The following is a 132,641-nucleotide window of genomic DNA, read 5'->3' on the forward strand; positions in this document are numbered from 1 at the left end:
TTTAAAGAGAATTAACAAATCACTGATTCTTGATTTTTGCATTTTATGTCCCAACTTTTTTGGAATTGGGGTTGTAAATAAAAATAAAAATTAAAAAACTGTAGAGCGATCTAAATATTTCTGCATTTGTTTGAATGAACCAATACATATAGGGGCTTTACAGTTGTAACAGTGGCATGTGGTCTGCTTAAAACATTATTAAATGTGCCACTGGACAAAGTTTCGGCAATATCGTAATGGTCTTTGGCCTACATTTAAATGGATTTGAAATTCCATTCAATACTTTTTTTCCACATGAAGAAAACCACAATGTAAGATAGAAACAGAGAGGAGATCAAGCAAATGTACATAATTACCACAGAATATGTAGATGAATACACTAATGTCTTCCGTCATGCCTCTAATATTTTCCTTCCGATGTGTGACGTAAGAGCTCAGTTCATTTTCAATGCAAAGTTTATAGAGAGTTAAGTTAAAACAATATTATGTGCCCTCAAGTATAATACATTTGTTTATTTGTTTTGTTTTTTCAGGTACTGGTGTAAAATGATGTGTATTCTGTTATATTGGATTTCTGGTAATGACTTGTTCTGTCATATTTTTCACGGGTAGTTTGTGGTGTCTTTAAACATGTCACAACCGCATTCATGCATTTCCTGCTGGTTTAAACCACATTGGCACATCTAGGTCAAAGGATTATTACAAATGGCAAATTTGTAATATTAATGTTAAAAATCTTTTAAAAAAATTATAGTTTTGAATTAAAATTTCTGACTTTGCTTGGTACGTAAATAGGCCTATTCAAAGTGTGTGTGTGTGGGGGGGGGCACATTTCATTATGATTAGGTCTATAGATTATATAGCCTACACTCAAAAAGCTTTCTCAGAAACATATGCATTCCAGTTGTATGGCAAATTTCCATCAAATTGTTTTATTTTATTTTTTTAAAAGTATTTAAAATAGTGTGCATGCTATACATTGAAAATAAATGTACAGTATAAATATATATGTTCACAAAGATCTGGATCCCAAACCACGTTACATCGGTCCTCCTTCAGTGTCACACGGGCGGATGAATGCAGCGCCCCGTGAGGATCTTTGTTTAGGTGCAGCTTGATGATTCACGTAATGAAGCGAAACTGTTCTTTCAAGTCAAGGTAGTAATCGCCTTTCATCACTGTTTAACCTGAAGGGAAAGTCCGTGACGCATACTATTAATTCTATTGACGGTTTCCTTTTCACAGCGTGATGAAATACTCGGAAACAACATGCCATGTGTAAATCAGAAAAACATTGGCAATAAAAAAGTGCGGTTTTTATTATTAAATAGTGGTAATCATTTGTTAAATAAATAGGGGAGACCGGAGCTAGTAGGCTTTATCTCCGCAACTGTGCAACACAATAAAATAAATTATTTATTTGAGAATTGTATTTTCCAAAATTAAACTTCAATATCTTCACAGTTAGCTGATGTGTAAAGTGGTAGGCTACCTATTAAACCATAAATGATAAGGGTGTTTCTTTTCTCTCTCTCTCTCTCTCTCGATGTCTGGCCAGGGCAAGTTGCCACATTTTAAATGCATTTTAATATAATGTTTTGATAATATTGTGCAGTGGCAGATTTTCTTGTGACAACTTACCCCATGTGTGACACCATGCCCCTTTGTATTCAAAGAAGGTTGATGTTTGTTCAGTGAATGCTTGAAATAGTTTTAGCTAATAGTTTAAATTATGTGGCTACATACAATATTCAAAATTCAGAAATATTCACTAGAGTTAAGTGTGACAACTAGCCCAGTTTGACTAGTTTCAAATTCATATGTTTATAGGATAAAGTATAAGCAAACATTTTTCTGATGCACGAAAAAGTCACACAAAAAGATGTCTGAAAATGATTGCCACAAGGGGGCAAAACAGGAATGGATGCATTAATGTGGTTTATGAGTATCTGAAATGTGGTTTAAGAAAATGTATTAGAAGGAAGCAGTTTGCCATATAATAGGCTGATTGAATTCTTTGCGTGCTTTCAAGACATAGGCTACTGTTTAAAAAAATGTATATAAATAAAAAAAATCCCTCTGTCTCTGCCTCCATTGCTTTAGGTTCTCGTTTTATCTCTCAAATTCTTGCAAAGTTTTAAACAGTTGAATCATCAGTGGGGACTTTTTAAATGGAAAATGGCATAACGAGGATTGTGAGATTGAGGAACAGTGATAGTGTACATCATTGCACACAGCTGTCATAAGACATTCCAGAGCTGCTTGCGAGGAGATGCATGTTGATGCTAGATGTCCAATAAGACTCCATTAAGAGCACAGCTGCTTTGCCATTTTCGGTCAAAGCACATTCCAAACGAGCAGAGGTTTTGTCCACCGCCCAGTAGCAAACTCATCTACATGTTGCTACTGATAATAATTTAGCTTAGTACATTAAATGTATAAAATGCATCCATTTAATTAACACTCATGTTGTTCCAAATCCGTATGACTTTGTTTTTGTCTTTGTAACATAAAATTTTAAATTTTAAAGAAGTTTTTGTCTGTACAAAGTCAAAGAGATCCAAAACAACACTAGACTTCACTGAATTTCATTTTATTAACATGAAAAAAGAGGCATTCTTCAAAATATGTGCTCCGATGTTCCACATTAGACAAAAAGACATACAGCTTTGGAACAACATAACGATGAAGTTAATTTTTGGATTAATTGTCCCTTCAATGCATTTTATTACAGCCTTGGCTTGAAATGCTGGTCCATTTTGTACCAACAAGGTGTGGTTGACTTACTGATGAAGGGGGAAAAAACACAATTTTAAGCATTTGAGAAACATAATTGTCCCAGTCTACATAAGTATGTGATGTAAAAAAAAAACATTATTTAGACAGTCTTGGTAAAGTTGTATGATGCAAATGTAAAAAAAAGTGCCAAAATCCATTTTCACATACTATTCCTTATAATTTGAGTTTGAATCTTACTGTACTTCCAAAACAGAATACAAGGCAGTGAGATGGGAGTCGGAAGTACATCTAAACATGGCAATGAAGCTGCAAAGTGTCATTAAGGATATCTACAAATCGCTTTTTACAGGGTGTGCAAACATTTCTCTTCCTCTGGCCTTTCCCCTATCCAAGGGGTCTTCCTCCATACACACAAGGGCAGAGACAATTGTGTACAACATACACTGTATTTCTCTGCAGCTGACCGTGTTTTGTGTGATTTCCCAGACCACACCTTCAGAGGGGTCATTTCTTCTCTTACATGCCTCTGAGTGCAGTGGACTGCCAAGACTTTCTTATTTACAGAACAGTTCCTTTTTTGGTGCGACAAGGCTGCGCATACTGCAGAAGGGGAAGGGAAAAGCGAGCTCTTTCCTTGAATGAGGACAACCTAGCAGAAAATGGCCTAAACCGAGACAGACGCATTCTGCGAGTTTGTTTACTTGAGAATAATCCCGAACTGAGCTCTTCCCAGGAATGTATCCAAAAAGAAAAAACACAGGCCAAACCTGCCTAAAGGGAACTGGTGCGACTAGTTGGGTGCGTGTTGCATTACAAGCTGCTTTCCTTTCTCTAGGCTGTCAAGTAATTGTTTTCTATGCATCCGTGTGAACTTTCCATTTAAAAATTGAATACATTTGCTGACTGTTAGAAGCATTCCATGGAGTTTTTCCATTGCTTGAGCCAAAATGTCACGTGATCCAAGGGCGGATACTAGAAACTTGGAAAGAAATGAAATAACTGAAACTGTTGTAGTAATTAGTATCTCAGAAACTAAACTATCTTAAAGCTCTAATGATATACAGCTTCATGGGTGTATTTTTAGAATTTCAGCAGTCAACACGTAAGACAGTTGGTTGGTTGATTATGCAAGATGTCGTTCTTCATACCTCAGTTTAAATATCTTTGTTGGTCTACTTCCTTCTGTAACTAGATATTTTCTTGTATTTATCTTATTTTTGTCACCTTAATCTAGCGTTTAGTGCACTGTATAAAAGATGAAAAAAACACTTTTCAAAGTTGTAAATAAAAAAAAAAGATTATTGGAAGATCAGATCAGAATTTCATGAGAAATTAATTTTATTTCTACACCTCTTTTCTTTTTAGTGTATTAGTCAAACAAATACTGTAGGTCCAAACAGGACTTCTCAGGCTGAAAATATTGTCAGCATTCATTTTTCCAGAAGATGATGATTCAAAATATAAACAGACCATAAAAGAGCTGCTATTATTCTTCAATATGATTCATACAGTCATGCAATTTCTGTGATTTCTTCTTCTGCCATTAGACACATCTTTGTTGAGAAAACAAATCTGATTTCCTATACATAGGACTTTTTAGCACTGATTGTCATGCTTTAGTTCAAAATGGGTTTTTGTAGTTTACACAACCCCACAAAAATCTTTTTAGAAGGCCTGTTGTCACAGTTGAAGCTTGTGAGTTGATGCCACACACATTCATGTTACCTTTTTTACATCTAGATATCCCAGCCTTATATAGTGTTTTACAAATGTGCTTCATTGGCCCAAAATGTTTATACACAAATATATACTGTTTTTTGTTGTTGTTTTTTGTAAAGGGGACTAATACTTTTATTCAGTAATGATAGCAAAATAATAACAATTATGTTACAAAAGATTTCCATTTTTTTATTCTATTAATCAAAGAATCCTGAAAAAAGTGTATCACGGTTTCCACAAAAATACTAAACAGCAACTGTTTTCAACATTGATAATATCAAGACATTTTAGCTTTGCCATCACATAAATAAATTACATTTTAAAATATATTTAAAATAGAGACTTCTTTCAAAAACATTACCAAATCTTACTGACCCCAAACTGCTCAACAGTCACCTAAAAAGGTTACCACTTTTTGTGGTATTTTTACTACGTTACTTTGAACTTTCCCACTCCCAAGTGCTTGTAGTGTGTGATCTAAATTCACTCAGCTGTTCTTTCTCTGTTTCAGGTGTGGGCTGTGATATGTGTCTGTAGTAGAGCTGTGTTTATGTTCCTGCATGGTGAGGTCCCCAAAATTTCCAAGGAGAAAAAAATAGAAAAGTGCCATTGGAATGCCCTGAGTGATGAGGCAGGAGTCCGCCTGGATTGGAGTGTTTTCTCCCAGTCACCCCTATAAGGCTTTAGTGGAGTGAGGCTACCGATCTGAGTGCAGCCCAGGCTCCTTGTTTGGGATGTGGGAGGGTGCGGTGAGCAGGGATGGGAACTACATAAGTACACCACAAGCCAGTGAGTGGTACACCATCACCAAGTGGCTAAATCCCCTCCCCCGGCCCAGCACTGTCAGGGTAAGTGTCATTCATCTCGCCTCACATCTCTCACATCCTCTCTCTTTTTGTCTCTTGATCTCCATCTCTTTCTGTCCATCCGGCTTTGTGCTTTGGAAGAGTTACCTGATGCTGATAGACTCAAATCAGGTTTTGTCAAGCTTTAAGCACTTGAACTTGAAACATGTTGAAACTGTTGTTTAGAGAAATGATTTCTGCACAGGTGTAAGCTGCTTTTATAGTGTTTTGTGAGAATAGATTCATCTTAATTTAAGTAAATATTATTGTGTATTGAGAAGTGTTTCCAAGGATTAGCACACTGGAATGATTTTCTTTTTGCAGATTTACCAATCAAAGGATATTACTGAGCGCGTTTATGTTTAAGAGGCACTAATATGCACAAATATGTCAAAGTCATCTTTATTTTAGCATCTGTAATGTGATTGTATGATGATGTTGATTGTTAAAGGCTCTGAGTTGATAGTGAAGGCTTAGAATTTAGGACAAGTGTGGAAACCCATTTGATTTGTGAGGTTTATGACTAAATATGGTTTTTCTGGACCACTGACCCATCCCCTATTTTCCTCACCCACTCTCTTTTTTCATAAAGTACTGTAGACAGGCAGAGACAGAGGGAGGGAGAGGCCAAAGAGAGACATGCTTCCCCATCATTTCCAAATTAGGAAGTTTTCCCATGGTGCACTCAGTAAGGGCTGCAGAATGGACTTAAAGGAGATGTGTGTGTGTGTGTGTGTGTGTGTGCGTGTACACATTTTCCTTAAATTTCACCAAAGTTTTAATGATATTTAAACCAATTCTGTTTTTCCTTAATTCTTTCCCAAACAAAGAGAAGAATAATGAATCAGTTTATGAATGGACTTACCTGGTACACCTTACATTCTTTGCAGTATTCCTTTTCATGGTTCAGTGGGTGTGCACACAAACTCCCACACACACGTTCACGGTTATTTCCAATGACATACACATACCATTGACTTTTGTTTTTATATTAAGCTAATTATTTTGACTATTGGATTATCCCTGCCCTAAAAGATTTTTTTTTTTTTTGCAATAACATGTATTTATTTCATTTAGGAATAATTTTTCCAATTTAGGACAGATCCAAAATGTCTCTAAAAGGGGATTTAGCTTCCTTCTTGGATCCATTTTTTTCCCATACTGTAGCTAAACATCTCTCATGCTTGACATTAGCTATTGCACTTCAAGACAAATTGCTCACAAGTATGTATACCGTATAGCATTAATAATGAATTTTCTTGTAGTGATTGTCTCCTGTAGGAGTAAGGAAGGAAATCTGAGCTGAAAATGTGTGACGACGAGGAAAGCACTGCCCTTGTGTGTGACAATGGATCAGGACTGTGCAAGGCAGGCTTCGCCGGGGATGATGCTCCCAGAGCGGTGTTCCCCTCCATAGTGGGTCGTCCCAGACACCAGGTGAGCGTCCTTCAAAACACCACTAGGGGGGCGATAAGCACTGCAGTCACTCACAGGCAACATCAATGAATACATTTTAAAGGAAACAGCAACATAAAATGCATTTTAGTTTGTATTCGAGGTTAGCTATAGCTTAATGTGCACTTACAGTTGAAGTGGGTGACAACTAACATTCATGTTATGCCCTGCGCATTTTATGTATTTGTATTGACCTGCTTCCAAATGCTTTGTGGAAAGTTGGACTACAGCCCAGATTGTCTGCATTGTACCAGATTATAAAGATAGAATTAACTAGAACTTACTCTCACTTTTCTGGGGGTTGTTTATTGTGTGACTTCTGTATGACCAGTTTTACATTTTCTTTAGGGAGTGATGGTGGGAATGGGGCAGAAAGATAGTTATGTTGGCGATGAGGCGCAAAGCAAAAGGGGAATCCTGACCCTCAAGTACCCTATCGAGCACGGCATCATCACAAACTGGGACGACATGGAAAAAGTAAGCAGATCCTATCATCAAGCCAACAGACACCAAACTAAAGCAATATGAGTGTGAATAAGGAGGGACTGTAAACAGTCTACCAAAAATATCTCTTATCTTTCCACGAACATGCCTTATTGTACTTCATGCTTAAATTTATCCTCTGTGATCTTTCCATAATACTGTACTACATTTCCATATATTCCACATACATTCCACAAATATTCCATATTTCCACATACATTCTCTACAACTATGTCCATCAAAAGCATTTTTCTAAATAACTCCAGCTATTCCCACTAATGACTCACACTGTGACGATGTCCCACATTTCATGCCACATAGTGTTATCATTCAACACATGTACACAACAGATGGTATTATTCACTATCTGTCTTGGCCCACGCGGTACCTCCTGATTGTGATCTGTTCGTTAAACTGTAATTATGAGATCAGCTTTCACTCTCTACACAAGAACACAAAGTGATTCATTTGCCCATCTATTATACTAATTGTGCATTTCATGTGACAGTGTTTTTTTTCATCAAAGTCCATTGTTTATGTTCACCAGATCTGGCATCACTCTTTCTACAATGAGCTCCGTGTGGCTCCAGAGGAGCACCCCACTCTGCTGACAGAAGCCCCTCTCAATCCCAAAGCTAATAGGGAAAAGATGACCCAGGTTTGAGCTGAATTCAAGATCGACTGACAAAGCTGATCTGTAGTATATAAAATAGACGAGCAGTTGCTTTAACTCCACCATACCTCCTTTAAGCCTTCAGGGTCTTGAGATGTTATCAGATACGCCTACAGTAGTATCACAAGACAAACAGTGAATTCAGTTGTGTGCGGTATTTTTAGAACAAAAGCCTTTGTCTGTGCTAAGTTATGCAGAAAGAACATAAAAATAAACTGTGGAGTTGTGATTAACATTCTTTTGCACAACATAAATTACACATTGTCAAACTGCAAATGTTCAATGTAAGTAATTATTTAACTGCTGCAATTGTCAGTAGTAAAAATAAAAAAATACTTTGGAAGTAGAAGAAAATTTCCCCACTGTGGCTTCGAAATGCATGTTTGAGGTATATCTACATGCAATTTAGGTTGTAGAATAAAATATGAAAATCAAGTAATGTCAACCACAGACCTTATTGACCTTATATTTCATTTGTAATAAAAAATTCAAAAAAAAAAATCCTAGGCAATTCCCAAGGGCACAAAATTCAATTTAATGTCACATGATTCTTCAAAAATCCTTGTAATATGCTGATTTGTTGCTCAAGAAACATTTCTTCTTATTATTAACTGTTGAAAACAGATGATGATCCTTTTTCATGATCCTTTGATGACTAAAATGTTCAAAGGAACAATATTTATTTTAAAGGTAATCTTTTGTATCATTAGAAATGTCTTTACTTTCACTTTTGATTAATTTAATGCATCCTTGGCGAATAGTATTAATTAAAATAATAATAATAATAATTACCTGAGGGCAGTAGTTATGATATGTTCAGATTACTTTAAACTGGCAACTTGTCTATTCAAACTGATCATCAACAGAATTCATACAGTACATCATTTGTTTAGGGAAACAGCTACACTAGTTGTGCTGTTTTAGATTACCTAAAAATAACAGCTAATTTGTTTGTAATTCACTTAAGCCTGGTTACGTTGTATGCTTGTTGTTGCATGCAGCCAGTGATGACATTTTTATAAAAAGACACATTTATACAGTAGACACAGAGTGATTGATCTACAGATTTTAAGAGTCCATCTATTGGCATTTTCAAAGAGAAGATTAATCAGAAAATCTATATTTTTAACCTACTGTTCAGTAAAACCGAAAGCACTTGGTTGATTGTTGGCTCTGTTAATAAACACAGTGCTGGTCTCACTTTGCAGATCATGTTTGAGACCTTCAATGTTCCAGCCATGTATGTAGCTATCCAAGCAGTGCTGTCCCTTTATGCTTCTGGACGTACAACAGGTCAGTTCACCTGTCTAACAGGTCAAAGCTCACATGTGACTTACGCTGCTGCACATTACCAAGCACTTTATTCTTATTAAACAGGCATTGTCCTTGACTCTGGTGATGGTGTCACTCACAACGTGCCCATTTATGAGGGCTACGCTCTTCCGCATGCCATTATGCGTTTGGACTTGGCCGGCCGTGATCTCACTGACTACCTCATGAAGATCTTAACTGAACGAGGCTACTCATTCGTCACCACTGGTGAGCTTGGACATGTAGAGAACCAGCATAATGATATGAAATATATTCATTTTTTTGTTTAAAAAATGTATGGCCAAAACAAGAAACAACTGACAATGGGATATGAAAAAAAGCTTAATGTGTTCTAATTAGTATCATTTAAATGTTTCAGTTTAACAAATTACTATTCTCATTTGACTTGTATAGCTGAAAGGGAAATTGTCCGAGACATCAAAGAGAAGTTGTGCTATGTGGCCCTGGATTTTGAGAATGAGATGGCCACTGCAGCCTCTTCCTCCTCCCTGGAGAAGAGCTATGAGCTTCCCGATGGACAGGTCATCACCATTGGCAATGAGAGGTTCCGCTGCCCTGAGACACTCTTCCAGCCATCCTTCATCGGTGATATCTCATTCCAATTTCTTCACTTCTCTTTTCAAATGATGGATTCAGAGCACTATGGTATAACTGCATTGATTTGCACTTATTGTTAGGAATGGAATCTGCTGGCATCCATGAAACCACTTACAACAGCATCATGAAATGCGACATTGATATCCGTAAGGACCTGTATGCCAACAACGTGTTGTCTGGTGGTACCACCATGTACCCTGGCATTGCAGACAGGATGCAGAAGGAGATCACTGCTTTGGCCCCCAGCACCATGAAGATCAAGGTCAGCACAGGCAGATTATGTGTATCTGATTGGATCATTAATAAGTACTATCATAGTTTCTCATCTAGCCAGGGTTATTGTTAACTAAACAAAAAAAGTCACCCTTATTTATATAGCGCTTTATACAATGAATATTGTTCCAAAGCAGCTTTACAGTAATAAACAGGACAATGCTGTTTTAAAAATGAGACTAATTCAAAATCTGCTGCAAGACAACTATTCAGTTCAAAACAATAACTATTAATTATGAAACAGTTCATTTCAGCTATAAGCAGCTTTACAGAAGGTCACAATGTTGTTATTCAGTTCAATTCAGTTCAGTGTTGGTTTAATTCAGTTCAATGAAAGCGTTGATGTTCTATTCATTAGTTATGAAACAAATTCACCAATAAAAACTGGATTAAAAACATTAACAGAAATAAAATATATGAAAAAACTTTCACTTATTTCAGCTAGTTGCCAAAGAAACTCAGTTTAAGTTGAAGTACTAAAATAGCTAAAACTGAAGTAAAAACGAATGAAAATTATATAGACAAAAAAAAAAAAATTACTAAAGCTCTACCTAGATTAAAATGAAAACAGAAAATGAAGTAAAAACTAGTTCAAATTATTAACTATATCAACAATACTAAAACTCCACTGCTTCTACCTTGCCAGATCATCGCCCCACCTGAGCGCAAGTACTCAGTATGGATTGGCGGCTCCATCCTGGCCTCCCTCTCCACCTTCCAGCAGATGTGGATAAGCAAGCAGGAGTATGATGAGGCCGGGCCATCCATTGTGCATCGCAAGTGCTTCTAAAGGACACCTCCAACTCCCTCCTGTTCCCCTAATTCTGCTATTGCTTCATAGCCTGTAAACTGTGAACGTACCCTTTACTTCCCTCTATTGTTTTGTCTTTGCACTGCCCACATCTGTTTAAATGTTTTGATTTAATTATGCCATGACAATATAGTGTTGTTCTCAATGGGTTAAAAAGCTTGATTGTGCTGCCAATATGAAAGATTTGGGAGATCCCTTGGGGTAGTGAGAATCCAGAGAAGAGGAGAAGGCATCGAGGAACAGGGCTCATTCTCCCTTGTGTTCAAATGCTACGAGGTAACACAACTGCATGTCGGCTTTCAGGCAGTCTGTATGGATACCATATGATAACTACATGAAGGAATAAAGCTCTGCAATAATAACCTGTGTTTCACTTCTTTTGTTTCTGCAACAAATTACACAGCTCAGGAGTAATATTTGCCAAATACAAATGATCTAAATTATATATTTTTTAAAATTAATAATTTTAAGAAGTAGAAATAATTCTATATACTCGCAGTCACTGTAATTTAGTTAAAACTTCCGTATACACAGGGTTACTATGATCATGGAAAACCTGGAAATATTTAAAATATTGAATTTCAAAAATAGTGAATTTCAGGCCTGAAAAACTGATGGAAATGAATTAAATTTTAAAAGGTAAATCTAGATTTCTGTTAAAGGAAATTACTGTTCTTTGTATGTATTAGTGTCATCGTGATTCTTTTTTAAAATGGGAAGATGTTAACTTAACGAAATGTTAAATTAAACTGTTCCCATTTTTGACCAAAAAATAGAGGAAAATTAATCATCATGATATGTTAAAGCACGTATGAGCAATCATTAACCTGTGATGAATCATGCTAAATGTTTGCTTCTCATTTCATCATACTATATGCATCTGTTAGCTTGGGAAGGTGAAGGCGTTTCCCACTCTAAATCAGTTACCGATTATTTAAAAAAAAAACATTGTCATGCTGTTTCAAAGCAGAGGCTGTTTTGCTTTTATTAAGAAATGCACGGAGGAACAAAATGGTGTTTGTACAGACACATATGCCTCATTGTACTCTCTTGAGCACAAAGACCCTAACAGCACATCTCAGTGGAGCCACTGGCACACAGCCACACACTGAAGAAACAACCCAATGTCACATCCTACAAGAACAAGTCAACACTTTCTGAACTGCATGAATCAGTTCACAATTTATCATACATTAAATTTCATCTTCCGCTGGTGACAAAGTTTCCTTCTCAAACCATAAAAACAGTGGAGACAAAAATCAAGTTGTTAAAATGAGGGAATGTAACCCTGAGATCAGTGCATTCAAGGCCCTCTAGTAATGCCTCTTAGGTCCCAATCTTGTTTATGCTTTTCAAGAGTCACTTCCCTTTTAATTAGATCCACATTCACTGCAATATGCTCTGGTCCCCTCCCTCCTTACCGTGGCGATGAGATTCATAGCAGACCTGTTGAAAACCATCCTGGGGTAGTGCTGCTCTTCTCTCTAGAAATATGGCACATAGTATTAGAGTTCGTACTTGACTAACTGGGGCCCAGGTCAGGAAGCAGACAGACTGGCTAAACCGACCGTCTGCTAGCCGCCTCACGTCACAGAAGTCAGTTAATTCTCAGCACATGGAGACTCCTTCACCTAGATATCACACTATAGAGACTGTGTCTGTTTCCCGAACTAGAAAAAACAAAAAACGTCCAAACCAAAGTAAGAGTAACAATTTAATTGATGTTCAACAAATAAAAAATGTTTACAATACAGAGAAACAATTGATAAAGCTTGGCTTACTGAATATCAGGTCCCTTTCTACAAAAGCACTTTTTGTAAATGATTTGATCAATGATCAAAACCTAGATTTGCTCTGTTTGACAGAAACATGGCTAAAACCAGATGAATACATTACTTTAAATGAGTCCACCCCCCAAGATTACTGCTATAAAAATGAACCACGTCCAAAAGGTAAAGGGGGAGGTGTTGCTACAATTTATAGCAATATTCTCAGTATTTCTCAGAGGGCAGGCTTTAAGTATAACTTGTTTGAAGTTATGGTGCTGCGTATAACATTATCTATTGAAACACGTGTTAGTGATAAATCCCCTGTGATGTTTGTACTGGCTACTGTATACAGGCCACCAGCAAAACTGCTAGATCTGATTACTTTTCGTCTCTTCTAGAAGAAAACAAACATAACCCCCGGTATTTAATCAATACAGTCACTAAATTAACGAAAAATAAAGCATCAACAGGTGTTGGCATTTCCCAAAAGCACAGCAGTAATGATTTTATGAACTACTTTACTTCCAATATCAATTCTATCAGAGATAATTGTAACCATGCAGCCATCAGCTACAATATCGCATCAGATATATCAGTGCACTATAGATCCCCTGAGGAACAATTCCACTCATTCTCTACTATAGGAGAGGAAGAATTGTATCAATTTGTTAAATCATCAAAACCAACAACATGTATGTTAGACCCTATTCCATCTAAACTACTAAAAGAGCTGCTTCCAGAAGTCATAGATCCTCTTTTGGCTATTATTAATTCATCACTGTCATTAGGATATGTCCCCAAAACCATCAAATTGGCTATTATTAAGCCTCTCATTAGAAAAACACAACTTGACCCCAAAGATTTAGTTAATTACAGACCGATCTCAAATCTCCCTTTTCTGTCAAAGATACTAGAAAAGGTAGTATCCTCGCAATTATATTCCTTCTTAGAGAAAACAGTGCTACACTGTGCAAACACTTTGTTGGCATTAGTGGAAGTGCATTAGCATGGTTCAAATCGTACTTATCTGAACGCCATCAGTTTGTAGCAGTGAATGAAGAGGTATCATCGATCACAATTGCGGTACAGAGTACATCAAGGCGCAGTACTAGGGCCGTTACTTTTCACGCTTTATATGTTACACTTGGGAGATATTATCAGGAGACATGGTGTTAGCTTTCACTGTTATGCTGATGATACTCAGCTCTATATTTCTTCGCGGCCCAGTACAACACACCAAATTGAGAAACTAACGGAATGCATAGTCGATATAAAAAAAACTGGATGACGAGTAACTTCTTACTGCTAAATTCTGAGGTATTAATTATCAGACCTAAAAACCCCACATGTAATAAGCTAGAACACTATCTAACACTTGACGGCTGCTCTGTCAATTCTTCTTCATCAGTTAGGAACCTAGGTGTCTTGTTTGATAGCAATCTTTCATTTGAAAGCCATGTTTCTAGCATCTGTAAAACTGCGTTTTTCCATTTCAAAAACATATCTAAATTACAACCTATGCTCTCAACGTCAAATGCAGAAATACTAATTCATGCCTTTATGACCTCAAGGTTAGACTATTGTAATGCTTTATTGGGTGGTTGTTCTGCACACTTGATCAACAAATTACAGTTGGTCCAAAACGCAGCAGCTAGAGTCCTTACTAGAACCAGGAAGTACGACCATATTAGCCCGGTTCTGTCAACACTGCATTGGCTCCCCATCAAACATCGTATAGATTTTAAAATCTTGTTAATTACTTATAAAGCCCTGAATGGCTTAGCTCCTCAGTACTTGAGCGAGCTCTTATCTGGCCATTTGATAATACCTAGAAAATCAAAATCGACTGCGGGCGGCAGATCCTTTTCCTATTTAGCACCCAAACTTTGGAACAATCTACCTAATACTGTTCGTGAGGCAGACACACTCTGTCAGTTTAAATCTAGATTAAAGACACATTTCTTTAACCTGGCTTACACATAACACACTAATACACTTCTATTATTCAAATCCGTTAAAGGATTGTTAGGCTGCATTAATTAGATCAACCGGAACCGGGAACACTCCCCATAACACATGATGTACTCGTTACATCATAAGAAGAATGGCATCTACGCTGATATTTGTCTGTTTCTATGCTGTTTCTCAATCCGTGTCCAGATCAGATGGTGGATCGGTGCCGGGAGATGATGTATGTGGCCCTGATCGTCTGCCGAGGCCGGACACCTGGATGAGCCCCGGGGACATATCCCCAGTCACCGTAGCCACCCGATACGGTCCGTATACAGCCCAGATGGTCACTGCAGTCACCAGATCCAGTCCGTATCAAGATCAGATGGTGGATCAGCACCCAAAGATGACCTCTACAGCCCTGTACATCAGCGGAGACCAGGACACCGAGATGAGTGCCAGAGATAGATCCCCAGTGAGGACCCCGCCACTTAGACAGCCATCGGGAAAGACCACTGGAACCAGTTGAGCCCTTACAATCTGACTTTGCTGCAGTTGGAATTGAACTGCTGGTTCGTTTGGCCAGAGGAGAACTGGCCCCCCCGACTGAGCCTGGTTTCTCCCAAGGTTTTTTTCTCCATTCTGTCACCGATGGAGTTTTGGTTCCTTGCTGTTGTCGCCTCTGGCTTGCTTAGTTGGGGACACTTCATTTCCAGCGATATCGTCGACCTGATTGCAAACACACTATTTAAACTGAACTAAGCTGGATGATGACATCACTGAATTCAATAATGAAATGCCTTTAACTGAAAATCTTTTTTTTAATCTTTTCATTTTACAGTATTGACACACTTTTTTCCTTTTTTGATATTGTGCAGTGGCTTTGAAAAGCTCTATATAAATAAAGGTGGCTTGACTTGACATTGGAAAAAATGCTGAAGTTGAAAATCAAAACGGCTCACTGGCCAACTTCATATTGCGTCATTAGGCTGAAGTTGGAAAAGACAGAAATCCTTTAGCCTGAAATTATCTGAACTGACTGTATACACAAAGTATAATTATTAACCATCCGACCACAAAAATGATAGTAATACGTAGTAAGGACTAGAAATGACTCATAGCAATTCTTTTTTTTTTTTTTTGTACTGGCAGCATACACAAAACTATAAAATTCAGTTAGGTTTAAAAATAAATTTCACTTCTTCAGTGTATATTGTGTTAGAATGAGAACTGCAAGAGATATCACTGGATATCAAAAGGCAAATCACACACACACACATTCCTCTTATGTCCTGAAATCAATTCACATTGTAGCAGCCTCATATAGTATGCCTTGTTATAGGACGCCCCCTTGAGGACAAAGACAGCACAAAATGTTTGAAAAACACCTGGCCACAAACAAAAAGCACATGATGACCTAAAAAACACAAAACACCATTGGAACATCTCAATAACTTCACTAAACCTGCTCACAGCAAACTGTGTAGCTGAGGGATTCTGTTTCACAGTACCTTTTTGTAAAATTAATAAATACAAATAAGCCTTCAAGTAAAGAAAGATATAAATATTTTCAATGGTTTGCCGATACTGAAATATTTCCTCTCTTCCTCTGTCACCTGAGGTCCAGAACTGTCGTTTTCGAGTCCTTCACCACAACGTGCTTGCAAATCTGCAAATAGAAAAAAAACCGATGTTTCACTTCTCTAAATGAATGAATTAATGAATGAATGAATGATGCATTTATATAGCGCCTTATTGTGTATTGCTGTACACCCAAAGTGCTTTACAATCATGTGGGGGGTCTCTCCTCAACCACCACCAGTGTTTCTAGTTTGATTTCAAGATTTGAAACAGAAGGCACATATAGATGTTGATTTTCATATTCACAGAAGGAACAGAGGGTTCTTACAGTGAACAAAGGAGGGTCTTTAGAGTGGGGGTGAAAACCTTTCAATCTGCATCCAGCCACTTCTCCCATTCCAGCACTGGTGAGTCGAAACACTCCCGTGCTGAAGAAGCAAAATGACACACATATTAAATGATCTCAATGATAGTTAAAAAAAAAAAATAATTATATATATATAGGTGTAGCTATATACTTCTAGCTTTATACGTTTCTGCATACTTTTAATTTCTTAATTTTTTTATATTTCAGAAATGTATCCATTCAAAAACAAAATATAAATTTGGACATATGATGATAAAATATAGTATTTGCAAGGTGTAATTTATTCATAGTCTAATGCGAGTCATTTGTTCAATTTATTTGCATTCATTCAATGTTTTTTAACAACCAAAAATACTGAAATGATTCATGGATGTTTAAATGATAAACAATTGTTAAAACAATCAAACATCTACTGTTCAAAAAAAATTAATCTGCATTAATTTGATGTAGCACTTCAGAGGCTGCAGATGAAAAAAAAAAGCCTTTAGATTCTTGTGGAGGGAGTTTTGTAAGTGTTATACTCACTCATTGTGTTTAGGTGCGCAAACAATAGCGATGGCCTCGGGTAGCATGAGCTGATAAGAGCTGTGTGTGTGCAGATCCACGCTGGAGAGGAAGGCAGTCTGTGTCGGGTGTGTCTATGAGCCAAAAATGTAAAAAAATATATATATTCAAATTAACATCATTTAGTAGCTCCTTGTTCTCATGCAGACATGAAATAATTGACCAACAACAGAGTTTCCATGGTGATCCTTAGACTGATGACCCATCATATTTAATCACTCAAATAATCAATTAATACAGTTGGGTACAGAATCAGTTTAAGCACATGGTCTGCCACGTTACCATTTTCTATTTGTATGTGTTTATTTTTCCTGTGGTGACAAAGCTCAGTGTTAAGCAGCCATTGCTCCAGTCTTCAGTGTCACTTGATCCTTTACAAATCATTATAACGTGCTGATTTAGTGCCAATTAAACATTTTTTATTAATATCAGTTCAAATTAAAAAAAAAATTAAACCGAAATGTTTTGTAACATTATTAATTTCTTACATCTTTACTGAATAAAATAATTAATTCATATACAGTGCCCTCCAAAAGTATTGGAACAGTAAAGACAAAATTGCTCTGTTGGCTGTGGAGTCAAGTCATTTGCAAATATGATTAAAAGATGAATATGAGACAAAACTACAGAAAGTCACATTTTATTATTGGGTGATTCAACACATAGATGTTTTACCAGCTAAGAAGTTCAGCACTTTTAGAGTTTCATCCCTCTATCTGATGTGAGCATAAGTATTGGAACAGTTGCCTCACAGGTCTTTCTAAGTGATCAGCTGTGTCCTGTTGCATTAATTCTTCAGATATTAAAAGCAGGGAATGTGTCGTATCAGTTATAGCCATTACTTCTGCATTCTGAATCCTGCATTCGATGATGACACACACAAACCAGGATAAAGATGAGGGAGCTGACTTTGAGAGAAAAGCAAGCAATTTGGATGCTAAAAGAAAAGAGGAAGTCAGTTAGAGCTCTAGCAAAAACAAAGGGCATGGAGAAATCAAGAGTTTGGAAACCACCAGCGACACCAGTAACCAACAATGACCTGATCGGCTGAGAAAACAACAGTAGTTGATGACAGACAAATCATAAAAGCTGTGAAAATGAATCCTAAAAGACGTGTCTGTAAAATCACCAACAACTTCCAGAGAGCTGGGTGATGCTCTGACAATCTACTGTCCTCAGGAGACTTTGACACAGAATTACAGATGCTACACAGCAAGATGCAAATCTCTGACCAGCACCAAAAATAGAAAGGCAAGAAAGCATTAGAGTTTGCAAAAAAGCACGAAGGTGAACCAGAATAGTTTTGGAACTGTGTTTATGGACCGATGAGACAAAGATGAACCTTTATCTAAGTGATGGGAAAGCAAAAATGTGGAGAAAAAAAGGGAACTGCAATGATCCCAAGCATACATCATCATCTGTAAAGCATGGTGGAGGTGGTGTCGTGGCATGGGCATGTATAGCTGTCTCAGGAACAGGCCCTCTCAACTTTACTGATGACTTAATGTATGATGACAGTAGCAGAATGAATTTGGAAGGGTACAAAACCATCTTGCCTACCAATATTCAAGAAAATGCCACCAGATTCATTGGGAAGTGCTTCATATTGCATCAGGACAATGACCCAAAACACCCTGCCAGTTCAGTCAAGGAATTTATAAGGGCAAAGAAATGGAAAGTCTTAGATTGCCCAAGTCAATCTCCAGATTTTAATCCGATTGAACATGAATTTCACCAGCTGAAGAGGAGAGTAAAGGCAGAAACTCCCCAAAACAAGCAACAATTGGAATTGGCTGCATTAAAGGCTGGGAAAAGCATTTCAAAGGATGAGACCAAGAGTCTGGTGATGTCGATGGGTCACAGACTCACTGCTGTGATTGTGCGCAAGGGATCTGCAACTAAATAATAGCTTTTAATCTTTTATATATGCCTTATGTTCAACTGTCCCAATACTTATGCTCACATCAATGAGTGGGGTGAACTCTAAAAGTGGTGTTCTTTTTATTTGGTAAAACATATATGTGTTGAAACGGCTAATAATAAAATGTGACAATCTGTAGTTTTGTCTCATATTCATCTTTTAATCATATTTGCAAATGTCTTGACTCCACAGCCAACAGAGCAATTTTGTCTTTACTGTATATATATATATATATATATATATATATATATATATATATATATATATATATATATATATATATATATATATATATATATATATAAATAAAAAAAAATCTAACTTACCCCAAACAATTGAATGGTAGCATATATACACCACTAGCCTACTTGAAAGATTTAATTTAAAAAATGACCAGGCATAATTTTTTCACATTTTGTCTACTGATTTTGGAGTAAGGGTTCAATGGATCACAAAACTCACAGTTTGGATAATATTATGGATTAGATCATTTTTCAAAATGAAAGTTTAGTTGCTTTTGGGAAACGCACCCCTGGTCCTTACGGATCACAGGCCAATTATGATTCCTTGAACCCCTATTTTGGAGGGTGCGGAGGGCACACTCTTTATTACAAGCAAAAAGTATTATCAAATTAGCCAAAATATTTTCTAAATGAAAAGACAAGGGGAACAGGGTGTGAACAATGGCTGCTCAAAATCTGTGAAAATATGTGGTGCTTTCTGCAGGCTCAGATTCTGTGTGGGTATAAAAGAAATTAGCCACCAGCAAGATTTTCACCTGCCAAAGGTGTGACAAAAAGAGGTGCAAAGCTCTAATTTTAGAAAATACGTGACAGCCTGAAAAAGAGGGACACCCACATGGATCCATCCCAGGGTCAGAAGGTTATGATGGTCCTGATAGCTGAACAGCTCTTCCACGTTCTCCATGTCACAGTAGTCAGGGCCAGCGGACTGCTTGGGGACGATCACATGGGTCAGCACAAACTCATTGTGCGTCTGCGGGACAACAAAACAGATTTAATTTGTCTATTAACAGACAACATAATAGACAAATACCAGCGCTCTCTCCACCCTCAATACCACGACTGAGGTGCCCTTGAGCAAGGCACCGAACCCCCAACTGCTCCCCGGGCGCTGCAGCATAAAATAGCTGCCCACTGCTCCGGGTGTATGTTCACGGTGTGTGTGTGTTCACTGCTGTGTGTGTGCACGTTGGATGGGTTAAATGCAGAGCACGAATTCCGAGTATGGGTCACCATACTTGGCTGAATGTCACTTCACTTCACATATCAGGAGGTCACAGTGTCCCACAATCACACTATGCATCCTCTGACACAAATCGAACAAAAAGACCAATTCATTCTAAATAGGAGCTGAGCAACAGCTCGCTAAAGATTTAGAAGAAGTCTCCAAACTCACTCTAGATTGAAGGTTAGTAATAGGGATGAAACAGTTACAATTTGAAGAAAAATAACCAGGTAAAAATTTCCACTTAATATTTTAATTATTATTAAACTATTTGAAAAACTAATCGCTGTCCAACATTACCAAAGTCAGCAACAGTCTCATGCAGGTGCAGCATGCCGAGTTTTGTTTTGTGTGAAAATATGAAGGAAGGCAGTGGAAGGTTTTACAGAGGGAAATTACATGAATTGAAACTGTGGTAAACTTTTACTGGTTGATGGAAAATAAGCTAATTTGCATTCAAAAAATCTAAAAAATTTGGATAATAAATAATCAATAATTATTAACAGAGCAGATAAAATACCTATAATCATTCAGCATTTTGACTTTTCCATTTCTTTAAAATGGTTTTAAATCTGAAATGAGGTTTATCCTTTTATAATCCATTTGTCAAAATTAGATATGTTATTTTTCAAATTTAAAATCCAGCCATCAATGTTAATGTCGTTATTTTTGATTTTCCGCTGTTGTTGCAATTATTAAAAACTTAACACCATTAAAATCATTAAAAATTTTGAATGTTAAAATAGGGGTCCCCTGGAAACAAGATTGGGAATGACTGCCATAGAGGATTGTGGGACAGACAGTTAAAGCAAGTGATGAAAGTGTACAAAGAGGAAAAACGCTCAACCTCAGACAAATCACATCAGAGATTTAAAAAAACGCTGGGAGGAAGGCAATTTCTGCAAGATTCAGATGGATTGCAGGCGGTTGGTGAATAAGACACAGAAATTCTGTGTAATGCTCATGAATAGTCTCACTTGTGGTGAAAGTATGAGGAAGTCAGTCCACATCCACATCTAATATTTACAATGATTGTGCAACACTGAAGCTCCTAGTTTTACAGTGAATGAGAAAGGCAGCATATAGCTAGCCAAAATATAAGCACAATTGACCTTTAACACTCCCCAAACCATATTTACACTGACTCCAGGAAAGAAATAGGAAAAATCAGCAAATTCATGAACAAAATAAATCTACACCCACAAAGAGGAGGTATGCTCCAGGTGAGGCCTTACCAGTTTTCCACAGAGAACTCCACACGTTTCAATTCCTCTCGCTGTGTTACTGTCAGCCAGCAATAGGAACCTGTAAGTCAGGTCTCGTGGGATTAAAACCCGCCTCAGGCCTTCGACACGCTGATCTAGAAACACACAAGAACATACTGTAGTACTGCAAATAACACAAGTAAAAGATACAGTTACTAATGCAAAATAAACCCCTTCAGGATCATTAAAAGCTTTCTTTCCAGCATTCTGAAGTGGTTTATTTTGCGATAACGCCTATCTGAGTGTACATTATCCTACTTATTAGGGCTACTAACCTAATAAATACACTACCGATCAAAATTAAGCTTTTTATTCAGCCATGGTGCATTAAATTGATCAAAGATGACAGTAAAGATTTGTAAGCCTCATTTGTAAGTCGCTTTGGATAAAAGCGTCTGCTAAATGACTAAATGTAAATGTAAAGATATATAAAGTACAACACAACAAACGACTTAAATTTTAAATAAATTTTTATTTTGAACTTTCTATCCATCAAAGAATCCTGAATAAAATGTATCAGTTTCACACAAAAGTATTAATTAGAATGAATTTCTGAAGACTGGAGTCAAGACTGAAAGTAATGGTTTGCAATCACAGGAATCAATTACATTTTAAAATATAACCAGTCATTTCAAATTGCAATAATATTTGATAATATTACTGTTTTTAATGTATTTTGATCAAATAAATGCAGCCTTGGCGAGCATAAGATAAATATTTTTTTTAAATTTACCCCAAACTTTTAAATGGCAGTGTAAATACATTAACATGAATTCTCTGATTATATAAGAATATATACCTGGAAATGTGCAGTTTAACAATAAAAAAATATGAGCAAATATGAGCTAGATGAGGGCACTCACTTTGTACAGCTGCTAAGGTGGCTGCCGATTTGGGGACAGGGGCCGCTGGTTTATTACGATTGGGGTCAAGGCGCACATGGTTTCTCGGGGTCTGGGATAAACAGGACCCGTCGGTTTGTTCAGGCACTTTGGGGACAGCCTCATCCCTGCGACTGGCCAGCTCTTGTCTACGCAGTTGGTCCTCGAAGTAGCGGAACTGCTCGGACTCGATTTGCATCTTCCTGAGCTGTGCTACACGTTGCCGTTCCTCCTCCAACATAGACATCTTTTGCAGTCGTTCACTACACATGTCAACAGCCATGGCTTGGGCCTGCAAAAATATTCACACATCATGATTAATATTTACAATAATGAAATGAATCTGAAATTTGATTAACAGGTCATTTCATCAGCAGTGAATGAGAAGTACTCTGTCGAATGTACCTGACTCTTCAGATATTCACTGTGTTCTTTGCTGTATTTCTCATGGAGAAGTCTCTTCAATTGTTCCTTTCGTGGAAAGGCCACTTCCTGCAATTTCTGAACATAATGAACAGATAATGGGACAAACATTAGGGGTTGTGTTACAGACAGCGAGTACCAGATCAATATGGCTTTCAGGGACATAATGATTTTTGTAAAAGCTCGGAATAGATTTACTTAAACCAATTACTCATCTTTTTTGCATTCAGGGACCATCAGCAGACATTAAGATCATTAGGTTAAAGACCCCATGAAATAAAAATGTGAGTTTTTACAGTATACGCCAGTGGATGAAACTTTTAACTGATATTCAGCAAAATGTAAATTTTTTTACCTCCAAAAACTAGTGAAAAATAGATGACTCATGTTGCACTGCAGATGTTGGTTCAGTATAAACCTATAGAATAGGAATTCCTCTATAGCAATACTACTTGCTATCAACTAGCAGTAGCAACAAGCAGATCATGACTGACATAAACCTCAGACTATTAGTTTGAAAAAAAGTACACAATCTTTGATGTCACATCCTAATTTTTTGAAATACGTTGTAGAACTAGGCACAATAAACGCTTTGAAACATCCATAATAAAAAAATAAATGGTTACACTTTATTTTAAGGTGTCCTTGTTACAGTGCAATTATACATTTCAGTACTGAGTAATATTAATTAACTACATGTACTTACTATATGGTTACAGTTAGATTAGGGTTTGGCTTCTAGGGTCACTTGCATGTAACTATGCATAATTTATTGTTATACTAATAGTAAGCACATGTAACGTGTAACAAGAACACAAATAAATAAAGTGTTACCAAAGAAATAAACAATTTTTAATTAAGTTTTAATCAGTCTATTTCTCTTAAACAATGATTGATACGTCAGGTGACTAGGATGAAACTTTTGGCTGAGGTCAGTTTCATGTCACTATGCTGAAATGAAAGCAGAACATGTGCCCATGTGAACCATGTGAGCAGCTGGGAGCCTGACAAGTCCTCTAGCCAAGGTAATGGAGCATGATGCTAATCAGATTTACAGTGGGCTGAGCGCCACAGGGCTCCATCAGTTTCTATGAGTAACATGCCAGGGGCTTACCTTCATTATCACTTGCTTCTCAGGGACATTGCACTGCTGATAGTCCCTGTGACATGGGAGTTTCTCAACAAATAAACTGCACAAGAGTGAAATAGGAAAATAAAGTTGAGGACTGATTGCCATGGATTATAAAATACATTTTATGACAGCTCTGAAGACAAAACAAAAATGGGCCATGATGCTGGGATAGTCTCCAGCATCCCTGTGACCCTAAATACCGTAGGACTAGTAGTGATATTAAATAAAATAAATAATAAAACATACGTAATGAACTTGTTGTAGAGGACAAAGGCATTCTCCAGACTGCCCTCCTCTAGATAAACAGCTGCCATACGCTCCATCTCTACACCAGAGCGGAAGTAGCGTCTTGGGGCGATGTCTTCATTTATTTCAATATTATAGCCCATTTTGCTGAGGGCCCGCACACGTTCGGCCGCTGGCAGAGTAACGTCAGTGTGATCTGGTTCGGCCGCTAACTTCTTCTGCAAACGGAGAGGACAACAAAAACCATGAGAATACAGAGCAGTGACCTAATGCGCAAGAGTTTTATCAGCTACGAAATACTATTGCTGATAAAGACATACAGCGATGATATTTTGGACAATTTAGCCCTCTATTCTAAATACTTTTTTCCTTATTTAGCCTATTTTGTGTGCTGACGTTTTCTACATTTCTGACAATCCGATGAGCTACCTTCTAGCTCCACCAAAAAAATTGCTCTACATAGGCAAACTGAACTAGGATCGGTCCCCATACGCCAGTGGCACAGAACATTTGGTCCCAAAGACATCACAGGCCTCCGTTAAACATAACATAAGCTCTGTTCATCACCCAGCTTGAGCGAACCGGAACACCCAGCAGCACCCACACTGAGTTCGCTTCCAGCTCTCATACTAATGACTAAACAGAGTCTCTGTTTTAGGATCACTGAAAAGAGTGGGCGTCTTATCAACATGCAGCAGGACATTGATGGACTCCAACGAGGCACTGCCGAGCTGTTACACTTGTTGGACATGACAGCTTGCTTGACTTTTAAACAGTACGGGCACAAAAATCTGCAAATGTTGGTGTGGAGCCACATTAAAAGTCTCTGTGCTATTGTTGGAGAATAGGATTCTGGGTGGCAATAATAAGAAGCCTATGTTTGATCACACATTCACCAAGAGGGGAAGTGAAGTGTGAAGGGGTCTGCATCCGTTCCTTCCCTCTCGCCCACTCCAGGATGGAGGGATCTGAATGACGGAGCAGCTGCAATGGGAATACTAATGGCAGTGAGTCAGAGGAAGCCATTCTGTCCCTGTGACCCACCTCCGAGTAATATCAGCTGTCCCCCACCACCCTCCTCCTCCTCCCACAACGCCACTCACCAGTGTGCTGAAACTGAAGCCCTGGTCCATGGTGAGTTTACAACGTTGGCTGGCAGGCTTCGATCCTCCCTATGCATCCATCTGTCATCTCCCAAGACGATTCCGAGCTGAGGAGCAAGAAACATCATATCTGGCATTACAGCTGAGCTATTAAGAGGCCGCTGGGTCGATACAGTCTTTGTTTTCAGTTCCTCAACACTAGCTTTGGCTACATGCTGTAGAATTCCTAGCGTATTCTTCCTAATCTATTAACACGGTTACCATGGCCTGTGCATTTCCATGGGGATTATTGATTATAATTCACCATCTCGGCCCAAATAACGTGGTTATTCGTTCCAGAATCTGTGCTACAGTTGCTATGACAGCTTGTTACCATGCAGCAAAATATGGTGACTCATGGATATCTTCAGCTGTGAAAAAAATCCTTGGTAAGCTTTTTCATTTTGCACAAAGCTGGGTACATATTGGACCGTTTCTTTCTCTTTTACGCTTTGAAAGCGGAGTACAGCAAATTGCAAAATAACAAATGGAAAAAGTATCATCACCATTGAAGAAAATGTTCTGATTAACGATGCCATGGCAACTTAAAGTAGATGCACTGTTAAAATAAGAGAGCAGTGTAAAGGAGATGTGATAGATTTAACACTGAGCAATCTCTGATCACTAGGGCCTTGCATAATGTCAATTCGCATTTGATTAGAATATACGCATCAGAGATTATATGCATATAATATATGAGTTGTATATTAATGTTCTGGTAATGATTAAGTAGTACATAATGGCTCGAGCAGCTGTTTGGATTCACTTGTCTCAATACTAGCAAAAGGATTTTAAGCATCATAAATGGTTAAAAAAAGCCAAAAAATAAAACATTTTTTAGAAAAAATAAAAATAATGGTATGTTTTATAGACTAATAGTGTTCAGCTGAAGTCTAAAAAGGGTTTATACAGTAGAATTTTCAAGGAGGGATTAGCGGTTCGTCAACATATTTTAAGAGCCAGGTAAATCAACCACAGTCCACATCTGCAAACAATATTTAACGATTAAATTGTTAACATAATGTTTGTTTTCTACTATGTTGCTAGCAATTGTTACAATATTGCTGAAATGTAAGATGTAAAAGTTTATGAAGAACTCATTCCTGCTCCGCACATGATTCAGGCTCTAATACTGTATAATATATTGTATATGTATTTGTAATTAAATGCATTATTTTTAACAGTGAGTACTATAAGTAGAAGTAATATTACACTAAAGTAACTTTTTTATACTTTCCAATCTCCTCTGATTCATGACTTGTAACTTCTGCTTTTCTCTGTCACTATAAACTTATGATACAAATGTATTTTATATGATGAACATCTAAAGTGCTCAAAATTGGAGCTCCTCCAATAAACAATCAATATCAGACGTCAAGCCAAAATCCTACAGCACAGATATGATCATCATAATCATACAGATCATACAAATAATATTACTTTACCAGTAAACCACTCACAATGATCAGGCCATACATTTTCCACCTGACAAGATTGCAGCAATTTCGATAGAAACATAAAATAGTTTTTTTTTTTTAAACAAAACAAAACCAATAATGTTCACAGGTCTAAATTAAGACCACAAAAATTTAATGTTTAAATACAATAAAACCCTCACCTGTAGGTGAAGAGCTGCTGTGATCCCATGCTCCACATTCCTACAATCGTCACGTGGCACATGCTACAATTCAGTTCGAAAACAGACAACTCGCGTAAATAAAAGAGCAGGTTTTCTATTATTGTCTAAAACTCTCGGTCTTTTGCCTTTGTGCCTCATGGAAGCTGTGTTCTTTTGGCATGGATATGCGGACAAGGCTAAAATGGCTGATTGCTGCCTTTCAGAGCGAATAACCCTGCGATGCCAGATGGTTCGCCCGGAGCTATTCCAGTCTGATAAATGCTGCTGTAGCAGCGGTGCTTTTGCTGGCTGTGTTTCGAAACCTCACCAGCAGCCTATCTAGTCAGCATCCGGATTCTTCTCTGATGCCCAGACGCTGTATAATTCACTAGATTTGAGCCGCAACCAGTGTTACAGCTAAAGGGGGTGGGCATGACTGGACGTCTGTAAAGGTAGATGTATATCATGACATCTACAAGCGTTTACTTGCATAAACAGATTTTACATTATTCTCAAGCATTGACCAGTTACAGAGTCCATAATTCTCATTCAAAGTCACTGTAGCTTAACACGTTCTTCTCGAATTGTTTGCATTTATTTTGTGAAATTGTTACGCCACAGAAATAACTATTGTTTGTATATTTTTATCCACCAGATGGGGCACTCCTCCGAATTGTCAAATTACATCTGCCTAGCAGCCAGCAGGACTAACACTGATTCTATCTATAAAACAAAGAAAATCTCTTAAAATAATACATATAGGCTACGTCTAAACCAAAGCCCATTTTTGCAAGAGTTAAGTAAAAGTAAGATTCTGTAAATCATAACAAACAGTGCTGCAATGTCTGCCAATTATTTGAGCTTTTTTGTTTTCTTGGAAAGTTTCTTATTAATATGGAGGGGATTATTTCTAAAATGTTTGTCCTGCATATTACAATAATTTATGGCCTATCGCTTAATTTTGTTGTGGTTAAGTTCTTCTTAAGCACCCATCAGTGCGAACAAGCGCTGTAATTGAGGAGAAAGACAATAGGCTTATGGACCACAAAACCAGTCATAAAGTCAATTGTTTGAAATTGAGATTTATACATTACCTGAAAGCTGAATAAGCCTTCCATTGGTGTGTGGTTTGTTAGAATAGGACAATATTTGGCTGAGATAAAACTATTTGAGAATCTGGAATCTGAGGGTGCAAAAAAAAAAAAAAAAAATCTTTAAAAAAAAGAAAATCACCTTTAAAGTTGTCCAAATGAAGTTCTTAGCACAATGCATGTTACTAGTCAAAAAATAAGTTTTGATATATTTACGGTAGGAAATTTACAAAATATCCACATGGAAGCCAGAAACCTTGGAGTTGTGATTGATGATAAGATAAATTTCTCAGACCACATTGCTAAAACTGCCGATTTGCATTATACAATATTAAGAAGATGAGGCCCTTTCTCTCGGAACATGCAACACAACTCCTTGTTCAGGCTCTTGTTCTGTCCAGACTTGACTATTGCAAGGCTCTCTTGGCAGGTCTTCCAGCCAATTCTATTAAACCTCTACAATTAATCCAAAATGCCGCTGCAAGATTAATCTTTAATGAGCCGAAAAGAACGCACGTCACGCCTCTGTTCATCAATTTGCACTGGCTACCAATAGCTGCTCGCATTAAATTCAAGGCATTAATGTTTGCCTACAGAACCACCACTGGCTCTGCACCCCTTTACCTAAATTCATTACTTCAGACTTATATGCCCTCTAGATGCTTGCGTTCTTCAAGTGAACGACGCATTATTGTACCATCCCAAAGACACACAAAAACACTTTCACGGACTTTTTCATTAACTGTTCCCATCTGGTGGAATGACCTGCCCAACTCAATCCGGGCAGCCGAATCCTTACCCATCTTCAAGAAACGGCTAAAAACTCATCTGTTCCATCTTTACTTGACCCTCTAACTCTAGCACTCTCTATTCTCATTTTATTTTATCTATATGTCTTTTTATAAAAAAATAAAAATTAATAATAATAATTATTATCTGTACTGCGTTAGGCTAACCAAGACTTATAATAGCACTTGCACGTTGTTGCTCTTTTGTTGGTTTTGATTGCTTCTTATGTCCTCATTTGTAAGTCGCTTTGGATAAAAGCGTCTGCTAAATGACTAAATAAATAAAACATGGTCTTTACTTAATATCCTAATGATTTTTGGCATAAAATAAAAATTTATAATTTTGACCCAAATTGTTGGCTATTGCTATAGCCTACCCGTGCTACTTATGACTGGTTTTGTGGTCCAGGGTCACATATTTTACCGGTAAATTCATGACAAAGTTTTTCAGTAAAAAATAAATTAATTAAATAAATACTATTATCACAATTTTAAAATTCAAATTTTAGTATTATGAGTCAGAGACATTATTCTCTAATAAAGTGTGGAGGGCAAAAGACAGGCAGATGTACAGTCATTATACCAGATAAGAATTTGATGGTTTCTTACACATCCCTCAGTATTCACAGACAGTAGGCTAGTCACAACTTCTAACTGAAAAAAAACAAACAAACAAATACATAAATATTTGCTCAATTAAAAAAAAAAAAAAAAGAAAGATTTACAGGCAGTGCCAGATATCCCTATAAAAATCAGATCTGGTTAGAAACTAGAAACTATATGGATGGTATTATCTTGATGTGTAATAACAGAAACGTTATTATATTTGTCAACTGCATTGATTGATTGATTGATTGATTGACAAGGCCAGTTGTCATTTATTTATTCGGTCGTTAGTTTTTCTTGGTTCTTCTTACTTAAGAAACTGTTTTCATTATAGGCTACCTGCATGTTTAAACTGGCATGTTAGTCAGTCTATCTATCTTCTGTCGAGAGGAAATGAGTGTATGTGAATGGACGGCTACACAGCTGAACGGCACTGATTGCGTCATTGTTCCATGAACACACCCTTCTCTGAGGCCCTGTGTCACACAGCTCGCAAGGTGAAAAGCAAACAAGTTAGTAAAGGGCTGGTAGTTCTATAACCTCAGAGTCCGCATTAAGGATTTACTAGTTTTGTTACCCTTTAAGGGACAGAGGAAGCCAAATGGGAATCTTGTACTCAGAGGTGAGTAACTCCTTTGAAACGTGTCTTGATCTTTCTTTCTTAAGAAAACTACTGACTTGGCTCATATAACTGATGGTGATTATGATAATCCACTGATCGTGTTATGCTAAATTTAAGGAGTTTTATTCTTCATACCTCAATTTTGTGTCAACATTATGTTTTTCTACCGACTAAAAAAATAATTAGGCCTATGCTTCTTTTAACGTTTGTGACATGCCAGTGCCAAATAACTGTCCTCTTCTCAGACACTTTAACACACGTTCACAGACAATACAGGACATAGTTTCACATTGTGCCAGAGAATCATATATATATATATATATATATATATATATATATATATATATATATATATATATATATATATATATTATTTTTTTTATTTTTATTTTTTTTTTTAAATGGCACTGCTGTTGTTATTTTCATTACGGTGTGACCTTCTAGATCTTCAGAGACATAATATAGTTTATTGTGCGTGAAAAGGAAAATACTTCACTTTTTATGTACCTTTTATGTATATATATATATATTTTTTGTATTTCTTAGTTTTTTGCTGTAATGTTGTATTTGAAAAGGGTGTGTTTATGTGTTAAGTTATCTGTCATGCGTGGGATGTCACCAGACCTGTTTTGCTCATCAACCTATCTGATATAAAGCCATGTTTCAGGCCAAAATCAAATGCCTCCTTAATTATACTTTAGTTGTCTTAGTCTTATTAAATGTTTTAGGCATAGGATAATTAATTGTTTCATGTGCTTATTTCTAATCATATTTTGTGCTACTGTCTTTCTATAGCCAATGTGTCAGGCAGCTTATGACGATGACATCCACAAGTTGCAAAAACTGATCTCAGCAGATCCCAAAAATGTAAATGTTCAAGATGAAGGAACAGGAGACACACCGATCATAGCTGCCTGTAGACGGGGACACCTCAGGACTGTCAAATACCTTCTAGATTACAATTCAAATGTGTCTATTAGAAATAAGGTATTGCATAAGTGAGGAGACTGAAAATAGTCCTGTGGTTATCATAATGCTGCTGCAGTTGTATTGTTATGAGTGAGCGTGATGTGCAATTATTAATTTTAATGCATGTTGTTTTTCTGACTCACCCTGTGGTACATTTTATTAATGACTGTTTATTTTGTGCGGTCAGCTTGTTTAAACATCTATGTGTATGTTCTTCCTTTAGAAAGAAAGGACTTGTTTGCACTATGCCACGAGAAGAACATTTTCCTTCCTGGACTACTTGATGATTGCCATATTAATGCCGATCTTGTTAATTGGTTATCTTATTATGGTAGGTTATCCCTCAGTCATGGCATTTCTGTAAGAGACTAGTTACTGTCTGAGAAAAAAATTGAAATTGAAAATTAATCATAACCTGTTGAGATCAGGTGTTTCCCTGATATTAGTGTACAGGAATAGAAAGTGTTTTAAAGGTGTTCTTGTCCATCACTTAGTAATCTGACTTTAATTTATGACTGATCTAAATGTGTTTAATTAGACAATATTAAAGCATTGCACATTTTATCTCTCAAAAGGAAGAGAAGCAAAGAAAAAATGTGAAATTGATGGAGCTTCTGTTGGCCACTAAGGTGGAAGTAAATGCTGTAGACTATGTAAGTAGAACACTCGTCGTGTTTTGTTTTTTCAGTGGGAAATTAGGTAATTAAGAGAGAATTATCATGCTAAAAAGGATGTTCATGGTATAATTTGTGCAGCTTTGCTTTTTTCAGAAGGGGAACACTGGACTTCACTATGCATGCCAAAGAAAAAGTCAAAGGATCATTCCATTGTTATTGGAGAAAAATGCAGATGTTTCAGTACAGAACAAAGTAAGTTAATTATTTATAGCAAGTATTTCAACATGAATTTCTATATAGAGATCTGTAATCTTACTGTCTTCGTCTTCTTTATTAAAGTAACCGTAAAAAAAATGTAAACTCTCTACACAGTAGATAAGGTGAAAATGAACAAAGTAGTGACAGGTGACACAGATGTTGCACTGTATTTAGCAGCAACCCATTCTCTTAATGTCAACTGAGAAATTGATAAGTGAATGTTAAATTTAACAAGTAATGAAGTGCTTTAGAGAAATTACATTTGCTGAGACTGACAGGATTTGAAACTGGTGTTGATCTGTGATGTGAAACAAGCATACATTTTGTTTTCTCTTTTCTCTCTGTTGACACATTGTGTGACTCTTTTAATAGTTTGACAAGTTGTTTCTGTCTTCTTTACAGAATCATGAAACCCCACTAGATATTGCAAAGAGGCTACAATTCCACAAAATTGTTACAATGTTAACAAAATCAATGTGAGTATAAATAGATGACATGAGAGAAGAGACTTGTCATGTGCAACAGCAGTGGGGTCCTTTACAATTCACCAGCTGAGTTTAAGATTGGGTTTTTACCAACTGTCACAATGTTTTACACTTTGAACCACACATTGTTACACTTAATGTTATAAGAAATGCATTTATCAGATGAAAGATGTATTTAAGCATATCTGAATTAGTTTTTCATTTGATTACTCATATTTGTGTTGTTGATTTTCTTATATTGTATATTGGTAATTTAATGTATTGTATATGTATATTCAGTTTGTTTTTTTGTTTTTTTTTTTCACTGTAAGATTTCAAATGGATTTGGATTGTCGAATTGTTGATTTAAATGTAAATCCTCTCATTAAGTGAAATTACTTTTCGTATACACATTTTCTGCATCGATGTATGTTTATTTCCAGTCATGTTTTATAAAATCAGTCGATTACATGACAAGGCCATAAGACAGGACATGAAATGCTACAGTATAGTGATATTGAGGATGTAGTGGTTAGTAAAAGCTAAAGTAAAAAAAAATTAAAATAACACATTCAACAAGTTTATGTCCTAAAAGGCAACCCCTGATCATGAATGTAAAACTCAGTGTCTGGGTAATGGCTCGAAGGCTTAATTCAGTTTGTAATATCAAATTTACATTTGCAAACTGCAGATTCAGTTACCAGCACCTCAAACAAATGGGTTCATCTGCTTACAGAAAGAACAAACAAAGAGGTACAAGAGTATTAGCTCAAGCTCAAGGAATGTTTAAAAACTGCTGATAAAACGTGCTGCTCAATCAAAATGTCTCTTCACACATTATCCCTCATCATTTCGATCATTTTGTTGTACATCTCTTGTGGGGCATCCAAACCCCAGATGAAATCCAGGTGCTCCCAGTGTTTAATGTCACGGTGGTACACCAATTTGGGTATCTGTGTTAGCAGTAGAGCCACGTCCTGCGGATCTGCCAGAGTGTCCTGCCCACCAGACCACAAGGCTGTGGGTACCGTCATGTCCCGCATGTTGTACAGGGGAGGGGTCGACTGATAATGGAGAAGCAGGAAGAGACTTTTAACACTTCAAGCACTGCTCAGTTCCACTACTGACTCTCAGAGTGACAGCAAACATGACACATTCATCCTCATGAGAGTCTACGGTATTTCAAAAATGCCTTGGATAGGCAAGTTAGTATGTTAGTGGTGAAACTAGTTTAAAGGGAAATTATGTCATCATTTAGTCATCGTTTCCAAACCTGTATGACTGTCTCTTCTGTGGAACACAAAAGAGGATAAAGTATTTTGAAGAATGTTGGTAACTAAACAGTTTTGGAAGTCAGCAGGAGGCTGTTTGGTTAGGATTAGGGCTGTTTTGTGTTCAGCAGAACAAAGAAATGCGTATATATACATGAGGGTGTGTAAATTATAACAGACTTTTCATTTTTGGGTCCCTTTATAGGCAGAAATGTTAAGTCCTCAATGTTACCTGATTATAATGTGCCATATTCCCAGCGTTTCCATAATCATATGCCATAAGCTTACTGGATTTCACAGCCTGTATAAAGAATACAAGAAATGTATTTAAGAACAGGTAAAATTATAAAGTAGAATGTTCAGATGTTTTATACTGCCTTTTGTATCAAAGATCAGTCTTTGTGTGGCTTTAATTGGCAGTTGTTTCTTAACATGAATCCAACAGATATCTTTACATTGTCTGAGTTGTTGCCTTTAGTTAGTCTTTGGTGGGGCAGTGTGAACCAGCCTTAAGACATACAGAGTAAGGTGTAGTCTGCATTTAATTATCTTTACAAGTAATTGCTGCATCATAGAACTATGGTCTTACTGAATTAATCAGCGTTTTGCCATACCTTCAAAGGTTGTGCTCACAATGGAGTCCTGTCCATCCACTTTAAAGTTTCCAAACAGTGGTAATTACAATAGAAATTTATATATATATAAAGTCATGGTCAGAATTATTGGCACCCTTGGTAAATACGATCAAAGAAGGCTCTGAAAATAAACCTGCATTAATCCTTTTGATCTTTTATTTAAAAATCACAAAAATCTAACCTTTCATTGAACTTAAACAATTGAAAATGGGGGAAAATCTTAGGAAATAAATGTTTTTCTCAAATACATGTTGGACACAATTATTGGTACCCCTAGAAATTCTTATGAGTAAAATATCTGAAGTATATTCCCATTCATATTCACAATTTTGAGCACTCCAGGGTGATTATGAACATGAAATTATCCAGCCATGGCTTCCTGTTTCACAGAAATATAAATAGGAGGGAAAACAATGCCCAAATTCCCTTAATCATCCATCACAATGAGAAAAACCAAGGAATATATTTCTGATGTGCAGCAAAAGATAATTGAGCTTCACAAATTAGTGAAGTGGCTTTAAGAAAAGCGCTAGAGCAGTGGAAATTCCCATTTCCACCATTAGGGCAATAATTAAGAATTTCCAATCAACAGAAAATGTTACAAAACTAACTGGAAGAGGACGTGTGTCTATATCGTCCTAATGCACGGTGAGGAGGAGAGTTTGAGTGGCTAAAGACTCTCCAAGGACCACAGCTGGAGAACTGCAGAAACTAGTCAGAAAACCTTAAAAACAAAATTGTCAAACAGCAATGAAATATACTACTGTATTTTTGATGTTGTGGACCTATATTTCTGCTGGAGGTCCTGGACATCTTGTTTAGAGACATGGCATCATGGATTCTATCAAATACCAACAGATAAAAAATCAACAAGTGACTGACTCTGTTAGAAATCTTATAATGGGCCGTGCTTGGATCTTCAAACCGGACAATAATCCAAACACAAACCTTAAAAACAACACAAAAATGGGTCACTCACTGGGCACAAAACCAAGCTTCTGCTATGGCCATTCCAGTCCTCTGACCTGAACCCTGTAGAAAATGAGTGAGGTGAACTGAAGAGAAGAAGCACCGTCATGGAGCTGTGAATCTGAAGGATCTGAAGAGATTCTGGATGAAGGAATGGTCTATGATCTCTTGTCAGGTGTTCTCTAACCTCATCAGGCATTATAGGAGAAAATTTAGAGCTGTTAAACTGGCAAATGGAGGTTTCAAAAAGTATTGAATAAAAGGGTGCCGTTAATTGTGGCCAATGTGTATTAGAGAAAAACATTTATTTCATAATGATATTTCCCCCCATTATTATCCAATGAAAAGTTAGATTTTTGTTAATTTTTTAAATAAAAGATCAAAAGGATTAACAATGCAGATGAATTTTCACAGCCTTTTCACGACTGTATGTATATATTTCAGGAGTGGACATTCAACAGAGACTGCGCTACTCTCAGTCACTGAAGCCCTGCGAATTGCAAAGGCCGATTCCAAATCATCAGTCCTCATTCTGCTGGATCTTTCTGCTGCTTTTGACACTGTCAATCATCAGATTCTTCTGTCTACCCTCTAATCACTGGGCATCACTGGGATTCCACTTCGCTGGTTTGAATCCTATCTCACCGGTAGATCCTTCAGGGTGGCCTGGGGAGGGGAGGTATCCAAACCACATCAACTGGTCACTGGAGTTCCTCAGGGATCGGTTCTTGGACCCCTCCTATTCTCCACATACACTACATCGCTGGGTCCCATCATACATGCACATGGCTTCTCCTATTACTGCTACGCCGATGACACACAGCTCTATCTCTCTTTTCAACCAGATGACCCAACGGTAGCTGTACGGATCTCAGGCTGCCTGGCGGACATCTCGGCATGGATGAAAGAACATCACCTACAGCTCAACCTGGCAAAGACTGAACTTCTGGTCTTCCCTGCCACTCCGACTCTACAGCATGACTTCACGATTCAGTTAGGCTCATCAATGATTACCCCATCAACTTCGGTCAGAAATCTTGGTGTAATCTTTGATGACCAGCTGACCTTCAAAGAGCACATTGCAAAGACTGCTCGATACTGCAGGTTTGCACTACACAACATCAGAAAGATCAGGCCCTTTCTGACAAAGCATGCTGCACAACTTCTTGTCCAGGCCCTTGTCGTTTCTAGACTGGACTACTGCAATGCTCTTTTGGCTGGTCTGCCATCAAACACAATCAAACCTCTACAAATGATTCAGAATGCAGCGGCACGACTGATCTTCAACAAGCCCAAAAGACCCCATGTTACACCTCTCTTCATCTCCTTGCACTGGCTACCAGTGGCAGCTCGCATCAAGTTCAAGACACTGATGCTTGCATACAGAACTACCACAGGCTCAGCACCCTCCTACTTCCATTCACTATTACGAACCTACATCCCCTGATCTGCTAGTGAGCGACGCCTTGTGGTACCATCACAGAGAGGCTCAAAATCACTCTCCAGAACATTCTCGTTCACCATTCCTGAGTGCATTTTAGAACACATGCAAGGAAATATGGTCAAGCAGGTCCAAAAGACCCTATTGAAACACCTCAATGCTTCTCTGCTCTGTCACTTCACACTGATATTTTACTCTGAGACAGATTAAGGAACTGTTGCAACTTCTGGTGGTTGTGCTTTCACATATTTTGAGGAAATAATGTGGGGATGTTTTAAAATGTATTGCAGGTGGAGAGGGATATTTCATAAGGCACATAGACATGTCACAGAAACTGTGAGTTTTTATGTGTTTTTGTTTTTTTACCTGAGCCCAATGAACCATGTTCTGGACTGAGGTTCCTGCTGGGCAGTGTGTTGTGTACACAGGTGTTCTGCTCTGAAAGAGAGATAAAGGAACTCACAAAGGAACATTCTTAAATTCACTGACATTAAAAAGCATGATCTAACAAAGCAAGTGCTCTACCATGTTCAGGTTCTTCTCATCAAAACCACAGAGAAGAAAGAAGATGTTCCCGCACAGCACACTCAAAGGCTTTCTGCTGCAGAACTCAGTGGCAAAAAACTTAATCAACTCATTCTGAGGAAAGAAGTCCTTTTGTCCAAAGAGATCCTACAAATGTAAAAAAAAATTAATAAATAAAATTACACATAACAATTATCATCATGGGTGTAAATAACCTTAAAAAAACATAAACTCACTCCCACGACCTTCATTTGTAAGGAAAACACTTTTTTATTGACTACTGATTAATTTTGAAGGTGTAAAAACACTATAAATATGAGTTATATGCTCTGTTCCAAAACCTAGTAAACTACCAACAGAGGTTAGATTTTAAGGCATCACAAGAGCAAAATATTATATAGAGTAGATATATAATTAAAACGTGTAATTTTAATTACACAATTTTTTCCAATATTTGTATTTTTAATTTATTTCTTCATGCTGTTAGCTTAGCAAAATTGTAGTGTCAACTATAAAAATCAATTGAGAGTATTGCTACTTATGTAGAGCGTTCCAAATCCTTTCTTTCAAAGGACTGATCCTTAGATGGCAGCTGCCTAGGTAGGCAATAGGGTAGTTTTCTAGTTTCTGGAACAGAGCTATAGTATAATGTTATAAACAAAATGCTCACCCAAATGAGAAACTCTGGAATAACAGACAATTTGGTCATGGGGCTTTTGGTCAACCCCACTGTGGCAACAGGAGCCAGAGCAAAGAACATCTTGATTTTGCTGGCCAGCTCCGGCATTGTTGAAAAAGCGATGAACGCTAAGAAGCAAGAATAGGAAGTTATGCATCAACATTTCAAGAAGAAATAAATATATAATATATAATGTAATATAAATATTAAAATATATCAGGCTTGAAATCACATCATGCATAGCAAAAGTGTGAAGTACTGTAGCTGATGTGAGCTGTGAGATATTCCCACACAATAACACATATGACAATGCATTTGTCTACTGTCATTGTGGGAAGATGCATAATGCACAACACATCTCTGAGCATATTTTGTAGACCAGTGATTTGATGAATAGCAGATCAAAATAATGAATCACTCTAAAATGCTTAGAGAATATGTGATACCTATAGTGGTTCCCTGGGAATGGCCCACATAAAAGATTTGCTCCTGGCCAGTGGTCTTTGTAATGAAGTTTATCACTGCAGGAAGATCCTTCTTAGCCAGTTCATCATAACTGGCTCACACACACACACAGAAACAACACAGAAAGAAAAAAAACAGATTTTTTTAGTTCAGTATTCTGGCTGATATATTATTAACCCAACAGAGAATTTAAAAAAAATAAGAACTAGATCTGCATTTCCTGAAGGAAATACCAGAGCTTGCAAGGCAAGAACAAGAGTAATGCCAAAATTTTAAGTATGACTAGTTTTCAAGCTCTGCACACAGGTGTCAGCTGAAAAGAGGAAATAAATGCTTGAATAAATACAAGGAAGACTTACAAGAAAAATGTTTCTATTTTAAGTAAACTGATCTTTTGAACTTAGAGAGCCCTGAAAAAATTTATCACACTTTACACAAAAATATTAAACAGCACAAACTTTTTCAAAATTGATAAGACATTATTTTAGAGTACCAAATCAGTATATTATAATTGATTTCTGAAGGATTGTGTGACACTGTAGACTAGAGTAGTGATACTGAAAAATAAGCTTTGATCACAGGAATAAATTCTTAAAAAGAAAACAGTTATTTTAAATTGTTATTGTATTTTAACAATATTACTGTACTGATTTTTTGATCAAATAAATTGCTTTGATGAGCATAATAGACTTGTGGATTGTAGTGTGTGTACAAAAATGATTTTCAAACTTTTATCTTAAATGTTTTATCTTAAATTAGAAAGGTTGGTTTGTGATGAGAAAGTGTAAACCAGATGCTAAACGCTTTCATAAAAATATTGTTCTTGTACCTGAACTGCCAGTATTCTTTCTGTTTAGGGTCAAGGCTGACATGTTTTCTGGACCAGGTGTTCCCACGGCTGTTGCCTATCCACACATCAAATCCAGCATCGGCTAGCAGGAAACCCAGGCTGGTGTTGGGCAGGTTTGTCACCCAATTACTTCCAGCAGCAAGAAGACCATGTTGGAGGAACACTACAGGCTTGGCTTCTGAAATATGAATTAAGAGACCAAAAAATGTCACTTCAATGGATGTAAATTGAATCAAATTTACTCATATATGTTTTTAGAGATTACATGTTTGGCCAGCAGAGGGAGTGTGTGCATTAGCTTTATACTGATAATGCCATCCTTTCTTTTTTGGGACCTTTATCGTGAATATCTGTCAGAAACAGGATGTGAGCTGGTCTTCTCAGTAGCACAAACAGACCTTGAGCTGATAGCATTGTTTGACTTCATACCAGCCATTCCTTCTACCAACCCCTCCCCCCGCCTACATGATTTGATAATGCACTACATGATTTCATTTGGCAGACGAGGTTTTTCTAATATTAATTATAAGTGTAGCAATTTTGTTAAAATTCACAATTTTATCTAATAATATAAATAATAAAATCAACACAAATAAAATAATAAATAAACTTAATTATTTACATTTTTTAAAGATCACCCTGGCATTTTTTACTTTAAAAAATCTAAATGATTTTAACTCCAAAATTGTTACAGAAGAGTTGTATTAAAGTCATTGTGTGTACGGATTGCATTTTAAAAGTATTATTAAATCTGGAGAAAAGAACGAGAGTGTATTTTCTCAGGTGAGACTGTCTTTGTGAAACCTCACTTGGTTCTAAAAAGTATTGTCATTCCTTGGTGTTCTTTCGTGCCAAGCAGCACAGTGTCTCGTGTGACTTGGAGAACTGGGACAGCAGGAAATGAGTTGCGTATCCTGTGTGCCACCTCAGAGCTTCAGTGCTTATCACACCCAACGTCACACCACTCAGCACCAGCCATCCACCAGCGCTTTACTTATTTATCATATTTCTGAATTTATTATTAACATTTACCAGTTCTCAGCACACACAGCTGTAAGATCACCATAAAACAAAAATGGCTCACAGGGTTTGTCTTGTTAAAGTAGTCTTCAAAATTCCCAGTCTTCCTGATTAAGTATGGTTATAAATGTACCGAATAGATTTCCACACGTTCATTTGTATAAGCCAATTTTATTCTGAAGGTCAAACACAAGAACGCAGCCAACAACGCTCTTAATCTAATAATAGTGAAAAGCAAAGATGCACAAGGCCAAAGTTTTTCAAAGGCCCTCAAATCCTCCAGCAGAGGGATTTGTGTCGGGGAAATGTATTCTCATTTAGAAAAACATGAGATATTGTGTTAGCACAGCGAGGGAGAGTGGAAGCTGATGTATGGCTGTTGAATTGGTTTTCCGCTCCAGTGGCGTCCCTGGCGAGATTAGTGTGAGAGCATGAGCTTTAGAGATCTCTCTGCTCATTAATGAAATATGGGGAGCGCTAAATATCAAACTGAATACTGATTCCAGAAGCACTATTGTACAGGACCGAGAACATTAACACCACAATAACACTCATCTGAACTGAACTGATTTCAGCCCGATTTATCATCACAGAGATTCCTTTGTTTTTCAGCTGATAATGTCATAGCTGGTATTGATTTATTCTATAGACACCTACTTTAATATTTGCTGATACACACAAAACAATTATAAATGGCAGATATTTAGTTTTATCCTATTTTTTTCTAAATGAATTAAAAATAAAACGCTTAGCTAATCAAATGTATTACATTCCACATAAATTAAATTAACTTTTTTAAAGTAAAATGTGAAAAATGGATATTCATTTTAAGATTCATTTTGCTAAAGATAACATTTACTTGTGATTTTTAATTAAAAGTGTTTTAATATATATAGTTATATATATATATATATATATATATATATACACACACACACACACACACACATATATATATATACACATATGTACAATAAACACACACACACACACATATATATATTTATATATATATGTGTGTGTGTGTGTGTGTGTGTGTATACTGTACATATGTATGTATATATTATATATAAATATATATGTATATATATTTGGTATTTTATAAAGATTTACTATAAAGATTTATCTATGAACACTTGTGGGGCCATATGAAACTTAGGCCATTTTGAGACTTCTGCTCTATACACTAGAATTTATATTCCATCAGATTCTTAACTATTTTAAAATCATATCTCTTCTAAGTATAAAACAAGAAAAAAACACTAACTTAATTAATTTACGAAACAGGATCTTCTAATAACCTCACACCATCACGAGAGGTCATGAGATCTTAACATTCGTGAGAAGAAAACCCCAAGACGACATCATGTGTGGGTTGCGTTATACGAGCGTGTTACAGGAGGTCCTCCTCCATTCAACACAGACTCATCTAAAACCACTTCTCTCCCCTCTTTAAATTGCTACGTGACTATTAAAAACCATGGGATGTTAAGATGTTAAGGTTCAGATGTGAACATCTCATGTGACAGTGTATGTTTCATAATGGCTTCACAAGTGAACCAGTGAATGTGAGAATTCAGAGTTCATCTTACAGACATTCCTCTTTCAGACGGCCACTTTAGTGAGGACAAAAAGCTCCCATCTTTAATAATTCATGCTAACCCAAGCCAAACAAACGCATGAATGGGCTCATTCAAATCTTTTGGCATGCCAGCTCAAACCTTTACCTTGTCCATCCTTGTTTTTGACCCCATGTGGGATTCGATTGACGCTCAGGATGTACTCATCCTCAGTGACCACTTCAAATTCTTCAGCTGGGTAGCCCCAGTGTCTGATGATCTCACTCTACAAGAGACAAACACAACGGTGAGCAATGGTCAAAGTCCACGAGAAGCATGACAGCATGGATAAATCAATAGAAACACATGTAAGATAAATGAAATTAAATAGGACAGCAAACACATTCCTTCTCTCTTTAGACAATACAACATTTCAAAATAGCACAAGCATTGTTCTATTCTGATGAAAGCAGTATAATGTCATCCATTTGAAGAAGAAATATAAGGCCTAAGGATTTTTTAAGAATAGCTACATTACATACTTCTTTGCTAAGGTCTACAATAAATGTCATCAACGTGGCAGTATTTTTAAATGTAATGAAAATAGAAAACACCAGTTCAGCTTAAATTCTTAGTTTAGTCAATTGTCTTTTCAAGAGCACAATTATTTCAGCTGTATGGTGTCACACTGCTCCTCCTCCTCCTCCAGATATGAGATAAATTATAATCAGAGACTTCAAAGAAACTGTGTGGGCTTGTTGGTTTCAGGCCTGCCATGCAATCTCCCCATGCATAATTAAAGGCTCTGCAATTTCCCACTCCCCCTGGTTCTTCTGTCTGTTCATTCTACTTTAGGCCACTTAAGGACAAACCCACTGCTGGCTCAACACACATTATGGGGAGAGTAAGCACTGGGGGATGTGCTTCTCTCTCTCTCGCTCTCTCTCGTATTCGTCCTCTTTTCATGCAGAAATAGTGTATGTTGGAAAGAAGAAATATTTTGTGCACTTCTGCGGAGTGAAAATGCAAAAGGAAAGTTTGATGAAATGCAGAATGTGACCAACTACTGAAAATATGGACAACAAGCTCCTTTCTACATTATTCATTCATTCATTCATTCACTTTTTAGCAGTCTAACATAGTGTCAGAGAGTCACCGCAGTCTCCACCAACGATACTCACCAGATCCCAAACCCCTGATTTCTGATCACCGCCACCTGTCAGCACTAATCAGCAGCACTATATCCCTGCACTCCTCCCGTTCACTCACTAGTCGGGGAGCCAAAGTCTCAAAAATGGGTTGAACCTGACATGGTCTGTCATACTTTTTATTTGTGTTTTTTCTGTTAATTTTGACCCTATGAACCAATAATTGGAGGGTCTGCTCTGCCGGAAATATTGCGAAAACAATTTGTGGCCATTTTAGTGTATGCACCCTTTATTTTTTATTAGAAAAATGTGAAAAAAAAATTTTTTCCTCAAATCCTCAGTGGGTTTGGTAGGCTGTCAATAAATGCATTCCAGGTACACCGAACACATGTTCTGACAACATCCACTGAAAAAATAACTCTTAAAACACATTTCTACATGATTTTGCATTAATTTAATGCCAAAAAATCTGGCGTTTTCTCACTTTTTTCCAATATTTTCATCTTTACTTCACTGGCAATCAACTATTCCCCCAAGTTATGACATCAGTCAATATGTCATTCTTTTCACCAAACAGTATACTCATTCCACAGAAAAAATCATAAAAATCCAACCAAAATCAATGTATCTGTGATGATTTCACTAATAGTTGATCAGCAGGCTCAGAACCTCAATAGAATTTTAGGCTGCTCTCAAAATTCTGTAAAACATGCTGGATATTTAACATCATGGCACACTTACGCACACACACACATGATCTTAGTAATTTGAATGAGTTTGTCTGGAACAACTAACCAACGGTAACCAATGGTTACCAATGGACTTCGAAGCTGCTCATCATTGTCTGTGGTAAGTGACAGTGACTTCAGTGAATACCGGTAGGTCTGCCCTAGCGTTTTGGGAAAAGAATGGTAATATGGATATTGTAATAGTAATTAACTGAAAGGACCACGCCAGTTTTCAAACAAGTATATTTCTGATGATTCCTCATCCCAAATGTATCCCTGTAGTAGCAGCATTCATTCTCTACTTAGCTAGCTTTAGCCGTTTTAGCTAATTTCTGTGGTTCCTTTAAACGACCATAACTCCTCACAGGAATGGGGTAGAGAATTACTTTTTTTTTATGCTCAGAACAGTGTTAATTTCATTGACACTGTAATTTTCGTCATTATTTTCATCAACAACATTTTTTTGTCATTGACGAAACTGTCACTAAATTGTCCTCGTAGTTGTCGTCATTTAAAGCTGTTTTTTATTTAGTTATCGTCTCGTTTTCGTCTGTGAAAACTTTTTATCTCACTGCAGTTAAATCTGTTTCTCTATTGCATGTTCAAGCTTTAAAAGTGATTCATATTAACAGGTTAATTAATAAATGTTTTCTCTGGGAGTATATAATGGGTTTGGAAATTTTTGAGAAATTCTAAATTAATGCATTACAATTTATCCAAACCCATTCAATTTTACATTTAGTCGACTAAAATCTTATTGTATTTCGTTGACTAAAACTAGACTAAAACTAAAACAATTCAGATGACTAAAATATAACTAAAACTAAAATGGCATTTTAGTCAAAAGACTATGACTAAAACTAAATAAAAATTTGTTTTGTCAAAATTAACACTGGATCAGAATCGTATGCTTTACGAGGGGTATGTGTCCTATATGTCCATTTTGCTTCGACCGGAAGTTGAGAAATTGCGAAAATTTCAATTGGACTTAAAGAAATAGATACGAGAATAAATGCTGCTTCAGGGATACGTTTGGAGTGAGGAATTATTAGAAATACACTTACAGTATATGAAGGCTGGTGTTGTCCTTGAAGTGTTTTTCATGTCAGACAGATAGTAAGCCACTAAGGATAACTAAAGGCTGCACTAAACGTTAATACTGAACAATACAAATGTTCTGTAAGATGTAAACACACTATATATTATGCATCCTTTTTTTGTATATAGTACTGTACAGTATATAGAGTGAGTGATTTGTCAAAAGCTAGTTAGCTAGTAGTGTCAAACATCTAGATTTCTTTCACCTGAATGCACAATATTTCCCATTTGCAGATTTTGTTCTGATCTTATTGGGTTTGCTGTGGAGGAAAAGTTAGCGAGAAGAGAAGGCAGCAGAGGATTGAAAAGTACAGTAAAGCCGGGCTCACACTGTGCGATTTTTAATAATCTTTTGCGATTGTTGCTTGTCACACTGTACGAACATGATCCCCATGTCAGACTGTAGGATCTCAGTTGTCTTAATGTCAGACTGTACGACAGTCAAGACATGATAAAAACGGACGTAGGCTACTCAAGAAGACTTGTCCGGAGTTTTACGTCATCAATACGTGACCCGCGTTCTCTCGCTATAATGGTATCTAGCAAACAACAGCAACGTGTAGCTTAGTTTTATTAATTACATGCCTTGATGTTAAAAAAAAAAAAAAAACGAAAAAGACGACGTGTGTGGAGCAAGTCATGGCTGGGCAAAAGAGGACTTTATGGACTTCCAGTTCTACAGAGCGAGCTTAAGGTAATTTTGTTATTCGAGTTTAAACATCCTGCCCCTTAATAAATAAACTTTAAGTAAACTTTACTTTGTACATATATTGTTTTTACAAATAACGAAGTTTAAGTTTGAAGTTGTCGCGCTTATTGCGTCTTCAAGTTCAGTGTTCCTATTGGTTCTTGGTTTGACGGTCGTCGTAGGAGATGTCACACTGCAGGAAAGTGTCTGAAATCTTCTGACACTGCCAGAATTTAATCGGAGGAAAAAATTGATCGCAACGGCCATTAATCGGCTGTCGGTAAACATGTCAAACCAGCGATCTAGACAACCGATTTTAGCCTAGGATTATAGGAATCTTTTAGGATTTTAGGATTTTCAAAATTTGTCTCAGACGACCAAATCGTGGCCAAAATCGCACTGTGTGAGCCGGGCTTAAAGAGGAGTGGAGTGGAGAGGAGAGTGGAGGATTGAACAGAAGAGAAGAGAGGAATGAGTAGAAAAGAGTGAAGAGGACAGTGGTGGACTGAACAAGAGAGAAGAATAGTGAAGGAAAAAAGAGGAGTGAATTGACCAGGAAAGAAGAGTGGACTGGAGTGGAGTGGAGAGGTATGGAGAGGAGTTGATTGAATCGGAGAGAAGAAGAGGGAAGAGGAGAATAGTGGAGAGGAGTAGAAGAGGAGAAGAGTGGAGAGGAGAGGAGAGGAGAGGAGAGGAGAGGAGAGGAGAGGAGAGGAGAGGAGAGGAGAGGAGAGAATAGTGGAGAGAAGCGGAGAGGATTGGAGAGGAGAATAGAGAGTGAAGAGTACAGGAGTGGATTGAAAAAGAGAGAAGAGTGGAGAGGAGTGGATGGAATAGGAGAGAATAGGAGCTTAACACGCTCAAAACTGTGGAGATGATTGTGGACTTCAGGAGAAACCCCCCTGCTCTCCCCCCACTCACCATCATGAACAGCACTGTGACTGCAGTGGAGTCATTCCACTGCAGTCTTGAGGGAAGATGGTGGCACGATCGATCGCTGCGGCTGCTCCGGGTCCCAAAGACGGTGCTTTTATGTCGTTTAATGTCGTCTGTTCGTCTCCAAATAGTGTAAGTTTACCGCTAACTCTTAAGGAAATCACCCCAGAATTCATCTATGATCGCCAAAGTCTTCTGGATATCAGCAACGCATACGAGCATCAACTCTCGCCGGCGGCTACTGAGAAGCTACGAGGCCTTTGTTTACTGCTGGAGCCAGACCTCGAGACCGCGGCCTCGCCTACTGACGCTACCCGCACAAGGCAGTGTCGCAAGCGGTGTGAGAGAGGATGGAAGCGCGGTAAGCGCGGAGGTATACGAGCTAGGCTAAGAGCTAACCCCTCAAGACTGGCTCTTCCAACACTCATGCTCTCAAACGCTCGCTCTCTGGAAAACAAACTGGACTTAATTCAACTCAGTCGATCTACACAGCATGAGGCAATGGACTGTTGTGTGTTTGTTCTCACCGAAACATGGCTAAACGACAACATCCCGGACTCCGCCATTCAGCAGCACGGGCTAACCAACTTCCGAGCGGACAGAGATTCATCACTGTCTGGTAAGACACGCGGAGGTGGCTTGTGTGTGTATATCAACAAAGACTGGTGTAACAATGCTGCGGTATTATCAAAACACTGTTCATCGCTGGTGGAGTTTATGGTTGTGAAGTGTCGACCGTTCTATCTGCCGCGGGAGTTCACGGCCATTGTTATCATTGCGGTTTACATCCCCCCGTGTGCAAACGCTAAGGACGCGCTTCGTGAACTGTATAGCACCATCAGTGAACAACAAACAAAAAACCCCGACGGCTTTTTCATCATAGCCGGTGACTTCAACCACGCAAACTTAAAGACAGTTTTGCCAAAGTTCTACCAACATGTGAACTTTGCAACAAGAGGAAACAACACACTGGACTTTGTTTACACAACAGTTAAGAACTCTTACAAGGCTGAACCCCGCCCCCACCTCGGGTATTCAGACCACATCACTGTTATGCTAATCCCAGCATATAGACCACTTCTCAAACTCACCAAACCGGTTCAAAAGCAGATCACAGTATGGCCAGACAATGCCACCTCAGCACTGCAGGACTGCTTCCAGGACACAGACTGGAACATGTTTAAAGAGGCAGCCACCTACAACAACCACACAGACCTGAATGAGTACACTGAAACTGTGACTGCTTACATCAAAAAGTGCACTGATGATGTGACAGTCACCAAGACATCACCACACGTGCAAACCAGAAGCCATGGATGACAGCAGAGGTTCGTGGGCTGCTAAAGACCAGAGATGAAGCATTCAGATCAGGAGATAAAGCAGCCCTCAAAACAGCAAGAGCCAGTCTGTCCTGTGGCATCAAAAAAGCAAAACGGTCATATGCCCAAAAAATCAACAACCACTTCACAGACAGCAGAGACACACGGAGCCTGTGGCAAGCCATTCAGACCATCACTGACTACAAGTCCCCGCCACAGGCCTGTGATGTTAGAATGCTGTTCATTGACTTCAGCTCGGCATTCAACACAATAATCCCACAACAGCTCATAAATAAGCTAAACCTGCTGGGCTTTAACAATTCCCTTTGTAACTGGATCCTATACTATATGTCCCCACATGTAGCGGAATGACAATAAAGCTCAACTTGACTTGAACTTGACTTGACTTCGGATTCCTGGGCACCACCATCTCTCAGGACCTGAAGTGGGATATTCACATTGACTCCATTGTCAGGAAGGCCCAGCAGAGGTTGTACTTTCTACGCCAGCTGAGGAAGTTCAACCTGGCACAGGACTTACTGAAACAGTTCTACTCCGCCATCATTGAATCCATCCTCTGCACCTCAATAACTGTCTGGTTCAGCTCAGCTACCAAATCTGACCTCAGAAGACTACTGAGGGTAGTCCGGACTGCTGAGCGAATCATTGGTACAACCCTCCTCACTCTCCAAGAACTGTACTCATCCAGAGTGAGCAAAAGGGCTGGTAAAATCACTCTGGACCCCTCACATCCAGCACACTCCCTCTTTGAACTGTTACCGTCTGGTCGACGCTACAGAGCTCTGAGCACCAGAACGACCAGACACAGGAACAGGAACAGGAACAGGAACAGTTTCTTCCCTCAGTCAATACATCTCATGAACACTCAATAAATAAACGTGGAACACACAACTAATTCATTATCCATTCACCACACTCACTTATTTTATTTATATTTTTCTCATTTCTAATTTGCACATACTTGACCTGTACATACATAGTTGCCTATATTATATATTATATGTTGTGTTTTTTCGTTTTGTTTTTTGGCTGCTTTTACATTGGTTATTGGCTATTTCTTGTTATTTTGTTTTTATTACCTGTGTCCTGTCCTGTTACTGTGTTTCTGTTGCACCGTGGAGCTTCTGTCACTACAACAAATTCCTTGTATGTGTAAACATACTTGGCCAATAAAGCTCATTCTCATTCTCATTTTCATATCTTTCTACCTGTTCATGCCATCACAGAAGTTCTGGCGGGGAAGTATGATGTTGCAGCTTCAGATCTTACATCCCTTCTCCTCAGCACCTACATACTTACCGGATGTGACACAGTGAGCTATCTGTACAGAAGAGGGAAAAGGCGGGCCTACACAACTGCTATTAAACACCTGACAGACCTTCTGCTGCTGTGCAGGTACGGTGACCCTGAGGAAAGCCTGGATGTTCAGGTAGAGGTTATAACAGCAGCACGGCAATACATGGTGTCACTCTATGACAGGAGTGACTTTGGTGGTACTCTAGATGCACTGCGAGCCCATCTCTTTGTGAGCATCAAAGGAGACATGTGTTGCCTTCCACCAACTGAAGATGCCTTCCAATTACACCTTCGCGGAGCCCTGCATCAGTTGGCTGTGTGTAAGCGGGCACACATGGTTCAGCCAACCTACCCAGCTGCCACTGATTTTGGGAGACAACTTGTCAATGGCAAATTGGTGGCAACCATGATGCTGAAAGAGGCAAAACCTTTTGAACTCAAACACAGCCAATACTGCCACTGCAAGAAAAGCATGTGTGCCCGAGGATGCTCCTGTGCAAGAGCCAATGTGAAGTGTGGCATTGCATGTCTCTGCACTGGGGACCCCAACAGATGTTCAAGGATTGAACTTGCGCTTGAAGACAGGGACACGTAAGCAGGCCGCGTGTGTGTGTGTGTATGCGTCTCCTCAGGTGGTGAGGGTGAAGGTCTGTCCCCAGAGCAGTATCTGCAGTGTACCACCCTCCTGATTATCCCACCTCACAGGGACCTGCACCTAGTTAATTAAGTTATGTTAAATTATTTTGTTCCGTTGAAGTTGTAATAGTTGTCATCTGAGTCAATAAAATAATGAAAGTCATTTTGCTGTATTAGATTTCTTGTGTGACACATTTCCATTGGGAGAACAGGGTTATGTTGAAATTAAAAAAATGCCTAGGCCATGATGCTTAATAATGTAGACATTAAAAACCATGTTAAATATCCAGCATGTCTTTCGGAATTTTGAGAGTAGCCTAAAATTCTATTGAGGTTCTGAGCCTGCTGATCAACTATTAGTGAAATCATCACAGATCCATTGATTTTGGTTGGATTTTTATGATTTTGTCTGTGGAATGAGTATACTGTTTGGTGAAAAGAATGACATATTGACTGATGTCATAACTTGGGGGAATAGTTGATTGCCAGTGAAGTAAAGATGAAAATATTGGAAAAAAGTGAGAAAACGCCAAATGTTTTGGCATTAAATTAATGCAAAATCATGTAGAAATGTGTTTTAAGAGTTATTTTTTCAGTGGATGTTGTCAGAACATGTGTTCGGTGTACCTGGAATGCATTTATTGACAGCCTACCAAACCCACTGAGGATTTGAGGAAAAAATTTTTTTTTCACATTTTTGTAATAAAAAATAAAGGGTGCATACACTAAAATGGCCACAATTTTTTTTCGCAATATTTCCGGCAGAGCAGACCCTCCAATTATTGGTTCTTAGGGTCAAAGTTAACAGAAAAAACACAAATAAAAAGTATGACAGACCATGTCAGGTTCAACCCATTTTATTGAGCTTTTGAGACTTTGGCTCCCCGACTACACTGTCTGGTCTCAAACATTCCATGTTGACTAACCTGACCCACTTACCTTTTGTCTACTTACCAGTTGCTCCAGTGTTCCTATCCCTGTTCTCCACCACTCCAGTTCTCCACCGGATCCCCTGGAAAAGGAAAAAGGACATTCACACTCAGATAAGCCCCTAGAGACATTCACATTTCCCGCCTGCTGACCTGGACATTCGGCTCATCTCATTCCCCTTTATTTGCTCACTCAATAAACCTGTTGATTGTATTGCATTTACCTATCTGCTGACAGAAGACCAGACCAGAACCGACGACCGGAGATGGAGTTCCCAAACTCCGCCGCTGTGGATCACCTCGAAGAGCTGGTCAGTGCTCTTCGAACAGCTCTCTCTCCGGTCACACACCCTCAGTCTGCCTCTGCCAGTCCCATGGCCATCCCTGCTAACTATTCGGGTGAGGTGGTTGAATGTAGCATTTTTTTACTCCAAGTTTCACTCTACATAGAGATGCAATCCCATAAATTTTCCAGCGAAAGGCTAAAGTTGCCTTCCTGGTCTCCCTGCCAGAAGGACGGAGGCTTGCAGCCCTGCATCGACTACCTGACCCTCAATGATCACACTGTCAAGTTCCCTTATCCTCTTCCCCTGGTCCCGGTCGCCCTTGAGGAACTCCGTGGGGCCCGCATCTTCTCGAAGCTGGACCTGCAGAGTGCCTATAACCTCGTTTGTATCCAGGAAGGCGACGAGTGGAAGATGGCGTTCATTAACCCCTCAGGCCACTATGAATATCGGGTCATGCCGTATGGCCTTTCCAACTCCCCGTCCGTCTGCCAGGGGTTTATGAACGAGGTGTTCCGGGAGTTCCTCCAACGGTTTGTCATCGTGTACATAGACAATATCCTGATCTACTCCCCGAACCTGGCCGAACATCGCCATCACATGATGCAGGTCCTACGCCAACTCAAAAACACCACCTCTACCTGAAGCTCGAGAAGTGTGAGTTCCACCACCCCACGGTCCAGTTCCTCGGCTACATCCTCAGTGCGGATGGGATGCAGATGAACCAGGGGAAGGTCCAAGCCATCCAGGACTGGCCCCAGCCTCAGTCAGTAAAGGAACTCGTAAATTTCTACTGGAGGTTCATTCTGAACTTCAGTCTCCTCTCAGCCCCCCTCACTTCCATGCTCCGTCAGAAACCCAAGTCTCTGTCCTGGAACTCCGAAGCTCGAGCCGCCTACAAGAAGCTCCAGGAGGCTTTCTGCACTGCTCCCATCCTCTCACATCCCGAACCCCAACTCCCATTCATAGTGGAAGTGGATGCCTCCACCACCGGCGTGGGAGCAGTGCTGTCTCAATACCACGGAGAGCCTCCCCAACTCCACCCTTGCGCTTACTTCTCCAGGAAGCTTTCCCCAGCGGAGCGGAACTACGATATTGGAAATTGGGGAGCTGCTCGCCATTAAACTGGCACTGGAAGAATGAAGACACTGGCTGGAGGGAGCCCAACACCCCTTTACGGTCATCACTGACCACAAAAACCTGGAATATCTCCAAAGTGCTAAGAGGTTAAACCCCCGGCAGGCTCGCTGGGCCCTCTTCTTCACCCGGTTCCAGTTTTCCATCATGTATCGACCCGGAGATAAGAATGTCAAGGCGGATTCCCTCTCACGTATCCATGCCCCGACGAACCCTCCACACCTGAACCCACGGACAAGATAGTGCCGCTTTGTTCGGACGCTCGCTCTGCTAAGATTGTGTTTTTATCTACTTTCTTACTTAGTTTTACTTTCTCTTTTTACACATCTCACGTTGGCACTGATCACCTATAACAAAGAAACACTTTCGGACATTGGAAACCGCTACACCAACCTGTTCCAGGACACTTTATCCAGGAATTCAGCATGGCTTCTGGAGATTCTTCGGAACGCAGAGATGAACAATAACCCCCTGAGGCGACGGATCAAGAAACACCACGGGAAACGCGCTGGGATTCGAGATAGACTCAGGAAAAGGGCTCACAGTCCTCCTCTTCCGAGCATTCTGCTCGCAAATGTCCAATCCTTGGAGAATAAGATGGACAATCTTAGAGCCAGGATTAGTTTCCAACGGGACATAAGAGACTGTAACATCCTTTGTTTGTCAGAAACGTGGCTTTCGTCCATGGTCCCGGACACTGCTGTTATGCCAAGTGATAACTTCTCTGTTTTTCGGACGGACAGAACAGCAGAGGCCGGTAAATCCAGGGGTGGAGGTGTGTGTTTCATGATTAACAAGAAATGGTGTGATCCCAGGAATATCTCCATTCTGTCGCGTTCCTGCTCGCCTCATCTGGAACATCTTTCCATTATTTGCCGCCCATTTTATCTGCCACGGGAGTTTTCATCGATCATTGTCACTGCTGTGTACATTCCACCACAGGCAGACACTGGCTTGGCTTTGTCTAAGCTTCACGATGTGCTCAGGGGCTACATTAACAAACATCCTGATGCTGCTTTTATCATCGCGGGGGACTTTAACAAAGCCAACCTCAAGCAGGTCATGCCGAACTTTCACCAACATGTATCCTGTCCAACTAGAGGACCAAATACACTGGATCATTGCTACACTCAGTTCAAGAATGCCTACAAAGCCCGCTCACTACCGGATTTTGGCAAATCGGACCATGCCGTCATTTTCCTCACACCGGAATACAAACAAAGGCTCGTTCAGGATCCCCCGGTGCAGAGAGTAGTGACGCGCTGGTCCTCCCACTCAGAGGCTATGCTGCAGGCGGCTCTTGATGACGTCGACTGGGACATGTTCCAGGCGAGTTCTTCTGACGTCAGCGAGTTCACGGATGTGGCTTTAAGCTTTGTAAACACGCTAACCGAGCAAGCTACAGAAACAATAACGATAAGGACATTCTCCAATCAGAAACCATGGGTGGACAGAACAATCAACAAAAAGAACAAAAAGTGCTGCGGTTAACACACGCACTGCCGCTTACAATGACCGGGTATATGAATACAAAGCATCGTGCTATGCTCTTCGACGCACAGTAAGAGCCGCTAAACACCGATACAGAGAGAGAATTGAGTCTCATTTTCAGCTCAATGACTCTCGACGGATGTGGCAGGGACTGAGGACCATCTGTACCTTCGGAAACAAATCCTCCGCGGAGGTGAGAGCAGATCCGTTGCTGGCCGACGAGTTAAACACCTTCTTCGGCCGCTTCGATTGCAACGGCGGCGGCGCGTCTCTGCCGTCCAGCACGTCAGGAAGCAGCAGGCAGAGCAGTGATGATCCTGTAATCACCGTGTCGGAGGATGAGGTTCGGAGGGCGCTAAAGAAAGTGAACATCAGGAAAGCAGCCGGACCTGATGGGATAACCGGCCGTGTTCTGAAGTCCTGCGCTGATCAGCTCGCTGGTTTGTTCACGTCTATCTTTAATGAGTCCCTTGCTACCTCCGTGGTTCCCACCTCATTTAAAAAATCCATAATAATCCCTGTGCCTAAGAACAATAAACCCTCTTGCCTGAATGACTATCGCCCAGTTGCCCTCACATCTATAGTCATGAAGGTCTTTGAGAGACTTGTAAAGAGCCACATTTGCTCCTCCATACCTGATACTTTGGACCCTCTTCAGTTTGCCCAAACAGATCTAAGGACGATGCCATCTCTCACGTCCTCCATTCTTCCCTCACACACTTGGACAGCAACAATGGGAATTATGTAAGGCTGCTATTCATTGACTATAGCTCAGCTTTCAACACTATAGTCCCCATCAAGCTGGCTTCTAAACTCACTGACCTCGGCCTAAACTCCTCACTCTGTGACTGGATTCAAGACTTCCTCACCGGCAGACCTCAAGTGGTGAAAGTTGGCCAGTTCACCTCAAACTCCATCACCCTGAACGTAGGAGCCCCACAGGGCTGTGTCCTGAGTCCCCTGCTCTACTCTCTCTACACGCATGACTGCGTGTCCTCTCACAGCTCCACATCTATTATCAAATTCGCTGATGATACTGTGGTTCTGGGCCTCATTTCCAACAATAATGAGATTGCATACTTGGATGAGGTAGAGAGACTCACATCATGGTGCCAGGACAACTGTCTCTCTCTGAATGTGAGCAAAACTAAAGAGCTGATCATGGACTTTAGGAAGAGACAGCAGCAGCCCTACACTCCTCTTATGATCAGTGGGACCCCTGTGGAGACGGTGAGTAGCTTCAAGTACCTCGGTGTAAACATCTCCGAGAACCTGACTTGGACTACACACATCCAAACACAGGTTAAGAAAGCCAGGCAAAGACTGTACCATCTGCTGAGGAAATTCAGGGTCTCACCAGCAATTCTGAAAACTTTCTATTCAGGGACCATAGAAAGTGTATTGACTCAGTGCATCTCAGTGTGGTATGGAAACAGCTCCAATCAGGACTGCAAAGCACTACAGAGAGTTGTGCGCTTAGCTGAGCGCATCTCAGGGTTTGCTCTCCCCTCTCTGCAGGACATCTACCTCAAACGCTGCAAAAATATCAAAATCATCAAGGACTCAAATCACCCTGGTAACCGTCTATTCACTTTGCTTCCATCTGGTAAGTGCTTCCATAGCCTGATGGCAAAAACTGAGAGACTTTGGAGGAGCTTCTTCCCCCAGGCCATCAGGCTCCTAAACTCTAACTCTGTGTCATAACATCACTTGACCCCATGTAAATATCAATATATCTATAAGCTATTCATAATTTTTTCTACCTCATATTGCTGCTATTTAAATGCCCTGTACAACTTTTTTGCACATTCTTTTGCACATTCCTGTTATATTGCTATTTATGTCAACAACATACTGACCTGCACATTTATATTTATATATATATATATATATATTTTTTTTCTTCTTTTCTTTTTCTTAATATTTGTATTCTATATAATTGCACTGTCCTTGGAGCGGACCTGACCTACATTTCACTGCTGGTTATACTCTGTATAATTGTGTATGTGACGAATAAAAATCTTGAATCTTGAATCTTGAATCATACTCCAGCCGTCCTTGTGAGCCCCATCCGGTGGGCCCTGGATGAACAGATCCGCATCGCCTCCATCACCGAACCCGCTCTGCTGGGAGGCCCAGAGGGCAAAACCTACGTGCCCACTTCCTTGAAGACTTCCTTTCTGGGCTCCCTGCATGCTTCTCCGGGCTCTGGACACCCAGGCAGCCAGCGTACTCTCTCGCTCCTCCAAGTTCGGTACTGGTGGCCCAGTATGGCCCGGGATGTCTCCCAGTACGTTTGTGGATGCTCAGTCTGCGCCATCTCCATCTCCCACATCACTTACCTGCAGGAAAATTAGTCCCATTAACCATTTCACGTCGCCCCTGGTCCCACGTCGGAGTCGACTTCGTCACAGATCTTCCCAAGTCAGAAGGTTATACCTGCATACTCGTTGCAGTTGACTGATTCTCCAAAGCCTGCAAGTTAATTCCCCTCTGGAGTTTATCCACAGCTCTCGAAACGACAGAGGGAGAGATTCCCCTCTGCTACTACTCAATAAACCTGTTGATTGTATTGCACTTACCTCTGGGTATATCTGATGTATAATGGACTTCTCCAGCCATTCAGTCCACTTAAACCCTTCCAATTACTTTCAATTGCCTGCAAGCTCACATTCAGATCTGCCTCCATCCAATCAACAACTGTTGGATAGAACCAAGCCCCTGTCCAACCCTTTTCCCTTTCTAATATTCTTTTTCACTGAGATATACATCACAATCCAATTATCTGTTGCTACTTCTATTACACCATGATTTTGAAGGGAAGGTTTACCCCCCAAAAATTCTGTATTTTTTTTTTTTTATTATCCTGTACAGTTTTGTACAGGATAATACAAAATACAAAAATACAAAAATACAAAATGATTATTGTATGGCTTCAGAAAATATGGAATATGGTGTACAAGTCATATGGATTGTCATCTTTTTTTCTTTTTTTCTTTTTGCCTATGGATCTAGACAGACATTGCCACTACAAACTGTTGTTGAATGGAAAATAACTGTGTACAGAGTATTTAAATTCTCCTATCAAGAATATAAAAAAATAACAACAGAATCTGAATTTTTGGGTAAACTATTCTTTTAAGCCCAAGTGACAAATTTTGAAGGCTCAATAGTCTCCTTGTGAAAGCAAGTAGTTGAAACGCAGTGTATAAAAACCAGTTATTGTATTAAAACCAACAAATCACTGTCTTATCAGCATTTCTGCAAATGGTTACTTGACCTCTGCAAACTGTCAAACAATGATTATGAGATATCATTACCAAGAAATCTTGTTTCATATCTAACCACACATGAAAGTGCACGAATGTCACAATTTCAGTTTCCTTTCAGAGTCTGTGAGAAAATATGTTACATAAAGCTGTCTAATGTCAATTATAAAAAATAGAAATAGCTGAACTGGTGAATTATATTTCTCTTCCCTGTTTCACATACTGAAAAAAACAAATTTGAAACACATATGAACCAAGATCTAACCCAAAAATAAAAAATAAAATAAAAAAATGCCATAATTCACTTAAAACACATTTATTCCATACTAAGTATGATGATGATGTACTTTAAACCCATTAACATATTTACTGACATATCACTTGACCTACATAAAATTATTTCTTTATTGCACATTGCATTTAATTTTTCTTAACATATCTTAATATTAAGCCTAGAATGTGTTTTAATATCACAATTTATAAGGATTGTATGATTTCAGATATCAGTCTTTAAATGCAAGATATTTAAAGTGTACTTGAAGTATACTTTCATTAGTTACACTTTAGCACAATCAAATACTTATAAGTATATTTTTATTTGGTCTTCAGCACTACTTCCGCACAATTAAAATTTTTTGTGACAAAACAAAATGTGTTTTTCTTTAAGTTTTCTTTCTTTAAGACTTTAAGTATACCAAAAATACAACAAGGTAATTTTATTAAGCACATACAGGTAAATATGTAAATGTATTTCAAATACATTTTAGTATATATTTTTTTCCACTAGGGGAATATTCCCTTTACAAGTGATAACATGATTATGTGTTCTGCATTCAGCTTCAAAGAGCCACATTGAATCATGAGAGGACAAAGTGCAAAATGTATTTTCTTATAGAGATGGTCAACTAATGAATCCACTTCTCTTTAGAGCATTTGACAAAACGGAGAACTGGAAATAATATTACAAATGTAATGCAAAGTTCACTTAATAAGACATGACATTCAAAGGTTATCTAAAGCAGTTAAAGCTTGGAAAAATATACATTTTTGTCTACATGGTGCATTTTAATGTATGTCTGTTATGCTGTTATAAAAATCTCATTGATTTACATTACAAGATATGAGAATCTTATTTTTGGCCATATAAATAACAAAATCAGCACCAAGCAGCTTATCTTGGGTTTTTGAATAAAATTGATGTCTTTTTCTACTTTGAGCACAAGCTCTATATTCACACTATATTACAATTCAGTGATTTGTAATATAGTGAACTGCTGAATTGTTGACTTCATTGGATGTCATTGTGATGCAATTAATGGCAAAAGTAATCTAATTTACCAGAATTTATTCTCTGGTGTTTTAGCACTTATTGACAATTTGCTGGACAGTTATGAAGAACACTCATTGTAGCTTATTACATGTTATTTATAACTACTGGCTACTTACGATGTTCATATTTACTTCAGGGTCCAGTCCTGTCTTGTCCTCAACAGGCGGCCTGCACTGAATGAGCCCAAATGTAAGCAGTACCAGAGACAACACCAGCCACGACATCTTTCTGTCAAACATTCACAAACAGTAAATTAACATACAGCCCTTATGAAAATTAACTATGGTTTTACCACAAATAAAACCGAAAAACTAGTTACTATATAGTTAAATCTTGGTAATCACAAATTAACCATGGTTTTGCTATACTAACCATAGTTTAACCATGGTATTTGTAGTAAAACTGTGGTTAAACAAATGGTAATTAATAAGCCAAAAAAACATGGTTACCACACTTTTACTACAATAAAACACCGCGGTCAAACCAGCCGAAATTCAGAAAAACACGGTCAAGCCAGCCGCGATTTAAATTACTATGCTTACGGTAATTGCAGGACCAACACTTTTCATTCTAGATGCCCAGAATTCAGATGTAATGATATTTTTCGTTATTTTTTCTGTTTGTTTTATGTACATCTGCTTAATATTCGTGTTATGTATTGCTGTCTTTGTATCTGTATTAGGCCTACTATATTCTTCTACCTGCATTTCATTGCAAGATTTGTAGAAAAGGAGATATGGGGCATTAATCGATTTAGAGGGGTATTACGACCCCGTTTCTAATAAGTAGATGAAATGAATGGTCAGTTCTTAAACAGGACGTCCTACACTATATGCACGCCTCATATGAAACCATTTTACTGTAGAAGTTTTGAGATATGGGACATTAATACACTTTAGAGAGCTATAAAGACCTAATTTCTAATAAGGAAAGGAAGGTAAGGGAAGTGGTGTGTGGCCAAGTATGGTGACCCATACTCGGAATTTGTGCTCTGCATTTAACCCATCCAAGTGTACACACAGTACTGAACATACACCCGGAGCAGTGGGTACAAGAAATTAATGGTAAGTTCTTATATAGGACGTCCCATACTATATGCACACCTTATATGAAACCAATTTACTGCAGCGTCTTCAAGATATGGGACATTATTCGATTTAGAGGGGTATAAAGACTTAATTTCTAATAAGTACAAGAAATGAATGGTCAGTTCTTATAGAGGACGTCCCATACTATATATACACCTCAAATGAAATGATTTTACTGCAGCATATTTGAGATATGGGAGATTATTACATTTTGAGGACTATAAAGACCCCATTTCTAATAAGTACAAGAAATGAACGGTCAGTTCTTATATAGGACGTCCCATACTATATGCACACCTCATATGAAACCATTTTACTGCAGCGTTTTCAAGATATGGGACATTATTCAATTTAGAGGGGTATAAAGAACCCATTTCTAATAAGTACAAGAAATGAACAGTCAGTTCTTCAATGGGACATCCCACACTATATGCACACCACATATGAAACCATTTTACTGCAGCATTTTTGAGATATGGGACATTATTAAATTTTGAGGACTATAAAGACCCCATTTCTAATAAGTACAAGAAATGAATGGTCAGTTCCTATATGGGACGTCCCATACTATATGTAAACCTCATATGAAACCAGTAGAAGAAATGTCCCATATCTTGAAAAAGCTGCAGTAAAATGGTTTCATATGAGGTGTGCATATAGTATGGGACGTCCCATATAAGAACTGACCATTTATTTCTTCAACTTATTAGAAATGGTGTCTTTATAGCCCTCTAAATAGAATGATGTCCCATATTCAAAAATGCTGCAGTAAAATGGTTTCATATGAGGTGTACATATAGTATGGGACGTCCCATATAAGAACTGACCATTCATTTCTTGTACTTATTAGAAATGAGGTCTTTATAGCTCTCTAAAATATATTAATGTCCCATACTTTGAAAACGCTGCAGTATTTCGCATAATTTCAATCGCGGCTGGCTTGACTGCGGTACTGAACCGATGGTTAAGTTTTGTAAGTTTTGTCTCCCAAGACACACTAAACTAAACCAGTGTTAAAAAGCTATGCTAATCTTCAGCAGCCCTCAATAGATTGTTTAGTGTTGACTGTAAAGTAAGGATATATAACATGAAAATACAATGTACCTAAATCTTTGTTCAAACAAAACAAGCTGCCAAAACAAACATTGCTGAACATCACTACTGTACTTTATTATATGAGAGTAGGAACCAAATACAAAAATATGTTTGGAAAATGCTTAGTTTAAAAATAAAAATGTAAACATGTCACCAAAATATATTGTATAGGGTAGGCTGTTACATAGACAATATTATTTGTCTCCAATGTGTTTATGCACATTATGATTAAAGCAAGGTTTGAATTATTAATTTGACAACCCTTTGTTTTCACAAAACGAAAGCAGTTCACGTAACACATCTGAATGGTTTTGAATGACAATGCATTTGACATAATAACAAAACCTATAAATCACTGTAATTACATTTTTTTATCTTCACACCTTCATCGTACAGTAAATTCGTTTATTGCTAATTCATTGCCACAACGTAATTCCTTGCAGCACATTAATAAACAGGATCGTTTTAGGCTGATCGAGACTGATCTGATGTGTTTATTAAATGGTCATAAGCACTGAATGACGGAAAAAACAAGCTCATTTAGTGAAACTCACCCAACTTCGATTGAGTCCTCCATAGCAGGGTAACGTTACTGAAATCAAAGTGTGCTTTAACATCAGCCTTTAATCAATCAGTCCCCCTCCTGAAGAAGCAGTGTGGCTCATTTATGTAATAGCTGCTTTCTTCCTGGTTTAAGTATTCCGTTATTCTAATGTTTGTCAAACTGACGTCGTCATTGGGTTACTTTAATTTTTTGTTTTTAGATGAGACTGAAAAGTTATAACCTGTGCATTTCATTGTAAAAAAATTTTTTAAATTGCTGTAAATGCAACGAAGAACTCATAAATAGATTTGAGTTCGGACTCTGTCTTCAATGTACCTGTAAAACGTTACAGGTACAAATAATTTATATTATTATTATTTTGCTGTTTGGACATGTTGTGCATACACATCAGTCAAATATCGAAAAACGAAGGGAATGTTTTGGTTGGCCAACTCAAACGTTTCAGCCTTTCATAATTCTTAAAGGGACAGGGTGCTAAATCGCGTGTGATCTTCAAACTAGCAAGATCGCTTTGCTATTTTACATAAGCAGTTTTTGTTTTATGTACCTTTTCTAAAAATGTCTCGAGTTCTAATAGTTGGTGCTGGACTTACAGGCGGTTTATGTGCCTGTCTGCTGCGGAGGGAGCTGCCAAACAAAGTAAATATAGTCGTGTGGGACAAATCTCGGGGTGCAGGTTAGCATCTTATGTTTTCACTCACAGAATCTTTATTTTATGTACTGATGTGAAACACTTTATTGAGTGGCAGGTGTCTCGTGCGTTTAAATAATTGTATTAGTGGTATGTGCAACAAACTCATTCATTAAGGTTAAACACAAGTCAAAACGCTGATCTCTAAAGGAGGAAGGTGAGCAGACAATAAGCAGATATGATAAGAGGTAACTTCAACTTTATTATTAGAAAGTTTTCGACGTCAAATTCCTTATTGACTCTTCGCCTGAAAGAGCAGACTGAGCATGTCCTCATTGTTTCTCAATGCACGATAAACAACCTGGAGGAGGTAAGTCTTGAACTTTGTCCTTTGATTGACAGGACAGGCCCATATTGATTAGAATATGGATGATTATATGTTAATAAAACCGAATAGTTAAGGCTGACCCATTCTAGCCAAATTACAACACTTGTTTTTAATTAAATAATGCCATTTTTTTACTCAATATTGGTAAAAAAAACAAGTGAAATACAATTTGAAAGTATTCCATATTGTGCAGCTTAATTCAAGTCTTCTAAAGAGACACATCACTTTATATGAGGAACAGGTTTAATTTAGGCATTTCTTTGCATTTAAACGTTGATCAACATGCATAGAGAACATCAAATATGTTAAACAGAAGATCAACCATTCTTGTTTCATGTAAGAAAACTTTGGCCTGTGTTTTGAAAAAATAAAAAATGGAATCCCCAAAATATAAGCCTACACATTTTTTTTTCCGTAAGCATTTTTATTGCAGTGAATTGTGGTTTTTAATATTATTTACACAGTATAGGCTGTATATGAGAAATTAAGTTTATCATAGACAAAGTGAGCTGCTCTGAGGAGAATTTGTTTTTAAAGCTCACTTGAAAGACTGCTATAGATCAGTGCTGAACTGCACTGTGGGCCTCTATGTACTGGATGCCTTTATATAAGTGCTTTAAAAGGCTAATGAGATGTAGAAATATCCCAAGACCGTAAAGAAGTGTGTTCAAGAGTGGCATGAATGTGTCTGACTTTTAGCCTTTCAGCTTTTTTGCAATATGCTCTTGTATACTTAATTATATTGGTAACATCTCTTACAATGATTTAAAATGTTCCAAAACTCACCTATAAATATGCACAAAAAAAGTTTTGTCTTTTTTATTTTTGTCGTCAGCAGCTTCCAAAAAAAAATTTAAAGGAGAAAACACATAATGTTATGATGCTTTGAATATATCATATCTGATATAACCACTTATTTACAATATGTATATTGTATTTTACAATATTTACTGTACAATAATTTTTGCAAGTTTGTGCAATAGTAGTGTAATTACTGATGATTTATGTATTTATTTATGTATTTTTTCATTCAGATGTTTCATTTATCTTTAATAATTAAAAAGCATAATTTTATGTGTCATATTGATTTGACCTGGTGATATTTTGAATAGATGGTGAAGATATTTTGCGTTTATGTTATAGGGGGGAGAATGTCCACAAGCAGAAGTCCAAATGATCCTTCATGCACAGTTGATCTTGGTGCTCAATATATAAGTGCCACACCGTACTACGCTCGTATTCACAGCAGGTAGGCTTCTTCTCTGAACTATATCTGATCTGTTATAGTGTTGATCTCATTTTATGCATTTAAAAGTTTAACGTTTTTTCACTTTAATTACGTGAAAATAAATATTTGGGTCTTGTAGTGACTAATGCTTTTTTTTTTTTTTTTTTTTTTTTTTTAGTTTTTATGAAGAACTCTTAGCACAAGACATTTTAAAACCTCTCATTGCTCCTGTTGAAGGCATGATGTTAAAGGAAGAAGAAATTTTGAACTATGTGACACCCCATGGAGTCTCCTCCATCGTCAAACACTATCTCAAAGAGTCAGGTAGATCATTTGTGTTTAACTACTTCTGCTCATTTTTTTCTTCTGGTTTTGCTTCAAGTCATACTGATATACACTACTATTCAAAAGTTTGGGGTCACCAAGTTTATACATTTTTTAATGAAATGAATACTTATTCAGCAAGGATGCATTAAATGGCAGTTTATTCAAATAAAAAACAGTTCATTTAAATTGTAACAATATTTCACAATATTACCGGACTTACTATATTTTTAATCAAATAAATGCAGCTTTGGTGAGCATAATAGACTTTTAAGCCATACAAACTGTTTTTCATTGAAAATCCCAGGCAGTTTGTTATAATAAAATGTCTACATTTTATTTAAAACATGTATTAAAATAGCAAAAAATAGCATTCGGTGCAGCGTTTTCCATCAGGGCAATTTCACACAGAAATGCTTTTTATATATTTGCACAATCAGAGAAGCAAGACGGATTTAATAACCGATTTTATCGCTGTTCATAAAGCAGCTGTTTTTCATCAGCTGTTTAATGACAGAAATGTGCTGCCAGAAAATTATTTTTGGGTCAGCACGACCTTCTACATGTTACCTTTCTAGCAATATGTCTGATTTCCTAGAGAGAGCGCAGAAGAATTTGGCCAGCCCATGCAAGCTGATTTATGAACTCAGAGATCACGACTCTTAGTCAATAATCTGACTGAGTCTTTAAAAACAGTCCAGGATGTTTTGATATTGTGCATGTGCTGGAACAAAGAACAAAAAGCAGCAGTCAGATGGAAGTGCTTTAATGTGTGCAGCAACACACAGTTATTTAAAGATCAGCAAAACAGTAAGCGATTTACGTGAAAAGTGAATTATGTGTATTTGCACTCTATTTATCACCTTTGCCCTGATATTGATATCATATACTGCTGTCAGCATTGTTCTGTCACCTTATGCCTTTTGTGATAAACGATGTGTTAATTCACATAATGTATAGGCCTATTTTCCATGTAACTCTGGGATTGGGTTTCTTTTCACCATTGTTCTTAAATCAGATGAGAGATCATGTAGACTATTTGCATGTGCTATAAACCAAATCTTGACTTCTCAATGATGCATAATCTGACCTATCTCTCTGTTTGACTTTCTTTGGAATTCTTTCTTTCCCTGTTTTTCCTTTTCGTCTCCTTTTACTTGTTTTGCTATGTGCAACATTGCCAAATGTGCTCCTCCGCACTCAAGCAGGAGCAGAGGTGCTCTACGACCGACACGTCACTCACATTCACCAGAAAGACACTGGCTGGGAGGTGTGTCGCAAAGGGGGAACGCCAGAGCAGTTTGACATAGTGGTTTTAACCATGCCAGTACCCCAGATACTTCAGCTGCAAGGAGATGTGGGATCTTGTGAGTACATTACCACACTGCCACAAACACATATACTGTACACACACATGTAGACCTTAAAATTGAAATATGACTTTTGGTTTTGCTGTCTGCCATTGTTTCTGTTAAAACTACCCCAATGAAGTCACATTTTATTATTTTATATAATAAAATACAATAGAGCTGAATTGACATTCCTAATAAAGAAATATTCCCTTTAATGCATGGTGTTAACTGCAGTGGACAGATGTATTTTTAGTTATAGAAACTAAATGACAGTAAATAAATTCATAATAAATCTGTTACTGAGATTAAGGGCCAGATTTACTAAACGGGACAAATTAGCGTTAAGAGCGCAATTCCATAAAAGCGCGGATGGGAGGGGAAAATTCTGTGTGATTTAATTTGCACATTGGAGAAATCGCAACATCTCATTTCCATAAAGACCAGCGCAATCTACCAAGAGTGGCGCAAATTAAATAATGCCACGAATACCAGTGAATTGATGAGCGCAAATCTTAGTAAATCACATTGTGTGATTCATTTAAATACTCTCCTCCCATAAATTTACAGATCGAATGGGAAACTCCTACAAAGGCATATTCAATAAGGTGAGTCGCAAAAATAACTGTGTTCATGCCTTTTCAGCGCAAATTTCATTTGAATTGGCTTTGACTTTAATTAAAACACACACAGACACACAATCAACTTTGCTAGGGTCAAAGGTCATCTCCTATGGTGGTTTGGATGTGTCTTCATATCCTAAATGCCTAAAAATGTTTGAACCATCTGTCACATTGACCCCACCATTGGTTTTCATGCAATTTGTCAAAAACCAACACTTTGGGAATTTATTCATTTTATGACTCAAATTTTACTCAATATTGAAGACACGTCTGAATTATGGAAGCAAAATAATTTTTTTCTTTATAGTTGATTTATAGATATTTTTGTTTGTTAGTTTGGATCTCAATTGTTAGACTGTTGCAGCACCGAACATATTACCTTCAAAGGGGTTTGAGAAGGGTTTAGTTTTTTCCGTTTTTACACAAATCTTTATTGTTTTTCATAGTGTTGATTTTTAGCAAATTGCATGGAGACCAGTAGAGTCAAATCCAACACCAAAGTTTTACACAGTTGTTTTAACATAACAGGTGGGTTGAACAATAGCCAGATTGCGTGTTCAGTAAACTCAGATCTGCTTTCAAATGCACACGTCCAGCTCTCCTTCACATCCATTCAGACTTTCCCTGGGCCGGTGGGCTTCAGAGACCCCATATCGTCATCTTAATCTGTTTTCCAGCTGCCTCACGGCTGCAGGTTAGCATCAGGGTCCAAATTGGTATTCTCAGTATGACGTGTTTGAAATGGTAAAACATAAGTCCTTAAGTAGAAATATGGAAATGGAAGAGTCTGATCTGGGCCTTCTGGGTGTTGGAGCTTCTGAGAAACTGTGAATAATGCAGGGTGTGAGGAGAAAGTCACAGACTCAGAAAGAGAGCTGCATCGCAAATTAAGGGATGAATGAAAAATGGAATGAGACAGCTGAAAATGGTGGAGGAGTCGCTAGCGAAAAAACGGAGCTCTAAATGGTTGTGGTGTCACGCACAGAGCAGCAGAAGTAGGGCAGAGGCGGATGGGTCTCTACGCCGTTGATACGCTATGAAACGGCTGCGCTGGAGCAGCTGAAAAATTAATCTGAAGTGGTCTGGATGTGTTGAACAGTGCAGTTGCACATAACCGAATACAAGAAGAGGGTGGAAACTGTAAAATTTAAAAATTCACGCACAAATTGTTGGCCAGTTATCTTCTTGAATTCCCATTCAGAGTTGGAGGTGAGAATTTGTTCCATAGAGATTATGTTGATTTATTGTTTGGCAGGCTAAAGTCAATGTAGGCTCTCATTTAACTGCTTCTCTGTCAAATCATAGTTATTTTAAAGCCACTTCAACAAGACATGGCTTTTTGGACTCTTTTAAGTGTTATTCTGTTTTGTGTCACGACTGGTTTTACTGTGAGAAAACCCATGTGTTCAGAAAAACACTGCTCCTGGGAGACATATTACAACCATTTCTTGAAATTCCTTCAACCCTTTTGATCTTTCATTTTTAGTGAGCTGTGTTTTTCATTTGTGACTTGTTATTTTTTTCTCTTCTGCGTACATCTTTGTTTATATTTCATTTTCGGTTGGAGATTTTGTAACCTTTTGTGACCTAGCTGAATCTATATTCTTTGTTTTTTGTATTCATAATTTTAAGTAAATGAGTCATCTAGCAGAGGTGTACTTTGTCTATTTGATTTCTTCGTAATTTTAGATGTAGTTATAGTGACTTTGGGACTGATTTATGACAAGAGCTTATTATCCAGGGCAAATTGTTTAAATTTGTGTAATTTGTAATCTACAGCATTGGCCAGATCAAATATCATTCCATATTTTGGGTTTAGGAAGACATATTTTATTTTAATTATTTAAAGAAGTTAAGTAAATTTTTTTATCATGTTTTTTTTTTTTTTATTATCATGGTTTCCACAAAAATATTAAGTAGCACAGCAGGAATAAATTACCATTTAAAATGTATTAAACTAGAAAACAGGTTTTTTATTGTAATAATATTTCACAATGTTACTGTTTTACTGTATTTTTGATCAAATAAATGCAGCTTTGGTGATCATAAGAGACATCTTTTAAAAACATTTTTTAAAATCTTACCAACCCACAAACTTTTAAGCTATAGTAAAATGACTAGAACGGTTGAGAAAAAAGCTTTGTATTCTCAGAGATGATGGGACTAACCAACACATAGATAAAACACGTTCATTTTGTCTTCATTGTCCTTTTTGCCATGATGTCACTGTGTTAGTGGTCCTATTTGTAGTGGCGGCTGCTGGACAGTTGGGGGCAGCAGGCAGGTATGAGCCACTGGCACTTGCAGAGATGCAATCTGGAAATAATTTTTACAGATTGGAGCTGCATGCTCAAAAAAAATGGATGCCTCACACTTCATGCTTCATCACAGCATGATTCCACAGAAGTGTCTATTGACCTCAATTTTTAGGTCTTTAGGTCTAATATGTGTGACAATAATTATGAATGCAAAAGCAAATTGATTGGAATTGTTTTAATGCTGTTTTTAGAGGTTAAAAGAATACTATAAGCAACTCTAGCACTAAATTATGAGAAAATGTATAATACTTTCATTGTTCACGTGAACATTTGTATATCTTTGCCCTCTTTGTCAGATAAGAACAAGAACAGTCTCAAAAAAAGAATCCGCAGATAATAATAAAATGACATTTTAATGACTATATTTTTATTATATAAAATGACAATGGCTTTATTTTATATCATATACTTGCAAAAAATATTTATTGCAGGTTATTATTTTAAGTTGTATTTTTGATGAAGTAGATCATTCTTCAATGTAGCAGCATAGTGATTCACATGAAAATTATTCATATTCCACATGAATTTTGTGTATTCTTGGCTTTTAGCAAGGTTTGTTTATATGTTTTGTGGTAAAATGCAAATATGACACTTTCATTTATTTATTTATTTTACATATACTTTGACAGGATTTTCAGGGGTTGATCTTGAACAGCTCTTTATATGGCTGTTACATCCGCTCATAGTTTGTGTGTGGTTATACAGCATTAGCAGAATAGCCATAGAAACCGATGAAATCCAGAACAGCCATATTTCTTTTAACCTGAATGCAGTGACTATCATGTCCTTAAAGCCCTGCCCTTCCATTCAATGGACTTTTGGTTTTCCCAGTGGCTTTCCAAATATGAGCGTGTATCATTTGCAAAAGATGAATGAACTCTATGCGTGCTGCTGGGCTGTGGCGTGCCTGATGTGGATCGGAGCCCTCCCTGAACTTGACTCTGATTTGTATCTTCTAATATATTACTGAATATTTCAGGTTAGCGGTTTGACTGGGGTTATGGAATATACGTTTGGGCCAGAGGTGCTTTGCCAACTCTGATGCGTTCAGTTGCAGCCGACTTCCTGATAGATTATGCTCGCTTCTTGGCCAGAAATTCCCTCCTTAATGTTTGGATGTTTTTCATCATATTCTGCAACACTTTCTTCCTTAATTCTTTAATTCTAGCTGTCTGCTGTCACTGACATGCTCCACCAGCTGCCAGAAATTAACATGAGAGAGTGGAATGCAGCTTTTGCAAGCGCTGGCACAGTCCCTTTGAATTGGAGTGACTTAACATGTTTGAGTGCTCTCAGACCTCTGATTTCCTCCATAGTAATTCCACAATCACATTAGGGATGTTTTCTATCTTAGGGAACATGCCACACACATACACACACACACACACACCCTAACCCTGCACATGTACATGTACACATGCATTTTTGAACATAAAACTCTGGGTCTGGCTCTTCCTGCGCATCAGAGGATGTAATCTTTGACAGGTGGTTGGGCCTGTTCTCCAGCGACGCAGTAAGAGGCTGAATAAGTACATTTCAAAATTAGAATCTGATCAGCATTCACTTCCACTTTGGCAGGCTTGCTTAAGCCTATGCAGAACTATTTCTGCTTTTGTGGTTAAAGACAGAGAAGACTCTAAAGAGGAAGTTGACCCAATGCCTACAAAAACGGTTTAGATTTTCTGCTCTTTCTCCAGTGTTAAACGCTGAGTAAATGCTTCCCAAACCGTATTATTGTTCATTATATACACTACTATTCAAAAGTTTGGGGTCAGTAAGATTTGTTTTTGAAAGAAATAATACTTTTATTCAGAGTGAGATTGGAGACATTTAAGCTTACGAAAGATTTCTATTTAAAATAAATGGTGTTCTTTATAACTTTCTATTCATGAAAGAATCCTGGCAAAAAAATGTGTCAGTGTTTCCACAAAAAATATTAAGCAGCACTGTTTTCACTTCTGTTTTCAGAATTGAAAATAATAAGAAATGTTTCACCAAATCAGCTAATTAGACTGACTTCTGAAGGATCAAGTGACACTGAAAACTGGAGTAATGGCTGCTGAAAATTTACCATCAAAGTAAAAAAAAATTATTTTAAAACGTTAAAGTAGAAAATAGTCATTTTAAATTGTAATAATAGACAGTTTCACAATATTACTGTTTTTACTGTATTTTTCATCAAATAAATTGTTCAGCATAAGAGACTTCTTTCAAAAACATGATCAAATCTTAACTTTTGAATTATAGTAGTGTACTGTGCTCATTCCCTGCTGTGAAAGTGGGGCATATTTCTTTTTAGACATTTTTATTTTATTGATTGATTGATTAACTGATTGTTATATATTGTGGTGGTGGCGCAGTGGATAAGACACATGCCTTTGGTGTGAGAGACCTGGGTTCGAATCCACTGTGAGACACCAATGTGTCCCTGAGCAAGACACTTAACCCCCTAGTTGCTCCAGAGGCGTGCGACCTCTGACATATATAGCAATTGTAAGTCGCTTTGGATAAAAGCGTCAGCTAAAATGAATAAATGTAAATTCTTAAATTTTAGTCACACCCCTCCAAAGTTTACGTTCCCCTTCCAAGTGCTGAATGACCACTTTTAACCTCTTTATATGAGATTAAAGCTGTGAATCATAACTCCTGATTCACTCAATGACAGTTTATGGGCCACTTCTAAATGCATTTATGCAAACTGCATCTTGATATTTAAGGATGACAAAGGCAATATTGATGTCTGCATATAGAAGTCATTGACTCAATTGCCCCTTCTGTTACTCTCAATGAGTGATGGCCCACACCCTTTCCTATTGTGTGCTTTTACGTCCTGTCTGGCCTGTGTGCAGGTCTGTCAGGGTGCACCGAACTTAGCAAGCCTTTGTGCCTATAAGTGATTACGTCATTGTGCTGAAATAGGGCATTTTTGCAGCTAACCTCTGTGTGGCCAGCAGTTACACTTGTGCGGATCTTTTCCACGGCCCCAGATCCCCTGACGGCCTTGAAACACTGCTGATGTTGAGAAACATGATTCTTTATTTCTAATGAAATTAAAGCTCTATTTTTGTCAGTCTCTCTCTCTCTCACTCATGTGGTAATCCGTCTCCCTGGCTGCGTTATTTGATTTGGGGTCTGGCTGTGCGAGATAGGTAGCATGCTGATTATTTCCCTTTTTTACAGTTGCCTTTAAAGAGCGGTTGTTAATCAGCAGATATGATAAAAGGCATGACGGGATACATCGTTAAACTTAAAACGGCGCTTCTTTTGTTCTTCGCCACCAAACATAAATATCTAAGCTTTTCGTTTGGCTAGCAATTACCTTGAGCCCCTCCCATGCTCAGAATACAATAAATGTGTCAAGTTACATCATCCTCCTCTTGGTTAGAGATTCTCTTTTTGTCTCTCATCGAGTGGCTGTCTGGGTCTGCTGCTTTCAAGTCTGGAGTGATGTAATCCCTTGTTCTGACTCCTGACAGAAAGGCACGCTTATTGCACTGTCTGGGTGTTGTGCGCTAAATGGATACTTAGTCCTCCTCTCTCCACAGCTCTCTCAAAGGCACTCAGGAGACCAAACAATAGAGGGATGGCGTTTTTTGTTTTTTTTCTCGTCACTCTCTCTCTCTCTCTCTTTTCTAATTGGGTCGCTTAACCCCATCAAAGTAGCGCTTGGTTTGTTGTTGACCGTTGGTGCGGTACCTTTATTCTGTTAGTCACCTTTTGACGAATCGGACTGATTTGACAGATCATGTCCATTTTGAATTAAAATAATGGTGGGTAGTGCTAAGAAAAATGTATTTACCATTGGTGAATAAGCAGTTAATTTAGATTAATATGTTAGAATAGGAGTGCCACTTAAAAGTAAAACAAAGAAATCAGTGTATTAAAAAATTAGACAATTTTTAAGTAAATGACATCAATTGACAATCAAAACAGTTTATTTAATTTATGTTTAAAGTATTATAATTGTAAAAAGTAATTGTTAAATAGTGCAATAAATACTGCATCTGTAAATGTAAAATATATATGAATTTTTACTATGGACAACAAAAGACGATATTTTGAGGGGTGTGTGTGTGTGTTTTTGGACATAAAGTAGAAGTCAATGGTAACCAAAAATGTTTGGTTACCAACATTCTTTAAAATATATTCTTTAATATTCCACAGAATAAAGTAGGTCATACAGGTTTGGAATGGCATTTGCATTCAGAGTTAGTATTTTTGAGTAAACTGTCCCTTTAATTAAATAAATAATTTTAAAGATGGCATGAAACAGAAGTTGTTAATGTCTTTTCTTTCCTTATTTTGACACATTCGAGAGAAACTGCTTCTCAAACAAGAAAAAATATAGGGCGGGGTTTAATTTGGTCCATCGGAAATTGATTGGATCTTTGGATCATTGCATTTTGCTATTGCTATCTTAAATGAGTGACAAGTTGTCTGAGACGCACATCATCAGAGAAGAGAAGAGATGTTGTTGCAAGAGGGAGAGGAAGTTATTTTGATTAAAGATTAGGTAATACACATGATAAAACATTAATAATGTGCACAGATCAATCTTGATGTCTTGACAATGTGCACAGATCAATCAGTGTTTCTTGCATAATAAGCAGTAATCTATAAGAAAATAAGAATTTTGATTTCATGGTGACTTTAAGATTAATTATTGATTTATTTACCTTTTTTAATTAATAAAATTATTTTTTTTCAAGTGAAACTCCAATAGAGAACAGAACTTGTTTAAGGATGTCAACAATAACATATACATTTGTTGCAGAAACATGCTTTTTTGCATGCGTTTCAATGTGTTTTCATACAAACCTCATTCAGGAAACTCTGCATAAAAAGAGGAAGATGTAAGGTGCACAAAGCTAAAATTAGAGTCACACCCAGAAAAGAAGATACCGTAGTCAAACATGTGAGAAATTGAGCCCAAACTTCAGAGTTGTGAGTGTAAAATCCTCCGCTGCTTGAAGGAGCTCACTGTGACTTCAGAGGCTTGAGATAATCTCACCCCTGGTGTGCCAAGAGCGAATGCCATTTTTGGGTAGTGCCATGATCTGTATTTGGATTAGAACAGAAGATGAATGAGCAGTGAATTACTCTCTAAATTAAGAAGAATTTGTGATGCAGAGAAAGAGCTTCTTTTGACAAGGCTCTGGCTAAGTCGTGCTCCTAATAGCAGTTCCCTTGCCAAGCCATCTTAAAACTGAAATTATCTTTTATGAGTAATGGCGGCTCTTGCACATTTGCATGTCAGTTCTCTGCTTCGTCTGTTTCATCATGCACTCCCGATTTAACTTCAGCTATACGGCACAAAAAAAGAACCGCCTGCCCTTATAAAATAGAACCTGTCCTGTGAGATACTAGTGTTATTTTTTTCCGTTTAAATACAGGAAGAATGTGTGTTTTACACTGATTAGTCATACATTTGAGGAAGCTCATATTATCACATTCTTATAATGTTTTTGTAAAAACTGTTTGCAAACTCTTCTCTAAGACCCGCCTTAAAATGTTACTTGCTGACCAATCCTGCCTTAACAACTGTTGTCAACTGCCATTTTGTCAAACAGCCTTTTGTTATTTAAAAAAAAATATAGACGGTACCATGATTTTAGCAACCCAGACTCATTGGAAAAACATGCCCCTCTCTATAGTTTTTGCAAAACTCCAAAAATCTATACATTTAATTCATGGCAGTAAAACGGCAACAACCTTTACTCCTTTTTACACAAGTTATGATTATAGGGCAGCTTATTGATTTAATATGACCTCAACACACTACCATAGTGAATGATTTGTAAACGAATACATTTTAATGTTTGCATCACATAACCAGCTCCAAATAATGAAGTAATTGCGATTTTTATTATAGTAAACTTGCTCTGTAGCTCACCTGGTACAGAATTGCACTTGCAATTTGGAGAGCTCTGGTTTTAGTCTTGTGAAATGCGAGTCATGATAAAATAAAACACTGTTGGTTAGGTTTAAGTGGTGTGTTATTTTCAAACCCGATTATAGAGCACTTTTCACATTTTCGAACTGACGCAATACGTACAACAAGCAGCTTTTCATAAAAGTTGCCATATTCACATTCATTTGTTTCTGATAAAACTGAACACACATTTAGTGCCACTTCCCTGACATTTCACTTTGAAAGTGTCGTGAAACATACAAGAAGCAATGTAATATAATTTTGCTGTCATGTCACCACAGGCATGTTTTTCCAATGAGCCTGTAAAGGATTTTAGATAGTTTTAAAAATGTTGCATTACATCCAGAAAGCTGAGTTGTAGCACTCCTGAAGTAATTTACTATAATTTAGATAACCAAATTGATTGCGTTGCCACACTAAAGCAGCTTTTATTTGCTCTATGAATGAGTCTGGAGTTAGAAATGGGACGGATTGATTTCCTATACACATCACTGAAGGTCCACTGCAGCGCCAGACACACTATACACATTTATGATAAAGGCTTTTAGCATCGTCCATTAGTTTAAAAGCAGACTTTTATGCTGTAACATGGATTTCAGCTCGCCATGTTGGGGCAAAATATTCTGTAAAAGAAACAGGCCACCTTTGACCTACTGCTTAAAATAACCTGTGGCTTGACGTCAACGTCGAAGCCCTCAGGTAGCTGCACTAAATGTCTCTGTTTGGTCCCAAATTACACTTGAGCTATCTATGAAACAAACCGCTTGGGCAAGCTGGCAATCACCTTGTTTATCTAGCAGATATTTCAGCTGACATCAGAGCGGTTTCGTCTTCATTTACCTGGCTACACAAAAGTGTCCATTATTGCCCTGTTTGCAGGGAAACCGAAAAAAAGACCCTCCAGCAAAAAACATTCATAAACATCCCTGAAAACCTGTGCTGCTTTAAAGTGGCCTGCAGCTGTGGAGGCACGACCGTCTCTCTAGCGGCCAGGGCTCAGAGTCCGGATATAAAGAGCTGAGAAGTTTTCATTTATAGCATCAGCCAAAGCCTGCGGTTTATGGATGATCTGTAGTTGGCCAACAGAATCCTCAGTGTTCTGGGCCAATGCTGTAGGAGAGAACCTGGATATGTGCTATAGTGAGGGCCATTATCTCTAATGTGTCTATAAGCTTCTTTAATACATGGAGAACATTCTCAGGAACATCTTGTTGCAGATGAATTACAGCACACATTTTGTTTTTTTACACATTTAATCACATTTGGCAGACATGAAAAGACTGAGCATGTGTTAAAGACTTTGGCGCATTCAAAACCAAAAGTGCCATCATTCGAAGTTGGTTTTCTTTTCAGGCTAAGACTTGAAGGGCAAAACCTCATCCACAGAATCAGCTTTTAAGTAAATCCAGCCACATAGAGGCCTTTTTATGAGTCATCTTTAATGAAATCACATGACAAATAAGAGTGGTGATTTATCAGTGTTTGGATACTAAATGTTTTCAGACAACTTGGAGGCATCTGTAATGCTGCTGGCCTTCACTTCTTTAATTGCATACATGAGATAAAGTGCTTTCACATCCAGGTGGTTTGGCAGCGCCAGCTTCAGCTTGCCTTGGTACCGAGAGTACACATCTCATCGGCTTTATCGTGAGCAGTTGGAAAAGCAATTCAGGCCTCTTCCCACCCAACGTGCTGTATATCGTCCCAATCACATGTCATTGGAGCCAATGTGTGTTGAAACGGGGTTCATTAGGAGCTACGGTTAATGATGGACCTCTCGCTCCTGTGCAAAGCCCCTTTGAATCTGAATGCTGTCAGTCCCCCTCCACTTCACCCAGACTAATAAATACTTCTTATTGTTGGACACAGTTCACCAACAAGTGCATTAAAGGTTAGCTAAACAACATTTGACTCCCTTTTTTTGTTTGGTTTTGTTAGATTTTTTTTCTTTCTCTTCCTTTTTATTTTCGGGAAGCTTTCCAGAACCTCTCAGGCAAATATTAAATCAACCTTTAAAGGGCTGAGAGATCATAAATTGGGAAATGGTTCAGCTCTCTTGTGTACTCTGTGTAGCCTTCCAGTATGCTGTGCTGCTGTGTGGCGTCCCAGAGAGTAGCAGCAAAGGCCAGACCTTCCAGGGAACAATGATGAATGCTTGGGAGTTGGTGCGCTTGCAACAATGTTGCCTCAAACAATCAAACAATGCCAATGAGAAAAAAAATGACCACCCAAATTCAAAAATAAACTTGTTTTGAATTTATCTGCATGCTGGATGTGGCGTTTCATTCAGTTATTTAAGCTTGAATCAACCCAGTATGACATTTATCATATGGCCAAATCTGTATGCAATCCACGTTGCTGCTTATTCTCAAAGAAAAAACGAACATTGCCGTTTTGTGAATGCTGTTTCTACTGAATCATACTAAATGAAGCTAATATAATGAAACAAAAAGAAAGTCATACAGGTTTGGAACAACATGAGGGTAAGTTAAAAGGATATTCCGCTCAAAAATGTAAATTCTCTCATCATTTACTCATTCTCATGCTGTCCCAGATGTATACTGTGACTTTCTATCTTCAAATGAATACAAATTAAGATTTTTAGAAAAATAATCTTGCTCTACGAGTCCATATAATGCCAGTGTATGAGACCTCCAAAGCTGATGCTTCAAAAACCACACAAAGTGAACATGACGGTAATCCATACAACCCCAGTGGATTGCCTCTTTTGTGAACTAAATGGATGTCAACTTATTTATATTCTCTTACTGAAATACACTACACGATTTTTGCCCTGATTTTCCACAGATTTACTGTCTGGAGAAGTTGACATTAGTTGCAAAAGGTCAGAGCCAGTCTGCAGATTTGAGTTCACGTAATGTATGATGGTCACAGACTCCGATTATTTTTAGCTTCAGAATTCAGACTATGATTCCATCCAGACAATCAGTTAATATTTAAAGTCTGTTTATGAATTATTTACATAAACGTTCATTGTGGAAGAGCTTAAAGAGGGAGCACACTGAGCTTAATTTGAGCAGCAACAATTTTTAATTAATAAATATTACATTAAATTTAAGATTTTGCAAAATAATTTTATATGTTAAATTTATAAATAATTTAATATGAACAACTATTATTGACATTATCTATGAAATTATACTTTTTCTTATTGATGTCATACTGAAGCTGTGTGATTTTTGATAGTAGTGTACCCTTTAAGCTCACCTTACAATAATATGAAATCTTTACAAATTACAGCAAAACCACAGACCAGCAATAAACTGTAAATTTATAATATTATGGATTTAAAAATACAAGCCGGTAATGCCTGTGAAGTAATATATTAGTGTAGCACACAATACAGCTAGTCAGCTATGTTCTGTAGCATCTGTGCTATGTTGCTAAAACTATGTTTTGGATCTAACTGTAATTACTTCCGACATCAAGTTCCAGGTTATAAAATGCAAAAGTCTAAACATTAATCTCTTAATTTTTCAGTAAGGAGTGAAACTTATCCAAAATAAAGGCGTAAACATCTACTAAACATTACTCTTCTAGTGAAAGTTTTCAGAATGGCCACCAGGCAGTGTGAACACATACCCTGTGACCCAATGTGCATACTATCCACCCTATCTGCCCTAAATAGTATTGAAAATTACTACTATCACATAGAATTTAGGATGGATAGTATGCACATTGGGACGCAGGCATGGAGACTCATATCTCAGTGTGCAATGGTCTGACTTGAAATTACAGGAGGTATATAGTAACAAACACATCAATTGGTTAAGACATCAAGTAGGATAATGCTTTTTTTTTTTCATAAACTGAGCTCAAAAATGGTAGTGTGCTTAATTGGTACGTGAGCTTAATAGGTATGCTTACCCTAAATGTCAGTTTGTGTTCCACTGAAGAAACAAAGTCATATACATTTGGGACGGCATGAGGGAGAGTAAATGATGAGAGGATTTTCATTTTGGGAGGAGTGCTCCTTTAATAATGATAGACTTTTTATTTTGGGATGAACGACTGACACCGCTTCATAGTAGACCCTTATTTTTAACAATGGTCCCTTTTGTAATCGCTTCTCCAGCGCTGAACACCAAACTTTACTTGACCATGGGACAGTCATACCTCCTAAAATGGTTTAAATCACATCCCCTGACACCCTAACACTGATGTCTCCAATTAGGCCAATCATTGACAAGGAAAAATCCCCAAGACCCATTTCTTAAGGGAATATTCACACGTATTCCAAACCACTGGTGGAACGGTCCCGGTTGATTTTGTGTGCTTAGAAATGACACCAAAATATGAACTTTGTTTTGTGAGAAAATGCCCTTGTATCATAATTCATCACCTTCTCCCTTTTACCCCTCATTGATTGCCTGTGAACCAGAGAGGTTGTTGCAAAATAACTCTGGATTTATATTTTCAAGCAGCATTTATGATGTGTAACCAGTCCAGCAAATAACATGCAGCGCTGCATGAAATCACAACCCAGATTGTTTACATGCAAATAGCACTTTTCATCAGCCTCATTGTTATGTTAACTATTGCTAATTATATCCACACAAACTCATTTGAAAATGGCACATTTGCTTGTTTTAAAATAGAGGCTTCCTGATAGAAGTAGGAATAAAAAATGGCTCTCTTCAAAAGCTCAGTGAGCTATCTTGCTGTCTACTGCCTACATAGGCAGCCACCTAGGGGAGCATTTTGAAACGGAATCTCATGAGTGACTGATTTGAAACTTTGTAGTAATGTAGTATTTATATTTAATTAAATTTCAATGGTAATTGAGTATTAATAATAAACACTTATATTTAATTTTATATTTAGATTTTATGGTTATGATCATCTTGCACTGTCCACCATCTTGGATTGATTTTTCTTTACCGAGCACTTTGTGATTACCTTCGGCGCTACTTTAGAATTTAGCAAACCCATCTTAGAATGGTTTTCATCTTAGTGTCTTAGAAGGCAGGATTATTATGCTGCCTACATTTTGGCACAGTCCTTGAATTGGTAGCGTGCCTTAAACGCTTTATAATGCTTCCTCCATAGAAAGCTCACTAGGTTTAGGAACAGAGCCTATATATGTGCATAGAAATGCAATTGTGTATATATTTATATTATGTTTCTGAATATTCTCATCGCTGTAAACATTCTGCATTCATTCTGAGAGACAAGAGGATTGTCATGTATACACTGAACATAAGCATTTGGATGTGGGTAAGGTTGAACACCTCAAGTTCCATTCAAGTTCAGATACTCGTCTCTGGAAACCACAGCATTAATGTGCATGAGTAATTTGAGATCCATTTTGTGTGCATATGTGTGTTTGTGTATGTTTGTGTATAGATGTAATGCAGATGTGCAAACTACCTGGGCTTGAGCCAGATTCACTCCCACAGGTTCCCTTGGGTCCTTACTTTTCTAATCACCCCGAAGCTCAGTAATTCTCCACCCCCTTATGCGAATGCACACACACTCAAACACACATTTGCACACACAAACACACACACATGCACGTGCTTATGAGAGGAAGCTTTATAAGGAAGCCTCATATCTCATGCTTTAGCACCAGACCTTTGGTACTGTGCACAAAACTTCTGCATTTTATTTGCAAGTGTTTTTTTTGTGTGAATTTTCTGTTAGATAAGAGATCAAAACTACCACCTTTTTTCTATCTTCTTATTCATGTATAATTAACTGAGATGTTCGATGTCTGTTCCTGATATGATATGTTTTTGAGTTAAAAGTTGGTCAGTGACTTAGATGAAGTATGTAAATTCAGTCACTTTGCAGACACATATTGTAAGACTCGCTGTATTGATTAAGAATCGCTCCGTCAACAAGCTGAGTTTCGTGAACGTTTCACCCACTCCCACATCAAAGAACCAGGGGCCGCAAGTGCAGGGTTCAACACATGCCCCCGAGCGGCCAACTGGAAAATGTTAACCTTCTCGTCCCAGAGCTGCACACACACACGCTCACAGATACTAATGTAGTCACTCTCACAGCCAAACACGTGTCAATGACTAGCCTTAGGTTCCTGCCGTAGAGCAGCAGACAGTTTGCTTTTTCAGGTTAGACGAGCAAAACGCTCAGAGTCAGGTGACAGCTAACTTACAGGCAGCTTATGATGCTTTGGTATTTACTGGGAGTAACTGGAAATCCAGGCTTGTGTCTGCTTTCAAATGTGCTGCATATGTGTGACAGAAATTTAAAAGCAGGTGGTGGTTAGCATTGCCCTATTTTCCCTTTTCATTTTATCAAAACTACTGTTGAAAAGTTTGGGGTCAGTAAGATTTTTTAAAAGAAATTAATGCTTTTATTCAGCAAAGACTGAATAAATAATTTATTCAGTTAAGGCTTTTGCATTGTTAGAATTCATTTAAATAAATGCTGCTCTTTTGAACTTTCTATTTATCAGATCACAAAAATATCACAAAATATTAAACACTACAACTTTTTTCAACATTTAATTTCTGAAGAATCATGTGACACTGACGACTGGAGTAATTGCTGCTGAAAGTTCAGCTTTGCATCACAGGAATACTTTAAATTGTTGTAATATTTCACAATATAATTTTTTTTAATGAATTTGCTGTAAATAAATATAGCATTGATGGGTATAAGAGATTTATTTTTAAAATATATATTTTTTTAAATCCTACTACTATGTGTTCACACAGCAGAAAAATGGGGTATGTTCACTTTCTTAAAGTGGTAGTTAACCTAAAAGTACAGACTAATCAAACTCACTCTCAAAATTTGGTTGTGAGTTCTGAAAATTGATCATCCTGAAATTTATCACAATCATTTGCTTATTTGTATGACTTTGAGTAAAATTTTTGGTGAACTTTCTCTTTAAAATTTCAGAACTTTGTGTGAGCAGATCCTGGTTAGGATACTACACAAATGCTTCAAACTACACTCCTTTAATGATTAGATTACCATTGGAAGATGCTTTTGGTTAATTCAGATTTGGCAAATAAAGTCTAAATCTATTGGACTGGTTTATTTTATAATGTTTTGATAAAACTTTTTAGCATTATGGAAGTCACCATGTTTTATATTTACTTTAATGTGCACAATACATCGGTACCATATCGGCACTATCAGCACTATCACTTTTTTACTTGTAAGATCTGATATTGGATAGTTCATTGTTCAAGTTATTTTTAATGTATTTTTACATTTAGATTGCATTTGCATTCATCTAATGCCCACTAAATGCCAATCTTCAAAAGCAGTAAAATGTAAAATAACATTGAAGTAAACATCAAAGTACATTAAAGTTTCTATCTGTCAATATACAGTAGTCAACATTTGAAGTGGATCCAAAACTTTCACCAAAGTTGTCCTAAAGGCCAATTCACTCTGCACAGACAAACACCAACAAACAAGTTGGCTTCATTTGGCTGTTGGATTTAGAATTTTATTAAAAATAACTGTCATGTTCATACTGCCCCAACAAACACCAACAAACTTAGAGTCACAGAGTCAAGTAACACCATGTCTACTCTGGACGCGACAGTTGTCGCATCGCGCCGTATCCAGTGTAGACAGCGTCTCTGATTAAATAGAACCTCTATTGTATTTTATCGCCGCTCGCGTCTAGTGTAGACGGTGTAAGTCTGATTGGGGACGAAACCGATGATCCTGTAACCACAATCAAAATTTTACTGTTATTAATGTCTTTGCGTGTCATTCTTCGCCTAAAAAGATGAAAAGACGGCGAATAAAATGAAAGAGGCCGTGGGTGAAGCATGCTTTAAGTGAAATATGGGCATTGTCATGGAAACGGTTCGTGGCCACGTCAGAGTTTGTTGTAGTTTGTTGGAAAACCCTTTCAAACTGCTCAGACATTCCACGACCCAACAAACGCCGATTAAGCATGTTCAGTCGGGTGAAAACAAACTCTAACAAATGCCAACAGGGGTAACACACTGATCCAACAAACTCCAACAGACTAGTTTGGTGGTGTTTGTTGGCGTTTGTCTGTGCAATGTGAATTGGCCTTAAAACCCAAAACCAAAATGCGTTCTTGTCTTAGGACAACTTTGATGAACTTTTTTGATCCATTTCAAATGTTGACTACTATAGTTACACAGAAATGTACTGTAAATGCAGCTTAACTTTGGTTAATATTTTCATATAGGTGGTATTTGACATGCTCCTGATAGCTGTTGTATGAAAAGGGCAGTTTCAGAATCACATCTGTCAGTAAATACAGTTGCCAAACACTGATTTTGTGAATGTAGCCTGTGTGAGGTTGATCCTGCACATACAGCATAGCTGTCAGAAGCCCCTCCGCTTTGCCCTGCTTACACAGATTGGAGATTTATAACCTCCAGACAGATGTAAAGCAGACTCTAAAGTGGTGACAAGTGTCTAAACAGGAAGAGGACATCAGGTGCGTGTGTGTATATGGCCCTGCAAGTGAATGTTCTTTCGTGTAAGGTATGTCTCATGTTGAGGCTATGCAGGGCTCACTTACAGAGCACTGTAAAGAGTTTTTTTTTTCTTCAGGATTTTGAAAGACCTTGACTGTTTGGGTAGATTTCTGCTCATGTGGATTTGTTAGTCTTTCGACCGGAGGATGTGTCAGGGAAGAAGGCTAAAGATCACAGATGTGTGTAATGAAATCAAATCCCTCTGGTCTAAACTAAGAGGACATTTTTACTGAAGTACTCACTAGTGCTCTCATTGCACATTAGTGCCATTACTTATCATTAAGCAAGCAAATCATCAGAGTGAGCGGACAAAGGATATCCATCTTGTATAAAGAAGTGGAAAACGTAAAACCGCACATTTCAGTGAATAATTTATTACTTAAGTAAAAAAGCATACATTGTCTCTCCATAGGCTGGGGACAACTGGGAGAGGAAAAGGGGGTAAATATTCCACCAGGTGAACATCATTTGTACAGGTGCATGTATAATTCAGCTTGTCATTTCAAGGCTAGCTAAAGCAAACTCTTGCCTACTTTGTAGGAACAATTTCAAAGAATGGGGCTTGATTAAAGGAAAGCTACACACTAAAAGACCTCTAGGAATTATTTTCTCATAATGAGTGCAAGAAAATTGTTGTTGTCCCAAACGTCTTTTAAATATAAATTATAACTCTGAGTGTTAGATTACAGCAAAGGTAATATAAATTGAAAAATAGAAGCAGTAAGCATTAACAATTAAATAGGCAACATTGGCTGAAATAGTATGGATATAGATTGTATTTCTTGGACTGTAATCAAATTTAAGCAAGTTTTTTTGACACTGACCGTGTGAATGACCATCAGTCGTTAAAGCAAAAAGGGATCATACAAGATATAGAGAAATACTGAAATGTACGCCCTAGTGAAAAAAATATACCAAAATGCATTTGAAATGCATATATTTGGTGCTAAGTATGCTACAAATACATTTACATATTTATATGCTTAATCAACATACCCTTCAATTATACGTTTGGTATACTAAACAGATTTTCTTAAAGTCTGCTAAACTGGAACAAATAAATTTGTGATTAATGTCATTTAATTGTGTGGAAGTAGAGGTCCAACTAAAAATATACTTACAGTGGTGTGAAAAAGTGTTGGCCCCCTTCCTGATTTTGTTATTTTTTTGCATGTTTGTCACACTTTAATGTTTCAGATCATCAAAAAAAATTAAATATTAATCAAAGTAAACACAACATGCAGTTTTTAATGAAGTTTTTGATTATGAAGGGAAAACAAAATCCAAACCCACATGGCCCTGTGTGAAAAAGTGCTTATAACCTAATAACTGGTTGGGCCACCCTCAGCAGCAACAACTGCAATCAAGCGTTTGTGATAACTTGCAATGAGTCTGTTACAGCGCTGTGGAGGAATTTTGGCCAACTCATCTCGGCAGAATTGTTGTAATTCAGCCACATTGGAGGATTTTCGAGCATGGTTGGGGTTGGATTTTGTTTTCCCTTCATAAAAAAAACCCTTCATTTAAAAACTGCATGTTGTGTTTACTTGTGTTATCTTTGATTAATATTTAAATTTGTTTAAAGATCTGAAACATTAAAGTGTGACAAACATGCAAAAAAATAAAAAATCAGGAAGGGGGCCAACACTTTTTCACACCACTAAGTATATGATTGTGCAAAAGTGGAAATACTTCAAGTATACTTAAGGTACACTTTAAATACCTTGTATTTAAGGACTGATACAAAGATCATACAATCCTTATTAATAGTGATATTAAAACACATTTAAGGAATAATACAAAGAAAGGTGCATTGTGCTATAAAGAAATACTCCAAATAATGTTTAATTATAATTTTATGTCAATAGGCCTTAAGTGATACGTCATAAAATATGTTAATGGATGGAAATATGCTTAGTATGAAATAAATATATTTTAAATGCATTATGGCATAGTTTTTTAATTTTTTTTTTACTGTTCATTGTAATAGTTTTTATTCAAATTTTATTAAATTAAATACTGTGTCTATAAAATAGTATGATTTTAACTAGAGAAGAAAGCAGTTTGATTATTCTTTGCTTTGATCTTTCTCTCAGTTCAGCTGGTTTGTGAGCTCTGAACATGTGATTGAGCTGAAATCTAGAAGACCCACAGTACAAACCTGTCAGAGGTAATTGTGCTGCCAACCTGAGCGGGCAGGAAGAGGGTGGGGGTAATGTAGAGCAGTATCCACTTTACACCATGACTCAGCGCTTTACTTACCATGTAGCAGCCAGAAAATACATAGCCTGTACTTTTCTTTTTTGAAAGCACAGCTCTAAAAACATCTCAATAATTGTGGCTAAGCTAAAGTCATTGAGACCCCTAAATAGGTGGTCTCGTTTTACTTGAAATGGAAGTCATAGCTTTTTGAAAAAGGATGATTCATTAATGTGCATCTGCAATCATTGTCCAGCTCTAGTGAAAGTGATTTCTGACAACTTAAATGGGTTAATGTGGTAAAAAGCGTTCTCATATCTGTATTAGATAACCCTTCCCGCGTCAAGATCTTTTATGCCGATTAACAATGGTGTGTTCTGTAACCAGATTCCATTACCATGAGGAAAAAAGAAAGCCTCTTTATGGATTCAGCTGACAGGGTTTGCATTATCCCTGGGCTTTCCACGCTCAGATGCTGCAGCAGATTGTCTCTGTACCAAGGGGCACATTTACATGCTCCTAATCTCCCCCAGATGTTCTGCAATGACACAGACAGTGATAAAAGGGACACGTCCGGGGACAGTCATGTGACCGTTTCACCTCTATTGTCTTATTCTATCAGCGTCAGTTGGTTGCTTCCTAATCAAACTAACAGTTGGTGGAGCGTTTCTTGTGACAACAAAATTACAGCAGCGGTTGATTTTATGGGGGTTTGTGTGGCATCACTGTCATTCACCGAGCCACACAACCAGAAAGCAAGCAAATATTTTCATACGATTGTTTTTCTATCTAAATACGTATTATACGACCTGTTGGACCATTGCACTTGTGCCTCACGTTATTTACAGCATCTCACACATGACGTGCTAAAGCTTCTAAAAAAGTGACGCTATAGTTAAAATAAGTTCAACTTTTTTTTTTCTTTTTTTTTTTCTTTTTTTTCCCCATATAAATCAATATATTGATTAGGCCACGACTTGGGGAAGTCGTGGCCTAATGGTTAGAGAGTCGGACTCGTAATCCAAAGGTTGCGGGTTCGAGGCAGGGATTGTAGGTGGGGGGAGTGAATGTCCAGCGCTCTCTCCACCCTCAATACCACGACTGAGGTGCCCTTGAGCAAGGCACCGAACCCCCAACTGCTCCCCGGGCGCCGCAGCATAAAATGGCTGCCCACTGCTCCGGGTGTGTGTTCACGGTGTGTGTGTGTTCACTGCTGTGTGTGTGCACGTTGGATGGGTTAAATGCAGAGTACGAATTCTGAGTATGGGTCACCATACTTGGCCGTATGTCACTTCACTTTTTAAAAATATGCTGTTTGCTTATTATTAATTTTAATAACTATTAATAAAATTTGTTTCTAGTCTTTTTTTGTGTTATTTTTGCTGTTTAATGTATATTTATGGCAAATTATAGGACTACATTTATGCCAAAAGCAAGACAATTAAGTCATTTTTAAAAATCCTGAAGAGTAATTCGTTTTTTGTTTCTCCAAATATTTATTTTTTTAAAGCACTAAATTGTTAATGGAACCACTAGGGAACTGGAATTGATAAACTGATCAAATCCAGAATGGTACATGTATTTAGGCCTGGTTTCACAGACAGGGCTTAGACTAAGCCAGGATTAGGCCATAGTTCAATTAGGACATTTAAGTCATTTTTATAAACATGCCTTAGAAAAAAACATTACTGGTGTGCATTTTGAGACAAAATAAAGGCACTGATATATTTTAAGATCAGTCAGAGCAAATTTCTTTTAGTTGAAACATAAAAGAAGCTTGTTGACACTGACACTGCCCTTTGGAACTGAATCACACATGTGCGAAGGGAAAACGATGAGTTAGTATTCTGTTCATCACTTTTCACCAAACATCTGTTTGTTGCTTCAGGGGGGAAGATACTGCTCAGATAGACTAATGTTGATCAGCTCTCTCTGTCGGTTGTCCGTGAAAGTGCTTTCTTCCTTACTGGAAACAGGGGTGTCTTTGAGTAGAAATATGCATTTGATTCCACAAGGGCTGACCTTTGACCTGCACTACACTCAGTACCTGTGGGCCCTAAATAACTAAAGCAGGCCTTAGTATGACTGCTTGTTTCCAATAAATAACAGATGCTCCAGACAGGAAACAAGGACAGCATTTTTCTAAAAAAGAGCCCCACATGCTGAAGAGAGTCCATCCACCGCGTTCTCATTAAAGTGTCACTCACTGTCCATTTTCACCTCCACCCGGCTCATCTCATCTGCAGAAGGGACTTGTTGGTTGTGTTTTATAGCTCTACGCATCAACCACACATCCATCTCCGTGCTCTTGTCGCACTAACCCAAGTGTGTTATCAGACCTGGTGCTGTAGAAGCTCTGTGAGTTGACGGCACAGTGTTTCTCTCATTTGATCTGTGCGATGTGAATGCTACAGGCCTGTTCTTCACAAGCAGCAGTGCTGGCGGCTGTCTAGAGAGATGAACTAACCAAGGCCCTGGGGTTTCATCCTGTGCTTCTGTGTTTGTGTGTCTCTGTGCAGTGATGGGGGAGAATCAGAGGAGGATGCTGGAGGCTGTCAGCTACTCTTCCCGCTACGCACTTGGACTCTTCTACAAAGCCGACACACGAATCGACGTCCCTTGGGCGGCCAAGTACGTTTCCAATAATCCCTGCATTCGCTTCATCGCCATAGATGATAAAAAACGCAATTTAGGTCAGTGCCTTCATATTTTCCTCCTCTCATCTCCAACTCCCGCTCTGACATGTTTCGTTCTGTTTCTCTGCCTTTTCTGTTTCTTTCTCTGTGTTTCATGTATCAGGATTTTTTTTCACACTGCACACACATCTGATTTGGTTATAATTGCAACGTTTTTCAAATCCAAACTGGTGCCGATTGACTTTTACACATGGTCATGGTCATAATCAGTTTCAGACACCGACAGAAATGACAGAAATGGTAGATTGACAGCCCTAAAGACATTTCTAATACCCTTCCCTTCCACCCTGTTCCTGTCATGTCCTTTTCTGTCCTTTCTTTGAATTACATTACTGTCTAATTGAGTTTGTCCGCCTTGAGGGTCGTGTCTTAAAATTATGCTAAATGCTCATGTGTATTTACACCAATGTCTGCACGCATGATAATGTGTGCAAATGTGTGGACATGCATGTTATGTAAGAAATAATACATGACATATTTATTGAAAACCACATGTACACGTATCTTATCTTGTCTTATCTTGTCCTATCTAATATTTTAAAGGGATAGTTTGCCCAAAAATGAAAATTCTGTCATCATTTAATCACCCTCAAGTAGTTCCAAACCTGTATGAATTTCTTCGTTCTGCCAAACTCAAAGGAAGATATTTTGAAAAAGGTTTGTAACCAGGCTTCTTTTGGGGCACCATTGACTTCCATAGTAGGAAAAAAATACTATGGAAGTCAATGGTGCCCCAGAACTGCTCTGTTTCCCACATTCTTCAGAATATCTTCCTTTGTGTTCAGCGGAAAAAAGACATTCATACAAATTTGGAACTACTTGAGGGTGAGTAAATGATGACAGAATATACATTTTTGGGTGAACTATGCCTTTAAGGGTTCTCTCTGAAACACTTTTTGTGAATTTTCCACTCTGATTACTTGTTAGTCAGATGAAATCAACCTTACTAAAAGTGTCAATTATTCTGTTACAAAGTCTGTACCTAACATTAGATGGCTCAAATATGCCTACTAAGGTACCTTTTTCTGGCTAAAGCGGCATCACATTTATCGTTTACAAAAGAGATGCTCTCAGACCGCACTGTGATGATTGTTCAATCAATTGCTGGTTGTATTTATTCAGCACTGGAAAGTATTGACAATAGCTGTTGTCAATATTTTCCAGTGCTAAATATTGAACTATTGAAAAAAAAAAATAATATAACTGTTGAAAATAGTTCAGTCTAAATATTTGTGGGTGGTACAGGTACAGGAAAAAGTATGTAATTTACCTGATTTTCTGCATAAAATAAACTAGTTAGTTCATCCAAGGGTTCACTTTTCTTTCACCCTTAACTGTGAATGTTTACACAGTGTGTCGGGAAATGACTTAGAAACATATCACTGTTTGTGCCTTGTTTATTGTGGTTTGATTTGTTTTGTTTTCTATAAGTGTACGCACACATTGGTAGCACCGCTTAGAGTCTGTCCACGGCACCCAGCTATTTTGATCCACCAAAAATTTACAGTGAAAGACTTCTTCAGGCATTTGAAGATCATCTTTGAATCAAGGACGTTTGATGAATTTACGGTCAACAAAAAATGTGTGCTCCCACACTCACCCCCTTCCTTCCTCACAACAGGTGCTTTAATTCTCACATAATTAGTGACACTCCCAAATTTTCCCATGATCACATGACATTACACATAAATGTTTACATGGCTCCTATAACCTGTGAGTTGGTCTAGCCACCAACAACACAACGTGGCACTGCTTTTCTCATATGGTGTGCAAACCCTTTTAGTAGGTTGTCTGTGTGAGGCAATTAGTGAGGCAATTCACTAGATTTTGGAAACATGGCTCATATGTATTCTATATGTGTGCGTATATGATTTTAGTGCAACTAAAGAAAGCTTTTGCTTTTGAAGAATTTGCATGTGATTGTGTTTGTGAGTTTTTCCTCACCAAGCCTGCGTCAGTTCATGTATCTGCAGGAGCCCGGTGGAAATAGTCTTGTGAAAACAGCCTCTGCACCTGTCACCTTTCATCCACTCCAGTGTTTCCGAGGGCAACATCATAATTAGGGGAGCTGTTAAATTTTGCATTCTGCTGCGCTGTTCTTTTAGGCTGACGCGCTCCTTCCAGCCTCCTCAGCCTTCACACGGCCATGCTTTAATCTTCATTTTCATTTCTGTAATGTGTTTTGCTTGTAGTTCCAGTAAAGTAGGTCTGAGTCTGATCTCACAGAGCACCCCAAGCTCTCTTTGAAAACTTTTTGGCAGGCCGCTAATGATAAGCTATTACTGTGTTCCTGAACGTCTGGCGAAAACCCATTTGTGCCATTCAGTAAATGTGGAATGAGCTAGATCTGGGCTGGATGATGGTTTCCCAAAAACAGAACTGGTTCATAATTGATGTGAATTTGATTACATATGAAGTCTGAAACTTTCTTAGCAAAATGTCAAAGAAGAAGGACTATTCAGAGAGGATTCATTTTTGAAAGGATGTTTTATAATTATGAACATAGAACATCTGTACTCATTCATTCCATGGGATCGCTGTAGTTAATACTAATGTGTCTGCATGTGGGCGTTACAGACATTAATGTTCTCTGGACGTGATTAATTGTCTAATTAAAACATTATGTATATAATTAAAAGAGGAAATTGGAGGAATAGTTCACTCAGTAATGAAAATCCTGTTATTTTTACTCACCCTCATGACGATCCTAACAGGTCTGACTTTCTTTTGCCTGTGGAACGCAAAAAGAGAATTGTGCCGGTTTCTCTTTTCATTGCAGTTAGTTTTTCAAGTTTCAAAAAGGATGCAAAACACCATAAAGGTAAAATTGTAAAGTGGTCCATACAATTTGTGTGCTATATTCACATATTCTATGTATCTTCTGAAAGCATATGATAGCTATTTGTGAAGAACAGACTGACTATACTCGCTGATAATCCTTCCCTCTAGTGAGCTGCTGCAAGTCATTGAATTGAACTCGAGAACCAAATCAGTCAAATTTGTAAAATAATTATTCAAGTTGGATTTGTGAGCTATATTCCGTGAAAAGATTGGACTTCTCAAGGACAACTAGGCCTAAATGTATGGTCTACTTTTATAGTGCTTTTGATCTTTTTAAGCATAATTTGAAGCATATTCAATATGAAGGAAAAGAGCTTTTATCCTACAACATGTCTTCATTTATTTAATGTCATACAGGTTTTAAATGACAGTATATAAGTGAGTGAATTGTGTGGTTGTGTTGAAGAATCTTTTAACATAAAAAAAATTATGTCCAACTAATTTGTTTAGTCGGACATGATAAATTCATTCCACAAGTGAAGGGAGTACCAAGTTCGTTTTTATTAGTCTACTGATTGTGAAGTGTTCATCTCATGAACAGTTTTAATGAACATATTTATCAAAAGTACCATTCATTCAGTATGGATAAAAAAAGCTTTAACGAGAAACAAATTACTGACTCCACTTTTAATTCATATGTAATGCTTTTTTTTCTGTCAGGCAAAAAAAAGCAGTTTCCTATTTACCCTGTGAACTTTGTGACAAGCTCTTCCCCCACCAAGAAATAAGTGACTCAACCAATAGGCACAATGCCAGCCCTCTACCCACGCTCCATGACCTCTCTCTCTCTCTCTCTCTCTCTCTCTTTCTCTCTCGTACACAGTCACATTCTGGCACATGCACACTTACAAATAAACTTTTTTGTAAAGGAAGGTCTCTCTCTCACCCTCTGCTTCTCCTTTTCCATTCCTCTCTGCCTGGCGGTGTGCCAAACACGTATATACTCTGACTGCTCTGCAAACGGAAAATGACCGTGTCTCTGTGTTTCAGCCCAGTACTGATATTCATACTGGTCAGCCAAAGTCAACCTTGACTGGTTAGAACAATAATTTCAGCTCTTATCACTTCAGATACGAAGCTCTTTTTACAGAAACAACACTCCATGATTGTGAAGTTTTCATTGAAGACTTTCATTGATAAATTTGGCTGATTTAAAGTGAAATGTGAAAGTTATGTGGAGCTCTCTTTTAGGTTTAGCTGAAATGCTTGTAAACTCTTACATAAGCAAGTGAACACACTGAAAAAAATGACTTCCTCTTTCTCTCGCTTAAACCATGCCAGCTTTGCAGCTAATATCTGAAACCCTTTCCTGCATCCTCAAACAGTGTTCTTATTGTGCATGATTTCATATTTGTTTGTTAGATGTAATCAAAAACCTAATTATGAAACAAAAAAGTCAACCAAAAAAAGAGTTTTTATTGAACAAGGATTCACTAAATTGATCTAAAGTGAAGGACTTTTACATTGTAAATAAAAAAATATATATTTCAAATAAAAGCTGTTCGTTTTAACTTTTCCACAAAAATATTACACAGCACAAATGTTTTAAACATTGATAATAATATCAAGAAAAAAAAATGTTTCTTGATAAACAAATCAGCATATTAGAAATATTTCTGAAGGATCATGAGACTGGAAATAAAAACTGGAATAATTGCTGACGAAAATTCAACTTTGTCAACACAAATAAGTTGAATTTTAAAATATATTCAAATACAATATTGTATTACTGTTTTACTGTAATTCTGATCAAATAAATGCCTAGGTGAGCATAACCTTCTTTCAAAGATGTTAAAATATCTTTTGAAGTGTACATGCAGATGTATAATTTCATGACCTTGTATTTTGGACAAGGATTTATATCTATCCATTTTCTTCAAATCATTCACTTGAGTTCTCACATATACCTCCTCTGTTGACACAGTCTGTTACCTGTGCTGGTATTGACTTAACCAGCTTTTTGTACAGGCTTTTCACACTTGAAAATGCGAACCCAGGGTCATTCTTAAATTTAGCTCAAATTATCTTGTACTGTACATTATCCTGGGTAGTCAGGTTTCAAGATTTCACACTGTACATTCGTAAACTGGGTTAAATATTGCATATTTATAAGGTTAATCATTTTGCAAATACAACATGCAACCACTTTGTTTTAATAACTGCTTGTCCGTCTGTTGGAAATGTTGCCATGAAGTTTTGCTCAGGTTATCTGGTCATCTGAAACAAAAACAAAAACTTAAACCCACTGTTGAGTGAAGTGTAGATGCTGTTAGTCAAAAAATAATCTTCATGTATTATTCCTTGGGGCATTTTATCCACAACTATACTTTCAGGAATACTCAATTTCTTTAGTCCAATATTATTTAAAGACCAGACATGAGAATAACATGTGAATGTGATTTACCTGACTTTTTCCACATTTATTCTAACATTTTTGCCATTTATGCCAGTGGTCATGATTTAAAAGACTCATCGTTCTCTGTTGGTCCATAAAACTTTGCTAAGCAAAATAGATCTTACTGACGTATAAGGCCCCTCCCCACAGGTGATCCATAAAGTCAATGTGTTAGCCTGTGAATCTGCCAGAGGCTTTAATATTAAGTTTTAGCCAGTCTCTGTGGTCTTATTCAGACCTAGCCCTCGTTCCTCAAGTGTTGATCAATGATGGCTTCAGCATCTTCATCCTTCTTGGAGTCATTGGGCCAAATCACTCCAGCTGCTCAAACACAACCCCTATGTTTATAGAGCCCAATAAAGCATGATTTCCTCCAATCATATTAAATATGTGTTTTAAAACGGTGTCATTAGAGAAATGACAACACTATGCTCAAGGCTAATATATCATGCCTGGTCTCAGTCACGGGTCGTGTCTCTGGCAATGGGCTTGGCCCGTAAAGCATTAGATCATGGGGTTTGGTGTGCCCATAGATGATATCACTGAGAAACCATCGTATGGACAAGAGAAAGCTGGATACTAATACTTAACACTACTCACGCTAACCTGTTATGACCATTGACAGTGAATATGAAAAAGCTAGCTTGATTTGTTAAAGGGATAATTCACACAAATTATCGGTTACTAAATCCAAACCTGTATGGACACAAAAGAAGATATTTTGAGAAGTCTCTCAGTGTTGTCTCTTTAAAACATCATATTAAATCATAGAAAAGTATTTTTCTCCAAGTTGTAAAAAGCATTTCTGCCATTTTCTGCTGTCTGTGCTGTTATCTAACTCTCATTTCTTCCTCCGTTTGAAATTTTCCCCTTTAAACTTTTCTCTGTCTTTCTCTCACTGTAGCACACAATGTGGGATCTGTGTATGTTTGTGAATGACTTCATAAGCAGCCATATGTGAGCTTGATAAACTGTGTGTATCTTTGGCAGCTTCGAAGAACTGCGGACCTTCTGTGGTGGTGCACACTAGTGTGCCCTTTGGCATCCAGCACTTGGAGGAGGAGAAGGATGCAGTACAGCCCATCATTCTGGAAGAGCTGGAAAAGGTTATGCCAGATCTACCTCAACCTGACAGCATCAAGTGTCAGAAGTGGAGATACTCCCAGGTGAGACAACATTAGTCTGTGTGTGAGAACTTGTCTAAGAAACTCAAATGTACGCTACCATTTAAAAGTTTGGAGTCAGTCAGATTTGTATGAAAGAAATGAATACACACTCTATGCTCTTTTTCAAAATTGCTTCAGAATTACTTGGCCTGAAACAGAGTTCACTACGAACTTTGACTTCAGATATCTTGAGAGAGAGATTTATAAATTCTTAAACTGGGGCACTGAAAGCAGTTCCATAATAAAAAAAACATTATTTAGCCAGTACTATCATCCCCCATTCCATCCCATCCTGGGTCAGTCCTTTATAATTTATATATAGTTCATAATTTTGATTTATATTTAATCTAATTTCTTTTAGTTATTTTATGATCTGATACATTTTGAATTATCTTTGTAAGGGTCCACTGTAATCTGTATGAATATATATAACAAGAGTGAAACAGAGATGTTTTGGCTTATTCAGGCAAGTGCTACTAATAGAATCCTCCCTTCTGTACAGCAGAAGACATTAATTTTTAATTAAGCCAGGCCGATAGAGTCTTCAAATCACTCTACTGATTGAAGAGAATCTTCCACTCTGCAAAAAACTTCTTTTTAAGTATTTTTGTCCTTTTTCCAACAAAAAAACATCTAAACTAAAGATTTACTCAAGAAGAAAAACTGCATAACATATTAAGACTTGTTTTCAAATATTAAGACCTGTTTTATTCTTTGACAAATATTTTAGTTCAGCATAAGCCTTATTCAGTTTTGTTAGAATTCTGCTTAAAACAAGTATAAACTTAGACACATTACCTGTTTATTATCTTGTCTAGTTTTGCTTCTCGAATAAATAAGGAATAAAAAATATATTTTTACTAGGGCCGGGACTTTAACGCGTTAATTTAGATTAATTAATTACACAAAAATAACGCGTTAATTTTTTTTAACGCATTTTAATCGCACTTATTTTTGCACCGCGGACGTTTCTCACTGGATGAGTTTCGGCGGACCGATTATACTGGAGCACCTACTAGCGTTCAGACAAAAGACGCAAAGAACGGACTTGCGTTCTCGTGGAGACCGGTCTTGCCTATGAGGCGCCGGGCTTGACAAAAGTCAAGCGAACACGGGGAGAGTGCGCGAGAGAGATAGCTTCCTTGGAAGAACGAACTCGGAAGGACACGAGAACACAGAACGCACACTTATGAGAATTGAGATGTACTGCGTTCCTGCTTAACTGACCGCATAATCTCAGCATAAGAAACGGCCAATGAGCAATCAATATTACAAAATGTCATAACTTATTAAAACATTTCATACTATTATAGATATTACTTTCATATAATTGTATTGTGTTTTATTTTACAGCGTTATATGTTTTACTGTTAAGATTAATTTTAATATACCAATAAAAATGCAGACTTTCTCCGGGTCTTATAACTTTATTAAAATTAACCAAAACAAAACGATAAATGTTTACTTTCAACTTGAAGAGACGTTAAGTATTTGTGAGAGCGACTTTAAAGCTTACAGGCTTCCGTACACCGGCCACCCACAGCGTTTTCTGGGATTTCTAACGGCTCGATTCTCTCAAGTCTGCACTCGATGCATCCTCAGTTTCAAGAACATATCCGGGCACTTTCATGCATCCTCTGTACTTGCATTCTTGAGAATTGGAACTGAACTTCGACGGTTAATGATGACGTAGAACGAGAACACAAGGACGCAAGATCGCTGAAGAAGGCATATTGAGAAACAGCCAAAAACAAACCACAGTGAACATGGACAAAGAAGCTGAAGAGACCGCTTTGGTTGGCCCTGTGGATGGGAAATTTAAAAATCCATATAAAAAAACTTACTTCTCACTGTTCTCAGGTCAAATATTTATATGCGATTAAAATGCGATTAATTTCGATTAATTAATTACAAAGCCTCTAATTAATTAGATTAATTTTTTTAATCGAGTCCCGGCCCTAATTTTTACTAGAAAACAGACAAAATACAGATTAAGAATTTTTTTTTTAACTTTTTCAAAAGAGGCTTGGTAGATTCACACACACAGAAATACTCTCCCCCCCACTCACTTGGCTCTCTCACACACACACACAATCTTACAGTAGTACTTTATGCATTCACACACTGTGTGGGACTGCGCCCTTTCTTGCACAGTTGCATTCTCTCTCTCACACACACACACACACACACACACAGACATTCTCTTTCGAAGCCCCCACACTCTCAGCTCCTCTGTGACACACAGCACTGGGCCTCAGTTTGAGGTCAGAGGACATAGAACATCTGTGTGGGAGCGCTGAGCTCGCCGAGTGCCAGAGAGTGGGCCAAGGCCCGTTTAGACTGCAAAGGCGGGAGCACAACACTTACTCGCTCATGCACACACACACACACCTGTGCACGTGCCAGTTCCTGGTCAAACACAGAGGGCATGGAGCAGGAGTCGGTCTTACAGTCATTTGCCACATCACAGTTTGCTGAGCATAAATAGGCAACACACACTCGCACTCACCACATGTCAAAGTCATTGACTTCTCTGGACTCTAATGGCTGGAAAGACTCTTCACGAGTCATGACTTTCAATCTACTGTAAATGCAGACTACTTTTTTTCAACAGACACTACATTGTTGGAGCACAGAACATGTGCATTCCTTTTTTATCACTCGTGCTTTATAATTCATAACTTCAATTCATAATTAAAAGGCATGGTGGATAATGCACACACAACCTCAGTCATTAACATCTGGTGTGGTCTAGGTGTAACATTAATATCATTTTTAAAATGTGTAGGATTTAGGGCTGTCAGTTAAATGTTGATTTAGTGTCAAAAGTAAAAAAACGATTATATTAAAAGACAGTGTTTAGAAACAATAGTGTTAAAAATAATTAGTGTTTAAAAAAATAATAACTAAAATAACAAATAGTAATATGAATTCTCCATGACAAAAGTGTCAGCTAAAGGAATAAACCTAATACATTTTAGTTTAATCAAGTTGCAACCATACATATCACATGTAGCACATAGTCAATGTAGTCTGGATTTTGTTTTCCTGTACATCTCATAGTTTTATTCATGAGGGCGAAGGCCTCAGCTTCTACCAAGTTATGGGGGAATTTGTGCCAAAATATTAGAGATTATTGGACACATAATCTTTAATGCCACCACCACCACAAAATATCAAAAGCCAAACCTTTTCTTCTCCCTTTTACAACTGATAAGCTTATTTATATTGTAAATGGATGACTGCCATACGTTGGCATTTAGCATTTTGAACAGATGTGTAACACATTTTTGGGTCACTGCTATAAAAAAGTTGGCATGATTATTTCATAACTTAATGGCTGTGAAAAGTGTTGGTTCTACAACTCCTTAATTTGGGAAACCCCCTTTAATTATCTTACAGGAGTAGGCTAGTTATTAATTGTTTGCTTAAAGAGAGAGCTCAAAAAAAAAAATATATTAAAAACCTTAATGGATTTCCAAGCCTTTGTGACAGACCTTTCATTTAGGGGTGAACTATCCCATTAGGAGTTTGTCGTAGCCAGGCCCTGCAGTTTGATGCACTAAAGTTCTGACACACTGGATCTTTAATATCTGAATGTACACCAGAGGAACTTGGAGTAAAGCAGATTTAAGGAGGTTAAGCAGTTCAGCCTCTCTTACTTCAGCGTACCTCTGAAATAAACCAAACAATTTGTTCTTGGCCATGTTTCAGGACAAACGTTTATCAATTGATTTACACACAGATTACGATTTAAAGATATAAGAGGGGAGGGGGAATTTGGACAGAATGATGATAGCGCTCTGTCTGTACGATGCCTAGTGAAAGCCCAGGAAATGGACACTATTTCCTTGGCTCTAGTGCGTTGCACCTCGATGTTTATCTGGCGGAGGGTTGGGGTTGGCTGAAGCCTTTTTTAATGGGCCGTGCAGGGAATGTGTTTACTCTCAGTAGTCATTTGCATGCTGCATTTCTACATTTCTACATTGTACAGAGACACTGTTCTAGCTGTGGCTCTTTTCGAATTGTCAGCAAACATGGGTCAGCGTTACAGTGAGGACCTGTATCACTGACTGCTGACTGTAGAATACATACATCATTTTAATGAGCTACAGAGGCAGTTTATAAAGAAAATCAACCCAGATATATAGTTTACAGTGCAACATGTCTGTCCACTGTAAATATTGATATATAAAAAGCTACAGTTACAGCACATACAACATATACGGAGCAGCCACAAACTAACTTTCAAATGCTTAACTAACGTCCAAATACTTAACTTTCAAAAAGTATTCTTCAAATGCTTAACTTTCTGAAAACTTTTTCAAACCTTTTTTACATTTTGTATTTATTTATTTTACTTTAAACCAGGGCTTTGACAAACTTTGCTTTTCTAGTTACAAGCTGGGTTACACACAGGTCACACATACCATGTGCTTTTTAACACCCACAACCCACAGAGAGAGCGAATATCATCCAAATTCAGCTCATTTTACCATCGAGTCTATTCTTGACTCTGGTTGACCCAATGAAGGCGCCTCCACTGCTATTAAAAGCTCTAAATTTAACTAAATATATTAACAGCACTTTCCCTCCCCCATCTTTTGTGAGAATCTCCCTTATGAAGAAACAAAGCTACAGAACAAGCAGGGGCGTCATGCACCTAGAGCTGTAAATCCTGATAGTCTAGTGCTGTCATTTTGTAGTATGCATAGAGGCCGTTGGTTCAAATCCTGATATAATATACATCATAATAAAATGACAACCGTGAAATCGACTGCCAGTGGTCTGCATTTTAATGTATGGAAAACAGCAGAACTGGCCTCACTGTTTGTGTTTCAACACAAATAAAAATAACTATTATTATTTATAATAAATAATAATTTTGAATTATGAACAGAAGTATTATTAACGCCTTTCTCTCTGTTCTAGAATATTAAGAATATTAGGCCTGTATCGCTTTAGTCTTCCATGTATTCTGTAGTTTATAAGAATGAGTTTAAACCATCAGCATGAGGCACTGCAAGTTAGGATGATTGGCAAAAATGAAATTTGGATATATCTGATGGATATATAAACTCATTAAATTCTTAATCTTTGGTGAGTTGTGCTGACAAATTAGATATGGATGGACAGTCTGTCAGCCGTCCTCTCCTTTTGTGCCTAAAACTCTGTTTGCACTTTATGCAAAACAGTATTACCACAATATTTTCCACTGTTGTTGAAAAAGAGCCTGGAGTCCTAAAGCCACAGTCTTGTTTTCCTGATATTGAGTAAACCACCAATAAAGGAAGACTTTGTCCATCTAAAGACTTTTTGCTATAATCAGTTTAAGAAGTCGTGGCCTAATGGTTAGAGAGTCGGACTTGTAATGCAAAGGTTGCGGGTTCGAGTCTCGGGCCGGCAGGGATTGTAGGTGGGGGGAGTGAATGTACAGCACTCTCTCCACCCTCAATACAATGACTGCCCTTGAGCAAGGCACCGAACCCCCAACTGCTCCCCGGGTGTATATTCAGTTGTTAAACAGGTCTGTTAGGCCACATTCAGAAGTGTGCTGTATTTTAGTACTGTCATGTACGCCGACTGACTCCACACCATATTGCAATCCAACTGTTGCTATCTAAGATCTCTTGAGATAATTCCAAACATCACAACTAACTCCACCCTCACTGTCACCACCCAGATATCATTGGTAGATAATCATTGGTTTCAATATTTTCAATTACAATTGCTTACAGAATAAGATGCTTAGTTCATTGCTTTAAAATATGAGATATATGTATAAAGAAATTACAAGTGGCATGAAATGACCAGTTCAGTAAACATAGTGGTATGAACAAAATACTTTCAATGTGCATTCATTTGATACCCATACACATCCCTGCTCAAAGAGTGAACAGGCCCTTTTCATTTTTTTTATTTTTTTATGAAACTAAGGATAAACAGCTCTGTTCAATAGCAGAATAAAAATGAGGTTGCCTCAGTTATTGGACGCCCAGTCACTCAATTTTGTTGTTCTCTAATTAGGTGACAAGATCGGTGGCTGATTGCCCAGGGCAGATGACACTGCACTCCCAGCCTCTGCTGGTGTGTGGGGGGGACGGCTTCACCCACTCCAATTTCGACGGCTGCATCGAGTCTGCCCTGAAGGTCTTTGGGGTTCTGAAGTCTTCTCTCTGAAAGGGGGTTGGGAAAGTATGCCTTTATTTTGGGTTTTTGCTATGGAGGATGGCACATTGAATTAGATTTAAGCCCCTCCCCACTGGAAGATGGATGTACTGCACAAAGCACAGTAGAACTGTCTCGCCTGTGTCTACAGGCATACATTTTGTTACAAAAACCAATTATACTGTCTTTGCCGGATGCTGAGGATTAGAGGACAACAGAGCACTGTGCAAGTTCAGTTGTGAGATACCTCATGGCTTTCATACAATGTCTTGAACTACGGTTTTCTGATGTGTAGCAAATATTATGAATGCATTCAGGTACTGTCAGCCTTCTCCTGTGATAGTCTCAGATTAATAAAGTAATTAAAACATGCTTAAAATTGTCTCTCATGTGGGTAGTTGACATTCTGTGACGTGACATGCTATACTCCAAACTATTATGGAATTGTGCTTTTATCATTAAAATTCTAAATTATAATAATTCTAGTAATTAATATATCATTAATTATTATTATTTAATCATTAATCATTGTATTTGAATCATTTTTAATATTTACATTTTAATTATTTTTTAATAATTACAATAAAATATAACAATTCTTTTATACTAACATTAATACCTCGTATTGTTTGAAAGACTATATAAGATTAATATTGCAGTTTAATTAAATGTTTGTTTGTCAAATTGCAAGATCATATAAAATTAACTAGCAAAGGCAAAAAAAGTTATTTATAAATTATTAAAATCAGAAAACCTATAGCTATAACACCTAAAATAAAAAAATTCTCAGTAACAGAGTAAAAGTAAGTTTTAAATAATTGTGAGAAATAAAGTAATTATTTGTGTAGAAATCACAATTGAGAGAAATAAATATACTAAAAACTAAATACATTTATTTCATGCTAAGTACACTAAAAATACATTTACATATTTATTTATGTACTTAATAAAAATACCCTGCACTTGTACTTTTAGTATACTAAACTGGTATACTTAAAGTCTGCTGAATTGGAACATTTTGTACTTAATAATGCACTTTAATTGTGCAGAAGCAGTGCTGAAGTTCAGCTAAAGATATACTGAGGTATATTTGATTGTGCTAAAGTGGAACTATTGCAAGTATACTTCAGGTACACTTTAAATATCTTGATAAATTTTGATGTTTATTAAAATATGTCATGCATCAACCACCCTTGTGCAAGTGTGTGTTTTCTCTGGGTTTTTGATTGCATAGCCTGGGAAGAGCTCATAGATCATTTGTGCAAATCAGACCCATCTTGCATTTGGTTTTTGAGTGCAGGAGTGGGGGGAAAGTTGGCCCAGCTCGGCTGCCACCCCCTACTGCTCTGTGTGCAGTAATTCTGCTTAGATGAGCGAGAGCAGCCATTGACCGACTTGTGCATCTTAGTGCTGCTGCATCTGGGCCATAATCTGGGACAAAATGTTTGGCAGGCAGTCTGGAGAGAGAGTCGCTCGTAATCCAGCCGTAATTACAGCCTGGTGGGCCAGGGGCCCACTGCACAGCTGGGCCTGCCTCATTCTCTTTCTTGACCTTTCCCTTTCTCTCTTTCTTTATCAGTTACTCCCCCACTTCAAACTGCTCTTCTCAATACTAATATTAGCCTCTGTGACCTTACCAGGATTATATTACTCCCCTCCTGACATACAGCGCACTATATCGTCAATACAGCGTCAACAAACCATCTCAAGATGGATGGGTTAGACTCGACTACACTTCGCATTTATCATGCATCCAGTCGCTTAGCATGCTTTCTCTGTTTTCTAATGGTCTTTTTTTATATACAAATTCACTGCAATGACAGATATGAAGCTGATTCTGTGCATCTATACTATTGAAATTCGAAATAGGATCCATTTTCACTTTGACTTTTCACATAATCTCATACTTTCAGACCTACTGTATATATGAGTATATTTTCTGAATGTCTTTTATTTGTGTCCTGCTTTGAAGAGATTGTCCGTGTGCCGCTGTGATTTTTCAATAAAAAACAACCACCCATGTCTTCCACGTTAAACAAATACCAAGGCCAGGCTTCAGCAAGTATTCAGTAGTGCGGCAATACTTTCAGGAACAAAGTTATCAAGAGCAACATGTTGGAAAGGCAAGTCTCCAGCTTGCTTTGATTTAAAGGAATTAAAAAGCAAAGTTTTCACAGAAAAAGCTCATCCTTTCCAATTTATTATATATGAATAAAAGCCTTGTGTATGTCTTCGTCTTTCTTTAGCTGTGCTGGTCTGATCTGCTAGAAAGAAACAGAGAGTGGCAGAGAGAACGAGGGAGGCTTTATTATCTAATGGATACATTATTCATACAAGTCATCCTGCAAAGAATAGAGCTCAGCTGCCTGGGTTGCAAAAGCCTTGCCACAATGTTGCATCAGCCACCTCGCTTTCATTAATACGCACATTACCGTCTAAGGGTCTTTGATCTTTTTTTAGCAGTTGATAAAAAAAGAATGGGCTATAGTTGAACACTCCATTGCCGGGTTGAAATTGTTAATGATTTGATTTGGGTTGAGGATGTCTGTCCTGAAAGGCTGATGGACAGGCGTCGGGGTAATTATGAGCTGGCGAATGTCGTGCCACTCTCGTGCTACACAGTCAGGCAAAGCCTTTGTTTTGCTGCCAAGACTCGTTTCAAATGTTCCCGACTCCTTATGCTTCTTACTTTCAACCCTGTCTGAAATCTTCTTGCTCCCTTTTTCTTTTATCCTCTTTGTTCATCCCTGGTGACATTTCGTATGCTCCCTAAGGTCCCTCCAGACTCTTTCTCTTCCCCCTGACTGTTCATCAGTCCCCCCTTTCTAACCATGCACGCCGTAAAGCCGCAGAGCACATTGCCGCAGACATAGCTCCACTGACCTATTTTTATAGGCTATTCCGACGGAGCGTGGCTGCTGTGCATTCTGGGTATCTGATTTGCATTTTTGCTAAGTCACTGGCAGATGGCACCAGAGCTTGACGAGATAACGGTAGGCTAATCCCTACCCAATTGACACAGACACACACACACAATCCTCCTCGGCATCATACACAACCCCATCCCCCACTCTGAGGCAGATGAATGGCGATCATGTGTGTCCTCTTTAGGTAGACCCCCCCCCCAGAGCCGGATGAAAAGCGCTGGCATCATATCAGAAGTGCTTAGGCCCTCACTCACATTGAGAATGGAAAGACATTTGTAGCTGGATTCAAGGGCATCACTAATAAGATTTTTCCCCCTTCATATTTGGTTAGAGGGAGAGATGTTTTCTGGGAGGAAATGAAAGGAGATAGTGCTTGGGTTTAGGGATATGAGGATCCTGTGTGTGTGTGTGTGTGTGTGTGTGTAAGAGGCAGACAGGAGATTGGGATGTTTAGACTCCTCTCCCTCTCTCACAACTCTAGGGAGCTCAGGCTTGTTTAATTAGAGGGGTGGTGCTACGGGTAATGGCCGCTGACGTCATTGGCCCCTCTTCTCGCTCTCCCGCTTCTCCTCACAGGCCCAACAGCATGGCTTTCTCAGCAGTCAATATACCCAAAAGCTCTCTATTGATCTGGGAGGGACGGCTTCACTCACATGGCAGCGAACTACCCGTAGCAAAAGGCTGGAATACACTACATGACTTTGGTACAGGTTTTTTCCTCAATTTGGAGTCTGAAGGAGTTATCTCTAGTAGCCAAAAGTCAGAGGCAGTCTGTAGATTTTGGTCAGTCAGAATTGTCAGATTTTGAGGGAAATCAGATAGTGTATGATGGGCACAGACTTGAAAGTCAATCATTTAGCGTTTGATGTCCAGTTTTTCTCTGTAACCAGTCGGCAAGTGTATGATGCCTAGTGTTTTTGAATCTGCTCAGAACAGTCACATTATGTATTCCAGCCTTCAAGCAACCAACCCAGGCTCATTGGAAATACGTGCCTGTGGCGGCATTTCTGCGAAGTCATATTTCCTTGCTTATTTGCACGTTTTGCGACACTTTCAAAGTGCGTGTTCAGTTTTCCAAAACATGAATCTGGTAACATTTTATTATGTTGGTTGTTGTAAAGTACCACCCACACTGACTAAACCCTACCCTAAACCTAACTGATAGCATTAACAAAAGCAAACATGAGATAAAAACACAGTTGCTGAAGCAACCATGCCATTTTTTGCTTGCTTGTACAAGTCTTTGAGCTCTTTGACCATGTTTCACAGGTCTCGTACCAAAGCTGTACCATGTAAGCTACCGAGCAACTTTAAAGCAACATATATGGACCTAATTATGTGATTCAATCATCAAAATGTATTTGTTTATATCATGCGCTTTTTTGTAACATTGTATTGTACAAGGAACCATGCAAAAATAAGTATTTATTAATCGACAGTCAGACCTGTAACCATGGTTTGTGTGAATTTCAACTGGAAATTGCAGTGAACTAAAATGTACAGTATACGTAATGTTTTTTTTTTTAGTTTTGCAAAAATGTAGATAGAGGCATGTATACAGTGCATTGAGGTTGCAATCAACTTTAGCTATAAGGCTTAACTCTTTATCCACAGACACAGGCAACTCTAATTAGCCTAGCAAATCACTATGCCCAATTATGTTACAGTTCTTAAAACAACACATTTTCAATGCTACAATAGTTAGATTCACTACAAGCTAATAATAAAATGTGGCTTACTAGATTTGATGCTATTTTTACAATACCAAAGCTATCATTTTACTATCATAGTATGTATTTATTTATTCATTTATTTATCTTGCAAGCAGACCCTGCATCTTGCGTTCTTACTATAGTAAGCGAAAAACAGTATGTGAAAAATCCTATTAGTTCTACTGTGATTCTCAAGTGCACATCTGGACACTTTAAAGGGATAGTTCACCCAAAAATTACAATTCTGTTATTTATTACTCACCCTCATATTGTTCCAAACCTGTGGTTCATCCATAATTTTATGAAGCTATGAGAATACTATAACACCATTTTGGAGATTATCACATATGTAAACAATGTATGCAACGTATGTACAATATCTCACAGAAGTGAATACACCCCTCACATTTTTGTAAATATTTTATTATATCTTTTCATGTGACAACACTGAAGAAATTACACTTTGCTACAATGTAAAGTAGTGAGTGTACAGCTTGTATAACGGTGTACATTTGCTGTCCCCTCAAAATAACTCCACACACAGCCATTAATGGCTAAACCGCTGGCCACAAAAGTGAGTACACTCCTAAGTGAAAATGTCCAAATTGGGCCCAATTTGCCATTTTCTCTCCCCGGTGTCATGTGACTCGTTAGTGTTACAAGGTCTCAGGTGTGAATGGGGAGCAGGCGTGTTAAATTTGGTGTTATCGCTCTCACCATCTCATACTGGTCACTGGAAGTTCAACATGGCACCTCATGGCAAAGAACTCTCTGAGGATCTGAAAAAAAGAATTGTTGCTCTACATAAAGATGGCATAGGCTGTAAGAAGATTGCCAAGACCCTGAAACTGAGCTGCAGCACGGTGGCCAAGACCATACAGCGGTTTAATAGGACAGGTTCCACTGAGAACAGGCCTTGCCATGGTCGACCAAAGAAGTTGAGTGCACGTGCTCAGCGTCATATCCAGAGGTTATGTTTGGGAAATAGACGTATGAGTGCTGCCAGCATTGCTGCAGGGGTTGAAGGGGTGGGGGGTCCGCCTGTCAGTGCTCAGACCATACGTCGCACACTGCATCAAATTGGTCTGCATGGCTGTCGTCCCAGAAGGAAGCCTCTTCTAAAAATGATGCACAAGAAAGCCCGCAAACAGTTTGCTGAAGACAAGCCGACTAAGGACATGGTTTACTGGAACCATGTCCTGTGGTCTGAGACCAAGATAAACTTATTTGGTTCAGATGGTGTCAAGCGTGTGTGGCGGCAACCAGGTGAGGAGTACAAAGACAAGTGTGTCTTGCCTACAGTCAAGCATGGTGGTGGGAGTGTCATGGTCTGGGGCTGCATGAGTGCTGCCAGCACTGGGGAACTACAGTTCATTGAGGGAACCATGAATGCCAACATGTACTGTGCCATACTGAAGCAAAGACTGGGCCGCAGGGCAGTATTCCAACATGATAACGACCCCAAACACACCTCCAAGACGACCACTGCCTTGCTAAAGAAGCTGAGGGTAAAGGTGATGGACTGGCCAGGCATGTCTCCAGACCTAAACCCCATTGAGCATCTGTGGGGCATCCTCAAACGGAAGGTGGAGGAGCGCAAGGTCTCTAACATCCACCAGCTCCGTGATGTCATCATGTAGGAGTGGAAGAGGACTCCAGTGGCAACCTGTGAAGCTCTGGTGAACTCCATGCCCAAGAGCGTGAAGGCAGTGCTGGAAAATAATGGTGGCCACACAAAATATTGACACTGGGCCCAATTTGGACATTTTCACTTAGGGGTGTACTCACTTTTGTGGCCAGCGGTTTAGACATTAATGGCTGTGTGTTGAGTTATTTTGAGGGGACAGCAAATTTACACTGTTATACAAGCTGTACACTCACTACTTTACATTGTAGCAAAGTGTCATTTGAGGGGTGTACTCACTTCTGTGAGATACTGTATGCAGATACGTTGTTTACGTTCATATCAAACCATAAACAGCGTACCCACGTCGGTGCTGCTGACACAGAACAGCATATTGGAGGGTGAGTAATAAATTACATAATTTTCATTTTTGCGTGAACTATCCCTTTAATATCTCATGAGGCCACGGGAGAGGAATTATGAATGGCAGTGAAGCGACGCAACATGACAAATGTAGTATGTCAGGATTTCATTCATACTACACACATTTGTTAAAATGTAGTGATGAAGAGCAGCATTTAAATAAATATTAGCATATAATGTTTTGTAAAATTGTTGTAATAGCATTTTATGATCCTGTTTGTCCAAAAAAAAAAACTACTAATTTTAAAAGCTAGGCTGCTGTCATTCTTCTAAAAAATGCGGTTAAGTTAGTAGCTTTGCAACTTCTCTGTACTGATAGCAGCATGCCAGCTGTCAATCTGGTATCAGTAGCTACACATTAAACTGTCATTTCTGTCCACTGTCCTGCCAAAAGTCTGGCTCAGAAAGCTAGACATCAAGGTGATTTGAGCACAACCCGTCCAACTAGTGCAAGCCTCCTGCCTGGGCTCTTCTCAGGAATTGTTTTGAGAGTGCAGAGAGTCATTAACCACCCTTATGCTTTGCACAACGCTAGCAGGATCCGCGCCATCTGTAGCTTGTGAAATGGTGCCACACCACAAAGTAGGTCTTGTCAGGGAAATGTACGTCCCTATAGGATGGAAAAATCACAAATGAGATCTCTTTAATATCTCAATTATTTTAGCAGCAGCAAGAGTAATGCAATTGCTCCATACTCTTACAACAATTATTTTGTTGGTTTACATTTGTTTTTGTCTAAAAATACATTTTTGTTGCACTTTTGACCGTCACATTTTAAATTTGGTGCCTTAACGTATAAGGAAATTATATGTATTGCCACGTGGAGAAAAAAAAAACATTTCTTTATATATTCTATATTATGTTGCAATAAAATTATCGGTCAACCTGCATTTTATTTATGCCAAAGCCAGTTTTTACTGTTATTTAGCACCTGATGAGTGTTCATTTTGTACCTTTTAGGAGAAACATCTGCGAGAAAGTTGGTAATATAATCATATCTGAAAGTATACAATTTTTCTCTGGGTTCTTGTTTTTCCCTTGTTAGTGCCTCTTTGTATCACCTGCAAATCCTGTCTGTTGCATATTTGAAATGGTGAACATTTTACTGTAGCATCAAAGGTCTGGTTGTGTTGTCATCATAAAACATTCTCAGATCAGAGAGCATGGACAACAGATGGGCTCGGAGCTCCAGCATGTCAGGGATGGACAGGCACTGACCACTGCCCCACAGGAAGTGATGACTCAAAGCCCTCTGTTCAGTGCTGACGTACAGCCCAAGCTGTACAGGAACCTTTGTAAAGATCTCCTCTTTGTGTGCAGATCAGCAGCGTACACTGCTACCTTTGGGCAGATGCTGAATCTGTGGTTTATACGAAACCTTGAGAAGGGTTTTACAGTTAAAATAGGTTGTGCTGGAGGCTGTGTTGGAGGGTACATGCATGGTATGCACTTAATGAGTATTCGTGCATATGAATTGGACTCAGACGTTATGCAAGACCATATGTGTCTGGTATGAACTCAGTGACAGGTTAAGTGCATGTTAAATTGCCTAACCTCTCGTGAGAGGAGAAGAGTACTGAGAGGACTGGTTGTACATGTACTGCGGCAGTGGCACACCCTAACCCTTAACTTCTAGGGGAAGTGTGCACACTCACACTCTCAGGGGAGTGGAGTCATGTCACACACACAAACACAAATTAATGTCTGTGAGCCTAAAACACCACATGCCTCACTTACTGACTGCAGCCAGACAGTTTTACTCATTAAAGTTGTTCTGTTTTGCTTTTGTTTTTCTAGGTTAATTTAAGATTATAGGTTTGTTTTCCATTTAACTTAAGTTTGTAAAAGTTTGTTTTGTTATTAGCTAACAATTCTTAAAAACATGTCTAAAATAAAGTAAAAATGTCAGGGTGAAAAAAACTGTCCTGATATTATAAATGATAAATGCTATAAATATAAATGATTATAAAATGTTATGTGATGCAACTCCCCAAGGTATAATAATAATTAATAAATTAATAACTCTTTATTGATTAAAATAACTTAAAATATATAAAAGGCTTTTTAAAAAAGTTGTTTTAATTTATATATATATATATATATATATATATATATATATTCACACACACACTGACTTATTCAAGGGGTAAAGGAAGTATGTTATTTATTTACTATTTTCAGTTATTAAATTAAAACATTTTTTAAATATATAGAAATTATGCAGAATTTAGGGGCATTTTATCTTTATTGGACATTCAGAAATATATATTAAATGTTAAACTGATAAGTTCACCACCGGAGCATTTTTGTCACCCACATGAATTTCTGACCCTGGTCAGGACCTACTTTAACTTCCTGAAAGTAAAAAGAAGTTGGCCTACCAATGCGGTCTGAGTGCTATCTGCTCAGCGCTAGACATTTTACAGTCTTTCTCTCATTAATCAGCTTTATAAAGGGCCTGTGTGTAGAAGGAAGAGTGTGTTATTTGGCCAGAGCCATGAGCAGGACAATCTAAAGCCTTTTCAGCTCAGATTAGACCAGCGCTCTGTATTATAAACAATAGCCCTCCCCTAGTTGTAAATCTGTTACAGCTTTGGACTTTAGACTGCAGAAAAGAGGGCAGAAATCTGGGAGAGCTGGCACGAACACTTCTGCTCATTTTGGGGCTGAGTGGGGGAAGGGAGCGAGAGCCTGGGAGGCACAGCCAATCAGATGTGAGGACACGTCTATTGCATTGTTTTGATTGGTCACATACATTTCCCATTATTTTCCTCTCCTCAATGCCACAGAAACATTCAATATTCTCAGCCTGGTCTCATAGGCAGTGTATTATTAATTTAGATGTTCAAAGCTATATTGCTTTCAATAGAATGGAGCATGTATATTGCATTTCAGACAGCCTTGAGTATATTAAACAGTCAGACAGTATATGGAGAAGAATTCAATCGCTTCTGTTCAGTCTTCTAAAGTTTTCTGACACTGTCTGAACTTATCTGAACCCTAGTAGAATCCTGATGTACTTGTTTTGGTTGAGTCTATGATGAGAATATTAAACCCTAGTCTGAAAATTAAAATCATCTGTCAAGTACTGTATAAGGCTATAGAGAATTTGTTTTGTTTTGGTAATTAACTTGTGGGCACTGTAAACTTTACTATACCCATACTCGGAATTTGTGCTCTGCATTTAACCCATCCAAAGTGCACACACACAGCAGTGAACACACACACCCGGAGCAGTGGGCAGCCATTTATTCTGCGGCGCCCGGGGAGCAGTTGGGGGTTCGGTGCCTTGCTCAAGGGCACCTCAGTCGTGGTATTGAGGGTGGAGGCTGGACATTCACTCCCCCCACCTACCGGACCTGAGACTCTCTAACCATTAGGCCACAACTTCCCCATCATTTTCTACTGTTGAACATAGAAGAATATATTTTGAAATATGTTGATAACCAAATGTTTTCTGGTAGCCAGTGACTTCCATAGCATAGGGGGAAAAAAATACTTGGAGCCAGCAGCTGTTTGGTTACCAACGTGTTTTAAAATATCTTCTTTTGTGTTCAACAGAAAAATTATTTCTTTAATACAATGGTGGCATAAATCATAAGTTAACATTTCATTATATTTTTACCACACCACACAACAACCTTTTTGTAAAGTCTGTAATCTTAAACTTTTTTGAAAATGGTATAAAATGTTTTAAAAATCACATGAAACCAATATAAATGCAAAGATTACAAGAACTTGGCACATGTGTTTTAAACTAGATTTCATTCACCAAATCAAAGCAGGCACATTTAGGCCACTGTTGGATAAACAGCCTTTTGCACAAAACTCTGTTTGTTTTATTTTCCTTTTTCAACAGTAATGTTGTCATAGATACGGATGTTTTGGATTAGTCAACTAATGGACAACTTTTTCATGGCTTTTTGGTCATGGACTTTCTCTCGGTTTCTTTGACTTTTTGGATATTGAACCAAGGGGATTTCACAGTACACCTCTACAGTAGCTACTGCTTTTTGGGTTATAGGTCGGCCAAGAGGGAGTTTTTTTTTTCTGCACAAATTGTAGATAACACATTTTACCTACAGAATGGGCTTAAACCTGGTTACATTTGATAAGCAGAGCTGAAAATGGTCAAATTAGGTAAACCGGATGGCAATATTAGGACCAAGATTATCACAGTTGCCATAATAATGTGTCATTCTATTACAGAGCTCACACGTTTACTTACACATTCAGCAAAGCAGCACAGTTTAGGTATTCCTCCAATATTCTGTTAGGGATTTGTTCTGACCCCATGCTGTTAAGAAAGACACATTATCTTCATGGAAGTAAAGTAATTAGGACATGTAAGGAGGTTGGGGTAAGAAAAGGAAAGAATGCAACAGCATGGGAGGGAGAGTGACAGAGCGAGGGACTGTATCATGGTTTACCCGCTGCAGTGGCAGGCTGTGGCCTGCAGACTCTGGGGCTTTTATGGCTGTGGGAAAGGCCAGGAGGTCACCCAAATTTCGTCAGACATCATTTTTTTAGAGAAAGAGATTTCAGCATATTTTTTTCCTCCACATGCCGTGTTTACTTTCATCCACTTCCCACTGCGTGGCTCCACTGCAGTCTGGGGAATATGCGCTCTACGTTTTGCCCTGCCTTTGCCTTTGGTTGAGTGGGACAGATTCCATGAACATGGTACTTCAGGGGCTACATTCACACAGAAGTATGCTTGTTGTTGTTTTGTTTGCTTTTTTCAAGTCCACACATACCCTAGTAAAGATACATATATTTAAAATTAATTTATTTCATACTAAGTATAGTTCAGATCTGTTAACATATTTACTGACATATCGCTCAAGACTTACTGATATAAAAAATTATAATTAAACTTAATTGGGAGTACTACTTGTGCACAATTCATATTTCTTAATATTAAGCCTAAAATGTGTTATAATGACACTATTGATGAGGATTGTATGATCTTTGAATGATATCTGTATTTAAATGCAAGATATTTAAAGTGTACCTGAAGTATACTTGCAATAGTTTCACATTAGCACAATCAAATATATTTCAGTATATCTTTAGTTGGACTGCAGTACTACTTCCACACAATTAAAGTGCATGAAGTACAAAGTTAGTTGCAAGTTCCAAGTGTAATCTGATTTACGAAGAAATGAATCCCATGATTCGGTTCTTTGTATTGTATCAAAAAAACTTTACTGTCATGGATATATTTATATAAATTGTCTTTAACTGCAGTACAAGCTGTACATGCAATAAAGAGCTGCTTCATTGTTGACAAATAAAGAAATTAGTTTGTTTTGTTTCATGCAATAGATTGTAGGTAAATATTCACCTCATCCAGTGCTTTTTCGTTTTCTGTGAATGAATATATTTTGTTGTGTGAAAAACCCCTGCAGAAGATTCTTTGTGTGAGTGAAGTGTCCAAATGAATCAAACTGTTTCTGACATATTGCAAACCCATTTCAAGTCAAGTCACCTTTATAGCACTCTATACAATACAGATTGTGTCAAAGCATTAAACAGGAAAATAGTGTGTCGATAATGCAAGAGGACAATTAGTAAAAATTCAATTTTCCTTTAAAATCAGTTCACCTTTTATTCAGTGACTGATTAGATCAAAAGAGTGATTAATTCGCAAATCTGGCATCTAAACAATTTATCAGTCATATTTTACTCTGGCCCAGCTGTATTTCACTGGGGCTACTTAACCGCAGAATCTGAACTGCCCCCAAAGCTGAGTTTCCATAATGGCTTCTGCTATTTCCTGTTTATGTCTGTGAAGATGCTTTGACACAATCTATACTGTATAAAGCGCTTTAGAGAGGTGACCTGACTAGCATCATTAGCAGAAGCGTCCCGCTCTTGTAGATGGTCCTGGTAGAATCCTTCCTCTCTGGTGTAATGATGGACCTGGGAGATAGACTACTGGCATCCTGCTGCCTTTTTTGGGAAAAGGCAAGAAGAAGTGGTCTTAAGTTTCATGAGATGGGACATGGCTTCAACTTGACTGGAAATCTCATTAGCAAACAACTCAGGAATAAAAATGTGGTTGCTGGACTATAAAACTGAGGAGAGAATCAAAGAGACTCTTCTCACTCCACACACTAGACTAGACCCTCTGATCAGAGCGCCAAAGCCCAGCTACGTTTCCGATTCCCCACGGACATTAATATTAAAACAATCTTCCTCTCCGAGAAGCGGCATTAATGACCGACAAAGTAATTATCCTTTAGACAAACTGCAATCTTGACTTTCTCAGCTTGGTTCGGAGGACCCTGCGACCCAGGCATTGGTCGTACTTAGAAGAACCGTGTAGCGCTTTGATCAGTCCCGACTTCCTGCAATGATGAATCTCTCATTTGCTCTTGTCCCGCATCGAGGCCTGGATGAAAGTCTTTGGGGGGCGTTAAACAAACAGCGGTTCAAGTGGCAGTGGGGGTGGAGGAGTTGCTGAGTTTAGAGAGTGAGAGCAAGACGCTCAACAGCTGTTTTGATGGCTTACACAGATGTTTGTCATCCCTAAAGAGTGGAGGCTTTCCCACCTCTGCCCCTTCTCCTTTCACAGGCACTCACACCTGAGAGCGAGTGTGTTCATGTGTGAGAATAAAAGACAGAGAATAGGACTGGCCATTGAGCTGTGACTGATGGCAACATGGGGGAGAACAGCCACAGGGCGTCTGGAAAAGTGGGTTAACCCATATCTGGCCCCACTGCCTCTGCTGGGATAAACCGCACAGACCATCATAATCAGATACACGCAAAAGCTCATAAAAATATGCTAACATACATGTGCTTTTTTGTTACTTATAACTAGGCTATTCTAAAAGGTGACTAAAGCAGTATCTTAATTTGCATCCTAAGCAATGTGTCTGATATTGGAATTAGCATGTCCTGATTCATAGTGTATTGAAAAGATAATGATAGTTGAAAGCGTTAATTTAAAAAGAGTACTTGAGAACATTAATTAAAAAAGGACTGCAATGTATGTACTATTATTAAATTAAATATTTAGATATATTTAAATATTTTATGCTAAAGATTATATTTAACGGAGTAATTAAATTATTCGTATTTTTAAAGATATTATTAGTAGTAGTATTAATTCACAAAATAAAATAAAAAACTAATATTGGTCGATAATGATGGTGTTGATATATTGGGCGTAATGGCTAATATTGTAAAAAAGGAGAGAGAAAAAAACATTAAACTTTACTTGATTCATTAAGTGAACGATCAGTTGCTCCAGGAACCTAAATGCTGCTCTTAAAGATTTACATGATTAATAATCATTTTCATCTTAAATGGGTGATGTGCATCTGCTGATTTTATACTGTGTGTAATGCTAAAGTAAATACATGTCCTAAGAACTTTCTTTCAAGAAAATAATCTCTAAACAGAGCTGTCAGCCTTGTGGATTAAATATATAAAGTTCTTATTTTGCCATTTGTTGAATCACTCGAATGTGGTAGAGGTCAGATGGAGAGCGTTGTATTGATCTGACAGATGTGACACTGCCAAACCAGAAATCAAGACCTCTAAGCACCATGTGTTGTCATTTTAAATGCGTAATACAATATTTTTTACTTGAAATGATAATGTGAATCAAATTTATATCAAAATGATTTATTTGCTGCTTTCCACATTATATTTCATCTGAAACACATTGTAAACACGCATTTAATAAAGTTGCGGATTGTAAAAATTTCAAAAGTCGTTTGGCTTGCATTATCTGCACATTATTAAATTCATCATCATTCAAAAGCATCAGCAGATCTTGCTGCATGAAAGACTGTGACTGATAGATCTTCAGCGTACTTTCTCATCCCAAAAGCATAACATATGTTCAGTGCATAGTGTAAGGTGAATGCAGCAAATAAGTAGTTTGACTTCTGATTGGATAACCCATGTTTACAGCCGTTGCAAAATGCAGATGGTTATGTTTATGTGCCAAGTTGCTCTGTTGCTTGGCAATTGTAAGCAGACTGCATGTACAGCATCAAGTAACGTGTCTGTCCACAATTAAAAAATATACAAAAAATCAGAACATATTTGATGTTTAATATGGAATTTTTTTGTACTGCTTGCTATGGTCATGACTAGATAGAATTAAAATATTTACATATGTCGCTTTATGCATCTGATTAACAATATTAGGCTAATAAGATAAATTACTTTGTGGAAAGAATAAGTTGATGTAACTATTATGGAACACTTTTTTCATACTCCCATTGCCATCTGTTTTGTGGTTCCATTATTGGTATGCTTTTACATTTAAAAAAAATAAATGACATTATAAATAAATCGCTTTTGTGAAACAGATTGACTCTTTGTTTTAATCTTTTTCTTTCCTCCCCCTCCAGCCACCTCTCGCTCCCACACTAAACAACACGCTCTCTGCAGCCAGAGGGTCTGGTCAGCGGCCCAACAGATGGTAGTTAATAGGTTGGTTGTAAAGATACTTATTGTTTTGTTTCAGGGCTAAAAGGTTCCATCTCGCTGGTTGTTAATGTGGGTTATCCGAACTAAATCCGTGGTATTGTTCTACTGGCCATTTAATCTGGGTTTGCTCTCCCTGACTAAAACCTCTTTAACCCTTTCACATGCTCACGTATGTGCGTAAGACCCCCTCTGACATCCTCATTAACCCTTGCCACCACCCTCCACCCACTGCACACTTGACCTTCAGAGCCACTCTCATGTTTCTTAGAAAAAAGAGACTGAAAACGGCTTTAGAGTCTTTGGGAATAAAAGTCTGTAATGTTTAGCAGTTGTTATCCTCTAAATTTATTGAATAGTTGCTGTCATTATGTAATTCTCCCATGTTGTTTCAAACAAATATACTGTTATTTTTTTGGTTCATTCTATTCTAAACGTGGACACCAGAGATGCAATGTAAGGCAAAGGAACATGTATATGTACTAGTATGTTAGCATCCTTTAAATTATGAACAGCTTTTGTATGAAAAATTAGTTTGACTTGTTTTCTTATGGTTGATGCTCTTTTCAAACATGCACATGAGACCTACACGCGGTTTCTTTCTATTTTTGGTGCACTTGCAGTGAACTTTGAAACACACATGGATCGGGGAGGTTGTATGAATTGTCAGGGGAGTGCTGGAGTTCAGCCAGGACCCGAGTTCTTTCGGTTCATCCTGGTTTTAAGGGCACAGAGTCATGCACAGACCTGGCTCTGCTAATCTGAAATTACTTCAGTGCTGGGTGGTTGTGCTCATCTAGACAAAAGACAGTTTATTCTAATGTTTATAAGTCGATCATCTAATGTTCAAGTTTGTTCAAAACTGTTTTTTTTTTGTGTGTTTTTTCCGGCCAGTTATTCACCCATGTGTGTATGTTTATGATAATTCTTTATCAGTGTTAACTCAATTAATACATTTTATAATTTTATAAATTAATTTTAAATAATTTAAGATGAACAAATGAATTAATTCAAATTATGTTGATAAATTAATTTTTTATAAATAGTATCGCTAAAATATGTATATGACCTGTTTAACTGTCATTTGTGTATCTAGTTTTATTTATTTATTTACAAAATATCAAACCAAGTGGGATTTATAGAGGGATTGCACAAAAACACTTTTCACAAACGTTTGCTGAGATGATAATGACAACCTGTTCAGAATCAACTAAAAAGTATTTTTACTCATCAGATATTAGCTGATTATGTCTGTGTGAATATCTGCTAAACCAGTTTGTTACCAAATGGTTCAAATTATTCGTAAATGAATGTGTTTGAAAGCTCATCGGCCCCTCTAAAGAGCGTTGTAGGAAAAGGTTATTTACAGTATCATCACTATTTAGGAGTTTGAAGATAAACAGCACAAGTTCTGGCCCATTACCGTCTGTAACAGTTGAAACCTTCAGTTTCTGATGGTGCTTTATGGTCTGAAGCAGACTACAACACAAACACACACATCTTTCCGTCGTTACTTTTTTGTGGTATTTATCCACCTGCAGAGGCTGTAAAGGTCTGCTGCGTTGCTTCTACGCATTGCCTTCATGTGTGACTCATCCCATGACCTCTGGGAACACAAGAGACAGGCAGAACAAGAGAAGCAGTGTTGGCCAACATCTCACTGGCCTGAGCGGAGAGCACACAAGTATACAGGCCTCCTTCGGCCTTGTAGGGGGAAAAAAGATTATTTTCCTTCAGCGATAGCCGTGCCAAAGCAAACAGAGCAAATGAGCAGAATAAGAAGAACACACTGAGTGTACATTATTAGGTCAAACTAGTGAATGTAGAATTATCAAAATATTTCATGTTTCCGATTAGGCCTCCTTTTTGCATCTAATAAAACTAGCCAATCCAACAGCTGAGCTCAGCAAGAGATCCATGTTCAGATGTAAACATCATTCAGTTTTGATTTATGAAGTCTTTTAACATTAAGGTTTCTTTTTTGCAGTAATTTCCAGAGGTCTGTGCGTCAGACATGACCTCTTTCATTACTTCTGGAGGCAAGATGAAAGCGAAGAGATTCTGTCTGAATTATTGGAATCTACATACAATCATGGCTTTACTTAAGTGGTACAAAATGTTTTCCCATTTGTATGTCAAGCAGCAGCATGGGAAAATGGGAAAGCAGGCTAACATTTCATTTTGACTTTTTTTTTTTGTCAGATCGCATTTTGTCAATGCATAATTTAAAAATTAATGCTTACTTAGAAAAAAATACAGTTTAGGAGAAAAAAACTGAAAATGACAGAATTTTCAAATGTCCTTGACCCAAACTAAATGCATCATAAATCACGTGTAAATCAAAGTAAATGTTACTTGTAAAAAGTATATTTGTATTGTGCATTTCTCCAATTAAGATATATTTGTCAAAAAAGTGATGATCATTTTTTGCCTTTAGGATACATCAAATCCTAGCTATGACATTAATGAGTTCAAACTTGAGATGTGGTGGAAATTACATGTTTTGGTTTGTTGCACAAAATAAAATTCTCTTCATGTAAATTAATCATTGGACATTAATTTGTAGGACATTGTTAGGAGACAAATTAGTCAAACTGTTAAAAAGTATGTGCTCTCTAAAAGTCTTCAAGAAAGCCCTCCGACTGGATACAAAACTCAAGCCTCAAAGTGACTGAAAGCAGCAGTGTAATGAAAGATCACTTCTGGAGTTTTCTTTTTCATTATAATTTTCATAATAAAAACTTTGATGTCTCACCCACTCTATGGGTTGTTGGATACAGGTTTCTCCATCCTTGATAACTTACATGATCAGTGTTGTTTTTTTTCCCCTCTGCCCTTGTTTAATTTCCACTTCCTGCTTTATTCTTGGCTTAATCCAAACTAAAGACAGCTGTGCAGCGGAGCGAGGGGCGGGTTATATGAGAGAAAGTGACCTCTTCAACTGTTTTAACTGATTGTGGGAACCCGAGTGTGCGCTGGTGTGTAGCACTATCGATGCAAGGCAGCGCGGCAGCCTTGTTTCCAGCCTTCTGTGTGTGATTTCTGGCCAGGTTAATGCTCTCCGGCACTGGCTACAGGCTCTAGACCACATCAAGCGCTGTTTGGCAATTTAAATAATCACAAAATGCTAAATATATTATAGCACAGTTCTATATAAAATTATATATATACTGTATACTGTGTGTGTGTGCATTCAGTACTGTATACCCATGTAAAGCAATCTATACTATATAGCAAATCTGCTAAAAGACAATAAGACATTAAGATATTAAGGTATTAATTATTATTATAAACATTAGCATCATGATTTTCTGTAAAGCTATTTTGAAATAATGTGTGAAGAGTGCTATACAAAATAATTTTAATTGTAACTAAAGTACTGCTAAATTCACCATGAGCAGTATGTGTACTACTGCATGTACAATATGAGAGAAAGTTACATTTTATGCCTTTAAGGGTAATGTTTATCTAAGCGATAAGTTATTCAGTAAGCCCATATGGCAGAAGTGTTGCTATTTGTTTACCGCTTTTAAAATCGAAGGAAGTGACTAAACTTTTGTAAGGCAACAGAACCTGAAAAAAGAAAAAGTAGCTTGAGTAAATATAGATTAAGCACCCAAGCAGTGGGAAGAAGTGAATTTCGAGGGGCGAGGAAGAGAAAACAACTGACTCATTGAGGGTTCTGTGAACTTCGAATTTAAATATGGATCCTTTGTCTCTTTTTCATCTTCCCTTTCTTTGTTTTTTTTTCCCATTCGCATAAAGAGTTTTTGATCAAATGCTTCTGCAAGGTCATTCCTTCATAAAAAGAGAAAGAAGAAAGATTTTTATACATCCTCGGTTCATGTTGTCTATAGTGCAGTCTTGTGGAGAACTTGAAAGGCTTCGGTAGGGCTCCCCAGGGGAAGCTTCGACTCTGTGTCTGCTCTCTTCTGGCCTTGTTCTGGCTTCTTAACGGGGGAAAAAAGTGACTGTAGCATGTCCCCTCACCTCCACAGGGTCATTAAGTTCAGGGCACAGGGTGAGCCCTAAACAGGCTGGCCCAGACAGGACATCTATCTCTCCCAGCAAGGCTCTGGAGACCGCAGGGACCTTCTCCCAGATGGGCTTCAGAAGAACCCACTCCCATAGCAGATGTTACAATATTGTAGCCTGGTCTTTATGTCCAAGGAGTGGGTGGTCCAAGTATACTATCTCAACAACCGTTTTTGAGAATAGTTACTTTATAGCACGCCTTTACGCTAAGCTTTTATAAACTAATGATGTAAACTGCAGTCGCCAGGCTGTAACAGCATCTCGGATTCCAATATTTTAACAATTCAGAAAAATGAATTTAGATTTAACAGTTCAGAGAGGCCATGAGAGAGGATTTGTGAATGGTAGTTTAGCAACGCAACTGATGCCAGGTCACGTTAATACACACGTTGATACCAGAGAAAACTTACATTTTAGGCTCTTATTCAATTACTTATTCAAAAGAAGTAGCTATTTAGAAAGTATGTGATTTTGGACGCACGCCTGGTATGAATGATTTGTTTGGGAATCTGTCTGATCCAGTTCACAAGTTTAACTACTGACTCAATGATCCATTGCTGTTAGAGGGAACAATTTAAATGAATTATGACAACTCTCAGCCTGTTTCTATCGTAGCTTTTAAATGGCTTCAGATGACTTGATTTTGAAACTTTTGTGATTTTGTGTCATTTCTGGAAACTTTCATTGTAATTGCTTCATTTGCATGGAAAAGAGCAACCAGCGCATTATTAAAAATTCACTTTTTGTGTTCCACAAATGAGAGAATGTCAGTCAGGTTCAGAATGGCATGAGGGTTAATTTTTACTTTTGGATGAAGTATCACTTTTTTTTAAAGAAAACTCGGTAACACTTTAGTATAGGGACCAATTCTCACTATTAACTAGTTGCTTATTAGCATGTCTATAATATATTGGCTGTTTATTAGTACTTATAAAACACATATAAAGCTGATAATCCTGCAAATTAGGAGTTTATTGAGGCAAAAGTCATGTTAATAGCGAGAATTGGACCTTAAAATAAAGTCTGACCTCAGACAGGCACCTTGAGGGGTATTGGTTGCTATTAGTAATATGAGTATTAGTATTGCTTCAGTCTGTCCCTGTCTGTTGTGCTGCTGAGAGGTTTGCGTTTGTAGCTCTGCTTTTTTATTGAATCTTTACCTTACTTTCACTCTCTGTTGTTTAAAGTGATAATATATAACTTAATTCCCACCATATTTCTGGTTTTATCTATCAAACTAATCTAACTAATTTGATCGTTCGCTTTTTAAAACCGTGAGTGCAGCGCATCAGCTAGTTAGCTTGTTACTAGCGTTTCTATTCGCGCCTATTATTGTTTTCTTTTTTCTTTCTCCGTTTTTCAAGAGTTCATCAAACAACAGTGGTAAGTGGTAAGTGGTAAGTTAAGTTGGTATCATTCATCAGTCATGGTGAGTAATGGCTTCATCTCCTGCTATTGTTGTTTGCACTTCATGTCACATGTATAGTTTATCTCTCTCTGTCGGCGATGAGGGATTCACATGTGATAAATGCAGGGAAATAGTTAGGCTGCCAGAGAAGGTTTCAGAATTAGAGACACGTATCCAAACTTTAGTTGAGGATAGTAAGAATGTGAGGGCTGTAGATACTGCTTTGGATGCGACTAGCTCAGGGAGTCCTGTACAGGGGTGACTGTAAGGCGGCCTAGTCGCGGGTCAAAACACCGCTCTTCCGTTCCGATCAGAAGATCAGACAGGTTCTCCCCACTCAGTGAGGCACCCACTGAGAAACCGGATGAAAGTGCTCTAGTTATTGGCGATTCTATTGTACGGAACGTGAAAATAGAGACACCAGCCACCATAGTCCAATGTTTACCGGGAGTCAGAGCGCCTGACATATTGACAAATTTAAAAGTGCTGGCTAATGCTAAATGTAAATTCAGTAAGATTGTTATCCACATCGGCGCTAATGATGTTCGACTTCGCCAGTCTGAGATCACTAAAAATAATGTTAAAGAGGTGTGTGAACTTGCAAGTACGATGTCAGACACTGTAATATGCTCTGGTCCGCTCCCTGCTTACCGTGGCGATGAGATTCATAGCAGACTGTCGTCACTCAATGACTGGATGTCTAAGTGGTGCCCGCAGAATAACATAGACTTTATAGACAATTGGACGAGTTTTTGGGGCAGACCTGACCTGTTGAAAAGAGATGGTGTTCATCCCTCCTGGGGTGGTGCCGCTCTTCTCTCTAGAAATATGGCACATAGTATTAGAGTTTCGTACTTGACTAACTGGGGCCCAGGTCAGGAAGCAGACAGACTGGCTAAAACGACCATCTGCTAACCACCTCACGTCACAGAAGTCAGTTAATTCTCAGCACATGGAGACTCCTTCACCTAGATATCACACTATAGAGACTGTGTCTGTTCCCCAAACTAGAAAAAACAGAAAACATCCAAACCAAAGTAAGATGTTCAACAAATAAAAAATGTTTACAATACAGAGAAACAATTGATAAAGCGTGGCTTACTGAATATCAGGTCCCTTTCTATAAAAGCACTTTTTGTAAATGATTTGATCAATGATAATAATCTAGATTTGATCTGTTTGACAGAAACATGGCTAAAACCAGATGAATACATTACTTTAAATGAGTCCACCCCCCAAGATTACTGCTATAAAAATGAGCCACGTCCAAAAGGTAAAGGGGGAGGTGTTGCTACAATTTATAGCAATATTTTCAGTATTTCTCAGAGGGCAGGCTTTAAGTATAACTCGTTTGAAGTTATGGTGCTGCGTATAACATTATCTATTGAAACACGTGTTAGTGATAAATCCCCTGTGATGTTTGTACTGGCTACTATATACAGACCACCAGGGCACCACACAGACTTTATTAAAGAATTTGCTGATTTTCTCTCTGAGTTAGTACTGGCTGCAGATAAAGTCTTAATTGTTGTCGATTTTAATATCCATGTCGATAATGAAAAAGATGCATTAGGATCAGCATTCACAGACATTCTGAACTCTACTGGGGTTAGACAACACGTTTCCAGGCCTACTCATTGTCGAAATCATACTCTAGATTTAATACTGTCACATGAAATTGACAAAAGTGGTGTGGAAATTCTGAAGCAAAGCGATGATATCTCAGATCATTATCTAGTCCTGTGTAAACTCCATATAGCTAAAACTGTAAATTCTATTCCTTGTTACAAGTATGGTAGAACCATCACCTCTACCACAAAAGACTGCTTTGTAAGTGGCCTGGGGAGGGGAGGTATCCAAACCACATCAACTGGTCACTGGAGTTCCTCAGGGATCGGTTCTTGGACCCCTCCTCTTCTCCACATACACTACATCATTGGGTCCCATCATACATGCACATGGCTTCTCCTATCACTGCTACGCCGATGACACACAGCTCTATCTCTCTTTTCAACCAGATGACCCAACGGTAGCTGTACGGATCTCAGGCTGCCTGGTGGACATCTCGGCATGGATGAAAGAACATCACCTACAATTCAATCTGGCAAAGACAGAGCTTCTTGTCTTCCCTGCCACTCTAACTCTACAGCATGACTTCACGATTCAGTTAGGCTCATCAATGATCACCCCATCAACTTCGGTCAGAAATTTTGGTATAATCTTTGATGACCAGCTGACCTTCAAAGAGCAGGTTTGCACTACACAACATCAGAAAGATCAGGCCCTTTCTGACAGAGCATGCTGCACAGCTTCTTGTCCAGGCCCTTGTCGTTTACAGGCTGGACTACTGCAATGCTCTTCTGGCTGGACTGCCATCAAACACAATCAAACCTCTACAAATGATTCAGAATGCAGTGGCGCGACTGGTCTTCAACGAGCCCAAAAGAGCCCATGTTACACCTCTCTTCATCTCCTTGCACTGGCTACCAGTGAAAGCTCGCATCAAGTTCAAGACACTGATGCTTGCATACAGAACGACCACAGGCTCAGCACCCTCCTACTTCCTCTCACTATTATGTGGGAAGTCGTGGCCTAATGGTTAGAGAGTCGGACTCGTAATCGAAAGGTTGCGAGTTCGAGCCCCCGGCCGGCAGGAATTGTAGGTGGGGGGAGTGAATGTCCAGCGCTCTCTCCACCCTCAATACCACGACTGAGGTGCCCTTGAGCAAGGCACCGAACCCCCAATTGCTCCCCGGGCGCTGCAGCATGGCTGCCCACTGCTCCGGGTGTGTGTTCACGGTGTGTGTGTGTGTGTGTGTGTGTGTGTTCACTACTCACTGCTGTGTGTGTGCACTTGGATGGGTTAAACGCAGAGCACCAATTTCGAGTATGGGTCACCATACTTGACAATACGTCACAACTTTAACAACTATTACGAATCTACATCCCCTCAAGAAGTCTGAGATCTGCTAGTGAGAGACACCTTGTGGTACTATCACAGAGAGGCTCAAAATCACTCTCCAAAACATTCTCGTTCACCATTCCTGGCTGGTAGAATAATCTTCCCACCACTACACGGAATGCTGGATCCCTGTCACTCTTCAAGCAACAACTGAAAACTCCTCTCTTTCGGCACTACTTGACTTGATCCTAAACTCAAAAAAAAAAAAAAAAGAATCTTTCCTTAATCTTTCCCTCTATCCTTCTCTCCTTCCCTTGCTGGCTTGTACTTATTTGAACAATGACTGAGACTTGGTGTTACGAGCACTTCCTCTGTCTGATTGCCTCTTCAAGATGAATCTTGTATGAAGAAGCTTGTATTCCCCAATTGTAAGTCGCTTTGGATAAAAGCGTCTGCCAAATGACTAAATGTAAATGTAAAATGTAAGTAATCTTCCTGATTTATCTCAATTCCTCAGCATATCCAACAGTGCAGAAAAACTTGATGATGTAACAGAAACTATGGACTCTCTCTTTTCTAGCACTTTAGATAAAGTTGCTCCTTTACGCTTAAGGAAGATCAAAGAAAAGAGTCCGACTCCATGGTATAATGAGCATATTCACACCCTACAGAGAGCAGCCCGGAAAATGGAGCGCAGATGGAGGAAAACAAAACTAGAGGTATTTCATATAGCCTGGCGGGAAAATACCCTATCCCACAGAAAGCATTAAAAACTGCTAGATCTGATTACTTTTCGTCTCTTCTAGGAGAACATAACCCCCGGTATTTATTCAATACAGTCACTAAATTAACGATGTTGGCATTTCCCAAAAGCACAGCAGTAATGACTTTATGAACTTCCATGATCGATTCTATCAGAGATAAAATTGTAACCATGCAGCCGTCAGCTACAATATCGCATCAGATATATATGCGCTATAGATCCCCTGAGGAACAATTCCACTCATTCTCTACTATAGGAGAGGAAGAATTGTATAAATTTGTTAAATCATCTAAACCAACAACATGTATGTTAGACCCTATTCCATCTAAACTACTAAAAGAGCTGCTTCCAGAAGTCATAGATCCTCTTTTGGCTATTATTATTCATTACTGTCATTAGGATATGTCCCCAAAACCTTCAAATTGGCTATTATTAAGCCTCTCATTAAAAAACCACAACTTGACCCCAAAGATCTAGTTAATTACAGACCGATCTCAAATCTCCCTTTTCTGTCAAAGATACTAGAAAAGGTAGTATCCTCGCAATTATATTCCTTCTTAGAGAAAAATAGTATTTGTGAGGAATTCCAGTCAGGATTTAGACCGTATCATAGTACTGAGACTGCTCTCATTAGAGTTACAAATGACCTGCTTCTATCATCTGATCGTGGTTGTATCTCTTTATTAGGTCTACTGGATCTTAGCACTGCGTTCGACACTATCGACCACAACATTCTTTTAAATAGACTAGAACACTTTGTTGGCATTAGTGGAAGTGCATTAGCATGGTTCAAATCGTACATATCTGAACGCCATCAGTTCGTAGCAGTGAATGAAGAGGTATCATATCGATCACAATTGCAGTACAGAGTACATCAAGGCGCAGTACTAGGGCTGTTACTTTTCACGCTTTACATGTTACCCTTGGGAGATATTATCAGGAGACATGGTGTTAGCTTTCACTGTTATGCTGATGATACTCAGCTCTATATTTCTTCGTGGCCCAGTGAAACACACCAAATTGAGAAACTAATGGAATGCATAGTCGATATAAAAAACTGGATGACGAGTAACTTCTTACTGCTAAATTCTGAAAAACAGAGGTGTTAATTATCAGACCTAAAAACCCCACATGTAATAACCTAGAACACTATCGAATACTTGACGGCTGCTCTGTCAATTCTTTTTCATCAGTTAGGAACCTAGGTGTCTTGTTTGATAGCAATTTTTCATTTGAAAGCCATGTTTCTAGCATCTGTAAAACTGTGTTTTTCTATCTCAAAAACATATCTAAATTGCAACCTATGCTCTCAACGTCAAATGCAGAAATACTAATTCATGCCTTTATGACCTCAAGGTTAGACTATTGTAATGCTTTATTGGGTGGTTGTTCTGCACGCTTGATCAACAAATTACAGTTGGTCCAAAATGCAGCAGCTAGAGTCCTTACTAGAACCAGGAAGTACGACCATATTAGCCCGGTTCTGTCAACACTGCATTGGCACCCTATCAAACATCGTATAGATTTTAAAATCTTGTTAATTACTTATAAAGCCCTGAATGTCTTAGCTCCTCAGTACTTGAGCGAGCTCTTATCACATTATAGTCCTCCACATCTGCTGCGTTCTCAAAACTCTGGCCATTTGATAATACATAGAAAATCAAAATCGACTGTGGGCGGCAGATCCTTTTCCTATTTAGCACCCAAACTCTGGAACAATCTACCTAATACTGTTCGGGAGGCAGACACACTCTGTCAGTTTAAATCTAGATTAAAGACACATTTCTTTAACCTGGCTTACACATAACACACTAATACACTTCTATTATTCAAATCCGTTAAAGGATTGTTAGGCTGCATTAATTAGATCAACCGGAACCGGGAACACTCCCCATAACACCTGATGTACTCGTTACATCATAAGAAGAATGGCATCTACGTTAATATTTGTCAGTTTCTATTCTGTTTCTCAGTCCGTGTCCGGATCAGATGGTGGATCGGCGCCGGGAGATGATGTATGTGGCCCTGATCGTCTGCGGAGGCCGGACACCTGGATGAGCCCCGGGGACATATCCCCAGTCACCGTAGCCACCCGATACAGTCCGTATACAGCCCAGATGGTCACTGCAGTCACCAGATCCAGTCCGTATCAAGATCAGATGGTGGATCAGCACCCAGAGACGACCTCTACAGCCCTGTACGTCAGCGGAGACCAGGACACCGAGATGAGCGCCAGAGACAGATCCCCAGTGAGGACCCCGCCACTTAGACAGCCATCGGGAAAAGACCACTGGAACCAGTTGAGCCCTTACAATCTGGCTTTGCTGCAGTTGGAATTGAACTGCTCGTTCGTTTGGCCAGAGGAGAACTGGCCCCCCGACTGAGCCTGGTTTCTCCCAAGGTTTTTTTCTCCACTCTGTCACCGATGGAGTTTTGGTTCCTTGCCGCTGTCGCCTCTGGCTTGCTTAGTTGGGGACACTTCATTTCCAGCGATATCATCGACCTGATTGCAAAGACACTATTTAAACTGAACTGAGCTGGATGATGACATCACTGAATTCAATAATGAAATGCCTTTAACTGAAAATCTTTTTTTAATCTTTTCTTTTTACAGTACTGACACACTTTTTTCCTTTTTTGATATTGTGCAGTTGCTTTGACAATTTACATTGTTAAAAGCGCTATATAAATAAAGGTGACTTGACTTGATTTGACATTCATATCATCATTCTCTATTTAAAAATGACTAAACTGTATCATATTAGATAGACCACAAAGATGACAAAGAGATTGAATTAACTTGTAAAATATTTCAAGGACAGCCTCAAACCTCTCAGACAGATCACTTTTAAGAGTGCAGATGAGGAAATTTGACCTACGGATTTATTTTTGCTGCATGAATTGAGAAGTGCAAAGCAAAGCACTGCTGTTATAAATGTAATAATATAACAGATGTAACAATCAAGCAATTTAATGAAATACAAAAGAAAATACTTTTCGTCAACTTTGAGACCACACACAACCTTAGCCTTCAGCAAACAATGACTATTATTTTTGTCAATAACCCCAGACTAGCTGTTTATTTGATAGATTAAGCCAAAACAATAGAGTCTGAACATTATGTTCAGTTTGTACTCGGCACTTTTGAAAGGGAAGGACTTGATTCATTACAGATGGCTACAATAATATTTGATGGCAAGCATCACCAAGTCAGACCAACAGTGGTGGCACAGAAGCAGCCAAGATATATTGTGAACACTAAATTTGATCAAAATCAGTCAGTGGAGATTATATTCCCTGATATATTAATGATCGATAAGAAAACGCTCACAAGAAAAAGTCCATAAGAAAAAGCTCAAAATGCTCAAAATGAAGCTCAAAATGAAGAAAAAAAGTGTATTGTATACACTTATTCAAGAAGGACTCTAATCACCCTGGTAACCGACTATTCACTCTGCTTCCATCTGGTAAGCACTTGCGTAGCCTGATGGCAAAAACTGAGAGACTTAGGAGGAGCTTCTTCCCCCAGGCCATCAGGCTCCTAAACTCTAACTCTGTGTCATAACATCACTTGACTCCTACTCATAATTTTTCTCTACCTCATATTGCTGCTATTTACATACCCTGTACAACTTTTTTTGCACATTATTTTGCACATTCCTCTTTATTACTATTTAAGTCACAACATACTGACCTGCACATTTATATTTATATTTTTTATCTTTTATTTTATTCTTTTATTTTTTTCTACTTTTCTTTTTCTTAATATTTGTATACTATATAATGGCACTGTCCTTGGAGCGGACCTGACCTACATTTCACTGCTGGTTATACTCTGTATAATTGTGTATGTGACAAATAAAAAATCTTGAATCTTGAATCATTTCTTATTTCTTCCTCTATTAATAACTGGACATACTCTGGTTTCATGGGATTCATCCAACATCTCAACATTTCTCAACTTTTCTTTGAATTTTCAAGAATAATTTAATATACATTAGCACAATTCGGCTCTATATAGCCTTTGAAATGAATGGCTACAACCAACACATGTTCTCCGATTCAGATGTACTGACTGACCTGTGGTGAATCACACTTACCCTCTGTTAGAGATGAGTAAGCTCCTCATTCACCACCAGATGAGTTGCATTCAGGAGCTTTGTTTGACTCACTCTGGTGTAGTCACTATTACTGCTGTCTTGCACTGGTAACCATCACAATTTTCTGCATGTGAGTGTTTGTTTACCCATGCAACTATTTAGACCATCCATAGATAAAACTGAGATTACTTCTTATTACCCATGACCCTTTGTAATGACAGAGGTGCCAGACAGACTGAGAGGTCTCCATTTTTCTGTCTTTCTGAGCTCAGCCATGTTGGCAGTGGAAGTGCTGATGACTGTGCAGTGTCTTGGCTGGAGATGGAGAGGAACAAGGCCCACCTGTCTGTCTGTCAGCAGACCCTCCACTCCAGCCATCCAGCCGGCCAAGACACACTCCATTACGCTCAGGCCAGCGGCCTCTACCTGGCTTCTCTGTCTCATACCTGTATCCAGAGCTGTGAATGAGAGGCCAGATCATATCTTTTATTGCCCTTTTGTTCCAGTCCTCCACAAGGCATCATATGTCATAGATGAATGTGTGGTTCACCAAAAAAAAAAAAAAAGGATTTTCCAATAAAATATCTAAACATTCTTAAAACAAGATAAATTTACTTTTTTTCAATAAAAATATAAGAACTTATAAACTATAATAATTTCTATAACTATAATAATATAATAATTTAACCCAACTGTTGGTTGAAAACAACCTAATTGCTGGGTTTGTCCATATTTTACCCAGCGCTGGGTTTAATTTAACCCAGCATTTTTCAGAGTGTAGATAGATAGATATAGTTATAGTTATATACGGGTGCATCTAAAAAAATAAGAATATCGTGAAAAAGTTCTCTCTTTTTTTTTGTAACTTTTCAAAAAGTTAAACTTTCATATATTCTATTCATTACATGTAAAGTAAAATATTCCAAGTTTTTTTTTTTATTTTGTTTTAATTTTGATGATTTAATTTTGTTTTAATTTTGATGATTACAGTTTACAGCTAATGAAAGACAAAAAGCTCAAAATATTAGAATATTTCTTTAGATCAATCAAAAAAGGATTTGCAAAACAGAAATTTCAAGTTCTTTAAAGTATTGTCATTTATGCACTCAATACTTGGTCGGGGCTCCTTTAGCACAAATTCCAGCATCAGTGAGGTGTGGCATGGAAGCGATCAGCCTGTGGCTCTGCTGAGGCACTATTGAGCCTTCAGCTCGTCTGTACTGTTGGATCGAATGTTTCTCATCTTTCTCTTGAAGATATCCCATAGATTCCATATGGGGTTCAGGTCAGGCGAGTTGGCCAATCAAGCACAGTAATATCATGGTCAGCAAAGCACTTGGAAGTGGTTTTGGCATTCTGGGCAGGTGCTAAAGTCCTGCTGGAAAAGCAAATCAGCATCTCCATAAAGCTTGTCAGCAGACGGAAGCATAAAGTGCTCCAAAATCTCCTGGTGGATGGCTGCATTGACTTTGGACTTGATAAAACACAATGGACCAACACCAGCAGACGTCACGGCACCCCAAATCATCACTGACTTTGGAAACTTCACACTACACTTCAAGCAGCTTGGATTCTGTGCCTCTCCAGTCTTCCTCCAGACTCCAGACCTTGATTTCCAAATTAAATGCTAAATTAACTTTTATCTGAAAAGAAGACTTTGGACCACTGAGCAACAGTTCAGTTCTTTTTCTCCTTAGCCCAGGTAAGATGCTTCTGATGTTGTTTCTGTTTCAGAAGTGGCTTTTTCCTGAAGACGTCTGAGCGTGGTGACTCTCAAGTCGCATGAAGTAGGGAAGTCGTGGCCTAATGGTTAGAGTCGGATTTGTAATCCAAAGGTTGTGAGTCGAGTCTCAGGCCGGCAGGAATCGTAGGTGGGGGGAGTGAATGTACAGCACTCTCTCCACCCTCAATACCGACTGAGGTGCCCTTGAGCAAGACACCAAACCTCTAACTGTTCCCTGGGCACCGCAGCATAAATGGTTGCCCACTGCTCCGGGTGTGTGTGTGTGTGTTCACTGCTGTGTGTGTGCACTTTGGAGCACAAATTCCGAGTATGGGTCACCATACTTGGCCTCATGTCATGTCATGTCACTTTCTCTTGGTGGATTCCAGCTTCAGTCCACTCATTGTGAAGCTCTCCCAAGTGTTTGAATCAGCTTTGCTTGACGGTATTCTCAAGCTTGCGGTCATCCCTGTTGCTTGTGCACCTTTTCCTACCCATTTTCTTCCTTCCAGTCAACTTTGCATTTAATATGCTTTGATACAGCACTCTGTAAACAGCCACCTCTTTCAGTAATGACCCTCTGTGACTTACCCTCTTTGTGGAGGGTGTCAATGATTGTCTTCTGGATAATTGCCAAGTCAGCAGTCTTCGCCATTATTGTGGTTTCAAAGAACAAGAGACCCCAGGAATACATACTGTATTTAATGAAGCTCAAATGTAAATATTATAATATATTGAGATACTGGATTTTTGACTTTCATGAGCTGTAAGCTCTAATCATCAAAATTAAAACAAAACAAAAAAACTTTTGAAATTTTTTACTTTATGTAATGAATCTAGAATATATGAAAGTTTCACTTTTTTAAATAAGTTACAACTGTTTCACGATATTCAAATTTTTTTAGATGCACCTGTAAATATTAAGTAACTATAATGTCTATAATGTAATTCAATATATCTTGAATTATTATTATTATCATTATTATTAATGTTACTACTACTAATAATAATAATAATCAGCTGTCTTAAAAACTATGTAATATATCTTGAATTATGATGATAAAATAATTATTAGGGTTTCTTAAATTATGATGATAATGATGATTATTATTATGACAATGATGATTATGATGAAGAAGATTATGATGGTGATGATTATTGTTGTTGTTGTTGTTGTTATGCTACTACTAACAATAATAATAATTATTATTATTATTATTATTATTTTGCTTAAAACAAAAACAGTGGAGTGTGACTAATTAACTTAGTATAAGATACATTTTCTGAAAACAAGTATATTGTAAAAAATACAAATACTTTTGGGGGGGGGGGTGTTCTTGCTTTAAGAATTTTTAAATGTTTTTATTGGAAAAAGGCAAAAATACTGATCAAGAAAAAAAATGGCAGTGTTCTGGAGTATTCCGAATGAGAGGGTTGTGTATTGGTATGTCACAGTTTTATCATGTATGTGAGACCCGACCGCAGCATGCTGTAACTACAAACATCGTCTGATGCTGGAAGACACTGAAGTAAATACGGCTTATGCAAGACTGTCCGACAGCACATCTCACAATGAGACGCTTGTGACAGGCTGGAAACAGTCAATTCTGTTTCATTCTTTTATTTGCAGCTGTCTTGCGAGTCTGATGTGGAAAAAATAAATTTAAGCAGCAAGTTTCTTTTTGCCATTTTCCTTAACTCCAAGAAAGGGCATGATTTTTCACACAAAATTACTTTCACAGAAGGTAACACTTTCTATTTAAGCAGACTTTCCCCAGTTCCCAAATAGCACAGTTTTTCCCTCTCTGTAGCTACTAAGGCAGGAGCTTGTGGGAGGCGGTTATGTCATGCTCCTCTTGGGGAGTTACCATGCTGCTGGTGTTGTTAGGTAACTGGGGCACAGCCCTGAGCTTCAGTCAACTTCACTGAAAAGAAAAACAGGACTTCAAATCCATCTGTTACATCTGATGATCAGGGCCACGAGTGGAAAACACCGCAGAACCAGCCGCGCCATCAGGCCTGCCTGTTTAACATGTTTATAAATGTGACTTAAGGAACCGCCACTTATAAAATTCCTAATATTCATGCATTTTTTTGGTTTTCAAGGGTCCTGACACCTGGTTATGGGAGCATCAAATGACAAGAATGTACTGAATGTGTAAAAACACAAAACAATGCAGATATGTGTCCGAGAAAGAGAGAAATAAAAGCGAAAGCGTGACACTGTGATTCATCACGAGATTGTCAAGCATGACAGATAATGGCCATCATGACATGGTCACAATGTGAATGTGGAAAGGGGAGGCGGTGTTGAAACATTTGCTTCTGCTTTTGATTTCTGTCCTGAGCTGAGCGTGTCCTGGGTCACTTCCGTCTCCCCCCATCAGCCACAGGACAAAGCAGACTATATATTACACAACATAGCCACAAATTATATCCCATTACTTTTTTTCAAAGCATTAAAAGCACAAATGTTACTTTGTTACGATAATTATTTGATAGAAGCAGAATCTATTTAACCCTGAATTAACATGAATAGTACCGTTTGTCCCCTCTTAGAGTAAAAATGTCCTGTCCCACCTAATGAGGTCTGTAATCAACAATTCAAATTATAAAACATCATAAATCAAAAATTTCATTCAACTTGTATTGGTTTGTATTAATAATAATATTATTAATAATAATCATAGCAACAAAAAATTTTTTTGTTATCATATTATTATTATTAGTAGTAGTAGTAGTAGTAGTATTAAACCAGATAAAATTTGCTAATAGGGTAAGTCAAATAAAGTCGGAGTAGCAGCTTAATTGAGTCACATGTCCCAGAAAGGGTGAAAATTTCTCATTAGTGAAATTTAAAGAGGATTCTGTATTAAATGATGTTTAAAATAACACAAAAACTCAGCCTAAAGAAGAGAAAAAATAT

At 38.1% G+C, this 132,641-nt stretch overlaps 5 protein-coding genes across 7 annotated transcripts; 3 read left to right on the plus strand and 2 right to left on the minus strand.

Annotated features, from left to right (window-relative positions):
• The first annotated feature begins 3,276 nt into the window (after positions 1-3,276).
• LOC306857968 (actin, aortic smooth muscle) lies at positions 3,277-11,288 on the plus strand. Its single transcript, XM_079398280.1, has 10 exons — positions 3,277-3,537; positions 4,970-5,306; positions 6,569-6,740; positions 7,107-7,235; positions 7,789-7,899; positions 9,123-9,207; positions 9,292-9,453; positions 9,640-9,831; positions 9,924-10,105; positions 10,763-11,288. Exons 3-10 carry the CDS (start codon positions 6,612-6,614, stop codon positions 10,904-10,906), a joined length of 1,134 nt encoding a protein of 377 aa, XP_079254406.1. The 5' UTR covers positions 3,277-3,537; positions 4,970-5,306; positions 6,569-6,611; the 3' UTR covers positions 10,907-11,288.
• A 4,164-nt stretch (positions 11,289-15,452) lies between these two features.
• On the minus strand, positions 15,453-27,482 carry LOC306857437 (AMSH-like protease). Its single transcript, XM_079397382.1, has 11 exons — positions 27,035-27,482; positions 25,378-25,484; positions 24,275-24,492; positions 24,011-24,086; positions 22,879-22,974; positions 22,456-22,765; positions 21,563-21,687; positions 19,938-20,075; positions 17,120-17,232; positions 16,556-16,655; positions 15,453-16,315 (listed from the first exon to the last, which is right to left on the minus strand). The coding sequence occupies exons 2-11, from the start codon at positions 25,405-25,407 to the stop codon at positions 16,259-16,261; spliced, it is 1,263 nt and encodes a 420-aa protein (XP_079253508.1). The 5' UTR covers positions 25,408-25,484; positions 27,035-27,482; the 3' UTR covers positions 15,453-16,258.
• Positions 27,483-29,977: 2,495 nt separating this feature from the next.
• Positions 29,978-33,268, plus strand: LOC306857751 (ankyrin repeat domain-containing protein 22-like). The gene is made up of 6 exons (XM_079397879.1): positions 29,978-30,141; positions 30,937-31,128; positions 31,334-31,441; positions 31,686-31,763; positions 31,881-31,979; positions 32,388-33,268. The coding sequence occupies exons 1-6, from the start codon at positions 30,121-30,123 to the stop codon at positions 32,463-32,465; spliced, it is 576 nt and encodes a 191-aa protein (XP_079254005.1). The 5' UTR covers positions 29,978-30,120; the 3' UTR covers positions 32,466-33,268.
• On the minus strand, positions 32,773-61,328 carry LOC306857720 (putative lysosomal acid lipase/cholesteryl ester hydrolase). The gene is made up of 10 exons (XM_079397831.1): positions 60,911-61,328; positions 58,290-58,401; positions 42,032-42,149; positions 39,264-39,462; positions 38,416-38,525; positions 37,961-38,097; positions 37,291-37,437; positions 37,132-37,203; positions 33,953-34,021; positions 32,773-33,513 (listed from the first exon to the last, which is right to left on the minus strand). The coding sequence occupies exons 1-10, from the start codon at positions 60,931-60,933 to the stop codon at positions 33,280-33,282; spliced, it is 1,221 nt and encodes a 406-aa protein (XP_079253957.1). The 5' UTR covers positions 60,934-61,328; the 3' UTR covers positions 32,773-33,279.
• A 36-nt stretch (positions 61,329-61,364) lies between these two features.
• Positions 61,365-100,031, plus strand: LOC306857731 (renalase-like). Of its 3 annotated transcripts, none has more exons than XM_079397846.1 (7): positions 61,365-61,597; positions 63,084-63,189; positions 63,347-63,492; positions 64,698-64,859; positions 86,901-87,074; positions 93,304-93,479; positions 99,507-100,022. In XM_079397846.1, exons 1-7 carry the CDS (start codon positions 61,480-61,482, stop codon positions 99,657-99,659), a joined length of 1,035 nt encoding a protein of 344 aa, XP_079253972.1. In that variant the 5' UTR covers positions 61,365-61,479; the 3' UTR covers positions 99,660-100,022. The 3 variants fall into 3 exon arrangements, with proteins under 3 accessions (XP_079253972.1, XP_079253973.1, XP_079253974.1); XM_079397847.1 differs by having other exon boundaries at positions 61,382-61,597; positions 64,701-64,859; positions 99,507-100,031; XM_079397848.1 differs by having other exon boundaries at positions 61,390-61,560.
• The last annotated feature ends 32,610 nt before the right edge of the window (positions 100,032-132,641 follow it).

This window comes from Barbus barbus (assembly GCF_936440315.1).
Source record: "Barbus barbus genome assembly, chromosome: 38".
NCBI lineage: Eukaryota > Metazoa > Chordata > Actinopteri > Cypriniformes > Cyprinidae > Barbus > Barbus barbus.

Bases quoted from the DNA above. Each gene is read 5' to 3' on its own strand.
- LOC306857731 (XM_079397846.1), top strand. From the start codon at position 61,480: ATGTCTCGAGTTCTAATAGTTGGTGCTGGACTTACAGGCGGTTTATGT. The intron at 61,598-63,083 runs GTTAGCATCTTA...TTTATGTTATAG, and splicing joins GGACAAATCTCGGGGTGCAG to GGGGGAGAATGTCCACAAGC. The intron at 64,860-86,900 runs GTGAGTACATTA...GTCTCTGTGCAG, and splicing joins GCAAGGAGATGTGGGATCTT to TGATGGGGGAGAATCAGAGG.
- LOC306857751 (XM_079397879.1), top strand. From the start codon at position 30,121: ATGGGAATCTTGTACTCAGAG. The intron at 30,142-30,936 runs GTGAGTAACTCC...GTCTTTCTATAG, and splicing joins TGGGAATCTTGTACTCAGAG to CCAATGTGTCAGGCAGCTTA. The intron at 31,442-31,685 runs GTAGGTTATCCC...ATCTCTCAAAAG, and splicing joins TAATTGGTTATCTTATTATG to GAAGAGAAGCAAAGAAAAAA.
- LOC306857720 (XM_079397831.1), bottom strand. From the start codon at position 60,933: ATGGAGGACTCAATCGAAGTTGG. The intron at 58,402-60,910 runs GTGAGTTTCACT...AATGTTTGACAG, and splicing joins GAGGACTCAATCGAAGTTGG to AAAGATGTCGTGGCTGGTGT. The intron at 37,438-37,960 runs GTGAGCATTTTG...TTACATTTGTAG, and splicing joins TTCCAGAGTTTCTCATTTGG to GATCTCTTTGGACAAAAGGA.
- LOC306857968 (XM_079398280.1), top strand. From the start codon at position 6,612: ATGTGTGACGACGAGGAAAGCACTGCCCTTGTGTGTGACAATGGATCA. The intron at 7,236-7,788 runs GTAAGCAGATCC...TATGTTCACCAG, and splicing joins ACTGGGACGACATGGAAAAA to ATCTGGCATCACTCTTTCTA. The intron at 9,454-9,639 runs GTGAGCTTGGAC...TGACTTGTATAG, and splicing joins CTACTCATTCGTCACCACTG to CTGAAAGGGAAATTGTCCGA.
- LOC306857437 (XM_079397382.1), bottom strand. From the start codon at position 25,407: ATGGACCAGGGCTTCAGTTTCAGCACACTG. The intron at 24,493-25,377 runs GTGAGTGGCGTT...CTCCGTTTGCAG, and splicing joins GCTTCAGTTTCAGCACACTG to AAGAAGTTAGCGGCCGAACC. The intron at 17,233-19,937 runs GTGGGTGTCCCT...TTTGGCTCATAG, and splicing joins TGACCCTGGGATGGATCCAT to ACACACCCGACACAGACTGC.